This window comes from Argopecten irradians, chromosome 8 (genome assembly GCF_041381155.1).
Source record: "Argopecten irradians isolate NY chromosome 8, Ai_NY, whole genome shotgun sequence".
In the NCBI taxonomy this organism is placed as follows: domain Eukaryota; kingdom Metazoa; phylum Mollusca; class Bivalvia; order Pectinida; family Pectinidae; genus Argopecten; species Argopecten irradians.
Genome location: NC_091141.1, coordinates 12,812,205 through 12,934,100, shown reverse-complemented (window position 1 = coordinate 12,934,100; position 121,896 = coordinate 12,812,205). Strand labels below are relative to the sequence as shown.

General features: G+C 35.8%; 5 protein-coding genes across 10 annotated transcripts; 3 read left to right on the top strand and 2 right to left on the bottom strand.

Moving 5' to 3' along the window:
• Positions 1–437: 437 nt before the first annotated feature.
• On the top strand, positions 438–19,204 carry LOC138329411 (serine-rich adhesin for platelets-like). 2 transcript variants are annotated; one of them, XM_069276382.1, is made up of 7 exons: positions 438–599; positions 4,115–5,505; positions 6,349–6,397; positions 9,736–10,142; positions 10,759–10,904; positions 11,682–11,833; positions 12,353–19,204. In XM_069276382.1, exons 1-7 carry the CDS (start codon positions 557–559, stop codon positions 13,147–13,149), a joined length of 2,985 nt encoding a protein of 994 aa, XP_069132483.1. In that variant the 5' UTR covers positions 438–556; the 3' UTR covers positions 13,150–19,204. The 2 variants fall into 2 exon arrangements, with proteins under 2 accessions (XP_069132483.1, XP_069132482.1); XM_069276381.1 differs by having other exon boundaries at positions 4,112–5,505.
• Positions 19,205–20,756: 1,552 nt separating this feature from the next.
• On the bottom strand, positions 20,757–29,831 carry LOC138329409 (isocitrate dehydrogenase [NADP] cytoplasmic-like). Of its 2 annotated transcripts, none has more exons than XM_069276380.1 (11): positions 29,750–29,831; positions 27,682–27,788; positions 27,095–27,181; positions 26,827–26,987; positions 25,945–26,091; positions 25,524–25,591; positions 25,322–25,390; positions 24,380–24,531; positions 23,481–23,621; positions 23,162–23,324; positions 20,757–22,637 (listed from the first exon to the last, which is right to left on the bottom strand). In XM_069276380.1, the coding sequence occupies exons 4-11, from the start codon at positions 26,968–26,970 to the stop codon at positions 22,550–22,552; spliced, it is 972 nt and encodes a 323-aa protein (XP_069132481.1). In that variant the 5' UTR covers positions 26,971–26,987; positions 27,095–27,181; positions 27,682–27,788; positions 29,750–29,831; the 3' UTR covers positions 20,757–22,549. The 2 variants fall into 2 exon arrangements, with proteins under 2 accessions (XP_069132481.1, XP_069132480.1); XM_069276379.1 differs by lacking the exon at positions 29,750–29,831 and adding an exon at positions 29,611–29,639.
• Positions 29,832–35,888: 6,057 nt separating this feature from the next.
• On the top strand, positions 35,889–55,447 carry LOC138329408 (SPRY domain-containing protein 3-like). Of its 4 annotated transcripts, XR_011209451.1 has the most exons (11): positions 35,889–35,997; positions 38,556–38,713; positions 42,125–42,240; positions 43,018–43,105; positions 43,415–43,682; positions 47,739–47,924; positions 48,452–48,601; positions 49,035–49,155; positions 49,634–49,815; positions 50,066–52,686; positions 52,717–55,447. XR_011209451.1 is itself a non-coding variant. In XM_069276378.1 (10 exons), the coding sequence occupies exons 1-10, from the start codon at positions 35,965–35,967 to the stop codon at positions 50,198–50,200; spliced, it is 1,314 nt and encodes a 437-aa protein (XP_069132479.1). In that variant the 5' UTR covers positions 35,889–35,964; the 3' UTR covers positions 50,201–55,447. The 4 variants fall into 4 exon arrangements, 3 of the variants coding, with proteins under 3 accessions (XP_069132479.1, XP_069132476.1, XP_069132478.1); XM_069276378.1 differs by having other exon boundaries at positions 43,415–43,559; positions 50,066–55,447; XM_069276375.1 differs by having other exon boundaries at positions 50,066–55,447.
• A 544-nt stretch (positions 55,448–55,991) lies between these two features.
• On the bottom strand, positions 55,992–78,577 carry LOC138329407 (syndetin-like). The gene is made up of 26 exons (XM_069276374.1): positions 78,446–78,577; positions 76,916–76,993; positions 76,408–76,512; positions 75,870–75,941; positions 73,419–73,543; positions 72,985–73,138; positions 72,701–72,783; positions 72,111–72,252; positions 71,690–71,830; positions 71,247–71,376; positions 70,711–70,882; positions 69,055–69,153; positions 68,309–68,399; positions 67,819–68,025; positions 67,200–67,300; positions 66,711–66,799; positions 66,334–66,425; positions 66,192–66,218; positions 65,676–65,798; positions 65,251–65,348; positions 64,835–64,931; positions 64,438–64,596; positions 60,751–60,872; positions 60,207–60,305; positions 59,965–60,055; positions 55,992–58,995 (listed from the first exon to the last, which is right to left on the bottom strand). The coding sequence occupies exons 1-26, from the start codon at positions 78,494–78,496 to the stop codon at positions 58,882–58,884; spliced, it is 2,862 nt and encodes a 953-aa protein (XP_069132475.1). The 5' UTR covers positions 78,497–78,577; the 3' UTR covers positions 55,992–58,881.
• A 93-nt stretch (positions 78,578–78,670) lies between these two features.
• LOC138329406 (chromodomain-helicase-DNA-binding protein 1-like) lies at positions 78,671–101,748 on the top strand. Its single transcript, XM_069276373.1, has 25 exons — positions 78,671–78,890; positions 80,466–80,578; positions 80,896–81,002; positions 81,282–81,411; positions 82,620–82,742; positions 83,932–84,088; positions 84,849–85,007; positions 85,461–85,568; positions 86,290–86,460; positions 86,818–86,931; positions 91,068–91,182; positions 91,321–91,474; positions 92,188–92,340; positions 92,931–93,033; positions 93,787–93,932; positions 94,596–94,675; positions 94,895–95,118; positions 96,526–96,624; positions 97,171–97,241; positions 97,876–97,990; positions 98,482–98,590; positions 99,015–99,085; positions 99,545–99,687; positions 100,106–100,177; positions 101,180–101,748. The coding sequence occupies exons 1-25, from the start codon at positions 78,779–78,781 to the stop codon at positions 101,294–101,296; spliced, it is 3,066 nt and encodes a 1,021-aa protein (XP_069132474.1). The 5' UTR covers positions 78,671–78,778; the 3' UTR covers positions 101,297–101,748.
• Positions 101,749–121,896: the final 20,148 nt, after the last annotated feature.

The following is a 121,896-nucleotide window of genomic DNA, read 5'->3' as shown; positions in this document are numbered from 1 at the left end:
TGTACATGTACGTGCGTGCACAACACTAATTAATACATTCTGTGCGCTTTTTATTAAAACACCAATTAGCCTACTTATCGCATTTCCATTTAGTACGATATGTTTTAGGCTGGTCAAAGTATCCTCTCTTGTGTTACCTCTTTGTATAAACCGGCCTAGTGTTGGATGATGTAGAATGACAAAACAGCGGCACCAAGTTTTTTTTTCTCTCTCTTTTTTTTCTCGTGGATTTTTCGTCTTGTTAAAGTGGAACGCTTATGTTCAGATGTTAAAATATATAGTTATTGTTTCCTATTTTATCTACAGTATATACATATATTTTTTAATATGAAATGTTAGTACACATAATAACTCCGCTACGTAAGCATGTGCTCTTGATCATGAGTTGAAGCAAAGTTCTGCGAACCTACATTACGTGGTCACGTGACGGCGTACGATCACTTCCTGTTTTCCCAGCTCGATGTCAAGAAAAATGGCAGAATGAATCGACCGAGAAGTTGGGATTTTTGACGACGTTTAGGGTGTTGACGGGACGGGATTTAGTGTTGGGGACACGATGAATTCCTCACCCGATGCACCAATTCTCATAAATTCTGATGGTAGGTCACATCCAGCGTACAATTTGCTGGCAAATCGATGATAAACTTGTTGTTGACTGTGTTTATATTGAGGGTGGTTTTCAGGTCCTGACTCAGCTGTTACATGATTTGTAATCGTACCCACCCATATATATATGTGTAAACATGTTACATCTCCCATTGTGTATAAATATCTGAAATAACCGTGGATTACCGTCTATTTATTTTGTTCGTCTAGTTTATAATAATGAAAATGAAAGCTTAGTTTGCGTTCCCAATTATGTCGTTCTGAGAATTTCGACTTTTGCTTATATTTGTAAGACAAGATTAACCAAACAGTTTAGTTAATGGACCTTTTATATATAGAAAGTCATACAGTGAACACGACACCACTCATGACAACATCAAAGATTCTCAGTAATCCCCATGTATATTTATAAATCTATCATCATTCAGAGCATGTTTCGGGGATTTCTCAAAAGTAAACAAATTGATGAATAAGGCCTACATAACATGTAATTTTGATATGTTGCAATATTTTGTAATTCGTATGAATGATAAAGTTATCTGAAGTTTAAGTTCAATATATATAGTCCAAGAATTTATATGCTTAGCCTACTAGCTATGCAGTTGTAATTTAATTAATTTCTAGGTTATTGACAGCTTAAACATGAACGTATTGTAGGCAACACCTGGCAAACATGGAATAATTAATGCATATTTTCCTCCATTCCTTATAATAGACATGCTAGCTGTGCCAATCACCGTTGCAATTTAAAAAAAATAAAAGTTACTGTTTAATGAAACCAAAGACCTCATATTATCAAGTATAAAAGGAGTTCAACCACATTTCTCTTCCTCCCCATTCAGGCCCCTATAATATAATAATTATCGTCCAATCCTCTGCTGTCCCTTAAAATTCCTCTGACTCATTTATCAGCCATTCTTTCCAACCCCTAATCTGTCGGTCATCATTCCCTCAAGCTCCCAGCAACTTGAAAAACACAAAATGCATGTGCATATAGAGATTGAACAGTGTTTTGATTGCATTAAAGGTGGCAGGGAAAGAAATATCCCAGGTCTGATGGGCTGAGACCCGTAAAATATGCTCCCAGGCAAGTGAAAATTGGTGTAAACTTGCGCAGTTTTAATGATAATTACCCTATTTTGGGTAAAATTAGACTGAAATCTTAAATTCGGGCAAGTGATTTTCAAAATAAGTTTCTTGCCCTGGGTGATATGAATGCAATGGGATACAGACATATTCAATGTAGCGCGTATGTAGAATATGTCTTTATTCCATTGCGTTCATACCACTTTTAACGCAATCAAAACACTGTTCAATCTCTATATTTACATAAATAAGTCTACTTTTACATCAAATTTAAAACGGTGATGGTTGCTAAGTTGGGTAACTACGGTAGTCAGGATGACCGAAGATATAGTTCCGATTGTTGAATGTTATAGCTGCAGTTTGATTTGAAATATAACAATGACGCCTTTAATTATTTTTAAATTATGTTGGTATTTTTTTCAATTTGATAATGTATCAATAATGTCCATTTCTAATAAAAATTGAGATAACCGAGGCGGAAAGACTACCGATATCGTTGTCAGGGTAGTGATGCGGTCCGAAGTGGAGCGAGCCGCCATATTTGATTTTCAACCGAGGAAAGTAACTGTGAAATAGCCTGTTGATCAAATGGTATGACTGTTGAGCTGCTGAATGTTTGTAATGTATGTATCGGTCTACGTATACGATATAGACTAAATTCTTCATAGCCACGACTTTTATTTTATTGTACGGATGATAGACAAGTGTTTGCATGGTGTGTGACTGACGTAACTATGGAATTCCTCGAACATTCCTGAGGAAAGCCCCCGGTTGTAGCCTCAACCAACGATTCATTTTGTTGTTTATTACGGTGACAATGCTTGAACACATAGAATCTATTTTGTTTTGTGTCAAATACATTTTAATTGGATCTAATAACAACTCTTTAATATTATTTTGAATCCGACAACGATGAAACTTTGTTTACACTTCATACAGTAGGCCAATCGAGTAGGCTAATGACGAGCATGATTTTGTCTGTGCTGCCTAAGGATCAGTCTTGAGACAAATATAAGACCAAAATCGTTTTATAGTTTATTATTAATTCAGAGCAAATCTGTCATCTGTGAAAAGGTAAAATGTAAATTAAGTAATTAAAGTTTATTTAGATTATCATATTACGAAAAATCTTACCGAAGCGTGAACTCGAAGTAGTCCGATCCTACTCTGGGTTTGTATTCATATGTCGTTGCGTTTACGCTAATTTGAACGCAACTCCCCTCCCATTGACTATATAGGGGCATATGTAGATATATCACTGTAACTTTAATCCATATATACCTTGCATTGCAATTGGTTTAAAAATAGGTTCACCTAGCTATAGGTAAGAGGTTATCTGTACGTTGGATGACATCATTGACACACAAAAATGGAAAATGTTTAGAATCTGCATTCTGATATAAATGTCATAGTTACTGGTTAACCTGAGTGATGTGATTGTGTTCAGAAATATACATAGAACATGATATGACTGACCCATATTTTGACCTTTGACCTATTTATGCTTTTTATCTTACTGGCAAATGAACTTAAACTTTAAGGTGGACTAAGTCTATCAATTTTTACTTGGGATTTTATTTTCATTGAAATTTTGATATTGCCATATATATCTAAAATGATTAATTAAATGAAGGGCATAACCATATTGATATATATAGGTACTGACTGCTGGTCGTTTTTTTTCTTTTTCTGGGTATTCCAGCTTATCTCTACCAACAAACCTGGCAAGTTCTTAAATGACCTTGGCTGTTAATAGGACGAGAAACTAAAGAATAAATAAACCAAATAAAACCACATTGAAATATCAAAAAGGAAATTGGAATTCAGAGCCAAGTTAAAATACTTAAAGATAATGATAAAGCTTTGTGACTTCACATACATTGTGTAAAATTTCAATCTAATTTAAAATTAGACTACCGATAGTAGTTCTGCTCCACTACAGATCTATCAACTCCCCATTTGAGGTCACCTGAGCATGACCCCTGGCCTAGAATCAGAATATCTCAGGACATATTAGTAGCCATTTATACTTCCTGAGAGAATCAACCACGCGGAAGATTTCATAGGCAACATATGCATGGATATGTAACAGAGCGCACAATATAAACAGATAAGTACTGCCTCTGCCAGAATTCGACCTCTTCGAGACCTCTGGGTTACTAGTATGATGCTCAACCGATCAAGCTAAAGAGAATTTCTCTCTAGCGGAGCGGTACATTGCGGCTAGTATTCACCAGGGTTACATATATATGCTGATTGGCTAATCATAGAGGTCATGCTGAGGTGACCCTGAACTGGGAGTTGTTAAATCTTAGTGTATTTCTGTTATGTTATGGGATTGTATATATTCTTTTGCATAATTAAATTAAAAATATTAGAATCCTCTGATGCCTACACATATTTATTTGTTCTGTTTCAGAAGACGAGGATGATAGTGATGTGGAATTTATTCACGAAGAGAAAAACGAGGACCTAGATGTGATATTTGTATCACAGTCCACCACTTCCACTCTAGTCACTCCGAAGTGTGACGAACAACACACAGGATGTGGCCACGTGGTGCCCACAGTACCCTCGGTATCGAACCGCAGCATGAGTATATCAAGTTCTCTGGATGTTACCCTGACAATAGAGGACCGAGACCTCAACTCCCCTCTCGATCTGTCGTCTAAAAAAGGTCCGAGTGATTTCAGTGATATCAGTGAACCAAGTGATGACTCTGATGACGATGATAGCAGTGCTATTGATGACTTGGACACGGACGGCGGTGATGTCATTCAGAGTCTGGTATCAGGAACCAGTAAGGGTGTAGATAGGGGAGACCTGGCTTGTAGACTCAACAGCGGCAGTTCAGGGGACAATCTAATGGCGCCTTTACAGGACAACAGTCTCACAAGTAATGGTGTGTCATCCATGGATGTCATGGACAGTTCCGATGTATCCATGGCAGTGGTCAGTTCCTCGGATACCAACATCTCATCGGCTGGTCAAGGATGTGTGTTATCTGTTCCATCGCCACATGTCACAGACATGGACATTAAACCACATATACCTCATTTTAAAACAGAAAAATTGGACTCTTTTATACATGTGGCCGTTAAACCGAAGGACGGAGTCTTACCGAAGGTAGCTCCAGTCCTGTCGCGTCCCAAAGATCTTCAGTCCTCATCCAAATGCAAGGAAGAGGAGACATCATCAGGGGACATCTGGGACACTCTCAAAAAGGACCTGGACTTTTTAAACAACACGCCTTCGTGTCCTTCAGCACACAGTTCACTTTCTTATCCCGGGGGGAGTGGGTCGGGAACTCTTAGTATCTCCAAGATACTGGATCCTACACATCCGCCCTCTAAGTGTATGAACACTTCCACTCAGTCATCCAATAACTTCTCTATATCATCAATACTAAATTCCTCTGCCTCGACAGACTCCACTCTCCGTTTAAGTCAAGGTCACGTCAAGGACAAAGCCAATGCAAGTCATTTATCCTCTACCCCAAAATCTGACACTTCTCCATCGACCAGTATGTCGATGGACGACCTTACATATAATAGCTCCATCAATAAACAGTTACCACCAAAGAAACAGCAGCGCTGTATGAGGCAGTTTAGCTGCCCTACTCTTCGGAAAGGTGGAACGTCCCCTGCTGGTCCCTCATCAAAGTCCCAAAGTTCGTGCTTTGGCTGGGAGAAATGTTCGTACTGTCAAGTCTCTTTACTGGGTCTCAAGTCTTCGCGGTGCTTACAAGGTCATGTGACCTGTGGCATGTGCCTTGAGGAAAAAGTCAAACTAGTGCTAACAGGAAAAACCAAGGTAAGAAGTCTGTACATATTCAACTGATGAAAGGAGGCTAAGGTTATGTAATTACTCCTACTGTTAATCAGTTATGTTTATATTTTTGAATGAAGATATATTTGCTAGTTATTTGCTAAACCCAATCTACCCTCACCTTATTAGACTTGTAATATCACTTGTCATTAATATTATTTCAATGACTTATTTTATCAGACGATGATAATCCTAGAGTCAGACGATGATAAATATATTGTCAGACGATGGTAATCCTATTGTCAGACGATGATAATCCTATTGTCAGACGATGGTAATCCTATTGTCAGACGATGGTAATCCTATTGTCAGACGATGATAATCATATTGTCAGACGATGGTAATCCTATTGTCAGACGATGATAATCCTATTGTCAGACGATGGTAATCCTATTGTCAGACGATGATAATCCTAGAGTCAGACGATGATAATCATATTGTCAGACGATGGTAATCCTATTGTCAGACGATGATAATCCTATTGTCAGACGATGATATTTCTATTGTCAGACGATGATAATCCTATTTTCAGACAATGAAATCCTATTGTCAGACAATGAAATCCTATTGTCAGACGATGATAATCCTATTGTCAGACGATGATAATCCTATTGTCAGACGATGATAATCCTATTTTCAGACAATGAAATCCTATTGTCAGACTATGATAATCCTATTGTCAGACGATGATAATCCTATTGTCAGACGATGATAATCCTAATGTCAGACGATGATAATCCTATTGTCAGATGATAATAATCGTATTATCAGATGATGTTAATGCTATTATCAGACGATGATATTTATATTGATGTGTTTCTATTTCAGGAATCTCTGCGTTGTGTTCAGAGCGGTTGTGACAGTTACTACCCAATGAGTAAGTTAAATTGTAAAATTTCCATAGAAAATACAGACTGTAAAGTGTATACAAAAAATTGTCACCCATTATATACCTAACAGTATGGGCCCAGTGTTGGCAATGTCATCAATTTTGACTTTGGGCGGGGGGAGGGGGGGGGGACAACTAAAGATGCGTACAGGGTACATAGGCAATAGACAGCAGTATCTCTAGACTCAATCCTTGCGAAAAAGTTTGGCTATCAACACTAGACAAGTCCTATGGTGATCAGATAATATCTTTTACTTGGGTTGATATATATATAGATATCCAGGTCCGATTGACAGACCCATGTAAGTTTCTGTTAGTTTCTATCTCAAAGATATTCAGCATGTCACGTGCACTGTATATATATAGCTATTATATAGAGCCTATGTTGTTTACACATGCCCTTATATAACTCCATATCCTGTGTTATCTAACATGTAAGTTAAGACAAATAAATGAACTTTTACCTGTGTCATAGACAATTAGATAAGTAACTATGAAAAGATATCTCTGTACATAAAATGTAGGACAAATTACAAAAGTGCTAGATAGCTATATATGTAGCTCTTATGTTTAAAGTAACATGACCTGAGTTATGACTGCAATGGGTTAAAACCTCAAACAACTGTAGAAGAACATGTGCTTGTCCTCTTAAGGAGCGTTTCCTATGTATAAGTATATATACATGCATTGACATTGTATCGAGTAAACCACTTTGGTTTTGGAAGATACAACAACGATTTAGGGGACTTGCCTGGATTTTCCTGTGGGATTGGCAAATTTTGAGATCCGTCTACCAGTGGGACCTATCAAAATTTGGAAATTATTCATCTGGACTCACCTTAAAAAATCCTACATAAATTGCTGATACAAATTGTAAAAATGCATATAAAACATTGTCAATATATCATATATCATATGATTATGCATGATTGTCTGTATATATCCACAATATCTTGAAAATAATAAAGATGTGAAATATACATGGAAATTAAGTGGGTTAACTGTAAATATATAGTACTGTACTATATAGAGTACTCTCTAGGAAGTTAAAAGTGGAATAGTTACGGATGTTAATTAGATCTTATATTGTAATAGGCCCAGATGTCAGTACATTGTAATTGTGTACATTGAAAAATCTTGATATGTAAACAATGTATAGTATAATATATAGTAATGTACTATATAGAGTACTCTCTAGGAAGTTAAAAGTGGAATAGTTACGCATGTTAATTAGATCTTATATTGTAATAGGCCCAGATGTCAGTACATTGTAATTGTGTACATTGAAAAATCTTGATATGTAAACAATGTACCAGGTAAACAAATTAAAGTATTAATTATGTAATAAGATAATATTATGACTAATGGTATGTTGAACTATATATAATTAGTGATCATGATATCAGTCTAATTGTAATGTAACATCATTATGATATATTGCATTGTTGTATTTGGTCACATAGTGGTGCATCAATGCATCGTTCATAATTTTGTGAGAGTATCTATGAAGTTAAAACTTTTGATAGACCTCGCTATATGACAATATAGATATGAAGAAAAGTAATAGAAATGAAAAAAGAAGATAATAGGCAGGGAGAATACTGACAATTTACAGTAGCCCTCCCTTCCTGTATATAGTACATGTGACATATATAACTTACATACTGTATACACAGTGTGCCCTTATACTATAGCAGCTATTTATAAGTATCTTTCATCCCTGACCTTAATCCTACTGAATCTGTAAGACCATATATATATGACAGTGTTTCAATTGGTTCACAGCCGACCTCCAGATCTATAGAATGTCTAGTTATATCTCTGATTATGGGAATAGGATATACAACAAGTTTTTAAGTATCAATTCTGTTATCAGTTTTGAGCCTTTGGTAAAACCACCAATATATACTACCGTATTTGACCCATAAGTACCAAGGGCAGTTAAAAAATTGAAAAAAAATTAAATGAAAAAGTGCTTAATAAGACGAAATTATTGCAAACCTATACAGTTTGGTCTTTATTTATGCATGTACAATCGAAATTAAAGCCTAATAAGGGGGAGGCGTGCTTATAAGGACATACGCACTTATTGGGTCGAATACTGCATGTATCATTAGCCCCATTAAGGCCCAGGGCACTTATAAATTTGAAGAAATGAAAGGGCCCTTAATAAGACCAAGTTTGGGCTAACAATTCACAAAATCATTGAACAGAGTATATAGGATATTAATCAATTTGCAAAAGAAATCAATAGAAAAACCTACACAGATTTCATAGTTACAGTATGTATATACATTGTGAATCAAGTAAGTAAGATTGGGGCCTCAAATAGGGAGAGGGGCGGGTGCTTATAGGGACAAGGGCACTTATTGGGTTGAATCTGGTATGTGATATTGGACACATAGTGACCTTATGAAGTCACATCAGTTGAGGGATGAAGAGGGTTGGGGGGATTGGTCATCACTTTGTTAATGGTTAACAGTCATTTATCATTTGAACTATATATACATGTACATACATGTGATGGCTGAGATCACATGTACACAAATGTTGGGTTGAGAATGGTGATCAAAAAGAAACAATTTTATTTATCATCATAAAAAATATCTCTGGAAGGCAGCCAATTATTTCACTCATATTTGATAATCAACAACAATATCTCTGTAGAAGTTCATGTTTAAGCTTACAGATAAAATGTCTCTCAATGCCCCATTGGAGGCAAAATTGCGACAAAATGAAACAAAGTTAGGAAATTTGACTATACAGGTGTTTGATAAAATATGGCTCCTTGATTACAGAAAGTATCCCCTACTGTAACTTAAACCATAAATTGTGGTTAATAAAACAACAATGTCACCATTACAGGTCCTTTAGGCCTCTTGTATTTATATGCACTAATTTCTGATAATATGTCACTGTAGTCTCATTATACATGAATCTATTTGATTCTGCCAGCTGTAATATTATATGTGGTTCCCATGATAACAGGAAAGCAACCCTTCATCTGCCTTGTACATTTAGAGCACTAGATCGGGTTTGGGAAACACAAGAACAGATATGGGTGTTTACATGTGAACAAGGTTATCAGTAATTGTTTAATGGAACTGAGCATTCTCATGTTTCTTTTGTCTAGATACATATGTATGTTAGAATTTGTTGACATGGGTTCTACATTCAAAGTTTAAATTTAAATCTTACAATTATTTTCCTGATATAACTGAATTGACAAATAAATATTGGTAAATGCAAAAATAACATAACTTGATGATAACTTTCTCACTAGACCTCTTGTATTTATTAACTACTATCGATTTTCCCATTGACAGGTGAGTTGAAGCAGTCACTGCCTAACATCGTGGTGGAGATACTGGAGGATAAACTAGATAATGACTATATTGACTATATCGCCAATATGATCCTAAAAAATGCTGGGGCCTCATCTCCGCCGTCCTCTAACCCAGCTCCTTCTTCCTCCTCCTCTACCCTCTCTATCTCCTCCTCGGCTTCAGCCTCCTCCTCTTCCTCCCTTTCATCTGCCACCTCTTTAGCCTCAGCCCTGATGGCCCCCGTGACAATGATGGATGACTCCCAAGGCACCTCCACCAGTCAGCCAGCTAAAGGGCCAGAGGTCAAGGACATTGGAGAGAGTGTAAAACCTGAAACACCAACAGAGAATAAAGAGCCCATGATTGAAGGCTGTCCTCCAAACTGGACTCAGATGGACAAAAGATCTGTAAGTCACTTAGTGGATAAATAAACAATATCAATGTGATTCATTATAATTTACCTTTTAAAAATAATTACCACAAAAACCTTCATTCATGAAAATTTCAGCTGTATGTAATACACATGTAGTTTGTTTCTATATGAAACTGTTTTTCATAGAAATAAGAATATAGTGAAATGTATACATATACAAATCAGGCAAACATATATATACAAATTTAAAGTAATTAATGCAGGGTATTTCTGTGAATTAAAGAAAACTTTTTTTTATCCCATTTTCTGTTGAATATTATTACCTATTACATATAACTGTAGTAGCCCTCATCCAAATACTGGACTATTTTCTGCTGTGAAGTGACAGATATTCTGGTAAAACCTTTTAGCTCAACAGTAAAACATGGTTATAACGAACCTCTGGGGAACAAAAAAGTTTCTTTATTATGAGCATATTTCATTAGTATACACATTTTGTAATCATCTTAGAGGAACCATGATGGGAATGAAACTACTATGTTATAACCACGAATGTTGTACGCGTGTTCGTTAAAAACATGTTTTCTTCCATATAATGCCAGCTGACTTGGTGTTTGACTTGTGAGTAAAACCTTTTCCTTATTCAACAGAGCTATTTTATGGTTCCCCTGGAGCCGGAGTCACAGGAATATGTTGATGTTGCTCTCAAGTTCCACAACTCTATGAAGTTTCCTGCAGCTGACATCACCAAAATCTTCCGAGTTCAAAACCCAATTCTCTGGAAATATTACACAGTGTAAGATATACATCAAAAACACAATCAGTATATTAATGTACTTCCAAGACTCTCCAAGCATTGATATCAAACATGCTCTCTTCAAAAGATGGCCAACTCCATTTGCCCTCTTTCTTTGAAGATCTATCAGCAGAAGACCTTCAAGATGTATAACAGCTACAAATTGAGTGATCTGAAATTATATTCCAGAGGTAGAATAGGGCAAATTGAATTTGGCTCTGGAGTACCAGAAATGGATCTATGTAGACTATGAAAAATATATAAAAACAAAAGACTAAAACTTTTATTTATGTATTTATTATTGGTTTTTTTATGCTACTGTTAATCTTCACTGGAAATATAACATGTTGTTATTATCTTGGACTGTCAATCTTTGTTTTCACTAACATTTTAAAGTATAATATCTAATAAATATAGAATTCATCATGCAACTTTAGAGAATATTCCGTCTTTGCATATAACAGAGTTACTACCCTTGTGTGTTTGTATCTATTGTGATTTCATTATTTTGTGAGCAATATTTATATTGTTTTCTTTAAAACCTAACATTACGCTCACAAACACACGACATTACACAAAGGCAAATAACTGTTAATAGGCAAATACAGAATACATGTTCATTGTTTTGACGAATACTCTGTAAATTATATCAGTCACCTCCAAATACGTATAGAAAAGCTTGGGTTAAAAATATACATTTGTATTCAATTTTGATGATATTTGTTGTATTTTTAATTGTATATTATCACAAATAAGATGAGATGTTTGATTTTACAGGAAGAGGACGGAGATGATTATAGAGAATGACGGTCTGGATGTTCAGGAGAACAGTCTGTTTCATGGAACTACCAGCTCTGTGCTTGATGCTATTTGTAAAAAAGGATTTGATTGGCGGGTCTGTGGAAAAAATGCTACCGTCTACGGCCAAGGTAAGGGAGATAACTAAAGTTGCTAAAGATGCTGTACTTTATAGCGAAAGTAAGGTATTAAGCATGGAATTACATAGACAAAACTGGAGACAGTAGGACATAAAATACTGGATTTAGCTATACAAAGACACTACATACTGTTGTCTAAATCTGACAAAATAATATACCTGGTAAGAAAGACAAATTTGTAGACAAAGTGATAGTATATAGTCAAGTTAGGAAGATAAGAAACAACTGTCTATGTTAGGGAGACAATTTACGTAGAAAATGAAAAGAACATTTGTATGTGTTCTTTGGGAGGGAGACAATTTATGTAAATAAATGTGCGAACTAAGGGAGTCAATTTAAATGAATCCTGATTAACGATTCATGCCATGATTATAAGAAATTGTTCTCGCTGTTTTATGATATGACAAGTTTTGTAACTTTTGTTCTAACATCTGTTTTCTAAACTCTATCTGTTTTCTAAAATCTATCTGTTTTTTAAAAATCTAACAGACATTTGCTTGTTATTTCTAGGATCCTACTTTGCTGTGAATGCGTCCTACTCACACATGTACACAGATAATGGGAACGAAAATCGCCGTCGAGGACGTGTTGTAACACTAATGTCGGGGATGCCTCGTCGAATGCCTGCTCATGTGCCATACTTATCAACACCTCCCGCCTCAAACGTTCTGCCGACACAGATTGGCTTTGGTCCGTCAGCAATACACGTGTATCCCCCACCAACTTCCATCTCCTCCATCCCGGCTGGAGGGGCTAGTAATAATCCCCTACCAAACATTTCTACACCTTCTACTCCTTCCAGCTCCTCACATATGGTGGCACAGGGCCTAGCAGCTCCAACCCCTTCAGACAAAGGATCAAATAATTCCAGTCAGGCACCGCCGCCACCACAGGCTGCAGCATCGTCTGCCCAGCCAGCTCCGGGACCAGTCCGAAACAGGCATATAACACACCAGCTCACCACGATACGCAGGCAGCTGAATGTGCTGCGGTCTAGTGTGCAGCATTGGAGGAATACCTCGATACCAACACAGATCGGTCAGCCGTCTCTAGGTAACCCCGCAGATCTGCAGTCGTCTAATAAAACTGTACATAGGATGTTTCTGGCTAAGGTGCTAGTGGGTAAATACACAGGGGGCCACAGTGGACTGAGAAAACCGCCTCCTCTTTACCCATGTACAGATCCGTATGGCAAGTGTTACGACTCCTGTGTCGACAACATACACAACCCGAAAATATTTGTTATATTTGACACGGCGCAGGCCTACCCTTCCTATGTGCTGGAGTACCATTGTGAAGATGGATAGTGAGGAGTTATACATGGGCGTTTGGATGTGTTTAGTTAATGTATACAGATGTAGTACTTTTAAGGATGTCCATTGATACTGTTACCATGGAGATGTATATACAAACAGAAATGGCTTCAGGCGTACAACTGTATAAAGCAGGAAAAGTTTGTAGTATTTTATAAGTTTTTAGCGGCTGTGATCATTCATGTGTATAGCATTATTTTAGACTTTCCATTAGTAGAACAAGTCACATTTGGCTACCTCTTGTTTTCCCTTCAAACATCAATATTATAACTAAAGTAGGTATGGTGGTACATTGAGTGTAATCAAGAGTTGTTGTAGATTAACCATCTGCTAGTACCTCATCCCGATGGCTTACTACAGCACAAGTGCTGTATCAGCAGATTGTTATCCAACTTTCCTTCATGGCTATTAAATTTTGCGATTTTCATTTTAAAACAAGTTCGTGAAAATGAAAATTTGAGGATTTAAACATTGAATGGAAATTCTTATTGATAAATATGATGTAAATGTGTTTTCACAGAGACAAACTTTTAGTGAATTTACATGGATCATGAAATTGGCTAAAGTAAGTCGCGCATGAACGGAAGTTGGTTTACAGTTATAAGACATGGAGGTAGAATTAAAATTAAGCATGATGAGGGACTTTGTTATCAATAATTATATCTAAGAATGTGATATGGGACAAGGAAGTAATTCCAACCGTACTTCCTTGTCCCATATTTACCATTTGAAGTAATTCGTATCCAACAGACTTACGTTTGATTGGATCCCGTGTCATCTGGAAAATCCTGTTGATATTACTTCTTTGACCCAAAGAATGTGATAGAAACGGTAAAATTTGGACTATACCATAGCATATTTTTGTCAGTACAAAAAGCTGCTAAAGAAATTGAACTCATTCACCCCTGAAGCCACATTTAGGTTGTTCTAAATCAAAGACTAGACCAGTCCATTATGAAATTTGAGGGGTGAATAAGTTAAGTTTGCAGCTTCATTGATTCATTGTCACTTAGCTAGTTGCTTGTCTCATCTCTTGAATCTAGTAATGATGATGATGATGATGCTTTGGAGGAAAGAATGGCATTTTTACATCTCCTGCAATTGATTGTGTATGGTATACTGTGAAATCATTTATTTTCGTTGGGTTCGATTTTCAAGGATAATGAAATTTTACAATTCTGTTGGCACTTAGATTTGTGGAGAAGACATTGTGTTCATATTACAGTCAAAAATACACTCAACACTGTGGCATGAACTTTGTGATCACTTGAATTGAACTAAGCTCTACCACCCAACACAGTTACAATCACAACCTAGGGTCGGTATGCAACCACTGTTCTTACAGGTGTACCCATGAAACCAACAAACTTACCTGGCCTTTTTATACGTTCATCAAAGATTGATCTTCGTTGGAACGTTAATTTGTTGATTTTGGTCATAAAACAAAATCCATAAAAATTACCCCCATGAAAAATAATGATTTCACAGTAATACCAAAATGGAGTCACTTTATTACTCAACATGTAAAAGTATAAATGTTGTAGTCATTGTGAATATGGAATTACATTCAGATGTGTAACTTTATCACCATAAAATATCAATGTATGAGTTTATATATACTTAATACAACTTAATATTGAGACATGTATTTTACTGAAAATAATAAAAGGACATGAATTTTTAAAATATAATCTGTCATTTGCCTATTTTAGACAATTTTAAACAAACCAGAATACACTGTGATGTCAGTCTTGAGATATTGGTTTGAACTACAAGATGTTTTATTTTAAGATTATTTTGTAAAATAAAATTAAATTCAGTTTTTCATAGATCACGCACAATATACTAAATGATGGTGTAAATATTGCCTAGCATTTATGATTATTTGTCTTATTTATACTAATGATTATCGGATCCTACAGTCAATGATAAACACTTGCATGGCATCCATCTGTATCAATGAAACCTCAAAACAGAGAAGTTATAACGTAGGGGATGGCTGTTGTTGTTACTCAAATCAGAATAGAAATTGACCAGTCCTATAAGAATCAAAAGAGAAATTGACCAGTCCTGTAAAAATCAGAAGAGGAATTGACCAGTCCTGTAAAAATCAGAAGAAAAATTGGCCAGTCATATAAAAATCGAGCCAGGGAATATTATTTATAGTATGATGTTGTTATAGCTTTTTCAAAATCATTGAAGAACTCTATAGATCCTTTATATGGGTGGGGGTCTTTATATGGGTTGGGTTGGGGTACCCCGGTAAAGATGATTGCCTTTGTCTCTGTCTATGCTTTGCTATGTTTTCCTGTTGCACTCATCAAAATCAAAGTTATCTGTCCTTGTTTCGTAGGTAGATTTAATTAATGTTGAGGCTTTTCATACTTTTGAGAGATTAACAATGTAATTTTAGCACACAAACTTATGAGTTAATAATCAATATCTACTCCAAAGACCAATTAATAACAGGAAAAATGGAACAGAGTTTATAATAACTGTGTGAGGTAGCTAACTAATTACTGAATAATGTCATACCAGTGCAAATTATTTACATCAATTAACCCCCACTTAAATGTATCTGTAAAATACCAATTAATTAACATACACATGTCCCACTTAAATGTATCTGTAAAATACCAATTAATTAACATACACATGTCCCACTTAAATGTATCTGTAAAATACCAATTAATTAACATACACATGTCCCACTTAAATGTATCTGTAAAATACAATTAATTAACACACACACACACCACCTTAAATGTATCTGTAAAATACCAATTAATTAACATACACATGTCCCACTTAAATGTATCTGTAAAATACAATTAATTAACACACACACACACACCACTTAAATGTATCTGTAAAATACCAATTAATTAACATACACATGTCCCACTTAAATGTATCTGTAAAATACCAATTAATTAACATACACATGTCCCACTTAAATGTATCTGTAAAATACCAATTAATTAACACACACACACCACTTAAATGTATCTGTAAAATACCAGTCTGTTTGTCTCTGGGAAATCAATATTCCGATGCTAATTCTGGTATAAATTGTTTAACAGGAAATATTTTTCGTTGTGTAGAAATCTTTGTTGTTTTTGTGGTAAGTGTGAAATCACAAATATTTCAAACAACAAAAATGCTTTATATGTTATTCTAGTTAATAAGCGCTATGACATCAGCTTACCACAAATATTTCTACACATGAAATTATATTAAAGTTCCAAACTGAGAAAGTACCCACAGACCTGTTATACAGTACAGATATATTGTGATGAAACCCAGGGGCCCGCAGTAGAACATGGAATCAATCATCTAAGTAACCTGTGTTATATCAACACCAAATTCTCTCTGGTAACTCTAAATATCATGTAAGTGTGAGAAAATTTTATTGTCTGTCAAATATTGGAATCTCAGTTCATTTATAATGTCTTTGAGAATCAAGAAACCTGATTTTTGATACGTTTTGTATATCATGTGTGTATGGCTGATATGTTCTTCAATAATTGGTTGTAAATTACTTTGAATTTGAAAGTTTTCACTGGATATCCTACCACATATAAAATACAAGGCCTCTGATCATATTACTATACCTCATCTGACCAGTTCCCCCTGATCAGTTTCTATTTCATTCTAATCCTGCACACTTGATCAGTTCTAAATCACAAGAAGTTATCCCCGAATATTGTAATTCATTGTTTTTTTATAATTTTCGTAATAGATCATCGGATCAGCATATCTGATTAGATTGAATTTTTATTATGTATTAAAAAAAGATGATCTAGCCCACATTATCAATTAAGATTGGATCTCTTCGGATTTCTAGCAAGCATTCTGTACAAGTATACAAGGAAAAAAAATATTGATGAACTTTCAAGCTAGAGGAGAATAACTGAGTTATATTTAACACAAATATCATAATGCAAATAAGCGTAACGTTTGACATGCTTCGTCCAAGAAGCATTAATATTTCATGCTTATCTCTTCTATGTACATGTAGTTTATATCTATATATAGTGCTGATGTAATACTGAGAAATGTGCCAACAATGTAAAACGAATCGATACAGAAAGTTTACGAAATACCAGGTATAGCATGATTACCAATGCTTTGATTGATTTGAGTAAAAGTCGCAGAAAAACAAGTTGATCATATAACAACAAATACACGCATGAACTTGTTGAAATGCTGTACAGTTTTCTTTAGCTATATATACTATATTACTTATTTAAGATGTTTTCGATATTGTTATGTTTGCTTCTCGTCATCGAGAGGATGTTTTAATGTGATGGTTGTTGTTTTTTACGGAATCTCGTATAACCTTGTATAATATATACACCCTAATAAGGATATTCTGTTGATTAGTCATCCATTCAGCTTAATATAGTGTATGTTGTTAAAGGAACTAATTACTGAAATCAGAAGGTCGTTAGTGTCGTTAAGGTGTATATCTGACTAATTACCTGTACAGTGCTTGTAGACATGAGAGCTATTTAGTGTGGGATAGGAGAAACCACCAGGATCGTGACACGAATATCTAACCAACAGAATTTATATAAATGTGTATATATTATAGAATCAAGGGTATGAACTCTACAGATACTATAATATTTAATCATCAACTGAGTACAATTTCAACAGGAAATGTTCAAAAATTTAACCTATGGATCAACAACGTAATTGAGTTTCTTTGATGGACCATAATATATATATACATTTGTACATGACAAATTCATGCTGGTATTTGTACATACATGTATATATATAAATTCTGTTGGTTTGAAATTTGTGTCAGGTCCCTATGGGAGACACTGTAAACCAGCATATTTTCACAGTAATTAAATTTCTCGTTTTCATGTCAAATAAATTTTTATGGCATTTTTATTTCAAGATTCAGGCTTCTTCTGTACCAGTAGTGTTTGAAACACTTTTGCGACAAAGAAGTTTTATGACTTCTCATATATTGCCGGCTAAATAAACGAAAGTTAATTGCACATGAAAGTCAGCCGGTATACTGTAGTTTGTGTATAAGAGTTACTTTATTGTATAGAAGCATGCAGTGGTTTGGTTTGAAGTTTAAATTTTTGTGTACAGGTTTTAAGTTCATTGAAAATTAATTAATTATTGATGATTTTTGAAGGTCAATATGAAATATGACTGACCTACCACATGCAACTTAGAACCTTTAAAAATAATCAACCATACTTATAAAAAATATTACATTTCAATGACAATAGCTCAGAAATGAGCACACTGAAATAATAATATATCTATTGTTTCATTTTCTGCAATGGTATGAACTTTACTTTTTAAAAATAATCAATTTCTCTAGCCAACTGCGCTAGCCAAGGGTGTTCAGTTCAATACTCTTGGAGGGTATCCTACTATATACCCTTGGCTAGCAAAGTTGAAAAATGATATTACCAAAAATATTGAAACATTGAATTTGCAAATCATATAAGCCAGCTATTTTTGCAGGATTGCAATTTTTGTGGTTTTGCTGGACATCTCAAAAATTTGATGGAGAAAAAAATTGAGAAATTGATCATAAATATACTCTTTATATAGCCAAAACGTGAATTTTCAAAACCGTTATAATTTCATTTTGACCTGTAAAAGTATCCAGCGGCTATTTTCCTTTGTTTGGGGAATATGATTTTGTATTTTGACAAAATAACAGCAATCTTATGTGTGTTCACGAATCAATGACATCATGGCAGTTTTTGAGACCAGAAATAAAACACGGTCTCCTTGGTATCCCCTGTATCTTGCTGACAAATAAGAGTTGAATGATACAGGCCCAGAATGCCTGTTGTTTTGAATAGATTCGTGATACTGTAGTGCTTTCAAATAAATGATAAATGGAGTTGAAATGGTTAATATTGGTATGAGAGAAGTTTTTAGAATGTTGATTAATAATGTTCATAAATACAGACAAGAGATGAGCTGTATAGTCTTGGCCTGTCTCGGCCGTCATCAAGTGTACAATCATAACATTTGTACTAAAGAATAAATGTAAAACATGTCATTTTTCTGTCTTACCTTATATCTGGCTTAAATAACTTAATACAGCACCATTATTCTGCTGATAGCAATGCATACATTTAAACCTATATAATAATATATATTTTAAAAGGACAGACTCAAAAAGAGATCCCACAGGATCTTGGCGTCCACCAAAGAATAATCTATATTTGAGACAGATTGCTACAGTACTTTCTGAGAAACAGCAGTAACAAACTTTAACAATAAAATCCAAGATAGCGGCTCATTGGGCACCTTGTCCAAAAGGCACGATACACAACTAGGGCCCTAGAGGAACCTACGTATGGAATTTGAGAGAGATCCTTTCAGTACTTTCTGAGAAATAGCGGTAACAAACTTCAAATACCAAAATCCAAGATGGCGGCCGGTTGAGCAAGTTTCTATTTTGTCTATTGTTTAAGCTTAAGTCATCATAAATGTTTATGATTTTATTTCCCTAATGTGTATGGATGCTGAACATGATAATACAACCAATTTGGGGCCCTTTAGGGAGTTTTTGAGTCTTTTAATTTGTCATATTTCCATGTTTAGATAATATAGACTGAGGGCACTGCTTGATATTTTTAAATAGTAAATACTTAAACATCAAGTTCTTCTGAACAGGCGAGCTTTGCTGTTCTCCAACAGCTCTTGTTGAGAAATAACTGTAACAAACTTTAACTATCAAAATCCAAGATGACTGCCAGGCAGCCATCTTGTTGACCGATCAGTCCCAAAATACGATATGCACTCCTAAGGGAACCTACATATAAATTTGAAAAGGATCCATTTAGCCATTTTTGAGAAATAGCGATAACAAGAAATGTTAACGGATGGGCGGACCACAGACCATGGACGAAAATTGATTTAAAAACCCAACAATATAATTAAGCTGTCCTTTGTATAAAGAACACATGTGTATAAAGGGCAGACTTATCAATCCAATTTTACTATATAACTGACCTATTTATGAAGAACATTTTTGCTATATCCCTTTGGTGTCCTTTATAGTCAGGTGTGACTACTGTAAACTGTTGCCCTACCTGATTTTAGTGGTGATTGACCTTCGCACCTTCATGCAGAAGGATTTTTTCACAGCGATTTAATTTTGTGATCTAAACTCAAATACAATTATATTTATACTTTACCTGTATTTGAAACATTTTAGTGCCAATTTCATTACCTGATTTTTAATTGCCCGTAAAATTTTAATCACTTTAAAAGTTGGTTTACCGAAGACAATTGATCAGGAGGGAAAAACTGACCAATAAGAAGTCTGCAGATAATTCCTTTGAATATTACAAACATTGACACCCAACTTCATAGCCACACAGTCGATAGGATACCATTATTCAATTTTTTTGACTCTTGAGGTACATCAATGGACCAATTTAACTGCTTATCCATTGTTGCAGACAAAACCTTCGTTTTGTTACCGTATGAGATAGTCCAGGGGTGGATGTATAACAGTGATAGTAACCCCCTGGAGTATCCATATTGGTCCTAACCCATTGGGCCTGCTCATATCTAAGGAGTCAACTTCATGAATAACAACATTTTTTTTATAATGCAGAATTTATTGACTTGCAAATATTTACTATAATAATACACAAACATTGTTTCATAATTTATTGAATCCATTTATCATCACATCTATCAATTAGAATGCTAGTCAATGTAATTTTACCCATTTATAAATTTCACATTTAAAAAATACAAACAGATGAAATTGCACATAATTTGCTTGTTTAAAGTTAAAAATTCAATATCAAAATTATATTTCTTTTTCTTATCCTGTTTGCAATAATAAATTGAACCCTGCTAGTGTACTTTAAACCCACAAATCAAATTATCCTGATTTCCTTAAATTCTAAAGTAATTTAATTACCTCTATATTGCTCACCATTATGAGCACATTTAATCAGTCAAACACATTCATGCCTCATACATCCAACTCAAATTGTTGTCATTTTCTCCTATTTGATTTGTCATCTGATACCTAATTGAACATTAGGGTACCTGTGGAATTCCAGTAAAAGGCAATCAAAATCATTTGTATATTTGGCTCATGGCAAATAAGATATGAGATCAACTCGAATATGATAACTGGTAAATTACGAACATATTAAAAAGTCTCGATTGATTAAAAAACAATGGTTATGTAAAAACTGTTATTGTTAAAAAGATTTTCACAGTGATGTTATATTGGATAAGAAGAAACAATGCTAAAAATACTATTAAAGATTAATAATATATATCAAATAAAATATCTGAACAAACAAGAGTAAAAATGCTTCTGATTACTGAGAATATTGTACATCAAATGACTCCATTATTATAGTATTGTTAAAGTAAAAATTTAGGGAATTACTTTTTTGAATTCCAATGATATATAATTTTTTTTTAATTTTTATCTCGAAAACCAAATAATTAAGATATTTTTTGAAAAACTTCAAAGATAAAATGCTATTGCTTCATCAATATATACAGTTCGGGTATGTATCTTAAACTTTCAGAGTAAAAACAACTTGATAATAATAATTTTAAGTTTATATAAAATAGCCATGTTTTCTCCTTATAAAAAAAAACAGGAATTTTTTTTGTGTCGTCTATCTCTCAGGTATTGTAAATGTAGATCTAAAATACCCGGGACTATAGAGGAAAGTATTGAAAGACATAACAGCCACTGATAAACAAAGGAGTTCAAGATTGTCAAATTGCAAGATGTTGGCAAAAAAATTCATCAAGAATATTAACTAATTAAATATAATCAAAATAAGTTGTTTTTTCTAAATCTGTAAGAACAAGAACAAAATCATTTCACCGAAACATTAACAAGAAATCTATCACAGAAATCATATTTATCTTTTCTGACATTAGAATAAAACTGGGGAACACAAGTTTTCAAAAACAACACTTGGAAATGTTAACACAACGGAACACAATCATAACAAAACATAATTATTTAAATGGCTGACTGATTACAATCACAATTGTACTTTTTGATTTTCAAAAACATACTACAAAATATCCTATGAAAATTAACTTAGATACAGAAAAACATAATCTTCCCAATAAAGATCAATTAAAAAGACACGAACTAAACAACAATCATTTCAAAGAGGTATTGAATGATTTTGGCATCACCATGGTGACAAAACATTCCATTTATCAACCATTCCTCTCCTGCTACAGTGATTCCTTAATTTAACAAGATTTCTGTCAAAGAGTCTTGTCATCAAGACAGGTCATAACAATACAGTATAAAGTCCTAAATTTGAAAATCCTAATGAAAGTCGTAATCCCGCTGACATTACAGTCGACTTGCTGGTTCTCCGTCCACGTCTAGTCAGCTTGACTGTCCCATCCTTTTCTGCAGATCCTCAGCAACTTTATCAATAAACTCAAACGTGTTCAGATAGTCCTTACGAGTTATTCTGAAAGCAGGGAAAATATTGCACAATCAAATACATTTTTATAGCAGTGAAACAGTAATTTTTGGAATGTTTAAGCTAATATAATACACAAATTTACATTAGACTGGTCACCAGACTCTTTAGTCCTAGTGAGATTTTGTCAGCAGAATCGAATACTAGATTATCTTCCCCTAGTTTGAAACTTCGAATCACGAATGTCATAGAGACAAAATAATCAAGCCAAATTTTAGTGATGTGTTAAGCATTCTAGATACTAGTGGCTAGTCTAAAATTACATTAACAGGCTTTTTTGTGTAGATAATATTTCTGTATACCATAAATATAAAACATTTTTTGTTCATCACAAACTAATTCTTGCAACAATTCATATAATATTTCTTCTTAATTACCGGTATTACTCATAGCGAAAACAAGTTTTACTCTACATCTTTTTTCTTTAATGACTATAGAGCAAATCCTTCACAAGTGATATTTCCTGTATTTTGATTCTGTTGCTAGGTAAATTTGGAAAGTTATTTACTCACCCGTTCAGTCCTTTGATACAAATGGCCAAATCCTTTGTCATAATTCCTGATTCTATCGTTTCCACACAGGCACGCTCCAGGTTTTCAGCAAATTGCTTCAAGCCAGCATTGTCGTCCAGTTTGGCTCGATGTATTAAACCTCTTGTCCAGGCAAATATGGAGGCTAAAAAATATATTGACATTGAAAGTGGAGATACAAAATTCTCAGTCGTCTAGATAAAGTATAAAGTTAACTGAAACATACATTAAAATCCACCAAAGTTACACTTCACAAAGCCTTTCAAATACAATTCTTCTTTTCTCATAAGATTTTGCTTACCAATAGAGTTGGTTGAAGTCTCCTTGCCCTGCTGGTGCATTCTGTAATGTCTCGTGACTGTCCCGTGGGCAGCCTCAGACTCAATTGTTTTACCATCAGGACAAATCAGAACACTCGTCATCATCCCCAAGGATCCGAAACCTGCAGAAGGAAAATGGTTTTTCTTTCATGCCAACACGTATAATACTGGTTGGTCCAGAGCAATACACTTATGTCGCCTGAGGCTGTATTGCATGGCTACCCATGCAATAAAGCCTTGTGACGTCACGACGTCAACAAAATATTAATTTCCTCGGTAAAATTTTAACATTTTTTTCACAAATATGACTGGTTTTACTATAAAAGATGCAAACAATGGAATTTTTATTGAAAAAAATTTCCAGTTGTGGATTTCTACGAATTTATTTCAAAATGGCGGGATATTGTAGTTGTAAAATTGCAATAAAATGTTGAGGTATGAAAGAAAAATACTCTTTCTTAAGTGGATATGAAGGAAAGGGATACTCTACCCTCAGGATCACAAAATGTTGCAAGACCCTCAGCAAGCCTCTGGTTTTACTACATTTTGTGACCCTCGGATAGAATTTCCTTTCCTTCATATCCACGTATGAAAGAGTCTTTTAGTATTACACAGCAACTAATGTAGTATCCTGGTAGATTCAGTCACAGCTACATGTATGAGGTATCCTGCATATATTTGAAGTAGTCAATTATGTATGTACATGTTCTTGTATACATGAAAAAGAAAGTAAAATTATAACAGTTATAGACTTGTAGCTATTGATTTCATTTTTAAGCGGTTCATGTACATATCCATCTATAAGTGAAGCAGTTTTAGTGTAGCCTTTAACTGAAGCTTTTAACTTTAAGTAAGTGCCAATAGTCTAAAAGTTGTTTACCTTGAGCGACAGAGTCTGACTGGACATCTCCGTCGTAATTCTTGCAGGCCCATACAAAGCCTCCCTCTGACTTCATTGCGTAGGCGACCATGTCGTCAATCAGACGATGCTCATACCAGATGGACTTGGCCTCAAACTTTGCCTTATATTCTCTACAATAACAGAAGATCAAATGGCTGCTAAAATGTGTTCCTTTGACTGTATATGTTTCACTACTCTCGCTATACTCCTTCATATTCTTTCATATAAGATGATATAAAGACACCCTCACACATTAAATTGATTTAGAAAGTTTGTGTATTATTTGTACATGTACGGTACATAGAGATTTAATAGTGTTCTGATTGCGTTAAAGGTGGTATGAATGCAACTGGATACAGACATACAATGTATTACATAAGGTAAATTGTAAAATAATTAAAGTTTATTTAGATTATCATATGATGCAAATTCTTATTGAAGCTTGAACTAGAAGTAGTCTGATCCTGAAAATGGAGTTATTTGAACGCAACTCCCCTCCTATTGAATTTATAGGGGCATATGTAAATATATGCATGTGAAAGTCAGTTAACTATTCAGTTCCTTTTCAAAAACCATTCATTCATCAGACTTCCAAATTTTATCAATAATTGCCTCAGATACCTTCCTGGCCAAAATCCCTTTTCATCTTTATTGAAGAAAACTTGAAAAGAAAAACTTGCTTTAGAATTTTGTCATTATTTATCAAGGTCTCGTTGAGTTTGAGTTAACAGGAAATCCGCAGTATATCAAATTTGAGTAAACACACTTCAAAAACTTGGCTATCACGACCCCAATATATTAATAACTTTTAGAGCTAATTCTGAAGTACTTGTCATAGATATGTTGAAAGATTCTTTTCTAGTTTAGAATCTTGATTAAAATTTTGCCGATAATACACCAGACTCAGACTTAAATCCATACCTGTCATATATGTCCTGGAAGATGTCCTTGAATCGTCCATCATATTTCTTCAGAATTGTGTTCTTTGTGCTGCAATAATATAAGCCATATCAATTCATGTTCATGGAGGCTTAATTTATTATACAGAAGGAAAGACAATTGATGGTAGGTGGTAAAAAATATTTTATTAAAATACTTTACTTTATCGCTCAATACAACTTACCTCAAATAAAGTGGCCAGCCTTTCTCCAGGGCAAACACGAACGAACTGTGGGCAAATTCTTTAATACTCTGAAAATGACCAAATGCACATGTGAATAAAAAATTTCAGTACATGCATTCAAACTACTGTCAACCCTATAAGCGTCCCTCCCACTTTTGAGGCCTCAATTTCAATTGTCAGGGCATAAATAAAGACCAAAACTGTATAAGTTTTCAATAACTTTGTCTTATTAAGCACCTTTCCGGTTTTTTCTTCAATTTTTAAATGCCATGGGTACTTATTGGGTCGAATACGGTAAGTGTACCTACTTACACATGAAGTGCAGTTTGCTCACAACAAAAAAATATTTCAACTTTATTTTAAGGATTATACAAGGTTCAGCTGTATGTCATCTCTATTTCAGCCATTTTATATATCTCACCTTATCTGTATTGTACATTCCTAGTGAGACACCACCACCATCTTGGAATTCGAACACCACGTGGTTCACAACCTCTCCCCCGTCACTTGGTGTAAACTTCATCTCTAGTTTACCAGGGCCTGGTACCACAAAGTCGGTAGCTTTGTACTGGTGGTAGGAAGAATAAATATTGGGTAAGGTTTCATAAACCTTTATATGAGAATCAATAAATAATTCATTAGATGTACCAGTAAGTAAAATCATATAGTACAATGTCATTCAAATTTTTAATCCAAGTTCATAGAATGTTAACAGTTCTAGCTGTAACATACTCTAGAAGAGTTGACAGTTTATAAGACTCTTTCATATAAGAGTATGAAAGTATTGAAGGATAGGAATATTCCTAATTCTAAAGTGTCACTAAATTAGGTATACTTTGAGGCTCTGCAGAGGGTTTACCTAACTCCATGAATCTGAGGATAGAATATTCCTATCCTTGAAGGCTGCATGCTCAGCATTTGAACAATTGTTTCTTTTATATATCAATAATTTCCATACATGATTTTTTTTATAGTTTATTTGATGAATTGGTTACTTTTCTACTTCTCCCATGATTGGCCTTGAGGACACCCATTTATAAAGACATCACAAGGCACAAAACATTATAATGTCACGATAACCAATGTTTTCTTACCCAGGTGTCTAATAAACATGTATTTATTTAACTACATACACAAGTTTATTTCCTTGGACAGGAGACCTTTTTCATAGCAGAAGATGTGAGAGAAAAAAACAACTAATTTTTAGTTCCTGATCTTTAAATAGCTCGTAATTTTATCATTTTACATCCATGGTAATTGACTAGATAAACATTTACAATGAAGTAGCTTATTGATGATGTACCTGATCTCCATAAGCGTGCCTCCCTATGACTATACTCTTAGTCCAGCCGGGAACCAGACGCGGAATGTTGTTACAGATAATAGCCTCTCGGAACACAGTTCCACCAAGTATGTTACGAATTGTTCCATTCGGGGATTTCCACATCTTCTTCAGTTTGAACTCTGAGGATGATAATGGATAACATGGATAACAATACCTATTAACAGGGGCAGATAACTCTATTTCAAATTCAAAATATTACGGTAATGTGTATGAGGGTTTATCATACCTTCCACTCTTTTCTCATCCGGAGTAATAGTAGCACACTTGATCCCCACATTGTATTTCTTAATGGCAAAGGCGGCGTCTATGGTCACTGAAACACAAAATCCATATAGTCAATGAACTAAAATGTCAACTAAACCACACAAACTAAGAAATATCCAATAATACAATAATATTACTACAAAGTAAATACTATTGTCTAGTGTCTCTGAACTGTGACAATAGGCGGTGTATGGTAACAACAGACAACAAAGTAAAATTAAATGAGATTTAATTTTTTTTTTTTACAACACTATTGCATTTATGAAACCATAATGAATGTGGTCATTGCCTCTCTTAAAAAAAAAGTTTTTTTCTTACAATCATTTTAACTGACAAGAATTATGGCAAAGTATTTAATTAGATAATTGATTAAACTTGTTCCAAATTAACTTTTTTTACTACAAGATCAGTCATCCTAGAGTTCTTCTATATAACATTACCACAGTCCTTAATTAAAATATTACTGAAATATAGCAAAGTCATCCTCCAAAGTCGTTACACATTACCATTAGTGTAGGCATCATATATACAAATGTAGCATTGTGTTACCTTGATCATCAGTGGCATCTCTGTTCTCAATGCCAAGGTCATATGTGTGGAGTTCTAAATCAACGAATGGCAAGATCAGTTTCTGTTTGATGAGATCCCATATTACCCTACAAAAGGAAATACAGAGATCACTATTGAAGGTTTGGCAAAAATTCATTTTAATTGAATGTACATTGTATACCATATTTGCCATAATAAGCGCCCTTCCCTAGATAACTTGATTTCTATAAATGACCACCATCCTATAGATCAAACAATATTTTACAATGGTTTATTACCTCGGCCTTGTATATCATATTACATGAAATTTCTTTTTAATATGGTATTTGTATAAACTTGTGAGTCTTTTACATATGTGAAACATGACGTCACAAATATGCCTCAAAGGAAAGAAGGTATATGCATCTTTACTGTGACAGAATAATGTGCCATGAGTACAAAAAGAATTATAAAATAGCTGACTCTTTAAAGAGTATTATTACCACAACTTAGATTTTGGTTCCTTAATAAGAGCCCCTTTGTTAAATACATTAGTTTAGCACTTAGCTAGTTACTGCAAATACAGCTAGTATCTAAAATTAAATAATAAGAAAATTGAATTATTCAAATTCTTGAGATCAAACATAATGTATGGAATTCAACAATAATGATGATCATGACCAGCCAAATGGCTACAGTAAAACAAAGGGGTTTCAATACCAGGCGGTATCTGGTACTTTTTGCCTGTTAAACCTATTCCGTCTTTGCATATTACAGAGTTAGCTCCCTTGCAGGTAAGTATCGATTGTTACGTCATTATTTTTTTTAGCACAATTCACATTGTTTTCTCCTAAACGTATGACGTTACGCTCGCAAACACATGACGTCACAATCAATACCTACCCGCAAGTGCAGTTAACTCTGTAATATGCAAATTCGGAATAGCTGTGGTACCATCTGATTTTGAGCTAAATTACGTTATATATCATACAGACATGCAGTATAGAAAATTAGCGTAAAAACCAGATTTTTATTTTTAAGAGTACTATGATTCCATCCTAAGGAATGGACTGCCCTTGTCTTCCAACTGACCCCTTGACTTCCCATCAATACAACAAAAATTAACTTTTGCAACCTTTTCTGTACTCCATTTTTTTTATCGGACAATTAGCAAAATGTACATGTGACAACAAATTTATGGTACCATCAATAATTTTCTCTCACATACACATTGTGCTAATTGTATGCATTATGTAAATAATGTAATTAATCATGTGAATGTATAGGCCTACATGTCATGTGGATATAAATGAGAAAATCCCTTTAGCCAAGTACATATAGGCTATTTCCTTAGTTGTCTAGAGCTTTGTCTAGCCACGTACATAAAGTACACGTCTACGTTTGTATGTTACATACAGTTGATCATAGTATTACATAACCAAAGCCAAGGTAAACAAGCATGAATGTCCAGTGACATGCCCCCTGCTGGCAGGTTAAGATCGCCAACCGCTGACCAGTCGATCATGCCAGTCAGTTACAGGCCATGGTCACGGTCAAAAACTAGGACGGTGAAATAAAACAATAGCATGAATATGAATATGGTCCGATTAAACATGGGAAATAAACTAAATCTAACAGAAAAGTGTACACAGGGGTTACGCCTATATCAGCTGTAGATCTAATTAAATATCTCAGTGAAAATGCCATATCATGTCGATCAAGTTACGATCAGCAGGTCGGGTCACAAGTTCTACAAAGCGTCGGCTGTAGTCTAAGACAGTCAATGTTACTGCAATGCTCTGTGTAGCCCAGAAGAGTAATCATAAGATATTAAACACAAAAATCAAATACATAATTACGCTAAGGTTTATATAATGGGTTAATACTACTCGTCCAACTTGACTTGAACTGGTAGACTATTGACATGGGACAGCTTGACATATTTCTTACCGCGTCATCTCATCTCCTTGCATCTCCATCCTTGCATCTCCACAACCGGACCTCCTGTAAATTGAACAGAAAACAAACGTTAAATATGAATTAAACCCTTTTAAAATACACCAATTAACAAAGAATAAACCTTACTTACCTTTGATTTTGCCCATTTTTAATGCCGGTTATGCCGATACAACAAAATATTCTGTAGACAGATCAACGTGAGCAAACAGGACTTCTTGACCTTTACCCCTGTCGGTGATTGGCCAATCCGCGTGAGGCTGCATAAGGGGGAGGTGTGGCATACGTCAACTGGTGACAAGATACATTGTCAGAAAATATAAGATACTAATGAAAAAGGCTCAGCTAAGACGTTTTTGCAAAGACATTGAATATCAGATATTAAGATCTAAATACATCTTGAGAATACATGTATATAGATCTAGATGATCAGTGGCGTCGCTAGCAGGAAATGAATGTGCACGGAAATTGTAGTCCGAGCGCCGAAGGCTCGAGAAATTTTGGTATTTGGGGGGGGGGGGGGGGTTTAGAATAACTGAGATTAGTTTTTACGGTGCATTTTTTATGATATTAAAGCATTCTTTACGTGGTAATTTTTCGAAGATTGAGAGTTACCTACATTTAGAAATTATAATTGTAAATGTCGTCGTATCTTTATGCTAACATGTACTGTACTGAAGTATTTTTGCCATACACGGCCGTATCTTTGGTGACTTTCTTACTACACTGCAATTAAATTCTGCAACCAGAGTAACTCCAACTTCTGCCTCCTGCATTGATATATTTTATGTAAACAATCCTAACATTATACAGAGTTCTGAAATATTATCACCACTGTGTAGTGACCATTGTCCAATCAGTATTAATGTTTGTTTTAAAACTTTTAAAGAGAAGTCGTATAAACGTACTATCCATAAGTTCAATGAAGCTAATTGGACTGAAATGAATCGCTCTCTTTCGTCAGTTGACTGGCAGGCTCTAATTGACCCTAATGATAATGTTGATGATATTAATAATCTTATAATTGATAAAATCCATAGTTTAGCCGCCTTGCATATTCCTGTCAAAGTAATTAGAATTCGTCCTAATGATAAACCATGGATGACCCAGGAAATAAGAAGAAATTTGAGGGTTAAAAATAGATTACATAAGAAAGCAAGATCTACTAATAGGGAGAATGACTGGCTCAGATTTAGGATTGCACGTAATGATGTTATTGATATGATAAGACAGGCAAAACAAAACTATTTAAATAAATTACAAAATACCCTATCTGACAAGTCAATTCCGCCTGGCAAATGGTGGCGTATTGCCAAGTCTATTAGTAACTTCTCTAATAAGTCTTCTTCTTCACAACCTTTTAAAATTGGTGGTAATATAATTATTCATCCTATGGACAAAGCAGAGGCATTAAATAACTTCTTCTGTTCTATTTCAAATTCCACAGCTGAAGTTGATGATTCTGATCCTGACTTACCTCCCCTTAGTCACCTTAATTTTTCCAATATCAACATTACTGATCAAGATATCTTAGATCAAATTAACCTAATAAAACTTAACAAGCCTGCTGGACCTGATAATGTTTCTCCTACAATAATAAAAAATCTTGCACCTTCTATATTTACACCTCTGAAATTACTTTTTCAGAAAACTATTTTAACTGGTAAGGTACCACACTCTTGGAAATCCTCAAATGTTACTGCTATTTATAAAGGTAAAGGTTCTGTTGATGATCCCAGTAACTACAGACCTATTGCTATTACTTCCTGTTTAAGTAAATTATTAGAAAAAATTATTTTTAAATATGTATTTAACTTTGTAACGAAACATCATATCATAAGTGAGAATCAGTCTGGATTTCAACGTAGGGATTCAACTGTCAATCAACTTATTTCTATTTATGATGTAATTTCCAAAAACTTAGATAATGGTAAAGATATTAGATTAGTCTTTTGCGATATTAGTAAGGCTTTTGATAGGGTATGGCACAAAGGACTTCTTTATAAACTTAAAAAATATGGTATTTCTGGCAATCTTTACAAATGGTTTGAGAGCTATTTATCTGACAGGAAACAACGAGTTATCTTTGAAGGTTATATGTCCAATTTTAAATCCATTTCTGCTGGTGTTCCCCAAGGCTCTGTTCTTGGTCCTTTCCTTTTTCTTCTTTTTATTAATGACATCACTCATGAAATTAATACTAATGTAAAACTTTTTGCTGATGATACATCACTTTTATGTTATAGTTGATGAAGATGTTATTACCCCAGCTAATGATCTCAACGATGACTTAGAATCCATTTATAATTGGGCTAAACTTTGGAAAATTCATTTTAATCCACAGAAAACTGTTGCTTTATCTGTTTCAAGGAAAAAGAGATACCATCCACAACTTATCTTTAATAATCAAATAATTAATGAACATGTTTTCCACAAACATCTTGGTGTTATTTTTAACTCAAATGGAAGCTGGGGTGATCATATTAAATATATATATGATACTGCTTGTAAAAGACTTAATATCTTGCGCATGCTTAAACACAAAATTGACAGGAAATCGTTGGAATCTTTATATCTCTCTTTCATCCGCCCCATCTTAGAATATGCCTCTTCTGTGTGGGATAACTGTAATATTGGAGACGAAAAACTTCTTGAATCTGTCCAAATTGATGCAATAAAAATTATTACTGGCCTCAGAAGTGGAACGTCTCATCAAATATTATATTATGAATCTGGGTTTGAAAAATTAAAAGATAGACGTAATAGACATAAACTCATTTTAATGTACAAAATAATAAATCACTTAACGGCTGACTATCTATATCACACTATTGAACCCTATATTAATAATAATGTTACTCACCGACTTCGCACTAATAGATTCTTTAATATTCCTCCATCCAGAACATGCACCTATGACCGTAGTTTCTTTCCCGATACAATGCGCCTATGGAATAATCTTGACCATTCTATTACCTCATCCCCTACTCTTAGTACTTTTAAAAAGAATTTAAATAAAACTCAAACACACTCTAATAGTAATGCTGTTAACTTCACCTCCTGTAATCCAAGAAAACTTAATATAATACTTTGTCAATTACGTAATAATGCGAGCAATCTAAACTTTGACAAATATAAAGACCACCTTATTGATGACCCTGCTTGTTCCTGTGGCGCTGCTTGTGAAAATGCTGATCACTATTTTTTCTTCTGTCCTCTTTTTACTGACTCCAGACACTTTATTACTAACATTGCTAACCATTTCAATCATATCTCTTCTAAACTATTAACATCTGGTGATACCCAATTATCTATTGAAGAGAATCAATTCATCCTTTCTAATGTGACTAATTATATCTCTGCCACTAACAGATTCAATTAATCCTAGCTATCCTGTTAAATTTGTTATTTGGTCATATACTTACTATAAATATACTTATTTATGAATATCATATGCTAATCTTCTTGATGTAAGTTTAATCTTATATCTTTAATCGATGAATCTGAGTAAAGCTACACTATGTGTGTATGTGTGTGAGAGAGGGGTATGTATGTGATTGTTGATATGTATATATTCACTTACATTAATCCTGTAATATTGTCTATTTATGTATGTAAATATGTATGCAATGTAACCTCCGGGACGGGAGATGACTTATATAGGCTTGCCTTTTGTCAGATCCCTTTAATATTTGTTATTAATAAAATATGTTGAAATGAAATTAAATGGTAGGCCTAGAGCAATTTTGATAATTTTGTAAGAAAACAGAGTTTTAATAGACAGTCAATTTCTTTATGCGTGTAAGTGTTGATAATCTCATCGGATCATTTCTACACATGAAAACGCGTAGTTAAAAGTTCAATTGAATGCACACAAAGGGGACTAGATCTAAATGAAAATTGAATACAAATGTACTCTTTATTTGTGCACTTATTTTATTGTGATAGCGACGAAGACTAGTCACATATCAAAGTTCATTGTAAAGACATCCTCCTGTTTTTTTGCTCATCGGAAATGTCAATAACGGTATCCACGTCTATGGGCATGTCGTGGTGCACATGTAACAGAGCCAGAACCTATGCTCGCAGGTTTTAGGACCCTAAGGCGTTTGATAACACTCTAGTAAGCTTCTTTCTGTTGTTGCCGTTGTTAGTATAGCATGGTAAGAGACACCCTTATATCCCTACGGCCTAATAGTCCGAAGGTCCGTTAGTCCGAAGGTCCAATAAGCCGAAGGCCCGTTAGTCCGAAATTTAGTAAATATTGCAAGTTATATAGTTGTTATAATTAACGTACAGTTGTATTTTCACGAATACATTTTTCTGCAGTGCTGATCTGACAATTTGTATGGACGATTGGACGGCAAGTTGTCATTTATTCATGGAGCATTGCGAGTTCAAAATTACATCAAAATAAAAAAATAATACTAAAACAGGTTTATATGTTATATTTTATAAGATATCTCACAAGCATACAAGCTTTAAAGTTGTCCGATTGTAAGCCTTATGTACACTGTAATTTGATTGCATTAGGGTTAACGTTGCTCCATGAATAAATGATGTATATAATCAAAATTTACCGAAAAATGACCTTTATTATACCTTACATACGTTATATTTTACAATATGTACATGTATTTTGCGTTTCCTTCCCCTTTCTTTGACTTGTATTTGTAATCTACCCTTAATGACAGAAATGGTCCGCATAATGATATTTTGGGGGGTGATGTTAAACGTGATTGCATTGTAAATTAAAATGCATATACCAGTGGCGTAGGAAGATGAAACGTAATTGGGGGGGGGGGGGGGGGGGGGAAGGTCCTTAATATTTTGTAACACAGGAGGCCTGTGCAGCCCTGCTCGATCTGAACATACCGGGTTCACACCAACGGCACATTGTTTTGTAACTCAAAATAATAATAAATTAATTGTCTTGCTAAGACATGTAAACAAAGTAATCTTTTAAGAGACATTTTTTGAAATACAAATGCAGAACGTAGAATCCCTAAATGGACACTTTTAGTGTAGTTCATGTGTATTGAATTACTACTATTAAAGATTTGAACATTATGTGCTTGAACGTTTTAGGAAATGCGCCGCGCAGCGGAAATTTTGTTAGAATGAAGTACGAAAATTGTGCAGGAGGACCCTTTTTTCTTTCAAATATGCATTTTTAGAACATTTCAGTCGGCGAAAATGGGGGGGGGGGGCAAAAAGACATGTTTGCCCCCCCGTCCTGGGGAACGGGGGGCAGTTGCCCCCCTCCCCCCCCCGCCCCCCCCCCCCCCCCCCCCCCCGCTTCCTACGCCCCTGTATACTCTTTAATATCAGATACGTTTACGTATTTCAAGATTATGCTCTTTTTTAAAATTCGCAGCATTTCGTTTTTTATTATCATTTTTCATCAAATCTATAGTCACATACATATGTAAGTATACCTTAGCAAATTTACAACAAATCTTTTGCATCGAAAACCGTAATAAACATTTCGAGTACTGTTCACATATAAATTCCAGTTATATTTATTTTTTCGGACTATCGGGCCTTCGGACTAACGGGCCTTAGGACTATTGGACCTTCGGACTAACGGGCCTTAGGACTAATGGGCCTTCGGACTATTGGGCCGTAGGGATATAAGGCGGTCACCGATCTAAGATCTTGTGTATATTGGGATATAACTCCTTGATAGTTTCCTACTGTCTTGTTCCTGTCGGGTTTTCGGCTTAAAAGGGTCAATTTTCTGACACGAGCTTTTAGTGCGTATAATTGTAAACCCTGGAAACGAAACGGAAACTTACATGTATGTAGATGTAGCCTATACTAGGACAAGACTCATGAGTTTTCTGCTAGGACGTAGTTTAAAAAAAGGTGAGATAAGCTGACGCTTTGATCCAGATCATTCAAATTAGTGAAAACCCAAGGATTTTTAAGTCCAAGGACGTATATATATAAATATATAATGAACGTAAATATAGTGATAAGTCCTTGGTGAAAACAGGGACCAGAAAATAAAGTCTCAGGGAGGACCAATGATGTGAACGATCGATGAACTAAGGAGAAACCTAAATCAACATTTTAGGTATTTCCAACTTTCTTTCATCTTTATGGATAAACTGTATTTGTAGGCGAATAATGACATTTTTATTTTTCCCGCGCAAAACAATTTGTAAGCGTCCTTCTGATATTAATCATTCTTGTAACCCAGATCTGACGGATATTTTCGTGTGATCAAAACGCTTGATTTGGATACCATACCAAGCATTTTTGTTAAGGTTGTCAGCGACATAGATCAGAAGCAGCACCACCTGCCGGCGAAATGAAGAACAAAACACGATGCGTTGACAAGAGATGAACGAGAAAGATGTCGTGTCTTCATTACAGGTCAGTGATTTACCATGTTAAGCAAATAAAAAGGACTACATTACACCTAGCAATCCTTGTGTTTTACAAAAATGCTGCCACGCGTGATTATCTATGGACAATCGTGTTTTGTAACAGCTGTCGTACGGACTAAAGTCCCCTTTTCGGGCCCCATGGAAATGACAACATTACGTTGTTGTTATTTTTGTTTGCAATATAGGAAGTAACTTATGATGAAAGTTTTAAAGAGGAAATGCTTGCGCGCAGTAAGATATATTCGCATAAGGTATGAATTTAATGACACAAATGAAAGAATGAAAATCTCCTTATTTAAGGGTACCTATTTTAATCCATGTTTGAATGTTTCTCCAACAATGTTTCAGTTTAGACGATGAGAAATTATGATAGGAATCATCTTAATCATTTTACGATTGTCGGAAGTAGACTGTGTGTGTCGCAGCTGTTTCTGACTTTCTGATTAGCTGAATTGTGTCACAATAGACCTATACCGGGAAAGATAAGAAGGAGCTGAATATAGAGCCTTAGCCTGTGTTCAGAAATCATCCTCACAGGGGGCCAACTCAATGAAAATGGATGTAGTCATCCATTTTTTTGTAATTGGAGGATGGACTGATGAGTATATATGACAGTCATGTGATTTTTTTCAAAAAATACGAGATTTGAAAAATTATTAAAAAATCGGAATATTTAGGCCGACTATAAAACAGAGAAAGGGACGACAGTCGCAATATTGGATTTTTTACCCCCACCTCGATTAAAGTTAATTTTTTCACAATAGTATACCTTTTTTCCTAGAGTCATAATCACGCATCAGTCCTCCGATAATCCATAATCACACACAAACTATGCAAAGGCATATAAACGTTGTCTATATAGTCAAACGCAATATTTTAATCCAAAATTACCGGCGCTTTCTGACTTGTGACATCGAAAGCAACGTCCTAGTGAAGAGCGATTAGAGTGACTTCCCCTGCAGTGTAATTCAATCGGTTTAATCAGAGATATTCCGATACGTTTGTTTTCGCAGAAAATTTGAATATTAAAACGTATCGGAATACCTCTGACTAAACCCATTGAATGACATTGCAGGGGGCTGATTTTGTCAAAATACTTGTTGATTTATGAAAAAGAGGTAGGTATTTGACATTGATGAGGATTTGTATATGATTTAAATGTTTTATATTGTCACAATCCAAACTCTGAAAATGTTACCCTCAGCATCGGGTAAATGGCCTATCGGAAGTTAGAGGTTAGACACGATGTAATGTTCCATAAGTGTCTCATCGTGCTATACCTCTAACATTGTTGGAGTAGTCCGGTAGCACGCTAAATCTGGCTATATATTTAGATTTGACTATATAGTCAAATCTGACAACACGTTATAGTTGACAAATGTAAACAAACAGGTGAGGTCTAGTCACATTTTTCTCTTGCAGTATGAAAGCATGGATGACGAAACATGTAAGTCGGTGATATGAATAATGTTTGCCGACTTGTTCATTGGCAGGCGACTTTTTAAAATTCCATCGTTGCAATTATTTAGTATCCATTATCACTATAAGCCCATTCATATAGCAATTAGTGACATCACAATGGCCAGTTAAGCTCCGCCCACTGGTGGTCTAACTTTGGTGGTTTGGCTTTGTATTACTGTACAGTGTAAATTTTTAATTAATGATTTCTTCCTTATTTTCAGACCGATCCTTAAATGTCATACACCAAAATGGAGATGGGATTATTCCCTTTCCAATGATGTCTTCCAATTTTCGCTGACATTTCTGTGTCGGTAGTAATCAACTTACCTGTATTTTTCTCACTATATGTCTCTACTAAACCCAAGCCAATTTAGACCACCAGTGGGCGTGGCCTAATCTTTTGTTCTGTCCAGTGTGACGTCAGCCTGAATGGCCTTATTCCCTGGTAACAAAACTATAGCAAGGCAAACCAATATGGCGTTGTTGTGTCGTCTGCAGATAAGCATCCACCTGATGAAGATTCGGGCAACAGGTGCGCTTGGAGCATGCAGATCCCCGTGCAAATCAACCATGTGCAGAAAGTGCTATAGTCGGCTCATAAACAACAAGATATGTGGCATATTTCAAATGAGAAATTTGGATTTTATATCTTTCATCAGAACATAAGAATGAATGGATGCGAGTACCAAAAAATGCAACGACAGATTTTAAAAGAAATTATCTTGGATGACAAAATATTTTGTTTTGCCAATTATAAAGATTAGTCATTTAATTTTCGATGTGTACACTGATTTTATGACAAGGTTGTCACTTTTGTTTACATTTGTCCACTGTCTGATTTGGCTATATAGTCAAATCTACCTATATAGCCAGATTTAGCGTGCTACCAGACCTACAAACAGATAACCCTACATGTAAATAGTCAGGAGTAGGACCAGTACTTGTAATATGTAAATTGTCAATTTAGCAAATCATCAACTATTGACCAAATACTGCATACAGTTGAAAGTTTGGTTTTTGTTTTATAAATGAATCAAAAACAGCATTGCTTCAAAATTTAAGTGAAATGATTTTTTCCTACAGAACTTAGTGGCCATGGAAATACGATATCCAAATCAATTCATGCACGTATTTAGACATCACCAGAGACTTCACCAGGATGCTGGGCAGGTGCGAGATGCTGATGTAGAAGCAGGACAACCTCGGTATTCCAACATCAATGTTGATGGAGATGTTCTCAGGTAGTATGATAATTTAGCCTGATGTTTTTAAATTGAAATAACATACAGATCCTATCAAGTCTGCATTCTCACTTTATTATTTGGGGTGATTGGTTGGTGTAGCGGTTCAGCCACGATCGCCTAGGCCTCTCACCTATATAGCTAGTGTAGTAGTTAAGTCACTTGCCATTCACCAAGCCAACAGCTGGGGTTGAGTCCCTGACACGGACAGAAAAGGTCAGGGGTCACCTGGCGGATCAAGTAGGTTTTCACTTGGCACTCCATTTATCTCCAAGTATAGGAATCCAGACCATTGGAAGTGATTTATACAAGTGATATAACTTGTTTTGCAATCAATGTAAAATATAATAAAGTTTATACAGGTTTATATTCACTTTATTATGTACCTGTGCATTGAGTCCCAGGACCCCCATGACTTCATTTTAGGAGTCAACCACAATTATTTATAGCTCACCTGGCCCAGAGGGCCGGTGAGCTTATGTCATGGCGCGGCGTCCGTCCGTCCGTCAAGATTTCCTTTAAATAGCTACTTGTCATAGAGTTCTGCATGGATTGTAACCAAATTTGGCCACTAACATCCTTGGGGGAAGGGGAACAGAACTTGTATAAATTTTGGCTCTGATAGTGTTTCCCACACCCCCGATTAGCATGGCGCCGCGCCGTGCCCTTTTTACCTGACGCCATGCCCCTATGACATAACGCCGTGCCCTGTTTGTCCCCAGTACACTTCTACTAAACTACCAAAATACCAGGTAGTGGCTTGATAATTAAGTAAACAAAAGAAGTGTGACCACTCCCTGACCCCCTGACCAACACCCCAGTGACCCTAATTAGCAGCCTTGGGCTATTTCCACCATGGCTTGTGGTGTCACTTTCAGGTCTGTGTATTACGTAAGCTGAAGTCAAGCAGCCGATCGGCAGCCTAGAAAACAATCAGCTGGCCTTTCAATAAGTTTTATGACTACAGCTAGTGAGCATTACTTCAAAAACAAATACTGCTTACAACTGTAAATGATTTACTCACGTTTTAATGTTAAATAGGCCTATCTATATCTGATGGATGTCACAAGATTTGCAATCGTAATGGCCGCCATTTTGGGTGTATTGTAATAGTAGATCCGGAGGTATTGAATTTCAGGATTTTACTAATATTCACGTTTTTAAAAATGAAAACGGTATTATTTTTTTAGAATTTCGGTGTGAATTTATTTTTAGAAAAGATATCTTAATAATAATAAAATTATTAATAGCAAAGTAATTAAAATAAATCAAATTAAAAAGAAATCAACTTTTTTCTCTATCAGATTAAATTGAAATATTTTGCATACTACTCTAACACTTATCTGTATTTTCTTAATTTAGTGCTTGTAAATTTAGAACATTATTTTAATTAATTGTCCATTATAATAAAAACATGTTATCTTATTCAAATCAATACAGTATTTTTAATATTTAAATAAAGATATATATTAAAATAAAGGTAATTGGATTGAAATAAAGGAATACATTTTGAATTTTCCCATTCTTTTAATTAATATAAATGAAATTTAGATCTTTATTGTGAATCAATTATAGTCATGATCATATTATCTGCAGATTACAATTTTCAAAAATCATTTTTTTTCACCCAGAATAATTAAATAGATGTCCTGATATTACTTAGCAACAAAGAGAGTTTAAAGCATTAAAATGATATTAAGTTGAACCAGAATTAAATAAACAACAAGTCAGTTTTAAAGATTTCCCCTTGTATTGGAAGTTGTCGATATAACCTTTGTGCCCCTCTGATGGTTATTTATCGCGGTCAAGGTGCCCTTTTCAAAACCCAGCACCATGCCCTTTTTTTTTCCTGTGGGAAACACTACTCTGACCCCCAAGGGGCAGGAAGGGCGGGGCCAAATAGGGGAAATAGAGGTAAATCTTATAAATCGCTACTTGTCCTAGAGTTCTACATGGATCGAGTTCTACATGGATTGTAGCCAAATTTGGCCACTAACATCCTTGGGGGAAGGGGAACAGAACTTGTATAAATTTTGGCTCTGACCCCCAAGGGGCAGGAGGGGCGGGGCCCAATAGGGGAAATAGAGGTAAATCCTATAAATCGCTACTTGTCCTATAGTTCTGCATGAATTGTAACCAAATTTGTCCACTAACATCCTTGGGGGAAGGGGAACAGAACTTGTATAAATTTTGGCTCTGACCCCCCAGGGGCAGGAAGGGCGGGGCCCAATAGGGGGATTAGAGGTAAATCCTATAAATCGCTACTAGTCATAGAGTTCTGCATGGATTGTGACCAAATTTGGCCACAAACATCCTTGGGAGAAGGGGAACAGAACTTGTATAAATTTTGGCTCTGACCCCCAGGGGGCAGGAGGGGCGGGGCCCAATAGGAGAAATAGAGGTAAATCCTATAAATCGCTACTTGTCCTATAGTTCTGCATGAATTGTAACCAAATTTGGCCACAACATCCTTGGGGGAAGGGGAACAGATCTTTTATAAATTTTGGCTCTGACCCCCAGGGGGCAGGAGGGGCGGGGCCCAATAGGGGAAATAGAGGTAAATTCTATAAGTAGCTACTTGTCCTATAATTCTGCATGAAATGTAACCAAATTTATCCACTAACATCCTTGGGGGAAGGGGAACAGAACTTGTATAAATTTTGGCTCTGACCCCCCGGGGGCAGGAGGGGCGGGGCCCAATAGGGGAAATAGAGGCAAATCCTTTAAATCGCTACTAGTCCTAGAGTTCTGCATGGAATGTAACCAAATTTGGCCACAAACATCCCTCGGGGAAGGGGAACAGAACTTTTATAAATTTTGGCTCTGACCCCCAGGGGGCAGGAGGGGCGGGGCCCAATAGGGGAAATAGAGGTAAATCCTATAAATCGCTACTTGGCCTAGAGTTCTGCATGTATTGTAACCAAATTTGGCCACAAACATCCTTGGGAGAAGGGGAACAGAACTTGTATAAATTTTGGCCCCGGGGGCATGAAGGGTGGGGACCAATAGGGGAATTAGAGGTAAATATTCAAATTTCTTCAGAAAAGAAACAATGAACCAGTATACACAACATACAGTACTTGGCATTACAAACCATGTGAGCGATACAGGCCCTCTGGGCCTCTTGTGAGTTAGAGAGATGCATCAGGAAAATCTCTGTTGAAATAATGTGTGTAATATTTGCTGTAGGTCTAATTTCTGTATAGCCATCAATACCTGTTCTGATTTCTTTTGCAAATAGATTTTTGACTTATATATTACAAGTAGCCCCAGTAATAATTAATTACAAAATTTGATTCTATGAAGTGGCCCTTAATTTTTGAAAGCACCCTTGGCACATATTGAGTAGTATATGGTGCATTTCATTATAGCTTTTCTACTAACCATGGCCACATTAATCTGGCTTTTCAGCTACTCCCCTAACGACAGATTCAGTGTTGGTTTGTATGTAGCTGGGGAGCCTCTCACTCCAGAAGACTACTACTTTGAAGTGGAAATTCTTGACATTGGTAATCGTGGAACTATAGGTGAGTCCATTGGGAAACCAAATATTGATAAGAAGCAATCTTTTCTACTTTTACTACGACTATTAAAAAAGAACATAATTAAAGTGAACAGTCGGGCAAGGATGGCTAAAGTTGGTAAAAATGGTGTGAATGTATCCAGTATAATTTCTTATGAAATGGAAAAATAAAATCTCGTCAAAATCTGTCTGCGTACGAAGAAATTAATTTAAAGTATAGAAATTCTAAAACGTCCTCCCGGCTCACTATGTCCGTGGTTACATTTCCACGCAGCCTCGCTTTCAATGCTTTCAATTTTTCTTTACTTTAATGGTCAGAACTGGGAAACTAAGCAGAACTTGGCCGTCGTATTAATATGTGAGAACTTTTGGAAGGCCAATGAACGCATTTAGACTGGTTTTCTTTGCCCGACTATTCACTTTAATGCTATACATGTTGATATATCATTGAGATTTCTTTTCTATTAAATTTGATATTCTAATGGAAGTACTTACCTCATTACATCATACGAGAATTGGAGATAAATCTGGCAACTTTGAAAAAAAAAACATTTCCAGAGCTAGATTTTTTTATCAGAAATGAGACCTTTTATCAGTCCCAAAAAGTTCACAAAAGAATGTAAGATTTATGTTATAGATGGTTTCACTGTTATAGGTAGAAGCTGGAAAAGTTCCAATGTGTGAATTACAAGGTGATTCAAGTATGTTTAGATGTGATTTACTTGTAAAAGATCATGGATGTCATCATGAGTTCCATTACAGTAACATATCTAATTTTCAGGAGTGGGTCTTGTACCCCAACGATATCCTCTGGATGCCCAGCCAGGGTGGAGAGCTTTTTCTGTAGGATTTCATGCTGATGATGGGAAGTATGTAGAATTTTATATACAGTGGAATCTGTTTAATGTCATATTCCATTTGCACTCCTGTTTACGTGGGGATGAATAAGACATACAAATGTTCAATAAGCTAGACTGAGTGTAATAGCCAAACATCACAGAACAATTTATCTTGTCTTCATTCATATTATAATTCAAAAGTGTTATACTGAATATTAAAAGCCTCTGAAGAAAAATCTCAAAATGTGTTTTAGCAGTTTAAGTTTGATTCCCTGTGAAATTCATGTATCACTATTTAGTATCAGTATTTATTGAATCTGATTTTGTTTGTGATTGCAGACTGTATAAAGCTAATGGCTTTGGCAAACCTTTTGGCACCAAGAGTCAGACCGGAGACAAGATAGGATGTGGAATCAAATTCTCAGCCCCCGAGGAGGGGCCAGGGCAGTCTGTAAAGGTCTTCTTTACACATAATGGAAAAGAGGTTAGTTATTCCGCCCAACGAAGTTGGCGGGGGATATACAAATGGGTTCCGTCCGTCCGTCCGTACGAATGGTTTCCAGAGCATTCGTCTGTAAAGGTCTTCTTTACACATAATGGAAAAGAGGTTAGTTATTCCGCCCAACGAAGTTGGCGGGGGATATACAAATGGGTTCCGTCCGTCCGTCCGTACGAATGGTTTCCAGAGCATGACTCTAAAACCAGTAGAGATATTTCCACGAAAATTTATAGACACATTGGTCTTATGGTCTAGTAGTGCCTTTTGCTATTTTAAGGTTTTCACTTTTTGTACTTTTTTCTGTAACCATGGAAACATTGCTGAAAATGGCAGATTTTTGTGTAAATATCGTTTCCAGAGCACAACTCTAAAATCAGCAGAGATATTTCCATGAAACTTCATAGACACATTGTTCTTATGGTCTAGTAGTGCCTTTTGCTATTCTTAGCTTTTCATTTTTTGCACTTCTTCCGTAACCATAGAAACATTGCTGAAAATATCATATTTTTGTACCAGGTTCGTTTCCGGAGCATAACTCTAAAACCAGAAGAGATATTTCCACAAAAATTTATAGACACATTGGTCTTATGGTCTAGTAGTGCCTTTTGCTATTTTAAGGTTTTCACTTTTTGTACTTTTTTCTGTAACCATGGAAACATTGCTGAAATTGGCAGATTTTTGTGTAAGAATCGTTTCCGGAGCACAACTCTAAAACCAGCAGAGATATTTCCATGAAACTTCATAGACACATTGTTCTTATGGTCTAGTAGTGCCTTTTGCTATTTGTAGGTTTTCACTTTTTGTGCTTTTTTCTGTAACCATAGAAACATTGCTGAAAATATCATATTTTTGTAGCAGGTTCATTTCCGGAGCATAACTCTAAAACCAGCAGAGATATTTCCACGAAAATTTATAGACACATTGGTCTTATGGTCTAGTAGTGCCTTTTGCTATTTTAAGGTTTTCACTTTTTGTACTTTTTTCTGTAACCATGGAAACATTGCTGAAAATGGCAGATTTTTGTGTAAATATCGTTTCCAGAGCACAACTCTAAAATCAGCAGAGATATTTCCATGAAACTTCATAGACACATTGTTCTTATGGTCTAGTAGTGCCTTTTGCTATTTTTAGCTTTTCATTTTTTGCACTTCTTCCGTAACCATAGAAACATTGCTGAAAATATCATATTTTTGTACCAGGTTCGTTTCCGGAGCATAACTCTAAAACCAGAAGAGATATTTCCACAAAAATTTATAGACACATTGGTCTTATGGTCTAGTAGTGCCTTTTGCTATTTTAAGGTTTTCACTTTTTGTACTTTTTTCTGTAACCATGGAAACATTGCTGAAAATGGCAGATTTTTGTGTAAGAATCGTTTCCGGAGCACAACTCTAAAACCAGCAGAGATATTTCCATGAAACTTCATAGACACATTGTTCTTATGGTCTAGTAGTGCCTTTTGCTATTTGTAGGTTTTCACTTTTTGTGCTTTTTTCTGTAACCATAGAAACATTGCTGAAAATATCATATTTTTGTAGCAGGTTCATTTCCGGAGCATAACTCTAAAACCAGCAGAGATATTTCCACTTCATAGACACATTCATTTTATGGTCTAGTAGTACCTTTTGCTATTTTTAGGTTTTCATTTTTTGCACTTTTTCCTGTTTTTTTTTCATACACATAAGTCTCCACAATCAAAGTTACTTCAGCTTTGATATCTCCATTGGCGGGGGATCTGAGTGACTATGTTCTTGTTATGTTTAAATTTACATACGTTAGGCAGATAAGGTGAACCATGTGTATCTACATACAGTGGGAAAGAAGTAAATAACTAATTCATATGCAATGTGAATATTTATGGGATTAATCAGGTTTCTTTAAACGCTCTGGAAACAAATGTTTACAAATAATGTAAAGGAACTGGAGGATCTTTGATTATTAGCTCACCTGGTCCGAAGGACCGAGGTGAGCTTATGGGATACCGCAGCGTCCGGCGTCCGTCGTCCGTCGTCCGTCGTCCGGCGTCCGTCGTCCGTCGTCCGTCGTCCGTCAACAATCGACTTCTTCTCCATAACCGCTGGTCGGATTTCAACAAAATTTGACTGGTAGCATCCTTATGGGCTACTAACTAAAAATTGTACAAATGATGAGGCTGACCCCCCAGGGGGCTGAGGGGCGGGGCCAAAAAGGGTCAATTTGACTATTTCCATATAAACGACTTCTTCTCTGAAACCAAGCATGGGATAGCACCCATAATGCAATGGTAGCATCTTTATAGGGTGGGGATTCAAAATTGTACAAATGATGGGGCTGACCCCCCAGGGGGCTGAGGGGCGGGGCCAAAAGGGGTCAATTTGACTATTTCCATATAAACAACTTCTTCTCTGAAACCAAGCATGGGATAGCACCCATAATGCAATGGTAGCATCCTTATAGGGTGGGGATTCAAAATTGTACAAATGATGGGGCAGACCCCCCAGGGGCCTGAGGGGCGGGGCCAAAAGGGGTCAATTTGGCTATTTCCATATAAACAACTTCTTCTCTGGAACCAAGCATGGGATAGCACCCATAATGCAATGGTAGCATCCTTATAGGGTGGGGATTCAAAATTGTACAAATGATGGGGCTGACCCCCCGGGGGCCTGAGGGGCGGGGTCAAAAGGGGTCAATTTGGCTATTTCCATATAAACGACTTCTTCTCTGAAACCAAGCATGGGATAGCACCCATAATGCAATGGTAGCATCCTTATAGGGTGGGGATTCAAAATTGTAAAAAAAAAGGGGCTGACCCCCCGGGGGCCTGAGGGGCGGGGTCAAAAGGGGTCAATTTGGCTATTTCCATATAAACGACTTCTTCTCTGAAACCAAGCATGGGATAGCACCCATAATGCAATGGTAGCATCCTTATAGGGTGGGGATTCAAAATTGTACAAATGATGGGTCTGACCCCCCGGGGGCCTGAGGGGCGGGGTCAAAAGGGGTCAATTTGGCTATTTCCATATAAACGACTTCTTCTCTGAAACCAAGCATGAGATAGCACTCATAATGCAATGGTAGTATCGTTATAGGGTGGGGATTAAAAATTGTACAAATGATAGGGCTGACCCCCCGGGGGCCTGAGGGGCGGGGTCAAAAGGGGTCAATTTGGCTATTTCCATATAAACGACTTCTTCTCTGAAACCAAGCATGAGACAGCACTCATAATGCAATGGTAGAATCGTTATAGGGTGGGGATTCAAAATTGTACAAATGATGGGGCTGACCCCCCGGGGGCCTGAAGGGTGGGGTCAAAAGGGGTCGATTTGGCTATTTCCATATAAATGACTTCTTGTCTGCAACTAAGCATGGGATAGCACCCATAATGCAATGGTAGCATCCTTATAGGGTGGGTATTCCAAATTGTGCAAATGATAGGACTGACCCCCCGGGGGGCCTGAGGGGCGTGGTCAAAAGTGGTCAATTTCCATATAAATGACTTCTTCTCTGCAACTTAACATGGGATTACGCTCATAATGCAATGGTTACATCCTTAAAGGGTTTGGATTCAAAATTTTGCAAATGAAGGGGCTGACCCCCCGGGGGCCTGAAGGGTGGGGTCAAAAGGGGTCAATTTAGCTATTTCCATATAAACGACTTCTTCTCTGCACCTAAGCATGGAAGAGAACTCATAATGCAATGGTAGCATCCTTACAGGGTTGGAATATGAAATTGTACAAATGATAGGGCTGATCCCCGGGGCCTTAGACGGCAGTAGATGCGGGGTCAAAAGGTCAATTAGGCTACTATTTTCATATATATTACTTTGTCTCTGAACCTATGTATTGGATAGCATATTTGTATGGTATCAATAGCATCATTTTAAGGTTGTGATTCAAAATTAAACTTTGGGAGTCAATTTTGCTAATTTTTCTAATGATTGTCAGTCTTTGTGATAATTACTAAAAAAAAACCAGGTGAGCGATACAGGCCCTCTGGGCCTCTTTGATTGTTTACATAAAATCATAAGGAAAAGACTATTTTCATAAAATTAAAAGGAAAAATGATAAACTGATAATGGATACTAACAATGCCAATAAGAAGGAGGCTATGTTGGTCAAATATTTTAACAAACAATGGAAAAGGTGAATACCATGAATGATGATTAATTGTCTTCTAATGAATTAGGTTGGCATGATGATGATGCAAGCCCCAGCCCGGGGGCTGTACCCTGCTGTTGGGATGCATTCCTCAGGGGAGGAGGTCCGTCTCAACCTGGAAGCTGAGTGGCTCTATGAGGACTTGGTCCTTATGGCTGTTGACAACGGGGAAGAGGACTGGTCACGTCTCCATGATGTTCGGCTTAACGGAACTGTAAGTGTTGAGGAAATTCATTAGTAATTGTTTTAGATCATTATCAACTGAAGATAATTTAACTCTATTTGTAGTTTATTAGAATTGGTGCATTCATATATGTGTATAAAATGGTAAGAAGATTATGAAGATCAAGTTGAAGAATCCCTCACAGTGTATTAATTTTCTCAAGAGAAATGAACATTGTCAGAGACCCACGGTTGAATACACTTCACTCCCCTCCACTTATCACCTGTGGGTCTGCTCAGTCAAAATTCTAGTTTTGGTGGTGTCACTCTATAAATAGAAACCAATCAACAAGCTCTTTCAAAATCAGAACTCTTCAGAATTTTAAGAGGATAGTGACAAAAGTGCATAGAATTTCTTCAGTTTTTCAATTATTTTAATCAATTAGTTAATAAATTAATTAGAAAAATATGCCATTAAAGAGTGGTAAAATGTCATCTTGTATATTGATTAAGTAAACTTTGATTATAAAAACATTGCTTTCAATTTCAATTAAACTGTATTTTGTTGTGTTATTTCAGACATTAGAATATATGGGACGAGGAAAAAGTATACATGACGTTGGTCTAGCTCAAGCCAGATGGCCCCTCGACACAACATATCATTATTTTGAAATTGAAATAATGGATCCTGGTGAAAACTGCTACATTGCCATAGGGGTAGCCAGAAGAGTTAGTAGTCCCCAATAGCTGATGAATGTTTGGCGGTATAGAATGTTATCACATAGCTCTATACGCCTCAGTGTGGATGCTGTTCAGTGTAATGTACTTAGATTAATGATGGTCTTGATTCAAATGTCGCATGTCAAATTGTATACTACAAACTTTCAATGGTGTACAACAAAGTGACACCTTATTTAAAACTCAAAATATATATTTATATTCTTCTTTTGTATTTTTTGCATGAAGTTAATATTTTGGTTATCATCATTAGTTTACCAAGTGTCAAGTTTATTGCTATTTAAGTCATTGTTAAGTAATTTTAATTGATGCATATTTTGTCATGGTTAAAATAGACTAAATGATTTATGTTTAATATGAGTTTGAAATCTTCTTTTCATTTATATTGAGTTGATTCATATGCTGATTTTAAAACTGTTTTTAGAACTACCCCCACCACAGACATCCTGGATGGAATAAAGGATCTATAGCGTACCATGCTGACGATGGTAAAATATTTGTGGGCTCTGGAGTTGGAGATCCATTTGGACCAAGATGCCATAAAGGTAGAAATTTTTAGTTTGAAATATGAATTTTATCAAAATTTTTTAATTGATGCATATATTTTTATCAAGAAAATAATGACTTTACGTGAGTAAATTACAATTTACTGCCAATTAGTTTCCCCTTCCGGTGATAGTGATGTTATAATTTAACATAGTTTTAATTTTTGTGATGTCACGATAACCCGAGGCTTATTGGTGGTAAATCATACTTCACCCCATCATTTTGGTATCTTAAAAACCCTGTATTAAGGACAAGGTGGATATTGAAGTTTATATTGAGGGTGAGTTAACAGCATTTACCTGTATTATAAGAATCATAAAATTTCACAAGAAAATTCTAGAAAATGTAAATATTCATATTTGGTAGATTACTTGTTCTTTTATAAGTGAGTGTGATTTCTTTTTCTGGTTTTCCACATTTTATGGATCTTGAGTTTAAGAAAAGATATCCTATTGTTACGTACATTGTGTTTTCCAGGTGATATAATGGGTTGTGGGATCCTGTTCCCTCCAGACTATGATGGAGAAACAGACAGCGATCTTTCTCCCGACGATCCCGATGTCCACAACGATATGATTGATGAATTCAGTGATGATTCAGATGATGATGACATCATACCCGGCGGCCGATTTCTTGATCAGAATGGTACCAAAGTATGGGTAGGTAACCATAGCAACACAACATGGTCGATAAAATTGATGAGTAGAAATAAGTTTTCCCATTAGTTAGGTTTGAAGAAAGACAGAAAAAATCTAGAAACAATTTAATTTATAAGCAATATGTTTTAGATTGTGACTCTACTTTCTTCCTGAATATAATATTTATGGTAAATTAATTTTTATTTAGGTATTTTGCAAATATTGATGGTATAAATGGTAAAATTGATATTTGTTATTTATATTTTTGCAGATATTTTTTACAAGAAATGGAAAAATGATTGGGAAAAAACAAGTTCCAATTCCTAAAGGAGGTTTCTTCCCAACTGTGGGTATGCTGAGTAGCTGTGAAAAGGTGCGGATTGACTTGAGACCCCTGACAGGTTGATGGTTAACATTTGGCCTACAATAACAGGTTACTTGTGGCCCTAAAGTGAAGATGTGTGCCAGATAGTATTCTGTGAGCCTGGGATCAGCCTCATATAAACCAGGGATCAATGGTGATGTTCACACTAGGACAATAGGTTATATTTATCATGCTTCTTATGAGCCTCAGAGAAATGAACATTAATCAAATGTGCTTTAAATATTTAATGTTTTATTGTGATAAAAATTTTCTTCTACCCCGATGTGAGGGTTATATTATAAGAGGATATCTGCACATTGTAAATATGCTGTATGTATATATTAGGTCCACCGAGAGTTTTTGATCTGTGTATATATACTAAGTAATATGTTGGATAATCATTCTGCTATCAATCGTTAATGGAGGTACATTGTGTATTTTCTCATTTGAGGAAGAACATCAAATAGTTTTCACAATATAGCATTCTGGGTATTAGAAAATGTCCTCAATTGACAAAGAGTACAAGTGATCTTAAAATCAAACCCAAGTGTTACTGTTATAGAAACTACTACAAAATTGTACCAGACAAAAGTGCATTCTCCAAGGAGAAATTCAATTTGACTTTAACATATTTTGATATCTTGGTAAATTTTGTACTAAAATGTCTTATAGCTTACAAAACTATTTGCTTATACACATTTAAGAAATTGTTAAAATTCTATATTCTGTATTTTGGGACATGAGCAATGGGATGTCATGTAAAATACTGAAAGTTAAACTATTTATCCCATAACTATGCATGTTTCACAATGCAAAAATCATTTGATGAACTCCACAGCAGTTGATAGTCGTTTTTATAAGTTTGTAAACACCTACAGTGTTTATCATTATCAGACTCCTTTTCATAGTGCATGTTCTTTTAAATTGCATTGGTAAGAAGTAGTTACTTAAACAAATATCTAAAGTAAAACAACAGAGTATATACTGACACTGTATTTACTAGTAATAGGCTATTCAGATAGGAGTTCTCCAACAAGTGTCTGTGACTTTTTAATATAAACTCTTCTTAGCGTGTGTCTTCAAAAAATAAAATTGATAAATATAATAAACAACAGTCACATGTTGAGAACCTCCATCTTGGTTATTTAGTGAGCTGTTTGAATGTGTTTGATAATGGAATGATGGTTATTTTATGTTGAGTGGTTTTGGAGGAAAGGTTGTTATTGCTATTCATATAAGTAATTAATGATCTGACCACATCTACCAAGTAGGTCAGGATAATGTCAGGTGTTTTCTTATTGTTTGAAAAAGGGAATTTATAAATGGCTACACTGTTGCTTTTCTTATAGTGCTATATGTAATATATGCTAAAATGTGTACACCCCTGGTTGGGATTTTCAGGTAAATATATATACATATCTGTTATATAAGTCTTTGTAGTGATGTAGAATTAGCGCTCTGTGACAAGCTTTCTAGCAGCTTTTTAAATCTATTGATTTGCTCTATCGTTTGTTTAAATAGCTGTTTCTTACTATATATTTGTTAATATTCACAGGGATTTTAATTTTGCAAATTTTATACATTTACCCAAATTCTCAAAATTTGATACCTCACATCTTCTTTCAAAAGTCAATAACAAATTTCAAAACAGTAATTTCATATTTGAAATTTTACACCTGTGAAATTTTAACAAATATTCAGTGCTGCATAAAGCTTTATTCTTCAAGTGTAAAAGTTCAATACTTTTGTATAAGTGTTAGGAGAGGACTGACTTGTAAACTTCTGGTAAAGTTGTTGAAGAAGATTCCCATCTTCTGATACATTGTAATGTTAAAGTGCCTCTTATAATTACGATATTTGTTAATTAACCCAGATGTAATCGTCACAGAAATTAAACTGCTTTGTCATTTTACGACAAAGTAACATGTATGTTTTTATGTTTGAAGAAGATTTGTGAAACAGTGATGCCAGATCAAGGCTCTGTGCCATTTATTGTTCGGATGAGTTGTTTTAAAAAAAACTCTATGCTGAAGTTGCGTTAGTTAAACACTTCATATTTTGAATAGCTACATTTGATAGGCGGCATCATACAAAAAAATCAAGTTTTTAGCTGCTGATTTTGACTCAATAGTCTATCTTTTGACATTTCTATGTTTTTTAGTAGGGACATATATATCATAAATCTTATCTCTACTGTAATATTGGTATATATACATGTATGATGTCATATTTCACAGTCTTCCAAAGTGAAAACAAAATTGAATCGAATTTTAACATAGAGAAAAATAATGATATACCGGGTAATTATACCTATATTGTGTAAGATATGTTTGTAGTTACAGAACCTTTCAGAACCAGATATGTGATATGACATCAGTAAAGTATGATTTATAGACAAAGTTTTAGCCTTAACAAATCATATTGGTTCCGATGATTGCTTGGTCTGTTATATCTAAAGTGATTTTACCAAAATTAATATAACCCTCGGTATTGATGACATGTTAACAATATAACTTTCATCCAATCAGGTAATGTCAATATAACTTTCATCCAATCAGGTAATGTTTGCTGGCAGGCAGTGATCCCATAAATAGATCAAACAGGAGCTTTTAATCTATCCGCTCCCATCTCCAAAAAAAAAAAAAAAAACCCACACAAAGTCCAATTTGAATAGAATATCATATTTAGAATGAAAGCACTGCAGATTTAATTAGTTAAAGTGAATAAGTTGTTGTTACTCATAGCCTATTGTTTTGTATATACAATTGTATACACATTGTCTATAGAGTGTGGCCATATTGTTGAGATATTGTTTGGACAGACGAGTCTTACATGATCGTGTTTGTGTTTGAAAGTTTGATGCATCTTCAGTTAAGACATTGTGATATTAGTTTTATGTAGTGTTCACTAATTAATTAAACTTAATATGTGGCATGGAAAGAAAGTCATTTCGTTGGTGATGTGTAATTGTTTAAAAAAAAATCCTGAAATTTTGTTAATGTTTTCTTTTAATTTTATTGTGTTGATATGAAGTAAATGTTATTGTGTTAGGCTCATTAAGCTATTATTATATAGATGTTAGTGTTAATTTTATTGTACCAGACAGCTATTGATGTTAGTTTTGTTGTGTTTATTGTTTAGTGATAGAGTTATATAAAGATGTAATTTAATGTATTTATACCCATATCTGTATAGCCAGTTCCTTGGTTGCTTGAGTATTAGTCAGTTAGAGTTGTATATCTGATGCTTGTAGTTATCTAATTATCCTTTAAGTAAAAACGTTGTTGCTATGACACTTCATTACTCACCCTATCTCTTCCGTCTTTGCATATTACAGAGTTATCTGCCCTGCGAGTAGGTACTGATTGTGACGTCATCTGTTTGTGAGTGTACCGTCATACTTTTCGGGGGGAAAAACGATGGGAATTGCGCTCACAAAATAATGACGTAACAATAAATACCTACCTGCAAGGGAGCTAACTCTGTAATATGCAAAAACGAAATACCAATAAATAGATTACTATCTTGTTGATTTTATTAACAATATCTCAAACCTTCTTGATATGACTTTATAGGGTGAATCCCTTCTTGTCAAAACTTAAACTGTAAAATACTATATGACTATTTCTCCAAATATATGATTAATGGCTAAAAAAAGTATTGTTGCTAGGTAGGCAGACAACATTTTGGGAGATATGTTGGCGATAAACCCAGAACATACTCTAGCTCAATAGTACTGGTGTGACAAAGCGTAGTTATGTAGGTGGTACACCCAGACTAACTTTTGCTTACTTGTTCAGTTTTAGTAAGATCAAGTGTTGAATAAGTGTTTTCATTTAGGTGACAAACCTAGAACTTACACTAGCTAACTTTTAGTACAAGCTTATCAACAAAAAAGTTATGAATTATGAAATGATGAGAAGCTGCTAAGATTGTGGTTAACTTTGACAACTTGATAAACAAGAAAAAGAATATTAATTGATATACCAGGTTGCAGTATTTGTCTGAGTGTTAGACTATCAACATTCTAGTAAACTAGGATCATTTTCTGGGAGTAATCTTATTGTATGGTTTTATACCTCATATACTTACATGTATAAATTTGACACAAAATACCACGTATTAAACACCGGTAATACTTGTACTGTGTGAACTCATTGAAATATTCTGGACTGATAAAATATGTAGTTACCATATAAAATGTATTGATTTCAGAGATAGTACTTATAATGAATTTTACAAGTTATACATTTACTTGTGAAACATAAGAATTTGCGTTCCAGCTCTCTTGCAAAAATACATGTATGGAAAAATTTGTTTCTCACAAAATCGTATGGTAAGAAAGTAACTGGAGTAAAGTAGTTTATGTTACTGGTAGTTAATTAGGGGACTTGAAATACCAACATTTTCGGATAAATTTTCATCCCGTACAGTTATGTATCACTTATATGTGTACTTAATCAAGTTAATTGAACTCTTGAAACTTTCAGTTTTATTTTGACACTTTTTTGATAAGATCTTATTTTAGACATGATTTTTCACATCCTCTAGAAGAGGCTTTCTGTTTCCTTTTTCATATGCATTGTATAACTATAAGTATATATATACTTCACCTTGTTCATTTCACCTTCTTCTTTCTTCATGAGATAAGCGAATCTCTCTTCTTTACTTTGTTTTTGATATTCAGTGACTTTAGACAAGTGGTAGTTCAAGTTAGTACTTGCTTGCTGTGACATTGAGCTTCACCAGCCCGTGTATGTGTAGAGTTGTAGAACTTAGGTACCATAAATGTATTACATATGGCAACGCCTCATTCTATACATCTAACATATACAATATGTGGTACACATTATATATGTATTGTGTATCTCGCATATCGCTGTGTATATTGCATGACGAGAAGACTGAAGTTTTCAAACTATAAAATTATATTGTGAACCTCTTGTGTCACTGTACATAAGCAGAAAAAAACACACAAGTTCTCATTTCTCTACTATTTAGTACCCCCACCCCCACCGGTATACTTTATACCTGTACAAAAAGTATGTTGTGTATCTTGCTGTTTGCTGTGTTATACTTCTATGAATGTTTGTTGTTAATATTATTTGTTTTAAATGACCTGTGTGATATTCTTGAATGAGAATGGAGGACGTACGTTTTGAAAGGGTTATTCTGTATTGAGATGTTTCTATTTTTGTTGCTAATAACACATCATTGGTTGATACATTACCAATAAAAATTTCCCGTTGCTTTGAAAGCTAGCAATCAAATAAATTTGATATATAATAACTTCTGCCTTAGTTTTGATATTTCACCTAGCCATTAGCCACCAGCTCAACTCGATTTGCAGTCTTCTAAGAAGAGAAGTCTTCTCAGAAGATCTTCCAGCCTATAGACGGAAGAGCTCCCAGAAGTAGAAGATATATTCTAGAAGTAGAAGAGGGCTTATCGAGTTAAGCTCATGGACCAAGTTTAGTTCAGCTGAAGTTATTGTTGACAAAGCCATACTACATAACATGAGATGCATTTTATAGTACTCTTATATTAACTAAATGGCTATTATTATTTATCATTGATAATCGTTGTTTCAAAGACAAGCCAGAAGAAATTTTACCTGGCGTACATTGATATGAAAATGTAAACCATGGAAGAAAGTACCCATTGAAATTTTACGTTACACAGTAGCCTCGTAAAGTACAGTTCACATTCTTTCAGCATTATGATCGTTTGTATTTCTCTTGAAGCTACAGGTACAATTAAATGTACTGTAGTGAATATGTCCACTGGATAGACTTAAACTTGTTTTAGAGTGGATTTAAAAACAAGGCAGGTAAATGTCTTGATATCTTGATTTATTTTTCAGCTCTAATAATTTTTGTAACATGATCCAACAAGTATAACATATTGATATTGCAACTTACAGACACATGACAGTCTATGATTCATTCTCCAATCTCATAGCTATTGCCCCTAAAGTATAACAAAAGAAAGGTAAGAATACTCTCCCCCATATAGTTACACAATAAACAGGGTGAGAAAACTTGACAATGCATATCTTCTCTATACTAACAAAATGGACAGGTACAAAAACGCGATGATGCATGTCTTCTCTATACTAACATAATGAACAGGTGCAAAAACGTGATGATGCACATCTTCTCTATACTGCAACTAACATATAACAGATAGGTGAAAAGACTTGCTAATGCTTTTCCAAAACAAAATAGATCAGTGAGCATAATGAAATATTTCTCTCCAGTTTAACATGGTCCCTCTCGCATATATTCTGTATTGCATATTGCAGAGTTATCTGCCCTTGCGCATATGTCTTGATTTTGACATCATGTGATTGCAAGTGTAACGTCATACTTTTCAGAGAAATGACGTGAATTTCGGTCGCAAAATAATGATATCACAATGGACACCTACCCGCAAGGGAGGTAACTTTTGTAATCTGCAAAGATGGAATTGTAATAATAGACAAGTGAGAATTCTCAATAATGCTTCCCTTAACACAACAGACAGATGGGTGAAAATATACTGAGTGGAGCCTACTGAGGCCACAACACAACAGACAAAGTTTTACCAACATTTGATTACATATTGGATGTGCTTCTGCTTATGAATTTTTAAATCAAAATAACATACCGGTACTCTTTTCTATGTAGATAATTACACTAAAATAAGTGGGTTCTTGTGTGTACATGTCCCTAACTGTAGTTTCAGCTCTGTAGTCATATACTTCTACCATAGTCAACAAGAGCCCCACTGGGCCTTAACAGTTATCCGACTATTGGTACACAACCGCTGTCTGATCCAAGATTTTGTCCACATACATGCGGCGTTGGATTATAAGCCACATTCCCGATTTCCAGCAGGGAGAAAAGTTGTAACTCAGAATCAGAGAAACACTTCAGATAAAAATACAAAAGAGCTGACAATGCTTTAACTTACAATTATGTCATTTGACTAGAAACTTTTAGTATTTATTTCCGATATATTTCACCAATGACCTTGAAAGTACATGTAGGCTAAAGTTATTCAAGTTAACAAACTTGGTGCCCCTTCATTGCAGCATGCTAAATGCATGGGTATATACATCTCTCAGTTATTGACAAGAAATAATTTTAAGATTTTAGTCTATTTGAGTCTTATGACCTTGAATGAAAGTCAAAGTCATAATTTTTTGTAGTTCTTTATCCCAGCATACTCCAAGACCAATATCAGATTTCTAGGCCTTTAAAGATTTAAGTCTATTTGAGCCCTGTGATTTTTAATAAAATTCATTTGAACAATATCTGTACCCTATATGTAGCTGGGTCTTTTAAGTTTACATATGACAGATGGAAGCAAATGGTGCAGGATGACTAAGGTCATCTTGAACCTTTGAGTCTGAAAAGTTACAACTCATGAATAAGTGTGATCCTTAGTGTTTTAAGCTTAATTGCAATAAAATGACCAAACAGCTAAGCATAACATGGAATTTATACTGATAGATAAGAAGCATAATTATCATACTTACAGATTAGCATATCTTAAATAGAACAAGTACTTAAAAATAAGATCTGTATACTCAGAAAGTATATCATATAAAGTGATGTAATATCATAACCCCAAGTTTATCCCAACTATTTCATACCAGGCAATATCTACATACCAGGTAACAAGATGAGCTTATCGATATATCTCACATTAAAATTTTCTCACAACAAGTAACATTTGTACCAATAACATGACAAACCCATATGCAATATACTAGTTAGCAATACATTGCTGGAGATTTCATTTGATTATATCACAGATTTCTTTACAATTATTTACTAATTATGTACAATTCTTTAATGAAACATGAACTGGACCGACGTGAAGATATTATAAATGTGGACTTACATGCAGTATAAAATACTTTGTTATGTAGTTAAACTCTAGACTAATTTCTGCATTTCAGAAACTATCTCTTAATGTATGAACTGAGAAGGAGCAAACAAAATTTTACCTTTATGTTTAATACCCCTTTATGTAAAGTCAAAATTCTATTTAGGAAAACTTCACCAGGAGAGCAAATACCTTGTGATTTTTGACTATCTATAAAACTAAACACTTCATGCTTTGCCCTGTTTCTTTTTCATCAGCTTAACTTCTAAACAAAGTTTAAAGTTGAATGAGAATTGTACTATTAATAATACATATACATAGTTTGCACAGTTAAGCATTCACAAACCAGTGATATGTATTGGTCAGTGAATTAACATTAAAAGAAATACATATACTGTATAGCCAATTATTTATGTAGGTCAAAACTTATCGTGAATTTAACAAGAACAAGAAAACAAAACAAAACAAAAATTAGTGGTTTAAAACTTCTGTGATATGACTTTAAGGGTATTTTATGATTTAACCATTTCTCAATATTTCGTAAATCAAACTTTTGCGATCATAACAATGTCCCGCGAAAATATAACCCCTACTGAAATAACTGGTTATATGGTATCCTCTGTTACAGTGCCACATTCTATTATTAAGAATATTGCTGTGAAAATAACAGAATCTCATAACTAATTTCAAATCAGGTCTGAGAGAAAGTACAGTATTATGATAATTTTGGAAACGTATGAATACATATGACATGATATAACAACCGATTCAGCACTTGCACTAGGAATGTTTTAAAGCATGCATGGCAAAATTTGTGGTATGAGTGACATGTTCGTTAAAGCGTGACGTTATCTGCGCTGACGGTCCATGTCTTCCACTGTAGCTATAAGTCTCTGGCGTGCCTTTTTGTTGATATGGTCCACTGAATTGATGAGTGACAATAACTGCTTGTTGGAGTACTCCTACAGACAAAGAAAAAATAGCATTGTTAAGGCCATTGGTGAAAATTTGAGGGGAAAAATTGTATTATAGTATTATATACAGTAATATGTTAACATAAAATCTTTGAAGCAAATATTTCATCATAAGCATATTTATTACATTCATACAAAGATAAGGCTACTTGAAACAAGAGATCCAAGAGGGATCTTGGCGCCCATCAAAGAATGATCTATGTCTGACAATGGAAAGAGTGGTCTTTTCTCCGTTTTTCACACTTTACTATCAAAATTCAAGATGGTGGCCAATCAGCCATATTGAAGACCAATATCTCCCAAAATGCAATATGCACAACAAAAGCCCAAGGAGAGCCTACATATGAAATTTGAGACAGATCCCTTTGGTACATTCTGAGAAAAAGCAGTAACACACATCAAATACAAAAATCAAAGATGACAGCCTTGCAGCCTTATTGTTTTCTAGATCAGTCTCAAAATCAGCATGACACTCCTAGGGCCCTTGGGAAACCTACATATGAAATTTGAGACAGATCCCTTAAGTACTTTCTGAGAAATAGCGGTAACAAACATCAACTGCCAAATCCAAGATGGCTGCCTGGCGGCCATATTGTTTTTCCATTCAGTCTCAAAATCAGCATGACACTCCTAGGGCCCTAGGGAAAACTACATATGAAATTTGAGACAGATCCCTTAAGTACTTTTTGAGAAATAGCGGTAACAAGCATTGTTTATGGACTGATGACAGACGAAAAGCAATTTGAATAACCCACCATCTAATGATGGTGGGTTAAAAAAGAAGATTTTGTGCAATGAGTTAGTTATAAGAATGTTCACTATAAACATAGTATCATGATGGATCTTCTCACACAGCGTGACATATCTTGGGTTCAGGTATTTATCACCTTTAACCCTGTATGACCTGTCTAACTTGTACTCCAGCATCCATGACCTTTGATCTTTCCTTTGACCTACCTTGTGCTCTAGAATCCAGGAGTCCATCTGACTTTCTGGTAGGTAGTAAGCCTTAATGTATGCTTCTACATACTCCCTCTCTGGGATTGGCCTGGAACATACACAATACAAAGTTCAAATAAATACTGCAGTCACACAACCCAAACCTGCTTTTCCAAACACAAACAAGAGACAAAAATTTATTACAATTATGTCAAAGGCTGAAAATCAATGGTTACATTTCACTGGTAAATAGTGCTTACCTTAGATCTACAATAGTCTCAAGTTTGGACAGAAACTGTTGGAAATCAAGCTGCATTAATGCTCTGCCTTCGTTACTGCACTTTTTAGCACCAGCATAACTGCAAATGGTAAGTAAATCTCCAACTTACAGGAGAAAAAGGCCAAAGTTACAGTACCACCAATTCAATCAAAAGTGAGTTGCTTAAAACATTGAGTAGGAGCTAGTGGAATACCGATGAAATATCTCCGATAAGTAGTGATTTAATTTTCAATAATTTGCTGTTCTATCTAATCACAAAATTATAATAGGCAGATTTTCAACCACTGATATGACTTCAAATGCACAGGGGGAACTCAGTAAGGGTAACTGCAGTTACCCTTACGTTACCCTAATCCAAGGCGACAGCGAGGAAATGGCCACAATATAGATTTAATATGATTAAAAAGACTAATTCAAACTTTTTATTTTCTTTAAAACAATTCTTCTAGTTAGTGCATATGTAACAACTTTTAATGCAGATTTCTTAATCAAGTAAGGTTAAAGAATTGTGCTACAGTCCTTACCCTTCTACAATTGTGCGGTTTGCGAGCCGTACACAGTGTTCCCATATAAGGTCATATACAACTTTAGGTATGGGTACTCTTCTGTTGACATCTACTAGTCTCACCGACAACTGCTCCAAACTCTGTCAAATACATAATCATAAATCTCTGTCAAATACATAAACACATATGTCACACATATAAACATAAAGCTCTGTCAAATACATAAACACATCTGTCACACATATAATCATAAAGCTCTGTCAAATACATAATCACAAAACTCAGTCAAATACATAAACACATCTGTCACACATATAATCATAAAGCTCTGTCAAATATATAATCATAAAACTCAGTCAAATACATAAACACATCTGTCAAACATACAAGAGATCCCAGAGGGATCTTGGCGCCCACCAAAGATTGATCTATGTCTGACAAATGAAAGAGGGATCTTTTCTCTGCTTTTCAAACTTACACTTCTTTTTTCTGCTTTTCAAACTTTAAACTATCAAAATCCAAGATGGTGGTCGCAAAATGCAATAGGCAGAACTAGGGTCCTAGAGGAACCTACATATGATATTTGAGAACAATCCCTTCAATACTTTCTGAGAAATAGCGGTAACAAACTTTAACTATCAAAATCCAAGATGGCTACCGGTCGGCCATTTTGTTGACCGATCAGTCCCAAAATGCAATATGCACAACTGGGGTCCTAGGGGAACCTACATATGAAATTTGAGAAAGATCCCTTCAGTGCTTTCTGAGAAATAGCGGTAACAAACTTTAACTATCAAAATCCAAGAAGGCTACCTGGCGGCCATCTTGTTGACTGATCAGTCCCAAAATGCAACATGCACAACTGGGGTCCTAGGGAAACCTACATATGAAATTTGAGAAAGATCCCTTCAGTGCTTTCTGAGAAATAGCGGTTACAAACTTTAACTATCAAAATCCAAGATGGCTACCTGGCGGCCATCTTGTTGACTGATCAGTCCCAAAATGCAATATGCACTACTAGGGTCCTAGGGGAACCTACATATGAAATTTGAGAACAATCCCTTCAACACTTTCTGAGAAATAGCCGTAACAAACTTTAACTATCAAAATCCAAGATGGCTGCTGGTCGGCCATCTTGTTGACCGATCAGTCCCAAAATGCAATATGCAGAACTAGGGTCCTAGAGGAACCTACATATGAAATTTGAGAACAATCCCTTCAATACTTTCTGAGAAATAGCGGTATAAACTTTAACTATCAAAATCCAAGATGGCCACCGGTCGGCCATCTTGTTGACCGATCAGTCCCAAAATGCAATATGCACAACTGGGGTCCTAGGGGAACCTACATATGAAATTTGAGAAAGATCCCTTCAGTACTTTCTGAGAAATAGCGGTAACAAACTTTAACTATCAAAATCCAAGATGGCTGCCGGTCGGCCATCTTGTTGACCGATCAGTCCCAAAATGCAATATGCACAACTGGGGTCCTAGGGGAACCTACATATGAAATTTGAGAAAGATCCCTTCAGTGCTTTCTGAGAAATAGCGGTAACAAACTTTACTGCCGTTCTATCATAAGATTGCACGATTGTGTTACAGTACTAGTGTATCGACTCACTGTAGTAGATAACATCGCTACATGGTACAGGTGAAGTGTCTATGTAACACGCATTGTGATTGGCTGAAGTGTGTAATAAATAAACGTTACACAATGCAACCTATTTGTGCAATCGGGACGTTGTAAGTACGTCGAAACAATTACAAATGTTCATAGATAAACATCTGAAAAATTAATATTTGTAAAATAGAAGTATTACGCTGTAAAAATAAATAACGCTAATATATAGAATTCGCGCTGTAATATACATGACTGTTGGGTGGTTTTTTCCGTAGTACACCTAGCACATGTGACGAACTTGACTGACAGAGTTTCCTGAAATAGCTGTTGTAAATATATAAATAAGATGATTGAAAAAAAAAAATCAAACATGGAAAGAGATAACACACAATCAGGTTATACTAGCTGTAGAAGAATACATAATACTGATTTAAACATGATAATACTGGTACCGTTAATGAATAAATATGAAGGTCAAGAAGAAAGTATCTGCTAAAACAACTGTTCAGTTTCATAATTATGGTAAGGTATATTTAAAATGTCAATTTAACTCTGAATTTGAACTTTATACTGAATAAAAAAGTGTGGAAGTACTAAAAATCGTCGATCGCCAAGCTGCCAACGCGTGCATATTATACATGTAAGTTACCGGTAAGATACATGTGTGTTTGCACATGTGTAACGTTACGTTACTATTTTAATCTCTCGCTAAAATTGCGCCAAAATTAGAAGCGGTCCTCAACCGATCATATGTCGACATGTCAAAGCCACGAACCGATCTAAAAGTACGCGAAAGGGTAGTGAAAATATACAATGATGGCATGGGGTGTCCTATGGAAATATATCTAAAGCGGCCGACGTTTGTAAATCCACCTGTCGGAAACATCGCAAAGTTGTGCGAGGAACAACATGGTTCTCTGCTTCCACGTGTTCGGTCTATCATGACACCAACAAAGGTCAGTGAAGAAGTTGTTAAATTCGTCGAATATCGGAAGAAAATGAGACCAAGCATGGCAGGCTAAAAAAACATGTAGCGATGTAATCTACTACAGTGAGTCGATACACTAGTACTGTAACACAATCGTGCAATCTTATGATAGAACGGCAGTAACTATCAAAATCCAAGATGGCTACCTGGCGGCCATCTTGTTGACCGATCAGTCCTAAAATGCAATATGCACTACTAGGGACCTAGGGGAACCTACATATGAAATTTGAGAAAGATCCCTTCAGTACTTTCTGAGAATTAGCCGTAACAAACTTTAACTATCAAAATCCAAGATGGCGGCTGGTCGGCCATCTTGTTGACCGATCAGTCCCAAAATGCAATATGCACAACTAGGGTCCTAGGGGAACCTACATATGAAATTTGAGAAAGATCCCTTCAGTACTTTCTGAGAAATAGCGGTAACAAACTTTAACTATCAAAATCCAAGATGGCTGCCTGGCGGCCATCTTGTTGACCGATCAGTCCCAAAATACAATATGCACAACTAGGGTCCTAGGGGAACCTACATATGAAATTTGAGAAAGATCCCTTCAGTACTTTTAGAGAAATAGCGGTAACAAGAATTGTTAACGGACGGACGGACGGACGGAAGGACGGACGGACCACGGACGAAAGGCGATTTGAATAGCCCACCATCTGATGATGGTGGGCTAATAAACATAAAACTCTGTCAAATACATAAACATATCTGTCAAGTATGCAATACAGTTGTATACTTACATGATTGTATAGGCTTTTAGCTGACAACTATTTTGAATTCTGACACTAAACTAGACAATGAAGAACTCATAGACACAGGCAATACCTTGAAAAGGATATCCTTTAATGCATCACATGATTTGAACAACTCTAGATATGACTACTGTAAATAATTCCATCAAATTCATGGGGAAAAACAAAAGGAGAAGTGTCAAGAATAGTTACATAGAACCATATGGATCTTAATCACGAAATCATATCATCACGAAAAGTATGAAATTGTGAATTAAGTCATGATGGAAATAAGACGGTTAACAGAATTTTGAGCACAATACTAATAGCTGCTGACAGTTATTTTGCATATGTTGATGAGTTACCTTGAGCATGACGTCGACATAGGAGTTGTGTTGTGACATGATGTCTTTTACGTCCCATTTGACGCCCGACATGTGATGTAGAATGTTGTCATAGTCCACTGCCTGTACTGACACGGTCCAATACACCGGCTTTCGTAACTCGGCTGCCATCTTCACTGTCTGTAGTTAAAACACCAGGTAGTATCAAAAGGACTCAGATTTATGGCTTGAAGTTGAAAATTACTAAAAAATATCAATGAAAGTATTAAATTTAAATGTTTTACCATAAAGGACATTAATTGTGAAATAAGTTGATATGGAATAAAACAAATCAGGTTTGAACTCTGCTTGCCAGGTGACATGACTTAACCACTACATCACCCGATCAATTTGATGTTGAACTTTGACAGTTTTGTACCTGTGAGAAGAACTGTTGCAGGAAGACCTTTTTGTTGGCAGGAATCATTGCTTCTAGATGTGGATACATCAGCTCCATCTGACTGGCCAGGAAAACTCTGAAACAAACACAATCTCATCCAGGATAAAATATAATGTAACTACCAGTTATTATATTCGACCTAATAAGCGCCCATGTCTCTATAAGCCCTCCTTCCACTTTTGAGGCCTCAATTTCAATTGCCCAGACATAAATAATCTGTATAGGTTTGCAATAATTTTGTCTTATTAAGCACCTACCCATTTTTTTTAAACATCCTGGCTTTTTATTGGGTTGAATACGGTATAAAATTTGTGATATTAAAAAGAAGAAGATGATTTAACAGTCTACAGCAGTAGCCCCTTGTTACACTCTATAATCCTACAGAGTTGACTTACAGAGACTCAGCAGCTACCACTCGCTCAGCCAGACCAAATAGACGTCCGCCTCCACTGAGGTCCACGATGGGGGAGAGATGTGGCTGTGGAAACTTATCCTGTCAACAAAGAAATTTAATATTCAACAGGAAAGCTAACAGTATCTTAAGAGATACTGAGATTAATGGAATTATATTTAACCCTATACAAAGACTACTGATAATTTCTTTAATGTCCTATGGTGTTTTGGCCCTAAATACCTTAGTTGTCCATGGGCTGTACAACTCAAACAAACAAATCCTATGATGTGACAGTAAAGGCAAACATATCCAAGTCAGAATTAGCAAGTCGCATCCTATAGTTTTTGCACTTTAAAAAAAAAATTGTTAGTACATAGCCACTTATTAAGACCCTCTTTTATATTTCAAACTATATCAAAGTCTTACTCTGCCGTTTTCAGGGTCCGTTGGTGGAGCCCCAGGGACAGGGGTCTCTGCTATTAGGTTGTTTCTAATTCTCTGTAATGTCATGTGTAATCTATTGTTCAAGGAACGCTCATTCATCACCAACTGAAACAAAGTTAGATCTCGGTCATTACTGGTAAGTGGATCCTATCCGGATAGCTTACACACATTTAAACTAAACAGTTTCAAAAACATTCCTTAACTTAAAATTCCCCAAAGGAAATAATTATAAAAGTTAAGAAAACAAGATTAAGGCCCTGATACAGATAGCTTACAAATGTTGACTAGATATGCATTCCAATTTTCCTTTTTCATGTTTTCTCTATAATTGTAATAAATATAATTACTATAGTAAAAATTCAGGCATATTTATGTAATATCAATTTATTCAGCTATTAGTAGTAATATTATATTAAATAGGAATAATTACATTCAACAACATCAACATCACTTCACAGCATTTCACAGCTTTTGATCAAAATAAAAATGTAGACTTACCGAATCTGCCCCAAAGAATATGTGGACCTGAAAAATGCGTAATAAAACAATCAAAATGTTTACTCATTATTGCTATTTAATGTCAATATGTATTAAAATTTCTTTGGTTTGGTACAATTTGTTTCTCTATTCATATACTTACTGTGTACAGGTAATATTCAAAAAGCTGTGACATACAGTTGATCACGTCAAATGCTATCGGCTTCAGAACGGTCATCATCTGCATATATTTACCTGTGTAATTTAAAAAATTGTTTCAGTTTATATTTACATGTTAATCAATATAAACCTCAATTTATCCTCAAGCACATTTTCGCTGTGAGAAAAGACAGTATAAAGCAGGAACAAATAGATACGCCTTCCTTAGCTATCCATTCTTTACTTATGATTGATATGACCTGTAACAGGTTTGATGTACAGCTAGGAGACAAGAGAGTTCAAAATAATTTTTTTAAACATCATAAAAATACGATTCAGGGACAGCAACACATCATACAACAAATGGACTGTACAGCTTACCTATCACTCTTAATACATTGAGGGTTGTATTGGTCACGATCGGAATGTGTCTTTGATTTTTGTTTCTTGATATTCTTCTTTTATATTGTCTGGAAAAAACATTAATTTACATCAAGGCTTTTATTAAATGTTTTTTATCCCTATGGAAACATCAGGGGATGGTAACTGCTTAGCCGGTACTGAGCATAGGCTGAGAAGGTAATGGGAAATATAGTAGTATAGTAAAGAAATTTGTCATTGATCAAATACTGTAACAGTTAAACCTCTTTAATAGGAACTGCAGGGGACCAGGTCAATAGTTAGAAGAATACGAGTCATCTGACACTGGTCACTGATGGCCAGAAATCTGCTTCACTATTCTGAACTTTATTTTGTATTCTGTAGTTAGCATCAATTATCTTACATTATTTTGAGGGTCAATGTATTTCCAGTCCCCTGCATTTAATTTACATCAAAAAAATCTTTACTTTATGGAAAGGAGAGACGTACCTATTAGACTGGGCTTCTCCCGTAAGTTCGTCAATATAATCTTGTTTAAGTTCGTCTGGCTCATCTGAATCAGTGTCACTGCCTCCCCTATCTTCATCATCCTACAAGAGCAACAACAATAATTTGATTGCAGAAGTATGTTTACCAGAAGTAAAACCAGAACCAATCTTTTCTGGCTTTTCTGGCAACTGTCCTTTTCTATGAAACATCAGAGCTTAACCCGATTTGCATTATTCTATGAAGAGAAGTCTTCTCAGAAGATCTTCCAGGTTATAAATGGAAATCTTCCAGAAAAAGATAAGCTACAAATTGAGTAACCAGAGGTTATATTCTAGAAGTAGAAGAGGTCAAAACTCTAAAGCTGGCCTATGTTTTCAGCAACACATCATTATCTGTTTAGAAGTGTAAAGAGCTACAATATTGCAGCTACCTGAACTCAGAATTTGTTAATTTTAAAATTTTGGCAAATAAGGATGGACAAATGACATTGGTTGCGGACTGACAACCCAGGTTGACAAACGCTACATGTTCTACTGATAAGTAGAGTAGAAATGTGTTTAAGAATCTTTAGATAGTATAATGCATTCTCATGACAGGACAAATTGAACATTATATTTACCCAACTTCCTGAGAAAACATCTTCATTTTCTTCCTCATCAGGCTGAACATCAAATGGACTACCTTCCTCCTTGTACTGGTCAAAGTAGCGCTCCCCTCCTCGATGGTGCCCATTAGGCAATGACTGGTCCCCTTCTGCTTCCTGTTGGGAATTCACCAGGGAGTTTGTGGTGGGAGAGCGTGTCCAGCTCTTCATAAATCTGAATTCCTAGTGTCAAAATAATATCTCTGATAAATTGGTATCATAAAATATAAATGGCTCCATTTACAAGATCTACATTTTTACATCAACATTTTTGACATCAGAAAGAGAAACTTTTAATTAAATTTTTTAATTTTGATACTAAATATTACATTGTACAATGTATATTCAAATATATTTCAAAATTAGTCAAAAATAAATTCCTCCATTTATGACTGAGACTGTGCAGGGCTTGGCGATCTGGACAGACTTTGAGAACAATTTTAGTTGAACAACTTGAATATCTTACCAGCAACTGTAAGAGAGTAAAGTTTGATTTTAATGGGCAGATCTCCCATCCCTCATTCTCCAAGAACATCCCTAATTCATCCATACGGTACCTACAACACAAAATTGATGTTGTAATGGTGATATGCCAAATTTTGATGATGAAGAGAGAAGAAAACATACCTACTTATTGATTACTTATACTTAGAAACTGCCTCACAAAAACGAGATACATTGGTATTATAATTCTGATTATTAGAAGTGAAGGGCCAGTGATGGAATGTTGAGCACTAAACACCCTGCCATCTTGAATTAGAGATGGAAGGCTAGCTGCAGAACACTTGGCAGATCCATCAATTAGTTGCAATAGTTCATAGATGAAAGGTGAGTGGTAAAACATCATTTAATCACTTTATCCCACAGATGGAGGACAAGGAAAGACTTATACAAGCAAAGCAAAATATTGTGAGGCAGAGGCTTTTGTGATACAGTACTTTATAATTAATTACTGTGGGATAGCGGTTACACATCAGAAATCTTACCAATTTTATCACCATATATACTCCAGAGGTGGAAGTACTGTGGGATAGCGGTTAAATATCAGAAATCTTACCAATTTTATCACCATACTCCAGAGGTGGAAGTACTGTGGGATAGCGGTTAAACATCAGAAATCTTACCAATGTTATCACCATACTCCATAGGTGAAGAGCAAGAGGAAGACAACAGCTACCTTGTACAAGATAAAGAAGTATTAAGTCTATATACCTGTGGTGGTTTTTGAAGTAGTTCAGACTCTGTTGTTTCAGGGAATCCTGTAGACCCTCAGATTTGCTGCCACAAAACTCCTCCCCAATCTCAATCAACCTGTCGGGATAAACAACAAGATGTTTGCAACTTAAAATAGCCTAGGATAGTTCATCCCTAATAACAATGGCTTTTGTGTTCCATTTTTTTTTTTAAGTGTTGATCAGGTCAACAATTTGTACAAAAATTTAATCCCCACTCCATAGTCATTCTACCATATATTAGTTACAGTCAAACCTCGATGATTCGAACTTCGATGAATCAAATTTCTCGCTATATCAAACTTTTTGTCTGGTCCCGAATTTCTTCACTATATAACATTACTAACTAACCCATGTATGAATCGAAGTTTTATGAATCGAAGTTCTCGATGTATCGAACTTTTTTCATGGACCATTTGTAATAGAATCATAGGTAACTGAATAAAAATTTACCTGTACAGATCAGGTGTTCGCCGATACCCCGCGGCATGCTGTCACACATAGCTGTCTCGCGACGGCCCTTCGCCGGATAATAGGGATTATGACAGCTTGTGTTGCTAGCTTGATATCATCAAGATAATTAATATCACTAATCAGACCGATACCCGGTGCTTTGTTTTTACAAGCTGCGTTATTAAATCATTAGTACGGCAAAGATACAGTTAGTCGTTTTTGATGTTCGCCGCCGCCATTGGTAGCGGTTTGTAGAATTTTACAGAATGGTAAACAGCGAGCCACATTATTAGTAACTCATACTCAAAACTGTTACATTGCACAACTTTGGCATAAATACTGGAGCAAATCGATCATTCTAAATCGAAGTATTTTGTATGTGGTGTAGCGCTTTCGGTTCCTCCTTTTTAGTTTCGTTTTTAACTTGTTTTTGTTTTTATATTCATTCCGTAATATCAACCATCGCTTAAATAGTCACCAAACGAACACTTGTACATGGGTTAGGCCTAGTACACGTAAGTCTTGTTTATAATATACGTATGTATTGCTAACGATAGCAATACATGTGATTAATTGCATACTTCGTTTTTATTTTGTTTTGCTTGTGGTAAATACAATGATTATAAAGTTTACGGAACGGAGACGACATGTACACAACTACCACAGTTGGTCATGGTAAAAAAAAACATCGGTCTAATTTCAACCACGAATAATTCGAAGTCTCGATGTTTCGAAGTTTTTCTGACGGTCCCTTGAACTTCGATACATCGAGGTTTGACTGTATATCCATTGCTCAGTTTCAGAGAAAGTCGTTCATATCAATTGAGCCCTTTTTGGCCCCCAACCCTTAAACTAAATACGTCAACCCAACCATTTGTACAATTCTGATTCATTAACACATAGAAACATTGCTAATCAATTCAATAAAATTCCTATCAGCAATTATATGAAGAAGAAATTGATTTTGTAAATTGTTGACAGGAAGTCAGCGGACGGACAGATGGACAGACGCTACATATTAGACACCATGGTAAGTGATAAGCTCACCTCTGTCCTTCCTACCAGATAAGCTAATAATACCCAAAACATTGAAGATTGTAATTTGTATGTCTAACACTTCAGTATACTTCTAAGAAACTTTTATCTCAGTTATATTTCATACTGATCTAACCAGGTGTTTTACCTGTTGACGAGGTCCAGTACCCGTATGAAATCCTCTAGTTTAAAACTGGCCATGTCTGTTCCTAGGATATAAATTTTAACTTTCTGTTGGACGTCGTGCCATATCCGAGTAAGTCCATGGTCAAGTTTTTGTCGTATGTATTTCATCTTCAATGTTACGTCCACGTCCACTCCTGAGAAACAAGAAAAGGATTGATTTCGGGTTTATATGTCATAAATTGGTTTTATATGACAGATTTTATATATATTTGTATTTTCTATTCTTAAGCAAGTATCAATTGTGAAGATATCAATTTTTTCACGATTCACTGATGTTATTCTTACCAACAAACAATGTAAGAATCAATATCCATTCACAAGGGGCAGATAACTCTAGAATGACAGAAGAGAGCCATGGATTTGCAGTGTATGTCAAATCATTGAACACATTATCAAGTATTCCTGTGTTACTACGAAAAATGAATCATTGTACTTAATGCATTAAATAACAACAGGCAACTGACTTTGCCAGTTTGGATAAATGCTTTCCTGACATACCTGACTCTCGAATGAATTCTTCATCATGGGACTCGTGCCACAAAATTGTTTTGTGGTAGCTCTTCATTACTTCCCATAATGCCTTGCACAGATCTACCAGGCACGGCTTGAAACTTTCTTGTGTTATATTCTGCAATAGATACAAACTGCCATGTAACCTGATTAGGACAATCTTTGTTTTTGGAAATGAGAAATAAATATGCAAATTTTTCACATTTATGTAGATCAAATATCACTTAAAAACATCCTAAGTAGTTAAAGGACACAACAGTTATCAAGGTATATCAATCAATGGCTATTCGTTTTGAGGTAGTCATATATTGGGGGGTATTATTTTATCATTTATCCATTCGCCCCTGAAACACATTTATATTCTTCTAGTTCAAAGACTGGAATAGTCCATTTTGGAACTTCAGGGGTGAATGAGTTTAAGAATTGCATACCTTACAAAGCTCTACGTAGGATCGTTTCTGGAAATTGGAGTCGCCTGTTCCAGAGTACAGCTCCACATAGCCCAGTACAATCTGGAAGGCTGTACTATGTATAGCACTGGTGAAGTGCATGTGTAGCTGGTCCATGGCAGTCTATGGTAACAAAAATGTCTTAAGGTCAAACATTTCATCACTAGGTCATTCAGATTTGACTTTCATCTTTCTAAAAGTCCAATAAGAGAGTTTATCTGTAACATATAACTGATATCAAAATTTAATAAAATTGTGGATAATCTATTTATGTTCCCGAGTTTAAAGTCAATTTAAAAATGGCATATACATGTAACTCTTTGAATACCACTCCCACACATGTGCCTGAATTTTGTCAAGGATTCTATGATCAATATTAAGTACATATCTATATCATCCTTACTTGAGTTTTGTCAAGGAGTCTATAAGCTATCTGCACTTTTTCATAGTGGACCACATCAAAGTGACTACAGGTTTTGGACAGAGCAACATCCAGTTGTTCCTCAATCATCTCTAGAGTGTCCTGAAGTTTGGAACTTAGCTCACTGTAAAAGCAAAAATATCAGACGGTACAGTATGTGGTGTATGTTGTTTTTAAAAGTATCTTTACAGATGAAATGTATGTGTGGAGCTTAATACAACTTGTTGATGTCTATGCATTACTCAGATAACAAAAGAGTTGGTAATGAAGGGTTTAAGCAAGAGTTACCTGGTAGTAATTTTTGCAGGGATGATATTTTTGCGATTCATTGCCACACTTGCAAAATTTGAATCTGTAAAATTTTTCTAGTTTTAGGTGTAGGTGAAAATTGTGAAAATTTTTACCTGCAAAATAACTAACTATACAGTATGTGATGTTGCTTTTAAATGTGTTTTTACAAAGGGAATGTATATATGGAGCTTGTTGATGTCTATGTACTACCTGTACTCAAATCACAAAATGTTCATTTAAAGTTGGTAATGGAAGAACTTAATGTTGCCAGAAAACCTTACCTTATACATGTAAAGTGTTTAAATGTACTGGCAGCTTTCTGACATTCCAGACATAGTTGTATAGCACTGCAGTAATCTTCCTCCTGGAACAGCATAGATTTATATTCATGTTAATTAACAATCAAGTTGAAATAAAAAATATGTTTAATTTTTGTTATTCTCAGAACTGCTGTTCTAAATAAATTTGAGAAGAATTAAATCAATCCTTTCCTAGATAATACGATTTAAAGAAGATTTCCTTCAGACAGATTATTTATTGCCAATAAATATTAAATAAAACTAACCTCCATCATTTCCCTCAATCTCAGATCTGTCCGTTGCAGTGTCTTTATTGTCCTCAGTGACTTTAGTAAGCCAATCAGCTGCTGCCGTTTTCTGTAGTTAGCCAACATCTTTAGACTGGCTGTGGTAAAACTCTTCCTTGCACCTGACAATTGTCTGAAAGTAAAGATAACTTGAACTGCTGAAGAAAAATCTAGCAAACAAACTATAATTCTAAGAGTCTGCATCAATCTTTCCAGAATGTTGTAAATACCAAAATCTAACTACATAATACAATGTAATAATGTATAATGGTTAGATACCATGCATACATGTACTTTGTGATGATTTGATATCAATCGTTTGTTTTTTTATTCATTATTCACACAATAATTTCTGTAATATCTTTTATTTCTGACTTAATGTCTATATACATGTTATAATGCCCATCACACACCTGCGTCCATTAGCACAGATGATACTGGCAAGCTGTAGGGTTTTCTGTAGCTCCATTACTCTCTGTAGTTCTGTAGCGTAGGCGGGATGGTTCTGTAAGACTAGGTCCGACACTTTCTTAGAAACCTGGAAATATGATGATCATATATGTATGATTTCTAATACATTACACTACTACTAAAATATCGCTTAATTTGTCATAACAGACTTTGAATAAGAACATACTGCTTATAATACTTAGAAATAATGAAAACATAAAAGGTATATACATTGAAAACAAAGAAATTCTCCTTTCACAGTTTGCTGATGACACATCTGTAATTTTAGATGGCTCTGAAAAATCTTTAGATCAAACGCTAAAATCTCTAAACTTTTTTGCGGGTATATCAGGATTAAAAATGAATTACTCCAAGACCCAGGTAGTATGGATTGGCAGTATGAAATATAGTAATAACAATTTCAATAATAATTTTAATTTAAAATGGGGGTCAACACGCTTCAACCTATTAGGCATTGAATACGATGTAGATTTGAGTCAAATAATTAAGTTAAATTTTGACAAGAAACTTGTAAAACTCAAATCATTGATTTCAGCCTGGAAAAAAAGAATCCTTACACCAATAGGTAAAATAGTTGTTATTAAATCTTTACTTATATCACAGTTTAACCATTTATTTATCTCACTTCCCAATCCAGACGATCGATATATAAATGTAATCAACAATATTTGTTACGACTTTTTGTGGAATAGTAAACCTGATCAAGTGAAAAGGGACATAATCATCAAAAGTTATGAAGAAGGGGGTCTAAAAATGATACATCTGAAGTCATTTATAACGGCTCTTAAAGCAACTTGGATACGAAGAATCTATACTAAGGCTGGAAATTGGGACATCATTTTAGAAACTTTATAAGACAAACAAAAATTGGCAAATACAGGAATTGAACATTTAAAACAAAAAACTAATAATTGTACTAATAGGTTTTGGCGAGATGTTTTAAACGCCTGGTGTAAAACTCTGAATTTAAGTGAAATATATAAAACAAACATTCTTGAAAACCCAATATGGTTTAATAATTACATCAAAATAGATAGAAAAGTAATTTTTAATAATGCATGGTATAAAAAGGGAGTTCTTTTTATTTATAACATTACAAAACCAGATAAATCATTTCTCAGTTTTGAAGAATTCTGTGATAAATATAGTATTCGGACTAACTTTTTAAAATACCAAAGCTTGAAAAATGCCATTCAACATTTTGTTAGAAACAATAATCAAAATTACAACACAGAAAAGAATGTAATATTACCCAATATACCTATAAATCTCAAAGTCATTCTAAATTCTAAAAAAGGAGCTCAATACATATACAATATTTTAATTCAAAACCAAGTTAAACCTACAGCTCAAAATAAATGGAATCAAACTTTTAATATAAATGAAGAAGATTGGAAAAATATTTATAAACACCCTTTTAACACATGTACAAGTTCAAAACTTCAGTGGCTACAATATAGAATAAATCATAGAATCCTGACTACTAAGACATTTTTACTAAGAATAGGTAAAGCGGATAATAACATATGTATATTTTGTAAAACTTCTCCCGAAACCATAACACACATACTATGGGACTGTGATAAAACATCAAATCTGATAGAACAACTGGGAATAGCAATTATTACAAAAAATCTAGGACTTAGATTCAGTAAACAAGAATTTATATTTGGCAAGAAAGTTAACAATAAACATTCACATTTCAATTTAGACAACTTAATCTTACTTTTAACCAAACAATATATTTATAACTGTAAATGTCTTGAAGCAGATCTTTGCCTAATTGGTTTAAAAAACCACATCAAATTTGAACTGAAAGCTCATAAAATTTTAATAACCAATAGTAACTTAAAAAATAAACAACAGGTCTTAACAGAAATACAACTTTGGCTCCAATTTTAAATTTTAAAACATTAAAAACATATACAAAAACCATTAAAAACTTGTAAAATAAATATTTGACCTAGGTTCGACAGAAGTACCTTGTATGTATGTATGTGTGTCCTGCATCTCTCTGATACTTAACAATGTATATTACCTTAAAAATATCAATGTTTGTGAACTTATCCTCTATAAATTATCAGTGAGTTTGTTAGTGTAAATGTGTTGTCCATTGATTGATGTATATTATGAGTATACATGACTACTTTTGTATTAAATTAATTAACTCCAACATACATCTTTCATATATGTTGTATTGTATTTGTATGTACAAAACTTTTGAAAATGAATAAAAAATAAATTAAAAAAAAAAAGAAAAAAAAAAAAGAACATACTGCTAGAAGGAATTAACTCTATTGTCATCAGAATAATGTTTTATCAATCTTGTATGAATACAATTCTTTCATACAATAGTAATGTTGGGAAATATCACCAGTGGTCGAAGTACTCACCACTTGGAGCTGTTTTCTTAGCTTTTGTCTGTCCCGATCAATCTGGTCCAGGTCAGGGGTCTCCGGCACTTTCTATTGATACGGACATGTAACATAAATCATTTTAATCTACTTTGAAATAAAGATTTGACTTCTTGCAAGTCCTACAAATGTATTATGTATTGATTACAAAAAAGATTAATGTGATTCTTTCTTGCATTTATTGAGCATTCAAAAGAAGAATCCCTTTAAATGTGAATTCGATACAAGCCAGAGATAATGAGCATTCAAAAGAAGAAACCCTTTAAATGTGAATTCGATACAAGCCAGAGATAATCATGAAATATGACTCCATATGTATTCTTTATCTTTCTATGAATAATTGGTATTAACCATGTTAACTTCTAAGACCATGGGAAAAAGGGAAGTAATAATTAAAATAAACGATATTTAATTTGCTGTTTGGCATCTTTCATAAATAATTGATTTTAATACTTTTACTGTCTGCCAATTCCAGTTATTTCAATCATTATCTGAGATGTATCCGTTATATAATGACCTGAAGTTCATAGTCACTGGTGTCAACATCACCATTGCTGTAGTAAACTTCCTCTATGTTCTCCAGGACCTCCTGTTCCTCGTGGGGGTTTGCCACATGACTGTGCTGTAAAACAATAAAAGTATTGTAAGGGCCAATTATTTTCAAATCAACTATGTTGTAAAGCAATGAATATAAATATTCCATTATCACACAAGTTGAAGTAGACTAAGGTGTTGATTAAAATGAAAATTATAGCTGCTTTCAAATTTCTTTTATTTGATCTGCATACAATACAGTGACATTTTCCTTAGCATACATCTATTTATACTACCACTTGCTTATTGAGATCAATTTTAACACATTTTTATCAGTGGATAAATATACATAAAATAGCTGATTAAGATTTTTTCTTCCAGTCTTGGGTGGTTTTTATAGAAGTTTGACTGCACATACGCTATTGAAAAAAAGATCGAACCTAAAAACATTGGACATACAGACAATGACCAAGGACACCAGATCTTGTTACCTTGTATTTAGTTACGGCTGGTTCTCCAGTAAATAAGTCATGATTTATATCCTCTTCAACAGGAGACTGTACAGATTCCTTTGGAAGAGAAATGTTTAATCATGATCAATAATATAATATAAGTAATGTGATTAAATATGCCACAATTTATTTGATTGCATAAATTGTTTTTATTTTGAACAAACAGTACAAGTTGATGCATGTGTTTTGCATTAATCTCATGGAGCTGTATTATAATGAATTGAATGGAACTGAATATAACTGTATTATCAGGTAGGCAGCATCATGTAATCATATACCTATATTTTTTCCATTATGCACTGTCTTTATCAATAAAATCATCTTCAAAACTCCAGGGGTAACTAACACTGACATAATATCCACCCCTGGACTACATCATAGTAAAACTGAAGGCACCGAAAGACACAGGTAATTTGATTCTTTGGTATATTGTACAAACTTAAGTGTACATACATAATTTATTAAAACTGATATGCAAAGGTATTCGAGACAGAAAATTATGAACGCCTAATTATAAATACAAGCACTCGTTCTGATCTGTAAACAACTCTTTTAATTCATATACCGTAAATTGGGATAATTATTGACGTTTTTTATCAGAATGGGGTAGTTAAATTTTGGGGTATACATGTTTAAACTTGGCATTTTCAGGTGCCTATTTGGAACGGATTTCCCCCTGATCTTACAACTTCAAAATATCTTATCTGCTTCGAATCATGTCTTTCATCTCTTCAGATTAATTTTTCTACTCTGATATTTCCTTAGAAGTCTAAGTAACTAGTCTTCTAACTAGTAAGAGCGCAGCTCTCTGCGCAGCCGAAGGCCGCGTAGAGCGAAGCTCTACTAACCATAACATGTGTGTAAGCATAAAGATCCAATACATTCCAGTACCCCTTTGGACTTTGATATTGTGTCCCGCGGGAAAAGTCTCGCGCCTCCATGCAGGCAGCCATGTTTTAATTCTCGTTATCAGCACGACGAGATTTGAAATTTCTGTACTAGACTAAATGTGTTATCAGCATACGTTTTAAAATTACTGTAAGTAGCTTTAATTTACACATATACAAGAACAACGCAATAAATGTACTGTTCCAATATAAACTGTGTATGTTCCCAAGCGCACGGCACCGTCAGCAGTGACGTCACCTGACGCAAAAGATGACGGCACATATTCGCGCGTATTTTTGATAGCATCTGATAAAAACAAGATTGAAGTAGATTCTATATTGAACTATTCCATTTGAATTATTATGAATTCTTTCTAAATATCGATAGTATGTGCATGTCAGTGAAAGATTTTATTGTTAATTTCGTAGAAAAATATAGACAATTTAAAGTTATGATGTTATAATCTTTTACATGTAGCTGCGCTCTTCTGAGGCTTTGCCTTAAATTCATATTACTGAAAGAGTAAAAAGCCCTGCCCACTTTTTCCTGTTCCGTGCAAACATTTATAAGCAATGTCATATCATTAACACACAAAATCATTTTTATGATTAGAATGTATACCTGTTTTCTTAGCAAGTTCTGGAATTTCCTTTTAATGTCCATGACAGCCATCAAACAAAAATAATAAGAAATTTAATTAGTGACAGCTCGACACTTCATCCATTGGAAGCCATCTTGGAAAACTATTCAACGGAACACCTCGATGATTATTCATCAAAAGTACAGAACAAATCAATTTGTTCCGAACACACAAGGGGGGATAACTCTAAACGTCAGAACCCGGGAAATTGCAAGTAAGCATAAACATGTTATGATCAGTCGAGGCTAGATCAGTCTGATGATTGCAAAACAGTACAGAAAGAAATATTGACAGCGATCGGATCATTCACCAACATGCATGACATAAGTAGCGACAGCGAGAATGACGGAGATGGAGAGTGTTCAAAAGAAATACAAAGGAAATATATCGACAGTAATGATAAGTTGAAGGACTTTGGATGGGCCGGTAAGGAAGATTGCCATAATCTGTACTTAATTATTGATTTAAGGAAATGTTTTATCAACATATCTAACTTTTGTCATATCAGCAGTGTATATGTGAGGTTAACCACTCTTCAATGTTTATGAAATGCAACACAAACTGGATTTAACAAAGTAAACCTAGACCTCAGGTGTCTGCTTCTGGTTTTTGAAATAAATATCCTACCAATACTAGTTCAACATTGATTGTATATTCATACACAGGAGCTTGACGTGCTGTCAATAATATATAATATAAATATATATAAATGATGTTTTACTATATAAAAACATATACTATATAAGGGCATTTTTATATATTTATAATATACATGTATATAATATATTAATATGTTATTGACAGAACGTCAAACTCCTGTGGTTCATATGTAGTACGGAAAGGCTATTATATATTTTCCAAAACCAGAAGCAGGCGCCTCTGCATAGACAGCCAAGTAAGGTCCCACCCCCGAAACAAAAGATTAAAGATTCTTAAAAACAAGGATTTATAAGTGAGAAGGATGTGTCACTTTACACTGCTAAACAGTAAACACCACGCAAGACGCCTAATAATAGGAATAAAAACCATTTTTCTCAACAAATACTCTTATCGAGTCAAATGAAACACCAAGGTAAAGTTTTAAATTTCACAACGTTTAGTACTTGCTTGAAGGATGGAAGATTTAGAAAAAATGTCCTAAATTTTTGTTAAAAAAATACGACACCTCATGAAATGACAGCACGTTTTTAAAAAACAATAATTATTTTATCATAAGAAATATATGTCGTTGGTCTAATATGAGGTTACAACACCAAACAAATGCAAGATTTCCTGCGTAACAGTTCACAGTTAAGATTTATTTCACTTTTTTGCCATTTGGCGCAGTTATAGTCGGCTAATGCTTGGTAATTAGGAAGACGACGGAAAATATAATACAACGGGCGTTAAGAAAATTAGTATTTTATTTTATTTTAATTCAATTGTTCAAAAAGTGTAGTACTAACGGTAAGTTTATAATTTTTGTGACGCTACAAAATTATTAATCTCGTTTTGCTTTCCAATTTGAAAACTTAAAATCCGTTTTGCAAAGTAGGGGCCCTTTAATTTACTGTAATTGAAGATTTTGCCATTATGTTGACTTTATGTACTGTACATGTTGTTTCCTTGTTTTTGTAAAAAAAAATCAATTTAAAGGAAGAGGGAAAGAAGTGGAATGCAGATAAAAGGTCCCAGGTTAAGTGTTCCACCAATGCTTGAAACAGGTCACCAAATGTAGTAGCTAAAAGGAGCAGAAAAGGTATAGCAAGACTGGGTTTTGAACCAGGGACCATCTGAACACTAGATGGATGCTCTACCGATTGAGCTATCTGGTCGCTGGTGATTGATGGTGGTTGCGAGTCATTGCCATCTTGAAAATACTTACCTTTATAAAGGTGCTAATAATAAATACTATCATTTTAGGAATACTCTGATCCCATTTATTCTTTCTTTAATCCACCAAAAATATAATTTCTTAAGCTTTAATTAAAAAACATTTTATGAATGATATTTTGATTATAGATCTACCCCTCCGTCCGTACCAACTGACAGGAGTAAACTGGCTGATCGAATGTTATCAGAAAGGTCATGGTGCTATACTTGGAGATGAAATGGGTCTGGGGAAAACATGTCAGGTAAAAACAATCACCAGTAATGTGTTGATTGAGATTTTTTGAACATACCATGTGTTTCAGTCTATTATCATTCGTTTATGTCATTTACAACCTACAGTATCTTATCTCAATATCATACATAATGACTGAATTACATAATGACTGAATGAAAGGTTTAGGACACTCTTTTCCTTTTACAATTAATGCACACCTGCGAAATGATTATCTGTATTTGGATATACTTACATATAATGAAAAAAAAATCTTATCATCTGTTTTCTTTGTAAAGTATCACAGTATTTCTGTTTTCCTAATATTGTCTTCACACTTCCTTTCAGACAATAGCCTTCCTTACCTACATAGATTCAAGAGCTAAGAAATGGAGACCAAATCTGATCATCTGCCCTCGCTCCATATTGGAGAACTGGGTATCAGAACTGAAAAGGTAAGATACCATATAGTCGGTTATTTATGGGGGGCAGTTTTAATATTTTTTTAAATCATGATTTAACTATTTCTCAATGTTTCATGTATCAAATTTTCACAATCATGGCAATGTCTGCAAAATTATCATCAATATTAAAATAACCGAGTGTACCCTTACAGTACCAGTATATCACAATTATGTCAACTACAGTAAAAGTAAAAACTGGTTTGAAAAGTGAAAGAGAACTAGAACATTTTTATTTTAGAAGTTTTACTTAAATCAAGTATATTTCCTAAGGTTTGCCCCTGATACAGAGGTGAAGAGTTATGTTGGTGACAAAGATGAGAGGAATGCCATGGCTCAGAAACTACGGACAGATGTGAAGGCGGGAGGGCAACCCTTCAATGTTCTTGTTACAACATATGAGGTATATTTTTTCCAAGCTCTCTTCCATTTTTTCAAGAGGAGTCGTGTGTACATCCACTATTCGCAGATTCCAACTGCGCAAGCGATACCTGAAGTCACTGTCTTTTACCATCTCATATATGTTTCTGGTTTAATAGATTTCACCGTTATTTAGCGACACCAATCTTTTAAAACCATAAACTTAAAGATACCTGTCAGCGATGTTCTACTATAAATTAACAACGGTGACATTAGACAGTGCTAAACACATTCATTTAGTGTAAACTTAAAGTGGCATATCATACAAACTATTGAATCAGTCACAATATTCTTAGCATCTGACCGAATTTGGAAACTTCCGAAACAATACAATTAGGTTTATATTTTCAATAAAAAAGTGACAAAACGAATAACTTTTAGTACAGGCCAAAGACATTAACAGCATTATGTAGCAGATTATGTTTAATTTATTTCACATCATCCAAGGTCCTAGGTGTAAGTTGCACTATTGCTTACTAACCCGTGACCATAGACCACATTTGCTGCAGTCCTAATAAATATTTATATAATTACCCACCCTTGTGTAAGAGAAACAGAATAGAAAAAAACATTATACAATATCAGTCCGAGCGTCCGAGATCTAGATCTTATATACACCCGAAAGGCATTCAAGCATGACACAGGTAAGTCACCACGTTTACAGAGACTGGCCAGTGCTGTAGCAGACGACTATTTTGAACAGCGAAACAAGTCTATCATATTCTTCTTTGTAACAAAAAACACAATTAAAAAAGTTCAAAGTAATTTCATATTTTAAGTTCTGATGAAGTAAAGGAAAGTATTTATTACAATATATATATCAAGGACGTAAACCATCTCCTTGCAATAGTCCCGAGGGCAATGAGCGGTCATGATCATTAGTGCTACATACATCTGTTGTCGATGATGATGATATTTTAGGCTTGTCGGTTTATACCTACAGGTTATTTAATAATCATGTTATATTTTATCTCTGAGCAAGGCCTTGTAGATGCATATTGTACTGAAAATTAAGGTTTTAGAAAGTAGTCAGCGAGCACTTTAATGTCTAACAGACATATTTCTAGTTCATATAAAAATAATCAAACATACTTGTTTATAAAAAAATCTTGCAAGGTTTTCATTTTGTAATAAAAATCTTACTGAAGAAAAATGAGATAATCATCAAATGTTTGTGTTTTTCTATTGTAGCTATGCATGAAGGACTCCGGGTTCAATGGATTCCTATCTTCAATGGACTGGAAAGCAGTGGTGGTGGACGAAGCTCATCGTCTCAAGAACAGCCAGTCTCTACTGTACAAAACACTTAATGATGTAAGTTTGATGTCTGTAATATTAATGATGGTCCTTATGATGTAGGAGATTTATAAAGCAAGACTTTCTGACTTGTCACCATACTTGGCAGATGTCTTTCCCTCACTCTAGACAATGTATAAAATGAATAGTCGGTCAAAGAAAACCATTCTAAATGTGTTCATTGGCCTTTCAAAAGTCCTTTCATATCAAAATGACGGTCCACTTCTGCTTACGTTGTCCAGTTCTGACCATTGAAATAATGGAAAAGTTCTAAAAATAAATTCACCTAGCTCTTTGAAAGCCAGGCTGCGTGGAAATGTAACCATGGACATAGCCAGTCGGGAGGACGTTTTAAGATTCATATAGTTTTAATTAATTTCTTGGCATGCAGAGATATTATGATGGGAGATTTTATTTTTCTATTTCATAAGAAATTATACTGGATACATTCACACCATTTTTGCCGACTTAAGCTTTCCTTTGCCCGACTGTTCACTTTAAACATTAGTGTTTTATGTCAGGTATGGTCATGTATAGATATACATGGTCTTGAAAATAGTTTGAGCTCAATGAGTAAAATATGACTGATGGTTACATGGCAACTGTCCTGGGTTCACACCAGGTTTTAAAATTTGTTCACCAACGTTTTTCTGCATCAAATATTTTTGGAGCAAACAAATAAATTTCTATAAATTTGATGGCTATAGAAGTTATCTCCTTTTGCAATAAAGATTATATACACTGATACATGTTTATTATCTCTGAAAATGAATTGATTTGGCAAACACTAAATGAAAGTGTTTATTTTCAGGATGCATTATTTTCTTTCAAAAAGTATATAAACATCAGTTGAAATTTATTGAAATTCACAGGTTTTCAAATTGGCAAAAAGTAATATTGTGTCACTAATGAAATATTTACTTTGTAAAATGTGACTTTGATGACTGGTGGGGTGAACCCCTCTGTCCCTTCTGGGCATCAAACAAACCCAATATCCCGGTTTAATTGAGTTGGTGCTAAATTTATGCATCAGGGGGTAATAGACGTCCTCTCCGGCGACAGTTCTAGTATCACCTGTCTCATACTATGACTCATAATCGAAAACCCATGCGTCACCGGCCTATCGTTTGAGCGGTGACTCTTGGGTTTCCGACGATGGCTATGACTGACATATTTTGATCTCCATATTTAATCTTGACTATTCCAGTGGAGTATGAAGCACCGGGTGTTACTCACTGGGACACCAGTACAGAACAACCTGGAGGAGCTGTACTCTCTTCTCAGCTTCATCTACCCTTCTAAGTTCAGGCTGTCTGGTCTGGACAGGTTTCTACAGAAGTTCAAGGACATTGACCGCTCTAAGGGTAACATATTATCACAAAAAAACTCAATGAGATAAATTAAGAATAATGGGAACTCAGTGTTTGCATGTTGTAGTGAATTGTTAAGTTATAATTAATTAATTGCAACAGCAAATTGTTACAAGCCAACAGAATTAGAAAATAGGGAGGAGATTTGTAGCAGGACATGACTAGTTCTGACACACTTGATAAAAAGATGTGTCAATGTATCAGTAAAATAAATAGTAGTCTTAGTAGACTAGTTTATGTCTAGGCATACCTAGGTAAGCTCATTTTCTGAGAAGGGATAGCAGATTTCTGTTTTCTTTTGTCATGCCATGGTAGATTTGGCAACCAATATATACTGTCAGCCATGTTCGTCTCTTTCTGTTCAGACTGAACTTCTTCTGACCCATCCAGCTTTTACTGTACCGATTTGCATTTGGGGTCATATAATTTGATATTCTCTCATTTTGTTGTATTTGTTATTATTTTTAGAATTAGAAACTGTTTGCATCATATTATGTAATTATGTTCGTTTTGTGTATCTTGATAAAGGGGCAGATCACCTCGAAAAATGTTTAAGTCCACATGGTTGGAATTACTTCTTTAACCCATATTCACCATTTGAAGTAATTTGTATCCTACAGACTTACATTTAATGGGATCCTGTGTCATCTGAAAAATCCTGTTGATATTACTTCTTTGACCCCTATTTATAGAATTGATATTCAAAGTTTTCTAGAATGACTGGAATAACTCCTGTATTGTATAATTAACACAGGTGTGTCAGAGCTCCACAGCCTTCTGCAGCCCTATCTACTGAGGAGGACCAAGGAGGGGGTACTCAAGGACCTACCCAAAAAATCTGAAGTGGTCCTCTACCATGGTGTGTCAAAACTACAGAAGAAACTGTACAAAGCCATTCTCACCAAGGATCTATGTAAGTATGTACAACATAAAAACTAGTCTTGTATTTTTGTCAAGAATTTTGAAATTATTGTCAAATTTTATTATTTTCCTTACTGTACTTAAACCACTTTAGTTTAGTTTATATGATATTTCCACATAATTTTCAATATATTCACCAATACATGAATTTGCTATTATGGGCTCTTACTCATTTATATACATGTACAATTATTCGTGTTCGAGCTCTCTCGCAAAATTATTTGCTATGTGAACATTTGTATCTGGTAAAAACAAAATGGTTAACATTATCATTGTATTGTTTAATATGTTGTTGTGTAATGATGAAAACATACATTTCAATTACATTTTCACATCATCAAAGTAAAAGATTAAGAAGCAAGAAGCTGGATTATATGTGAACTTATTCAGACCTAGTACAATCTGCAGCTGCTGCATCAGATATAGATCTGTTTCATCATTTCAGCTGTGTTTGAGACGCGAGCGAACCAAGCAGGCGGAGGAGGAAGTCCGCGCCTGATGAACATCTTAATGCAGCTTCGTAAATGTGTTAACCATCCATATCTTTTTGATGGTAAGGGTCTGCTTGACACATTACAGAATTTCCTTCATGCATTTCGGATTTGAACCTAGTTAACTTTAATTCATATGTAGACCCTGATTAATCCAAAATTCTGTATTGCAGGTCACGAGCCAAACTTTACACATTTTGGACCTAAAATTAAATTTATTTGAATTTTAGCGATAAAAATTTTGTTTCAACCAATTCTTGATATTTCAAGCATAAAAATATTTGCAACCATGACCTGCGAAATCATGAAAATATTATCATCATGAAAATACAGGTAACTTGAAGACCCACTAGTAGCTGAGAGTTTTACTATGGTCATACTGATTTTTAGGCTGATATTCGGTTTGACTCATCATATATGATGCCTTTATTTCAGTAAAGGCTATAACTTTCATGTAGCGAATTTTGTTTTATTGGGTATAAGATTATAATAATCTGTTTACAGGGAAAAATTCGTTTTATGTTAATTGGTGTGCATGTATCAAGACAAACAGTGTTCTGTTTGATAATTGATTTTTTTAAAGTCAACTACTTATATAGAATTATAAATAGGAAATGACGGATTATCACATCAACAGAAGACAAAAATTCTGCAAAGATTGAGTACAATCAGTCAGGGTGACACTAATGTTTAACAGACACTTCTAGTATTTATTGGTTTGGTGTAACAGAAATGCTATTATTAATAAATACAATGTTTTAATTTGGTTAATTAATTTGGCAGGTGTGGAACCGGAACCGTTTGTATTAGGAGACCACCTGGTCGAGGCCAGTGGTAAACTGGTGGTGATTGATAAACTTCTACATCATCTAAAACAGACTGGACACAAAGTACTCCTGTTTTCTCAGATGACCCGCATGTTGGATATTCTGCAGGATTATCTTGGATACAGAGGTAGTCTTCTACAACACGGCGAAAAAGATCAGGTTTTATACAATATTACACCATCTGCTGATATTGTGTAGTCAATTTCAGTTAATTACATGAAGTTGCTTAAATTTTGATGTTAAGCTCCCACCATGACATGTTGAATCATATAGGATGCTTGTGTCTGTCCTGTCCCTGATTGCATGTCAAGGCAGAGACATTTATTTCTTAAAGGTATTACTCGTTTTACCAAAGTCTGTTTGTTATATGTTAAATTTATATTTCTAATGATTTATTAAAAGTTGAAATAAATAGTATAAATGCCTTTTAAGAATTAAGGGTTCACAGGGTTTGAAATGAATTGTCATCATCTTTCTGTTTAAGATTATAACTACGAGCGTCTGGACGGATCTGTAAGAGGAGAGGAAAGGTTCCTGGCAGTTCAGAACTTCAACAAAAACGAGGAAACATTTGTATTCTTACTCAGCACTAAAGCAGGTATGGTTAATGATTATAAAGTATCTGTTTGATATCATTAGAGGTCTGTCTTATTATCAGTCACAGTCTATATTTGACGGATCACCAGCTGTCAGTCAATGGCATTTGACTTAGCATTTTGTATTGTGTATTGCTCATTGAATACACGTGCGTTTGCGGGCACAAGACGTGGCTAATGTTACACCTTACGCTGGGTTAATAGCAGCAGTCAATGCCCTTATGTGTGCTCACATATACATTGTACAGTGGAACCTCCCAAAACCGAACCTTCTCAAAACCGATCACCTCTAGAAACCGAACATGGATGTCATGTACGGAATGAATTCCTCTTTATTAATAGTATATAAAACTTCCCAAAACCGATCCCTCCCAATTCCGAATACCGGACCGATTTTGAGATCGGAATAGTCGAATGTAACTAAAATACACTTCTGAAAACCGGCCTTACCTGAGCGACACCGATAGATTGCATTGAGGTCTGATCAACCGACCATGAAATACACACGTACCTGTACCATAGTTGTTGCATGCCATGTCCTTGGGCATGTATACAGATGTGAAGGCTATAGGTACACAGTAATTATACCCGAGATGGTGGTGTAATTATTTAATCATGCCTATTGTTTATAATTAGATATCTAACGAAGGTCTACCATGTGCACGCAGTTTGTTTACTGTAGGAAAACAAGCAGAGCTAGTAATAAAGAGAAATTTTCGCATTCAAATCACACGGGTTTTTAGCTCACCTGGCCCGAAGGGCCGGTGAGCTTATGTCATGGTGCGGCGTCCGTCGTCCGTCCGTCCGTCCGTCGTCCGTCCGTCCGTCCGTCCGTCCGTCCGTCCGTCAACATTTCCTTTAAATCGCTACTAGTCATAGAGTTCTGCATGGATTGTAACCAAATTTGGCCACAAACATCCTTTGGGGAGGGGAAACAGAACTTGTATAAATTTTGGCTCTGTCCCCCCTGGGGCAGGAGGGGCAAGGGCCCAATAGGGGAAATAGAGGTAAATCCTTTAAATCGCTACTAGTCATAGAGTTCTGAATGGAATGTAACCAAATTTGGCCACAAACATCCTTGGGGGAAGGGGAACAGAACTTGTATAAATTTTGGCTCTGGTCCCCCGGGGGCAGGAGGGGCGGGGCCCAATAGGGGAAATAGAGGTAAATCCTTTAAATTGCTACAAGTCATAGAGTTCTGAATGGAATGTAACCAAATTTGGCCACAAAACATCCTTTGGGGAAGGGGAACAGAACTTGTATAAATTTTGGCTCTGGTCCCCCGGGGGCAGGAGGGGCGGGGCCCAATAGGGGTAATAGAGGTAAATCCTTTAAATCGCTACAAGTCATAGAGTTCTGAATTGAATGTAACCAAATTTGGCCACAAACATCCTTTGGGGAAGGGGAACAGAACTTGTATAAATTTTGGCTCTGGTCCCCCGGGGGCAGGAGGGGCGGGGCCCAATAGGGGAAATAGAGGTAAATCCTTTAAATCGCTACTTGTCATAGAGTTCTACATGAATTGTAACCAAATTTGGCCACAAACATCCTTGGGGGAAGGGGAACAGAACTTGTATAAATTTTGACTCTGGTTCCCCTGGGGGCAGGAGGGGCGGGGCCCAATAGGGGAAATAGAGGTAAATCCTTTAAATCGCTACTAGTCATAGAGTTCTGAATGGAATGTAACCAAATTTGGCCACAAACATCCTTGGGGGAAGGGGAACAGAACTTGTATAAATTTTGGCTCTGGTCCCCCGGGGGCAGGAGGGGCGGGGCCCAATAGGGGAAATAGAGGTAAATCCTTTAAATCGCTACTTGTAATAGAGTTCTACATGAATTGTAACCAAATTCTGCCACAAACATCCTTGGGGGAAGGGGAACAGAACTTGTATAAATTTTGACTCTGGTTCCCCAGGGGGCAGGAGGGGCGGGGCCCAATAGGGGAAATAGAGGTAAATCCTTTAAATCGCTACTAGTCATAGAGTTCTGAATGGAATGTAACCAAATTTGGCCACAAACATCCTTGGGGGAAGGGGAACAGAACTTGTATAAATTTTGGCTCTGGTCCCCCGTGGGCAGGAGGGGCGGGGCCCAATAGGGGAAATAGAGGTAAATCCTTTAAATCGCTACTAGTCATAGAGTTCTGAATGGAATGTAACCAAATTTGGCCACAAACATCCTTGGGGGAGGGGGAACAGACCTTGTATAAATTTTGGCTCTGACCCCCTGGGGGCAGGAGGGGCGGGGCCCAATACGGGAAATAGAGGTAAATCCTTTAAATCTCTACTTGTCCTAGAGCTCTACATGAATTGTAACCAAATTTGGCCACAAACATCCTTGGGGGAAGGGGAACAGAACTCGTATAAATTTTGACTCTGGCCCCCCGAGGGCAGGACGGGTGGGGCCCAATAGGGGAAATAGAGGTAAATCCTATAAATCACTTCTTGTCCTAGAGTTTTGTTTGGATTGTGACCAAATTTGGCCATAAACATCCTTGGAAGAAGGGGAACAGAACTTGTATAAATTCTGGCTCTGACCCCCTGGGGGCAGGAGGGGTGGGGCCCAATAGGGGATTTAGAGGTTAATATTAAAATTCCTTCAGAAAAGAAACAATGAACCTGTATTCAGAACATTACTTGGCATTACAAACCAGGTGAGCGATACAGGCCCTCTGGGCCTCTTGTTTTTATTTACATATAGGTAGTTGTCGGATAACGTAAATTATCTGTATGAAGAAGCCAAAGCCATGTATTGTTTTAGAAAATGACTATGTCATATAATGACCGGCATCGACTGATCATCGTGTAATTAGACCATTAAATTTGATTCTTGGCGTAACCAGAAGCGATCGGTCGTATGTAGGTTGCAGGCGAAAACATCCCCAAGAACATTCACGCAACTAACTAACTAAATTACGTTTATAAGCGGTAACAAAGTCAAGTTTGCTGTAATCCATTCCTTTTAAACGTATTATTCTCTTTTTTGTGATAACATTCACATTAACAATCAATATTTGAATTAAAATAATGGCGATAAATTTAAAATGATTAATTCAAATGATAAACTATTGAAAATTGTACATGAATACATTAGTGATACCAGACGTTTTGTATGAGATGTCATTGACACTGAGAACATTTAATTCTATTCAATAAGATATTGTGAACATTTATTAAATATGCTTTTCCACCAACGAATGCTATTTTCTCTCCATCAAATACATGAGCAAACGAATTGATGTTTTCTACAGAAAGTCTTAACTTCTTTTCTACTTCTAAATAAAAATATAAAATAATTTATTACATCCCGAGAAATGTCCATGCCACTGTGCCCTATATGGAACACATTCACCAAATGTATTGTAAATTACTTCAATAGATATATATTAACATGATTAAATGCTAATTATTGCTCAAATAATGAAATTCATTTATTCCTTGTTGGTGGTGGAGCATCTTTAAAATATTGTAAATATTGTGATACTCATCTGACAATAATTTCTTATGTTTTATTTTAAGCTTATGAGATTCTCCTAAATTATTTGTAATTTCTGTTAACGAGATGCTATTTCTATTGATGGATTTTATGTATTGTACTGTTATTCATGTAGCTACCGGGGAGAGGGCTAATATAGGCATAGCCTGTTGCCCAATCCCAATTGTAATACTACAATAAAATATTCTGAAATGAAATGAAACAATCAATATCGGTCGGTTTTAACGAACTCTAGGCATACGTGCGGTGCACTAATGTAAAAAACGACTTCCGATCGATTAAATCCGGATCGTGATGATCGGTATTCGGTTCACTTCTCCAAACCGAACCCTCTCTAAACCGGCCGAAATTATATGCACCGACCATGATCGGTTTCGAGAGGTTCCACTGTATTACAATTAGGGATTTTACAAATTTCCATCTAAGTTGTAAATGTACTGACCTTAGTGGTAGTTTTGAAGCGCTAATTCAGGTACAGTGGAAAATTTTGTAAAGGGGTAGTTCTGGTTTTGAACCACCAAATTGCACTAATTTATATCGCTGCTAATAAATGTAATTTTAAGTTTTTCACATTTGCACTATAATTTGACTGTGCTAAAGTGAGTGCGTTTACAGTATTTAAAGCTTTGTGAACTTTTAACAGGTGGCCAGGGGTTGAACTTGGTAGCAGCTGATACAGTGATATTTGTGGACAGTGACTTCAACCCTCAGAACGACCTCCAGGCTGCGGCAAGGGCACATCGTATTGGACAAGTCAGGTACACATACATCTCTGTAAAAACATTTGATACAGCTGGGTAATATCTTCTATACAGTATGACATAACCTTAAGACTAACAATATTATAATTTGACAGGTAGACTAACAATATTATGATATTGTACTTATTCTTACAGACCAGTGAAAATAGTGAGACTGATAGGTACCAATACCGTTGAGGAGATCATTCTACGTCGGGCGGAGGACAAACTACGACTTACTGAAAAAGTTATTGAGGAAGGACAATTCACACTCGGGGCCAAATCTCTCATCACCACTGACAAAGTTGGGGTAGGTACATGTGTTCATGTTCTCATTCACCCCTAAAATTTCATAATGGACTGGTCTAGTCTTTGATTTAGAACAACCTACATGTGGCTTCAGGGGTGAATAAGTTAAGGATCCTAGTCTTTCTGTCCATTTTAGACAGCTTATTGATACTACTTTTTAATACAATGCGTGTAGCGTTTGTATTATTGCTATCCAGTTTACTGTTGATTTGTAGGACTTGCTCTACCAACTAGGTCAACTGTACCTTATAATACCAGTACTCCCTGACTGTTGCCTGCTGGTGACTCCTCGGTTCAACTTACATAATCTTTGTTAATAATAATTCAAATTGGACTAACTATTTTTAATATCTCCCTAGGTACTGCCTCTCTTTTGGCTTGAGAGTAGACCATTCTCGCCTACATGGTGAGAGTTCTAGGTTCTACCCCATGCAAAAATTCTTTATCAATGGTAGTTTCAAGTTGTCTTTGATGGAGGATATGCCCTAGTCTTGGAATCAAAACCTTGTATGAAATGTGAAAAACAAGACTTTTTATACTTTACCATGCTACCAACCTGGCATACAACCACCCAATGAGCTTGTCCTAAAATCATCTTAGTTAGCTGTTGTGATGACAAAATACAATGGAATCCTTGTATGTATAAAGTGGATTTATTAGGTTGAATATGATGCAAAAGTTGACAATTTAATTTAAGTTGTATTAAACTTACAGCTTCAGGATATCCTCAAATTTGGTGTGGACAGTTTGTTAAACGAGGAGGATAATGATGAACCTGAAATAGATTTCACAAAGATTCTTGGTCCGTCGATCAACGGTGAATGGCAGCCAGACGAGGAGCCAGAAGCAAAAGCCAGCAGTTCCATGGTGGGTGTAACTACAGTAAAACATGTTTATATAAAAAAAACACTCTTTAATACAGCTAATTCATGGTTATAGAGTAGTATTTTTCTTTTTATTTCAAACTTCCTATGTGTATAATTATATAACTTAAATGTGCTGTATGTGGATTCTAAACCAATTCTTATAAGATTCATGGCCATTTTTAAGTCAATGGCCATGAAATACTACATTTCATTTAGTCTCAAGTTCATGGCCATCATTGACATATAAATGGCCATGAATCGAACAAGAAAAAGTTATCATTAAAGAAATTCATTAAGTTTATTAGATTGATTTCTTTCTGTGATAATTCTATTGATTATTCATAGAGCAACTGTCAATAGTCATGGGATGTTCAATTAAATCATGGCCATGATATTGGTTTTTATTTTTCATGCGATTTATAACAATTCAGTAATACATATGAAAAATTGTCAACAAAATTTAATGGCCAGATTCATGGTATTTTATTGCATTTTCACGTTTATTTATTTCATAGCTTTTCATAGTATTGACATAGAATCATGAAATTTGTTGTGTGATGTTTACGGTGTAATACTAATACATGTTACCAGGACTTGGAGGTGGGACCAGCCAGTATGTACGAGTTTGAGGGGACAGATTATTCAAAGGAACCCACGGCTGATGATATTAAGGCTTTTGAACAACTGTTGGCAGGTTTGTTGTAATATTTGTGTCTCTGACAACCTATGTATACTTAAAACTTTTTACTTCAAAGTTGACAGCAGTGCTCTTAGATAAAGATGCTCCACCGCTGACAAATGGTATTTTTCATTATCAAAACAGGAGCAGACGATTTAGTACTTTTCTTCAGTTACAGGAGCAGACGATTTAGTACTTTTCTTCAGTTACAAAAGTTACTTACTTTATACCACACCATTGAAAAGTTTGAGCTTCTAATTTCCCTTCAAATGATGAGTATCATTCATGCTCTGATCTCCCGGTGATGAAACATCTTTAAAACTTGAGTAATCAAAGTTGACAGCAGTGCTGTTAGTTAGTAATTAAAGTTTCCTTTTGCAGCTATTAAATTTCTTGATTTCTATTTCAAAACAACTTTGCGAAAATTATAAAATTGAATGGAAATTTTTATCTGTAGAAGTGATGTAGATATTAATTTACCCAAAATTGACAAAAGTAAATCGCACAAGAGAGACAGTTGGTTCACAATGTGATACCTTATCTGAGCATGTTTGACAAATTATTTGAATTCGTTGTGTCAAATAAAAACTAGTTACTGTAAAATACTTTGAATCAAGCTGAACCTGAAGTTAGACAAATTTTGAGTTATCAAAGTTTAAACATTATCTTAAGTAGCAGATATTTTAATTTTTTGAAAAATACTGTAAGAGTTTTCGAATCATAAAATGTCGTATTACGCAATTATTTCCTATCCTGTTTTTGGTGCAGTGGAGAAAGAAATATTGGAGGAAGATACCTCAGCAGGGAGATTGCGACGAGGAAAAAGCACAAAGTTATTGGAACTATTCCCGGAGGTCAAAAGGAAACCACGGAAACCGCTGACAGCGGAGGAACTGGAGGAGAGAAATGCCAAGGTAAAAGGCCCATATGTCCTTTATCTGTTTGTTTATGGTTGTTTTTTTAATATCTTCCTCAACGAAGTTAAGGGGGGTATACTTGAATCAGGCTGTGTGTCTGTCTATCTATAGACACAACTTTGTCCGACCTAAACTAATCGACAGATTTTGATAAAATTTGGTTCACAGAACACAGACATAAATGAGAGTTAAGTAAACTATATAGGGTTCTGCAATGTTCCTTATTAATGGAGTTATTACTAAATTTGAGCAGCGGGGGATATTAGTCATTTACTCTGGTGACAGTTCTAGCTCTTTAGAACTTTTGAACTCCTAGACATGTACATACATTACATGGTTGCGGAGATATAACTTCTAGTATAACAAAATGTAGTCAAACCCAACATACATGATCTATATATTTTCAGTGGTTTTAAAAACAAAGTTTTCCGGTTACTTTCAAGTTGTAAATTGACAAATAATCTGCCCCACTTCCTTTCAGCATCAATAATGACAATATGCAGTTAAAAAACCATAGAAACAGTTTTAGTCGAGGAATTAAGACTTTATTTTGTCATTGTTAAAGACATGGCAGTGTTTTATTATAAATATTGAAATATCCAGCTGGATGGACACAGGATGTAAGGGCCACTATTCCAATAACTTATGTTATAATTACAGAGAAAAGAGGCAGCAGAGAAGAGAGCAAAGCTTGCTGAGGAAAAGAGAATAAAGAGAGAGGAGCAAAGGATAAAAAAGAGGTTGGTTTTGAGACGGGTTTGGTATGCTTGGTTCCACCCATATTTTTACTTTGTAAGTTGTGCATAAAAATAAGAAAGAAACCCAATTACTGATAAGACCAAAACAAAAATGTCTGTTTAGGGTTACCGGACCGACCCTAATTTTTTACCTGACCGACCCTAATTTGTTTTTCCACATGATTTGACTGGATTTGAAAATATTTCCTTTTTGATGTGCAGGGAGGCGATGTGGAAGGAAGCAGGGTATATATCTTCATGTGTCCAGATTGAAAGTGACGAGGAGAAAGAGGAGGAAGAGAACGGAGAGGAAGAGATGTTTGATCTCTCTCAGGAGGAGGACGTGGTAGAAGTTACGAAGAAAACGGCGATTAACTACGTCAGCGGGGATGTGACACGACCAGTCAAGGCAGGGACGTTGGTGAATGTCATTGTGCACTGTGCAGGTAATTGTTGTCTTTATTAACCGATCGCCAGGTGTAATATAGCCACGCCTCATGCTCACAAACGCACATGTTTCTATTCAATGTCGGAGCAAACATCGTAGCACACACAATACAAAATGCAAAGCCACATGTGGTTTGATTGACAGCTGGCGATCCGTCAATTTGGGGGATGTCTGATTATTTTGTTTTTATTTTGGGGATGTCTAATTATTTTGTTTTTATTTGGGGGATGTCTAATTATTTTGTTTTTATTTGGGGGATGTCTTATTATTTTGTTTTTATTTGGGGGATGTCTAATTATTTTGTTTTTATTTGGGGGATGTCTAATTATTTTGTTTTTATTTGGGGGATGTCTAATTATTTTGTTTTTATTTGGGGGATGTCTTATTATTTTGTTTTTATTTGGGGGATGTCTAATTATTTTTTGTTTTTATTTGGGGGATGTCTTATTATTTTGTTTTTATTTGGGGGATGTCTAATTATTTTGTTTTTATTTGGGGGATGTCTTATTATTTTGTTTTTATTTGGGGGATGTCTTATTATTTTGTTTTTATTTGGGGGATGTCTAATTATTTTGTTTTTATTTGGGGGATGTCTTATTATTTTGTTTTTATTTGGGGGATGTCTAATTATTTTGTTTTTATTTGGGGGATGTCTAATTATTTTGTTTTTATTTGGGGGATGTCTTATTATTTTGTTTTTATTTGGGGGATGTCTTATTATTTTGTTTTTATTTGGGGGATGTCTTATTATTTTGTTTTTATTTGGGGGATGTCTAATTATTTTTTGTTTTTATTTGGAGGATATCTTATTATTTTGTTTTTAATTTGGGGGATGTCTAATTATTTTGTTTATATTTTTCTTTGTGTCTTCCTTGTGTATATAATATCTTCTTTTAGCGTTAAAAGTTCTCTAAATAATTTTGACCTACTACACATCTAAATACTTAAAAATTGTGCTCTAGAGTAAACAATTTCTCCAATAAAGATTATATTATACAATGGGCTGATTATTTTAGGATTTCCTACTAGGCCTATAAATAGTTGTATACAGGCCTCAGTGAATGGGTCAATGATATAAAACCATATTTATGTCCTCCAATTATATATAAACAGCTGTGGTAGTTTAAGGATGTACTGTGTTGTAATAGAGAAGGAAAACTATCCATCTGAGAAAGTAGGGCTGTTTTCATTTATACCATTGGTTGGACCAAATCTTTTGTTTTTTTATTAATACCTTATGATTTCATATTGTGGAATGATTACTTTTACAAACAGTCCAACCGTATAAACCAAAATTGTGTAGATGATTTAGGTCTGCCATTACTGCCCCCTATATTTATTGATTACAGGTACAAACAGTCTCTATTTTACACAATTACTGATTTTATTTGCATGTTTACTGTAGATGATTCCGGAGGCTGGGGTAAAGGTGGTATATTCTCTGCAATAGAACGTCGTTCTACAGGACCACAGGAACAATACGAGTTGGCAGGAGATATGGGAGGTAGGCTGTCCTGGTTCCTCTTATCATGGAAACTGTTATAAAATTTAAATGAAAGGTTTGAAAAAAATATTTTAATAACAGAATTCAGGTTTTCTAGCTGGATAACTTTACACATAGTTATAATTCCATTTTCTGTTAATGTTCTTCAGAAACAACATTTGACTACATTAAAAAAAAATTCTTAACTTCTCCCTAACAGTGTCATATAGGGCAGGTTTAAAATCTTTTTCTGTAAATGAATGTGTTGGTATGCTAGTGTATATTTATTAATCATAACATATTTATAACAATATAGGGGTTTTCGAGATTCCAAAATAATATTGGTAAAGTATGATTTACCGTTGATTATAGCCTGACCTTCTGGTTCTTGTGGCATCATCTTTTGGTGTGAATCTTGTGTGATGTCATAATCTCCGGAAGGTGAGTCTAATTGACAATAAATTGTACTTTACCCACATAGTTTTGGGATCTTGAAACTCTCATATTATTTTGGAATGTAAAGCTTGACATATTGACTAATACAACAATTAAATATTTTGTACATAGATTTAGATCTTGGGGACTGTCATCTGATTGCCCTTGATGACAAGCACACTCGTGATGGAGAAGAGGACTGGGTAAAAACATCAATACATTTTTGAAATGATCAGCCCACTTTATTAGGAGATCTATATAACTCATTTTGCTTACTCATGATTATCTTCCTTTCTATAAAGCCATCTCTCCAGGATACTTTGAAATTCTAAAGTTGTATTTGCTAGTGAATAATTGAATGAAGTCATCAAATGCCTGAATGTTGATTAATACATAATTGCTCACATAGATTGAATTTACCTTGAATTATTCTAAAAAAAAAATCTGCACTCAAAGTCAGGTCATCAATTGTAATTGACAAGATTGAAGCCATGCTTGACAAATTTTGAGGTAAAAGATTTAGACCTTGGAAGAAAAAAGAAGAGAAAATTTGCTACTTTTCAACTGAAAAAAATGCATGACTTTTAATCTAATTCTGAGATTAGTTACTGTTGAACATTAAAGGGCATTAAAAGGATTTTGTATACCTATGTAGTCTTGCTTTTGATGATTTTAATTCAGACCCTATTATGAAACACTGAAGGTTTTCTTCCTAAAAATCCAGATCATATCATTTAGATATCAGTGTCAAATGTTTAACATATTATTTGCTGCATGTGTTTAACTTACAAATATTGTATGTTTAACAGTTGATTGTTTGACATGTTTAACTTCCAGTTGGCCCTGATAATCGGCCAGCACAGGGACAAATATAACAATCTGTCGGGGATAAAGTTGTCTGCCCTCCAGCAAGGTCTCAAAGCTGTTCACTACCTCGCCAAGGCAAGGAAAGGTAACTCCCATCATATTACAACTTGTTTATTGCCCCTACGTTATTAATAGGATAAAAAATACCTTTGTAAACCAACTTATTTTCGCATGTTTCCTGGGCCAATGGAATTGTGAAAAATAAGTTGCTGAAAAAAAGATTCATCTAAAAGTGCAGTAGAGCATTTTACATGCAAACTGTGAAATGAAAATTGCCGTAAAAAAGTTCATAAAAACACCAAAAAATTTGGCATGAAAATGCCAAATAAAGTTGGTGTTAAAATAAGTTGATTTATAGTAGCTTTTCACTTGATTTAGGTTTTGTATACTCCTGTTCAAATTTTCTATGTGATTCAAGGTCAATTGGAACAAGAACAAAAAACTTCAAAATGTTGTCTTAAATGTCGTAAAACTGGTTGTATTTAGCTCTAATCTTCAGCTTCTAATGTGAACATATCACAAAGATTTGCTCTAGATATGCTGGGCACTAATTTCTCTATGTTTTTGTATTAATAGCCAGTGTTCACTTACCACGAATCGGTCACGACACCCCTGGGTTTAACTGGTACGGTACAGAAAGACTCATCAAAAAACATTTAGCATCAGAAGGCATTCCTACATATATGTATCCTTTACTTAAAGAATTTTGAATCCTTTAATTCGTTTGATCATATAGAAAAATTCATCATTTTAGTAACTTATTTACTTGACATAACCAAAGTGATGTCGTGTGATTTATTCGACGGACTTGTGTTACATGTGTGATAGGATGGTAGTGGTTAAGCTGCTTTCACCTAGTGGGCTGGGGTTCAATCCCAACACAGACGTGAAAAGGTAAGGGTCACCTGTCAGATCAAATGGGTCTCCTCTGGACACTCCGTTTGTTTTAACTTGTTTCGCAATCGATGTAAAATAAAGTTTATTTTTATCGTTTGATGTGCTCTTATATGACAAATAGGCTTTGAACGAAAATATGCACACCAATTAAAAATAGTGTGCCACATTAAAATACTAGTTTTGACAAAACAAAATTCCTTAACTTGACCCAGTTATTATTACCCCCGTAAACAGCAGCTACTGAAACGGAAATCTTCAGAAGACAGTGACCCACCTGCTAAAAGTAAGTATATTATCCACCTGGTGATGTTTTTATTGTTGAACACAATTTTTTACAAAATTAATACAACCACTAGTCATAAAGTAATCAATGTATTTTTGATATATCCATTATTTACATAACTTTGTTTTGAAATTTTAGTATTTTATTTTTGTGCTTTGTTCGCATGGAGAAGATATCTTAACTAATGGCAGGGCATTGATGGCCGAGTGGTTAAGATGTCCCGACATATTACAAGTCCTTCACCTCAAGGTTGCGAGTTTGAATCCTATGTGGGCCAGCTGTCCGGTACTGATGGCTGGGCGCTGGTTTTTGTCCAGGCACTCTGGCTTAAATTTACGCCACCATCAATACCTGGCACATCTTTAAATGACCCTGGCTATTAATTGGACGTTAAACTAATAAAACCAAAACCATGCAAGATCTTACCTTATGTAGCATTGATAATGAATCTATTTGCAGAGAAGAAGATATCCAGTTATAAGGAGAATGACAATAAACCTCATACTCTGCCCGATATATTCCGTGGTGTCACAGCATATCTACATCCTACCAATATCACCCCCGACCAGATCAAGAAATACCGACGATATCTAGTGGCATATCCTTCTGTTGGTACAATTCACAACTCTATATATGAGCCCCTATGACTAATCTTCTATCTATTGAACTAGAAACTTTCAATAATTTTCCTTTTTTTTCTTGGTAGCTATCCTCATCAATAAAAATGCAATGTAAGTTAATGTTTTATGAGCTGGACAATGCCGATATCTTAGATATTACCATATTTAACTAGAAAAACAGCTATTTTTAATTAGGGACTTATTGCTTATTTGGACCAAATCTAGTCTAACCTTTCACATTTTGCACAAATGAAGCCATAGTTTTCAAAAGAAGTAATCATATACTGGTATTTATATTCTCAAGGCCTTTTCAAACTGGGTTTGTTATTATAGAGATGGGCTTATTGGATCAGATATGATGTTCAGAGGGATAAGTTTTGTCCTTAATATTCGTACATATGATGCTGATGTTGACTCTATCGTTGGAGACAAGACAACTCATGTGGTAGTCCACTCAAGCTGCTCAGCAGAAGTAAGTCAAATAATTCCCTCTTCTCCAAAATATCATAAAAAACTATGCATTTGTTGTAATATTACTCATTTATTGAAGACATACATGTTTTCAAATTCAGAGATAATCATATGAATTACCTTTATGCAAATTTGACCATACCAAGTCATTCCGCTATGTCCTTTATTTTTAAGAAGGTTGAAAAGAGCTTAGTATTGATAGTAACATTGTATATATTACTCCCAAGGTCATCCTTATTCAATCTTTTAGAAAACCTTTCTGCTTATTGTCTAACTTAAGATAGTAATGATGGTTTCTCATTTTTGTGTCGCCTGCAACGCAAGGGTGACACCTAGGTATCACTATGTCGGCGTCAGTGTCTGGAAAACGGTTTCCTAGCGATAACTTAATTATTTATTGTCCGATTTCAACCAAATTTGGTATATTGCTTTATATCAATGAGATTTCGGATGAGTTCTATAATAGACAAATTCCGTCAATATTTGCAAGACTTTAAAATTGTCAAAACAGATAAATCAATGGTTTCCGCTCAATAACTTAAATATTTATTGTCCAGTTTCAACCAAATTTTATAAATTGCTTTATATCAATGAGATCTTAAATGGGTTGAGTTGTGGTCAAAATCCGTCAATATTTGCAAGAGTTACAGGACTTTAAAATCGGCAAATCATGGTTCCTGCTCGATAACTTAAGTATTTATTGTCCGATTTCAACCAAATTTGGTGTATTGCTTTACATCAATGAGATCTTAGATGGGTTTGATACTGGTCAAAATCCATCAATATTTGCAAGAGTTATGGGACTTCACCTAATTATTAACAATATTTTCAACTGTAAATAACTATTTTTTATGATGCTGTGCTGGCGACACTTCCATGGAATTCTTGTTCTATAATACAACTATAACAACTATATCAAACACAAGGTTGTTTATTGTTATAATTATAGTAGTATTTATTAGTAAGTTCGAATATGAATTGACTTGTATTTGTTATATTTTAGGATGTGAAATCCATAGGAACACCCAAAGATGCTGTAGTTGTATCACAAAAATGGCTGGACGATAGCTTTAGTAAGGGACGCTGTCTACCAGTCAAGCAGTATGTGATCGACAAATGACTGAAATAAATTCAACATACGGGAATGAAAAGCATGGCTTGTTTAATGAATTCCTGTGGGACAAAATCACTTGATGAAGAAGCTGTTGTAACCCTAATGCAGTATAAAAATGTAAACCAAGAGTAGATTTTGCAATTGACTGTCATAGACAGTTAACTGTAAATGTGGTCAAATAATAATGTGGCATCTAATTTGATTTGATCTGATCCCTAGTTAAAATACACCAAATTTAACCATTTGTGGAAATAGATTGGTTAACAATACAAAATAGAAACCATTCCAGTATAGGTTTGTTTACATAACTAAAGCTTCTGTGAAATTGTAACAGTTTTAAGCTTGTAGGACTAGGCTGTGAACAACACTTTTTTTCAATATTTTGCGTCAGTTATTTTATTCGTGAATACATTAATTCACATGATCAGTGGGCTCTCACTAATAAACATGCAGTCATATTTAGAATACATTTATTCTTGAAACATTCAATTGCTCGAAACTCTCCCGTAAAATTATGCACAAATTTGTATCTTGGATTACTGAATTATTTTTGTTATTAAACTTTTCTGAAGAATAAATGTTAAAACAGGTAGTTGTTGATTTCATAGAAAAATAGTTATTGCAAGGTCGCTGGTGGATATTGTTAAAGAAAAGTTAGAATGTCTTGATGAATTTGTTTATTGTTTAGTTGTGATTGTATCAAGTTTGTTTGATATTAAACTGTAAGATGTTAAGTGTTTTATTGAAGGATAAACTTGAATAGATTTTTTATATTATAGAGATATAACACAAAATTCTGAGTGTACACTAAATTTATGATGAGAGTACACTCAGAATTTTGTGTTATATCTCCATAACATAAAAAAATGTATTCAAATTAATCCTTATAATTCAATTTACTAAAGACAATCTCTCCAATATTCAAAAATTATTTTGGGACTCTTTCGTCTATGAAATCATTACGCTGTTATCTCAGCCAATCCGAAGCGACATTAAAAACGGCATCGCCATTTTTTTCCTTTATGGGCTGATAAAGTATTTTTAAGCCAATGAAAACGCTCCTTGCAAGCAAAATTGAATTATTGTTGTGAAATGTGTAGAAAGAAACAAATATCCATTAAGTGTGTATTATTGTATTTACTACATTATTTATTCTCTAATTTTTATTAGGATCATTTCTTTTGTGATTTGTTTATATCAAAACACAATTCAAGATACATTACAGTAGATTGCACAAATTTGGCACAATATAACATAAATATTTATGGTGGTAATATGCATCACACATTTAACACTATAATATGCTCTCTGCCTATATATAGACAATGAATATTTTTTTCAGCTACAGCAGTCAATGTAATCTGATTAAAATACAGATCCTTATTCACTACGTTTGATATGAGGATCTGACAATATCCCATTAGGGGTCACGTCAGAATGACCTTTGGAAATGGCCAACTAAATTGGCACTGCCAGAATCTTGACTGCGGGCGAACTAGTTTGAATATTTTCGTGTACGTAGTCATCTCGCCCAAAGTACACAACAATGCTCAATGTGTATGCTTACTGGGACGAAATAACGTTAACAATTCACGTAGAAATGTGTAGAACATGTATTTGATCTGGAGTAAAGTGGAAAAAGGTCATCCGAACGTGACCCCATATGGGATATTGTCAGATCCTATATTGAACGAAGTGGTTTTAGAGACACCATACAGCTGTATTGTCCTTCTAGAAATTGTCAGTGATTTTAGAGACACCATACAACTGTATTGTCCTAGAAATTGTCAGTGATTTTAGAGATACCATACAACTGTATTGTCCTTCTAGAAATCGTCAGTGATTTTAGAGACACCATACAGCTGTATTGTCCTTCTAGAAATAGTCAGTGATTTTAGAGACACCATACAGCTGTAATGTCCTTCTAGATATTGTCAGTGATTTTAGAGACACCATACAGCTGTATTGTCCTTCTAGAAATCGTCAGTGATTTTAGAGACACCATACAGCTGTATTTTCCTTCTAGAAATCGTCAGTGATTTTAGAGACACCATACAGCTGTGTATTGTCATTCTAGATATTGTCAGTGATTTTAGAGACACCATACAACTGTAATGTCCTTCTAGATATTTTCAGTGATTTTAGAGACACCATACAGCTGTAATGTCCTTCTAGAAATCGTCAGTGATTTTAGAGACACCATACAGCTGTATTTTCCTTCTAGAAATCGTCGGTGATTTTAGAGACACCATACAGCTGTATTGTCCTTCTAGAAATTGTCAGTGATTTAAGAGACACCATACAGCTGTATTGTTCTAAAAAATTGTCAGTGATTTTAGGGACACCATACAGCTGAATTGGCCTTCTAAAAATTGTCTGGTTTTAGAGACACCATACAGCTGTATTGTCATTCTAGATATTGACAGTGATTTTAGAGACACCATACAGCTGTACTGTCCTTCTAGATATTGTCAGTGATTTTAGAGACACCATACAGCTGTAATGTCCTTCTAGAAATCGTCAGTGATTTTAGAGACATCATACAGCTGTATTGTCCTAGAAATCGTCAGTGATTTTAGGGACACCATACAGCTGTATTGTCCTTCTAGAAATTATCAGTGATTTTAGAGACACCATACAGCTGTATTGTCCTTCTAGAAATTGTCAGTGGTTTTAGGGACACCATACAGCTGTATTGTCCTTCTAGAAATCGTCGGTAGGACACCATACAGCTATATTATCCTTCTAGAAATCGTCGGTGATTTTAGAGACACCATACAGCTGTATTGTCCTAGAAATCTTCAGTGATTTTAGAGACACCATACAGCTGAATTGTCCTTCTAGATATTGTCAGTGATTTTAGAGACACCATACAGCTGTATTGTCCTTCTAGAAATCGTCAGTGATTTTAGAGACACCATACAGCTGAATTGTCCTTCTAGAAATTATCAGTGAATTTAGGGACACCATACAACTGTATTGTCCTTCTAGATATTGTCAGTGATTTTAGAGACACCGTATGATTATTAGTCCTTTAACTATCATTCAAAGGATTTTCACCAGCATTTTGAAAAAAGGCCGAAATTACAAAAAATCAATTATATCTATCAACTTTATTACTTTAGCTTACTGGGACGAAATAACGTTAACAATTCACGTAGAAATGTGTAGAACATGTATTTGATCTGGAGTACACGTGGTAAAAGGTCATCCGAACGTGACCCCATATGGGATATTGTCAGATCCTATATTGAACGGAGTGGTTATACAATTTTTAGAGACACAATACAGCTGTATTGTCCTTCTAGATATTGTCAGTGATTTTAGAGACACCATACAGCTCTATTGTCATTCTAGATATTGTCAGTGATTTTAGAGACACCATACAGCTGTATTGACCTTCTAGATATTGTCAGTGATTTTAGAGACACCGTACAGCTGTATTGTCCTTTTAGAAATTGTCAATGATTTTAGAGACACCATACAGCTGTATTGTCCTTCTAGAAATCGTCAGTGATTTTAGAGACAACATACAGCTGTATTGTCCTTCTAGATATTGTCAGTGATTTTAGAGACACCATACAGCTGTATTGACCTTCTAGATATTGTCAGTGATTTTAGAGACACCGTATGATTATTAGTCCTGTAACTATCATTCAAAGGATTTTCACCAGCATTTTGAAAAAAGGCTGAAATTACAAAAAATCAATTATATCTATCAACTTTATTATGCCATTGTTGTTTTTAGCTCACCTGGCCCGAAGGGCCGGTGAGCTTATGTCATGGCGCGGCGTCCGTCGTCCGTCGTCCGTCGTCCGTCGTCCGTCCGTCCGTCCGTCCGTCCGTCAACATTTCCTTTAAATCGCTACTAGTCATAGAGTTCTGCATGGATTGTAACCAAATTTGGCCACAAACATCCTTGGGGGAAGGGGAACAGAACTTGTATAAATTTTGGCTCTGACCCCCCGGGGGCAGGAGGGGCGGGGCCCAATAGGGGAAATAGAGGTAAATCCTATAAATCGCTACTTGTCCTAGAGTTCTGCATGGATTGTAACCAAATTTGGCCACAAACATCCTTGGGGGAAGGGGAACAGAACTTGTATAAATTTTGGCTCTGACCCCCCGGGGCAGGAGGGGCGGGGCCCAATAGGGGAAATAGAGGTAAATCCTATAAATCGCTACTTGTCCTAGAGTTCTGCATGGATTGTAACCAAATTTGGCCAAAAACATCCTTGGGGGAAGGGGAACAGAACTTGTATAAATTTTGGCTCTGACCCCAAGGGGGCAGGAGGGGCGGGGCCCAATAGGGGAAATAGAGGTAAATTCTATAAATCGCTACTTGTCCTAGAGTTCTGCATGGATTGTAACCAAATTTGGCCAGCAACATCCTTGGGGGAAGGGGAACAGAACTTGTATAAATTTTGGCTCTGTCCCCAAGGGGGCAGGAGGGGCGGGGCCCAATAGGGGAAATGGAGGTAAATTCTATAAATCGCTACTTGTCCTAGAGTTCTGCATGGATTGTAACCAAATTTGGCCAGAAACATCCTTGGGGGAAGGGGAACAGAACTTGTATAAATTTTGGCTCTGACCCCCCGGGGGCAGGAGGGGCGGGGCCCAATAGGGGAAATAGAGGTAAATTCTATAAATCGCTACTTGTCCTAGAGTTCTGCATGGATTGTAACCAAATTTGGCCAAAAACATCCTTGGGGGAAGGGGAACAGAACTTGTATAAATTTTGGCTCTGACCCCAAGGGGGCAGGAGGGGCGGGTCCCAATAGGGGAAATAGAGGTAAATCCTATAAATCGCTACTTGTCCTAGAGTTCTGCATGGATTGTAACCAAATTTGGCAACAAACATCCTTGGGGGAAGGGGAACAGAACTTGTATAAATTTTGGCTCTGACCCCCCGGGGGCAGGAGGGGCGGGGCCCAATAGGGGAAATAGAGGTAAATCCTATAAATCGCTACTTGTCCTAGAGTTCTGCATGGATTGTAACCAAATTTGGCCAGAAACATCCTTGGGGTTAACAGAATTCGTATAAATTTTGGCTTTGACCCCCTGGACCAGAAAAAGTGGGGCCCAATAGGGGAATTAGAGGTTAATATTCAAATTCCTTCAGAAAATAAACATTGAACTTGTATTCAGAACATTACTTGGCATTATTAATTAACTACTTGCGTATTGGTAAAAATATGAAAAAACGGTCCGATCAATATCACTGCAAAACTGGGCCAATATCGGCAAAAGTGAGCCAATATTGAAAAACTGAGCCAATACGAGAAAACTGAGCCAATATGGATAACGCGCTAATCGAACGCACGCAGAGACGTTCGGAACACATTTCGGCTTTTCGTCAGCGACTACGTATATTTCCGAGGCGATAACGACCTTCACCTTATCATCCATTACGCTTCACTGGGGGCAGACGACAACAAACTGAAACATGGAGAGAGTGTCAGACAGGTACGCAAAAAACGGCGAGGACATGCTCGCTGTTTTAATGCATGACATCGATAGATACGAGGCTTTGGGCGAACTAGATGATTTTAACGATGTTCTAAAGAATAATACAGCTGTAAACACAGCGCAAGATCTTGACGGAATCGACATCCAACCCATTTCAACAAGGTTCCAGGATGTGTCTTACGACGAAACTGACGATTTCATAAAAGAACACGCAAACAAGAAATTGTTGTTATTAAATTTGTTGAACTGATTACATATATTGTTGTCATTACTAAATATGCAAGTAGTTAATTAATAATAGTATCATTAATCAGCCAATTCCATATTGGCCCTGTTATTAGGCCTCGGCCTGTCACATTGACCCTCGGCCTACGGCCTCGGGCCAATATGACAGACCTTGGCCTAATAACAGGGCCAATATGGAATTGGCTGATTAATAACCCTATATTACAAACCAGGTGAGCGATACAGGCCCTCTGGGCCTCTTGTTCTTAGGTCGATTAACTATAACCATATATTATCTCGATCATGTAGCATTTAGAACTGATTGAAATATAGTATTTGGAGATCCCAAATTCTGGAGTTTTAGAGTAATGTGGTTATCAAATTATTTCAGAGACTAAAGTGTACATTATCTACCTCTAACATGCCTTTGTAAACAAAAATTTGATATGGGGCGATGCTAGTGTTCTGGCGTCTTTTGGCAAGTCATAGAAGGAAGAAAAACTGGATTGTGCAATTTCAGCTCAAAAACCTTGTATGCCATTGGTAGAGTTATTTGGTTATTCTGAGTTACTTATATCTTTATCAGTGATGCTTCGTTTGTTTGTGTTGTAGAAAAAAAGTTGTTAAAATTTGTCGGTTTATTATTCAACATGGATAACATCATGTTCACTTTCTTATTCTTACTCTACTGTTTGAATACATGGAGGAACGTAACTTTAATAGATCAGAATGTCATCTTAAGGACATCATATTAATGTTAACATACATCCATCCTTACTTGGTTTTGTGATTTCTCTCTGTTGTCTCATTATTTTGTCATTTTTAGGTCATCTGACCGAAGGGTCAGAGGGGCGGGGCCCCAAAAGGGCAAATTTTTATAATTTTAGCTTTAAAATCCTACTCCTCCTTCATCCTTGGATGGATTTCATCCATATTTGGTGTGAAACATTATTGAGGAAGGGCAATCATATTTTATAGAAATGAGCCTGGTCCGACCCCTAGGGGCTGAGGGATGGGGCCCCCAAAAGGCAAATTTTCTGATTTTAGCTTTAAAATCCTACTCCTCCTTCATCCTTGGATGGATTTCATCCATATTTAGTGTGAAACATCATTGGGGAAGGACAATTATTTTTGTATATAAATCAGATAGGTCCGACCCCCTAGGGGCTGAGGGTTGGGGCGACAAAAGGGCAAATTTTCTTAATCTAAGCTTTAAAATCCTACTCCTTCATCCTTGGATGAATTTCATCCATATTTGGTGTGGAACATCATTGGGGAAGGACAATCATATTTTAATATAAATGAGCCTGGTCAGACCCCTAGGGGTTGAGGGGTTTGGCCCAAAAGGGCTAATTTTCTTAATTTTAGCTGCCCACGTCCTGTTTTCAGGTTTCGAACTCCGATCTCAATGAAAATTGGTCTATAGGGGTTTTAATTGATGCCGAACAACATGCAAACATTTTCGTAAAGATTTTGGTATTCCAAGATGGCCACTGGCCCACTACCTGTTTTAAGGTTTCAGTCTCCGATCTCAATGAAAATTGGTCTATAGGGGTTTTAATTGATGCCGAACAACATGCAAACATTTTCGTAAAGATTTTGGTATTCCAAGATGGCCGCTGGCCCACTTCCTGTTTTCGGGTTCAGTCTCCGATCTCGATAAAAATTGGTCTATAGGGGTTTTAATTGATTCAGAAAGGGGAAATTTAGGTGAGGACAATCATATTTTATAAAAGACCAAGCTAAGACCCATTGGGATAGTACGGTAGAGGTCCAAAATGGGAGCTTTGCTGAAATTTGGCTTTAAAATCCGACTCCTCCTTATATTAATCCTTGAATGGGTTACAACCATATATGGATGAAGGGCTACCAAGTTTGTTCAACAAATGACATTTACCTATTTCAGAAACTCACATATTCAACTAAGGAGTTCCTTGTATTGTTTATATTAATCGTTAACCAATACTTTATACTGTGACTTTGTTGTTTTGTGCCATGAGTCAGATGACCGTAAAGGCCCATGGGCCTCTTGTTGTCAATAATAAGGTAATCATTAACTCACCTGAGACGAAGTCTCAAGTGACCTATTCTAATCGCCTTTTGCCCGTCGTCGTGCATCATCCGTCGTGTGTTCGTAAACAATTTACATTTTCGACTTCTTCTCTAAAACCGCTAAAGCAATTTCAATGAAATTTTGCACAAACCTTCTAAGGCATAAGACCAATAAAAAATGTGAATTATATGACCCCCACCCCCCAGGGGGCTGTGGAAGGGGCCAAAAGGGGTAAAATTGACTAAAATTTCAAAAATCTTCTTCTCCACTCACAGATGTGGTAGAATCAAATACTCCTCTTAGATAGAAAGGTCTCAAGGCCCTCTACAAAGATTGTGAATTATATGACCCCCTGGGGAGGGGGTTAAGTTTACTATAGTTTATATAGTAAAAACACATTTTGGAGCATTATTTGGTCATTTATAATAGAAAATTAGTCAAATGTTGTCAGAATTACCCTATGAAATGACCATTGAATCCTATTAACAATTTTTTCCATGACTGACTCCCAAGGACATAGGGGCGGGGCCTAAAGGGGTCAAATATGCTAAAACTTCAAAAATTTTCTGAAATTCTGGAACTAGATGGAAAGGTCTTCAGGTCCTTTACAAAGATTGTGAATGATATGGCCCTAGGGTCTCGTGTTTCCCCTTGGGGAGGGGGTCAATTTTACTTTAGTTTATATAGGAAAAACATATTTATGAATGTTATTTGCTTATTTTTCATAGAAAATTAGCCAAACTGGGTTAGCATTTTTAGCCTGAGATAGTATTTTATCGTCATATCCATATTGGTCCAAGCCGACCCCCAGGAGCCAGAGGGGCGGGACCAAAAGGGGTCAAATAGGCTAAAACTTCAAAAATCTTTTTCTGAATTCACAGAATTGATGGAACCAGATACTCTTCATAGCATACGACGTTGGAAGGTCTTAAGGCCCTTTACAAAATTGTGAATTTCATGGCCCTGCTCAATGAACGCACCATAAAGGACGCCTACGCCTTACCAAGGATTGACTGGATGCTGGACTCTTTGGCTGGGAATCGCTACTTTTCAGTGACCGATATGAAATCGGTTTATCACCAAGTAGAGATTGCTGAGGAACATAAAGAGAGAACAGCGTTCACTATTGGACCCTTAGGATTTTGGGAATATAACCGCATGCCATTTGGTTTAGCCAACGCCCCGCAACTTATCAGAGGTTAATGGAAGACGTCATGGGTGAGCTACATACTACCATCTGCTATGTGTACATTGACGACGTTGTTATATTTGCCAAAACCTATGAGGACCATCTCTCTCACCTGAAACAAGTGTTTCAGAGGATAGCGAATGCTGGCCTAAAGCTTTCACCAGATAAATGTTCGCTTTTTCAAGAGGGAAGGTTAAGTACGGTCGGCCATTATTGTTTCAGAGGATTGGCATTGAACCGGACCCTGACAAGATTGACAAGATTGTGAAACTGGCCTCGACCGACTAATCGCTAAGGAGGTACGGAGCTTTCTCGGACCTCGTCGGGTATTATAGACGTTGTTTTATCCAGAATTTTAGCCGGATATAGAAACCTATGACGACATTGATTGCCAGCGCCGTGTGAAAACTGAGAAGAATGGAAGAGAGTGCCAAAGGTCAAGACTACCCAGGAATGGAAATGGGGAGATGAGCTGGATGAAACCTTCTCATTTCTGAAGTCATGCTTGTGTGGGACACCCAGTCATGGGTTAATCACAGATTTTAGCCCGGAGGAGCAAGCCCATTTGAAGTCCATATCGACGCTTCGTCACTAGGGACTAGGAGCTGTACTCTACCAATGATCAGGATGGATTCAAATGGGTCATCGCCTACACAAGTAGAGGGTTATCAAAACCGGAGTCAAGGTACCCTGCTAACCGCCTGGAATTTATCGCACTTTAAGTGGGCCGTCACTGAGAAGTTCAGCGATTACTTAGTTGGACGACACTTTACGGCATTAGCGGATAACAACCCGCTCACGTATTTACTAACATCAGCGAAACTGGACGCTACGTCACAGAGATGGGTCGCAGCCTTGGCCGGATTTGATTTCAAGATCCTATACCGCCCAGGAATTAGGAATGGAGATGCTGATGCCATGTCACGTCACCCATTATTGGAAAACAGTGATGACGCCAATATCATTACCAATAAGATGATCAAGGCGATCAATAACATCATGCAGACACTCCACTCTTCGACACCATTTCGATGTCAGCAGCCACTCTGGACACCCTTTGTGATCCAAACGAGACTACATCATTTGATATGATCTCAGGCCAGAAACAAGACTCTGTGCTGTCTGTGTGGATACCATTTGTAAAAGCAGGCACCAGACCACAGCGACAGGACCTACCCAACACGCAGGAGCATTCTGCGTTCTTAAAGAATTTCCACAAGTTGAAGGCGGAAGATGGAATCCTGTGTAGAGAGACTAATCGTAAATGGAGAGCCCGTGCTTACCCAAGTGCTACCCTGATGTCAGATTGCTACAGTGATCTCCATGGTACATGACCAGATGGGACATCATGGAGGAGACCGCACCCTCTCACTACTACAGGACAGGTTCTACTGGGTCGGTTTGAGGGAAAGAGATGTTGGATGAAATGGATCAAGCTCTGTGGACCGATTGTATTCAGAATGGAAGACTCCTCGACCAATTCGAGGGCACCGCTTGGTGTAAAATCGGGGACTAGCCCAAGCCTTAAGAGTTGGTTTGCTTGGACTTTTGTAAGCCTTGAGATGTCTTAAAGGGAGGATACGGCAGATATTGGTCTATTACGGCTCATTTTTACTAAGTTACGTTCATTTGCGAGTTCAAACCAAGAAAACGCGCAAATGCACGCTCCACGAGGGACGTAGTTCTCTTTACAAAACAGTATTGTTCAATACGAGTCTACCTCAGCGTTTTCAATACTGACCAAGGGCCAAACTTTTATGAGTGACTCTTGTAAAGGAATCTGTGTGTTACTAACCGGGAATTGAGAAGCTAACTTCACGCCGTACCACCCAATGGGCAACGGACTCTGTGAGAGATTTAATCGCACATTGATCAGCATGCTTGGAACTTTGTCGGGTATGCGAAAACAGGACTGGAGATCGAACACCGCGGCATTTATCCATGCGTACAACTGTACCAAACAGGAGACAACAGGACAGACCCCGTACTTCTTGATGTTTGGTAGGAGTCCTAGACTTCCGGTGGATTTAGCCTTTGGAATTGCCACATCCAAACCAACAGGAACTTTGACGTCGTATGTGGAGTCATTGCGGAAGCGCCTTGCGGAAGCTTTCCCTCTTGCATCGTCCAACTTCGACTTTGCCAAATACAGACAGAAGAAGGTTTTCGACAGCAAGGTGCGCGATTCCACCGTAAACCAATGGGGACCGGGTACTGGTCAAGGTCGTGGCCTTTGACGGTACACATAAAATTGCTGACAAATGGGAGGAGTACCCATACATCATCATGGATCAACCCAACAAGGACGTTCCGGTATTCCAACATAGGAGAGAGGACGGCGAGGGAAGGATCAGAACCCTTCATCGCAACCTCTTGCTGCCTCTTAGTTTCCTGCCTGGACGCCCTAAAGCTCCTACACCTGCTCCGAGACGACAACGACCAAGTCAGACGAGACAGACAAGACAGACAAATCCCGTCGTACCAGATAAGGACAATTCGGAGTCGACATCGTTGTCTGATGAGGAAGTAATGGTGTTAACGAGGATGGAATCAAGGAATGACTCCGACACCATTCTTGAGGAAGAGATCGTTGCCGAGATAGAGGAAGGAGGGGACGCCCTCTCAGAGGGAACGGAGATTGATGTGGAGGAGCGAGTTGAGAATATTGAATCTGAGGATGATTCACTAGAGGAAACCGAGGAGGAGAACCAACCCAGAAGATCTCGGAGAGAACGGAGGACACCAGAGTGGATGAGAAGTGGAGCCTATGTTTGCTCACAGCAACGAGGGAACCGGATTGGATGTCCCGAGCTCATTATCTCACCCAGCTGTCTTCCGGTGACCTCTTCAAGTACAAGGGAGGGGAAGTCCCGGAAGCGATTCTCAGCGTTGTCACTGGAGAGTGATTTGATTTTAATCTTTGTTTTCCAGTATTTCTCTGTGTGTGTTTTTTTTTTATTTTTTAGAATGTGTATTTCTATATTATTAAAGTCAATTAATTATTGATTTTGATTTTCAGGATAATTGGTTTATTTTCAGGCATTGTGTTTGCACTTGTAGTTGTTTTGTTGGATTTCATTGGTCCGTTTCGGGTGGTCAGTTTTGGCGCGTGTTTCATTGTCCCTAGTTATCTCGTCAGTACCCTTTGTGGACTCATAGAGGACGGACGACTGTTATGACAGTAAGTGTCTTATTGATTTTATGTACCATATATGTTATATTCGAGACTTTATTTATTAGTCTCATTAAGTTTATATTGAAACTAGACTTGTGTAATGTAATTATTCGTAACGTATGTATCTAAATAATTATATTTGAGTAAGATTTTGAATAACTTCAAAATCATGTAACATAATTAATTGTATTTTTGAAGTTTATGTCATATTCTCATCTGAGTAATAAGATTGTATTTATAAGTCTATTTAGTATAATATGCAGTACCTACAATATATGGATGGTCAGGATCATTCTACAGTTTATATCTAGATCTGTTATACGGCTCTATGCCACACGCAGGTATGCCATGTTCTATTTTATGTCTTTGTATTGTTGTATTTTGTAAAATATATTAATTCCAGATATTGGATTCAATAGAATGTGGTAATTGTAATTGTAAAAATCTCGAATGTTTAAAGTTATATGTACATGTGAATCTAGCCGGGAGAAAGTTAAGTTTGTAAGAGTTGTCCCCCTTATCATTTGTATGAATGAGTGCTATATATGTATGGTTTTATTTATATTCGTCTGTATATGTTACTGGGTTTGTTGCTTCAGATAGATCTCTGATAGATCTGTGAGTAATAAAGGCAGTAGAAATCATCTGAGGAGTTGTTTGATTATTTTGAACACGATCCACCTCTACCACATAACCCTTGTATATATTTTACCTAATGTAATAGAATGTTCTTGTTTTGTCCTTGTTATATCTATTCGAACCAATTTGTTATATCGTATCGGCACATACAAGTTGAATCGAGTACGTGCCCCAGGCAAAACGCCCTGTGTCACACACATGTTTAACATTAAAAATAGTTTACCTTTATTTCATATACGTAATGTTTTAATAGATAGTGTATACAGTTTTACATTATATCTTTTGTATATATAAATCCATAAACAGTGTGATATATCAACCTGTTCGTTAAATAATTATATAATTGTTCGTATGTAATATATACATGTATGTACCTATCATATACAATGTAATAAGTATTGTCAGTAATGTATATGTATTTCATTCTCCCAACTAGAATATTGTTACAGAGTGCGTCATAATATTTGAAAATATCCGTCGATATGGAATAAACGAACTTGCATAGTTGTTTTAACCAATACCACTGCAACATAAATCTGATGTCAGGTCTGGATATAAACTTTATCAAGCATATTAACCAAGCTGATTAAAATACAGATCCTTATAATCACTCCGTTAAATAGAGGAACTGAGAACATCCCATAACGGGTCATATTCGGATGACCCGAGTTTCTAGCACGTGTACTCAATTCAGATCACATACATTTTCTACACATTGCTACGTCAATTGATAACGCCATTTCGTCCCAGTATACATATACATTTAGCTTTCTTGTCTTTGACTATGACTATATGTACACGAGAATAATTTAGACGGCTTTTTCAAACTATTTCGTCCCCAGTCAAGATTCTGGTAGTGGAAATTTGATTGGCCATTTCCAAAGGTCACCTGGACGTGACCCCTAATAGGTTGTTGTCAGATCCTCTTATCAAACGTAGTGATACTAAGGATCTGTATGTTAATCAAATTGGTATATTAGCATGCTCTGGTTTTTTCGGCAAAATATCGCTGAGCAGCCTAGTGTTTCAACGTGAGATCGCAATGTCGACCGTGGAAAAATGTTACTGTAATCAAGATCAAATCAGCTGTCACAAATCAACCTGCAATCCCAAGATTAATTTAGCTTTCCCAAGCATGGGGCGTTGTTTGGGACAGATATGCTACTCCGTTATCGCACAAACAGTCCCCTGTAATTTACAAGTAAACCATATAAAAACAAGAATTCAAGTCCGTTTCGTTTTACCAGCTGAGGCAAGAAGGATATGTAATTACATTACAAAATGTAACAAGAGGCCCAGAGGGCCTGTATCGTTCACCTTGTTTATTTAGTAATAATCATAAAAAGCTCTTATAATTTGAAATAATAAACTTGAAAAATGGCCCGACCGGTAAAATTTTGAATCCACAATCCATAAGGATGCTACTAATACAATATGATTGCTATTCAATGCTTAGTTTTTGAGAGGAAGTCGATTTTATAGAAATAGCCAAATTGAAACTTTTGGCCACGCCCCTCAGGCCCCCTGGAGCAGCCCCACATTTGTACAGTTTTGAATCCCCACCCCATAAATAAAGATGTTACTAATGCAATATGAGTGCTATCCAATGTTTAGTTTCAAAGAAGTCTTCTAATTGACCCTTTTGGCCCCGTTCCTCAGGCCCCCGGAGTATCAGCACTACAATTCGTGCAAATTTGAATCCCCATCTCATAAGGATATAAACAATGCAATATAAGTTATGTTCAAGGCTCAGTTTCAGAAAAGAAGTCGGAAATATATAAACATAGCCAAATTGACCCCCTTTGGCCCCGTTCTCCAGGCCCTCGGGGGAGGGGGTTGGGTGTCAGCCCCAAAAAATGTACAACTTTGCATCCCACCCCATACGGCTGCTACCATTACAAGTGCTTTCGAATGCTTAGATTCAGAGATGAAGTAATTAATATGGAAATAGCCAAATTGACCCTTTTGGCCCCGCCCCTCAGGCCCCCGGGATGTCAGCCCCACCATTTGTAAAATCCCCACCCCATAATGATGTTTCCAATGCAATATGAGTGTTATCCAGTGCTTAGTCTCAGAGAAGAAGTCGTTAATATCAAATTGACTCCTTTTGGTCCCGCCCCTCAGGCCCCCAGGGGTTCAGTTCAATAATTTGTACAATTTTCAATTATTGCCCTATAAGGATGCTACCAGTCAAATTTCGTTAAATTCTGACCAACGGCTATGAAGAAGAAGTCTATTGTTGCCGGACGAACGAACGGACGCCACAGTATCGCATAAGCTCACCTTGGTCCTTCGGACCAGGTGCAGGGCGTAGGAAGCGGGGCGAGGGGGACAGGGGGATTTCCCCCCGTTCCCCAGGGCAGGCGGGAGGGGGTAAACATGTCTTTTTGACGACATTCACAATTATCTCTAAATGCAGGTAATTTTAAATCGAAAAATTACCGTGATAAGAACGATTTAAAATCATCAAAATACATTGCTAAACTCATCACAGCCATTCTTAATCTTAATATTTTTTCGGTATCCTCGGACCCCACAAACAGCGAAATCTCGTGCTTGCGGCGGTTACAAATTCATCCAAATGCACCCTTAAACTCATCTCACCCATTGTAAATCATAATATTTTCGCAGGGGGATACCCCCTGACCACCCCCCCCCCCCAAAAAAAAAAAAAAAAAAAAAAAAAAAAAAATCGAAATCTAGCGCCTTTGGCGCTCGCTAATTCATCAAAAGGCATAGTAAAACTCCTCTCAGCCATTCTAAATCGTAATATTTTTTTCGCAGGGGAGACCCCAGAACCCCCAAAACACCAATTTTTTTTTCGGGCCGTCGGCGCTTGCAATATCATCAAAATACATCATAAAACTCATCTCAGTCATTCTAATCGTAATATTTTTCAGGGGGATACCCCCGAACCCCCCAAACAAACTAAATCTTTTATTACATTCAGATGGCCATGTGGTTTTAGTGATCATTAACAGGTCCATTAGATATAAACACCTGTAAATCTATAAATATCGGGCTGTTTTAGTGATCCTAAGGATTTTTTTCCCTCCAGTTTACTCAAATCATAAACAATACAATTGCGGTTTGGGAGTCTAATGATGATTATTCTTTCTTCGTTTTAGTTGTTTTTGTTTCTTTTTTGTTCCTTTTTTTCCTTTTTTTTAATAATTTTATATTTGAAAAGAGCCTTGCAATAACTACCATTATCAACATCATAGATATAAAGTATATATTTTCTTAAAGACAAAAAATCATGCCTCCTTCACACCTTCCCTATACACCCCACTCCCCATTGTTCTCCCTCTACCTATTGTGTCTGTGAGGACTTTTCAGTACCTGGGTTCTAGGCCCAGTAAATGACTTACCTGTAGCTCTATACTTGTGAGTACTTTTCTGTGTTAGTCTGCCATTACCCATCGTAAGAAGTACAATGATTTTTGTTATGGGAAAAGATAATATGACTGTATGACACAATTGTTTCATTATGAAGCTGTGTTCAACGACCGGAAGCGTAATAGGAGCCGAGGGGTAAGTAATTCAATTCTTAATTTCTTTGGACTTTACGGTTTATCAGCAAATATGCAAAGAAATTGTCTGAAACTTAATTACCACCATCGCACCTCATTGCCTCCATCCTACCCCCTGCCCCACCACCTCCTGCATACCAACTGCCCCACCCTCCTTCCCCTTCATCAACATCCCCACAGTCATTTTATAGCTATATATAACTATACTTACAACCATACAACTTCCTGGTCGTAATGGGGTAGGGTAGAGGAGGTGACATGGAGTTCAGTTTCATTTTATGTTGACAGCCTACGAAACTTCATTAATTTCAATGCATTACTCAACTGTCATGTGTTGATATATTCCTGAAGAATTAAAACCTTCCTTACAATACTTTTAAATTGCTTTTCAGCTATCATATGATATTGGGTGGTCGGGTGGTGCAGTGGTTAAGCCGCTCGCCTTTCACCTAGCCGGCCGGGGTTCGATCCCCGTCACGGACGTGAAAAGGTTAGGGGTCACCTGCCCGATCCCGTGGGTTTTCTCCGGGCACTCCGGTTTCCTCCCACACTAAGACCCCTCGCGCGCTTACATCCGGACCATCGAGAGTGATTTATATTAGTTGTATAACTTGTTTCTCAATCGATGTAAAATAAAAAAAGTTTATGTTTATATATCATATGATATTTTAACCAAATTGACATTAATTAATGAAGCTTTTTGATATTCATTTATACAAATGCAGTTTTTTCATGGCATTGCCTTTTTTAAACAAGAGGTTCAAGGGGCCTGAACGATGACATAACGGATCGGGCGAAATACGGATTTTTGGGCAGTTATGAGTATCTCCCCACAAACAAACACGGCGGCACTTTCAAAACCCGGAGACATAGAATTAAAAGAACCTCCTGCAATTTTAAAATCTGACATATTGAAGCATTTTGCATTCCGTATTATTGAAAAAACGGATAAAATCGAAAGTGAAAGAGTAGAAAATTTTACTTTTTGACACATAAATTTTATTTAATATATATCGTGATACATATCGTATCGTGTGACAAGTATCGAGATACGTATTGTATCGTGGAGGAAAGCGTATTGTTGCAGCACTTAGTTTAGTTTAAACATATTTTATTGACATAAAATGACAAAAGGATAAGTCATTAAGTTTTTCCAACTTATATATGACTTCTCCTGAAATATAGAAATATAAACATACAAAAATGAATAGTCACGTGATTACATTGAACAAAATAGTATGAATTCACATAAAACACCAAGAACATTAAACTAGAGAGAGAGAGAGAGAGAGAGTCGATCAATCGAATCTACCCGTTCTTACCAGGAATTGCTGTACAGCTTTTGCAATTTTCATGTCATTGATGATTGAAATATTAAGATCACTTTTGCATAGAATATCAACGTTGATGGCGCCTTCGTACCATGATAACTCAGTGTTAAGAATTGCTCGATGATTGGCATACAGAGGGCAAACAATAAAGAAGTGTTAGTACATCACGTGACAGAATACTGGATTCTGATTGGCTACACACATGGGTACTATTTGCAATAGTGCCCGGGCAAGCGGGCACTATAGACTGGTTCCCGTCTCAGTTACCTCCCTTGCGTACGCTTCACTGAGGACCGGTAGCGAGTAGCCATCTTGAGTGAGAATTCCAACTCCAGAGTAGTGCGCATCATTTCTGCGCATGATATGTCATCATGGAGACGGCTACTTCCGTTAAGAGAAAATAACGTCATTAACGTCGTTCCTATGAACACACTAAACTCTGTTAGCACGAAATGATTTCAAAACTTAAGATCTTATTTAATTTTGTTTATATATCGTTCAAATAAATTATTTATTCTTTACGTTAAGGTCCGTCGCTTCGTGCGTAAAGGGGTTTCCCACGTCTAAAAAAGTGATACCAGCGAACCGGATATGTAGATTGACCAATCAAAAATATCATCATGGTTACCCGCTACCGGTCTTTAGTGAGCGGAGCGCAGCCTGGCGGAGAGTAGAGAACTAAGGGAAGGGAACCAGTCTAGCGGGCACTATTGAAGTGGCGCGAAATTGAACGTGAATGTATTGTGACGTCACCATTACATGACGTCATTATAGCGTCGCGCTTCGACCAAGACGTCAAGATGGCGGATAGAATGCTGTGTACGGGATGGAAGCAAACGATGCTTTTCTACAGAAGACAGTTCAGTTATGTTCTATATTGATCTACTTTTAGTCTTCGTGAAGCTGAATCCCGTTCACAGATTTCTGCGACAATTCATATGTTGTACTTTTAATGTAACAACGTGGTATGGAAATGGAGATAGCGTTGCAAGGTGTCGCCTGACGTGCTTCTGTTACGATGACATGAAAAACGGTCTCATGTTAGATGATGTACTAAACCCATCATGGCCTGATTGAGAACAATGTAATTTAGTCTATGAATTGGACGTCATGTCGTACATCCGGTGCAGTGTCCGTTTAGAGTGTACTTCCCTTTGTTTGTGTCAGTGACAATGAGAGTAATTCACGTACCATGTCATATCAGATAATGGCGTTGAAATGATGTTAGCACAGGATATCATCTTTTGACGTCATTCCATCACCGATAGAAATAATAGTCCCGCACACATCATGTCAGTATCACATGGTAAGTGAATTTAAAAGTCCCATTCATGATCAAACACAATGACATTGAAAACAATGTCAATGTTGGTTTTTGATTGAATAGCATGCGGAAAAAGTGACTTTTAATCGATAGTCTGTTATCGTATCAAACCTCTGCTAGTACTACATTAAGTCCAGTTCAGTCAGTTTTTGGTAATCCTGAATGGTAGGATCACTGTTACAATACTATTTATACTGGGGAACCACTATTGAGACGGTGGTTTAACTAATGCATACTACTTTTGCAATAGTATTGCATTCTGAATTATATTAAATTCAATCTATGAATTTGACTCCATGTCGTACATCTGGAGCAGTTTTGGTTTAGAGCCATTTCCCCTTGCTAGTGTCAGTGACAATGGAACTAATTCATGCACCATGTGATACCCGTTAACATGTATCTCTATAGTGGTAATTGAAGGCAACTTTTTGTAATCTTCCCGCTAAAATAACGTTAGTGTGGGATATCATTTTCTGACGTCATTCCAACACCAATAGAAACATAAGTCCCCGACAAACGTAATCAGGTATTATGTGGTATATGAATTAGTCTCATTCATGATCAAACACACTGACATTGAGAACAATGTCAGTGTTTGTTTTTGAATGAATAGCATGCACAAAAAGTGACTTTTAATCGATAGTCTGTTATCGTATCAAACCTCTGCGAGTACTACATTTAAGTCCAGTTCAGTCAGTTTTTGGTAATCCTGACTGGTGTTCAATGGTAGGATTACTATTGCTATACTATTTCTATTGGGGAAAACACTATTAGGATAGTTTAACTAATGCAGACAACTATTGCAATTGTATTGCATTCTGAATTCTATTAAATTCAGTGTATGAATTGGACGTCATGTCGTACATATGGAGCAGTTTTGGTTTCAAGTTACTTCCCTTTGCTAGTGTCAGTGACAATGGAACTAATTCACCTACCATATGATACCCGTTAACATTTGTGCGGGACCTGTATCTCTATAGTGGTAATCTTCCCGCTAAAATAACGTTAGTGTGGGATGTCATATTTTGACGTCATCCATCACAAACGTTAACATGTATCACGTGGTATGTGAATTAGTCTCATTCATGATCAAACACACTGACATTGAGAACAATGTCAGTGTTTGTTTTTGATTGAATAGCATGTGGAAAAAGTGCATTTTGATAACGACTTTTAGTCTGGTATCGTATTAAACCTTTGCGAGTACTTCGTTTTAATCCAGTCTAGTCCGCTAAACCTGCCTATATTATTAGGCTTTTTAATTTTTTTTTGCCTTATGTATATTAGACAAAAACAAAACAAATTAAAAAAGCCTAATAATATAGGCAGGTTTAGCGGACTAAATCCAGTCCAATCCGTTTCAGGCAATTCTAACTGGTGTTCAATGGTAGGAGGACTATCCCCTACAATTTTAACCATTGCAATACTATTGTGTAACAGGGTGCAGGATTTATAATAAATTCAATCACTGCATCTGTCAGGGACCGACCACGGGACCTCTAAATTACAAGTCTGACGCTCAACCGATCAAACTAAAGAGAAGTTTTCTCTAGCGGAATGGTATATTGTTCCCAGTATTGACCAGGGTTGCAACTGCTATTGCGAGGGGAAAAGAACACTATTGGGATAGTTAACAAATCAGAATACACTTGCAATAGTTTTGCAATAGAA

Excerpts from the sequence above, each read along its gene's own strand:
- LOC138329411 (XM_069276381.1), top strand. The coding sequence starts at position 557 with ATGAATTCCTCACCCGATGCACCAATTCTCATAAATTCTGATG. Across the intron at positions 5,506-6,348 it reads TGCTAACAGGAAAAACCAAG|GAATCTCTGCGTTGTGTTCA; the intron begins GTAAGAAGTCTG and ends TTTCTATTTCAG. Across the intron at positions 11,834-12,352 it reads TGCTACCGTCTACGGCCAAG|GATCCTACTTTGCTGTGAAT; the intron begins GTAAGGGAGATA and ends TGTTATTTCTAG.
- LOC138329409 (XM_069276379.1), bottom strand. The coding sequence starts at position 29,639 with ATGGAGATGCAAGGAGATGAGATGACGCG. Across the intron at positions 24,532-25,321 it reads TTCCAGGACATATATGACAG|AGAATATAAGGCAAAGTTTG; the intron begins GTATGGATTTAA and ends CTGTTATTGTAG. Across the intron at positions 23,325-23,480 it reads GACTTCAACCAACTCTATTG|CCTCCATATTTGCCTGGACA; the intron begins GTAAGCAAAATC and ends TATATTTTTTAG.
- LOC138329408 (XM_069276375.1), top strand. The coding sequence starts at position 35,965 with ATGAACGAGAAAGATGTCGTGTCTTCATTACAG. Across the intron at positions 38,714-42,124 it reads GTTGATGGAGATGTTCTCAG|CTACTCCCCTAACGACAGAT; the intron begins GTAGTATGATAA and ends CTGGCTTTTCAG. Across the intron at positions 48,602-49,034 it reads CCATAGGGGTAGCCAGAAGA|AACTACCCCCACCACAGACA; the intron begins GTTAGTAGTCCC and ends AACTGTTTTTAG.
- LOC138329407 (XM_069276374.1), bottom strand. The coding sequence starts at position 78,496 with ATGGCTGTCATGGACATTAAAAGGAAATTCCAGAACTTGCTAAGAAAA. Across the intron at positions 76,994-78,445 it reads AGAACTTGCTAAGAAAACAG|GAATCTGTACAGTCTCCTGT; the intron begins GTATACATTCTA and ends TCTCTTCCAAAG. Across the intron at positions 65,349-65,675 it reads CGGACCCTGAAAACGGCAGA|GATAAGTTTCCACAGCCACA; the intron begins GTAAGACTTTGA and ends CTTTGTTGACAG.
- LOC138329406 (XM_069276373.1), top strand. The coding sequence starts at position 78,779 with ATGCATGACATAAGTAGCGACAGCGAGAATGACGGAGATGGAGAGTGT. Across the intron at positions 78,891-80,465 it reads GAAGGACTTTGGATGGGCCG|ATCTACCCCTCCGTCCGTAC; the intron begins GTAAGGAAGATT and ends TTTTGATTATAG. Across the intron at positions 82,743-83,931 it reads TGTACAAAACACTTAATGAT|TGGAGTATGAAGCACCGGGT; the intron begins GTAAGTTTGATG and ends TGACTATTCCAG.